At 41.5% G+C, this 116,977-nt stretch overlaps 1 protein-coding gene across 1 annotated transcript; it reads right to left on the reverse strand.

Annotated features, from left to right (window-relative positions):
• Positions 1–17,327: 17,327 nt before the first annotated feature.
• On the reverse strand, positions 17,328–104,965 carry LOC124788909 (solute carrier family 22 member 15-like). The gene is made up of 6 exons (XM_047256192.1): positions 104,848–104,965; positions 84,180–84,348; positions 56,380–56,601; positions 46,485–46,699; positions 32,591–32,778; positions 17,328–17,528 (listed from the first exon to the last, which is right to left on the reverse strand). The coding sequence occupies exons 1-6, from the start codon at positions 104,963–104,965 to the stop codon at positions 17,328–17,330; spliced, it is 1,113 nt and encodes a 370-aa protein (XP_047112148.1).
• Between the last annotated feature and the right edge of the window lie 12,012 nt (positions 104,966–116,977).

The raw sequence follows: 116,977 nt of genomic DNA on the forward strand, positions 1-116,977 counted from the left end.
GTGCAAAGCACAACAAACTGTTACTATTTCCCATCTAACCGCACAACCACTACTACTTCCACACCACAACCTGCTTTGAGTGTCAGTAGCCCCACCACCTCCACTGTACCTCTTGTCACTACACGTGATAAAGATGGTCTTCCAGTAGACCTAAGCACTCGATCACAACTTCAGCTGCATGTCCAGACACAGCCTACAACTCCAGTTTCAGAAATTCTGAATCCTGTTTCGGAACCACCTACCCTTCTCGCTTCTCTTTGCAGCTCTGCAAAGTGATGTCCTCCTCCTCCAGCACCTCCAGTACCTGCCCCAGCTGAAGCTACAATGCTACAGGCTTACCTGACTGAGCGAGCTTTGCAGGATGCGAGAGTGAAACCCGCTAAATAATAACTTTATGTCGTGCTTTACATTTGATGATGTCATTCGTGATTTTCTGGTAGCGGCGAGAGCATGAAAACCTAATCTTTTGACCTCTCGAGGGATTGTTCTGTCCCTGATCTCTATACGTGATCTACATTGGAAGTCCTCCTCAACGGCATTCGACGATCTACAGAGGCTACCCGTAGTTTCCTTGAATTTTCAGCTCAGCATGTTAGACATTATTTTTAATGATTGATTTTGAACGGAGGTTGCAACGAAATATAGGAGGATGGAGGCTCCAGTCTTCATACAGCCATCCTCATTTGAGTTTTCCATGGTTTCTCAAAAATAATTCAGGAAATTTCGGATTGTTCCTACTATATGGCCGCAGCCAACTTCCTTTTCCATCCTTGTCATACTATACCCATAAGTATGCAAATGTCTGTGTATGTAAATTGCTTTGTTTTTGTTTTCCTTAAATTGTAATGCCATGTTATGTTCAGTATTCATTCTAAGAGTGTCACTTCTGGAAATGCAGTGATTGTCACTTTTGATACACAGTAATTGATAAAGGGCAGCTTATCTTGGAACTAGATGTTGATTTGACAGCAGTGCAGGAAGAATTGGCAGTTTTGGGAGCTGCAGTCGGCTGTAGTAATATTAGGTCTGGTCCAGGCGACTGGATTAACATCAAGCCTTCTAAATCGGTCCAAAGATCTAAGTGACACTGCAAGTCTGTTAGCTTCAGTCTAGCTACCTCCAATGGTTTCAATTCTTTGGAGACTGAGTTACTTAGTTTCATGTTCCATGGATCATTTGTAAAATTAATTGTTATGATGTGGAACAAGTCATTTTACATTCTCGTTACACATTCATATTATGTAAAGAAACATTTTCAGTTTGATTTCAAATTTAAGTTTTCTGCCTATGTGACATTTCATGTCATAGGGTAAGTGACAAAAATTTTGGAGGTACAATTATGCACTTCTTGTACTAAGGACAACCGTAATGTGGAGTAATAGATTTCATTTTTCTGTCTGGTATTGTAATTATGTAATTGAACCATTATTCTATATGACGATATTAAGTGAAAACAGAAAATATGTTGACTTACTGATTTGTCTCTCCCGAAGATTTGCAATGATTTGAAGTGGAACTATGGCAGAACTAATTTCCAAAATTGTTTTTTTCCAGTAAAAAAAATGGTTGTTATAGATAATTATAACTTTATAATTCGGTAGTCTTACATATCGCCGGCCGCTGTGGCCGAGTGGTTCTAGGCGCTTCATTCCGAAACCGCGCTGCTGCTACGGTCGCAGATTCGAATCCTGCCTAGGGCACAGAAGTAATAAAAAGTGTTAGAACAAGTTTGATGTCACCCAGCTTCGGAACAGCGCAGTGGAGCTACTGGGTGAACTCATTTTATTTTGAGTGGTTTAGTGTCACTTGAGACATTTCTTTTGTCACTTTTTCAGAAACGAGGGTCCACCGTGATGGATGGCCGGAACAACTGAATCCTGACACTCAATCCTACACCACTGTATGGGTGGTTTGAAACGTCAACCCACGTCTCGTGTCTTAGCAAAAAAATAAATCTTTACTGTATTCTGAATCAAATGAAGTACAATAATAACATTTTATCATTAGCTCAAACACCGATTATGATGCCTATATTGTTATGCAAGTTGCACATAAGTCCTATTTAGAATTTAACTTGGTAAAATATGTAAACAAATCCAATAAGATTACCTTATTCTTCAGTACTTCTCGTTTTGCTGTCGGCAACTTTCGCAGCTACTAGATAAAATTGTCTTTCGCTCTCTTAACTTCTTCTACTGTTGTTAAACTGTAGTATTATAGCCTATTAGTCCACAGACACCGTTGAAGAAACTACGCGAAAGAAACACAGAAACCCCGAATCTACAACAAGTTATGCAACAACAGTCCACCAACGACAAAGCAACCTTCACCCTAGAGTAGACGGCTCCTATCAAAAGTATTTCAAAAGTAAATACACTGTGGAAGCAATAAACGACTGTAATAGTAGAGTTATAAAATAAATACGGTGTCCATAATTTAGTTTCTTATTCACATTCAGCAAAACCCTATTCTAATTGATCGCGTTATTACGACTCGTTCGGACAACATTAGGAAATTACTCTGTAAGTTTTGTCTACGTACGACATCTATAACTATAAGACCTTCAAACTAAATCTCTATCGTTCCAGTCTCTAACGGTTCGTGTGAAGATGAACACATTCTATATGAGTTCTAATTGGTTTTATTTTATTGTGATCATCATTTGTCTTTATATAGATTGGCGACAGTAAAATACACTGACGGAAAAACTGCAACACCAAAAAATAATTAATGTAGAGTAGTGAAACTTCGTGAACACGTTTGTCTATGTCACCTGTTTAAGTGGTTAACATTGCAACATCACGGGATAACGTAAGCCCGAGATATGCCATTACAAATGTGAAATACTGGTACATTAACAACCGAAGTAACAGCCAGACTGTTGAATACACACATGCGAACGTGTACGCACTGTGTTGTATAGGTGCCGGATGTCAGTTTGTGGGATGGAGTTCCACGCCTATGAAGTGGAGTTCCACCACTTGGTCGGTCAATATAGGGGCGGTTAATGCTGTTTGTGAATGACGCTGGAGCTGTTATCCGATAATGTCCCATGTGTGCTCGACTGCAGATAGATTTGGTGATCGGGCCACGCACTCGAATGCTGATCATGAATGACAGCACGATAGTTCGAATCACCTACCTGACGTACAAATTTGCTGTCAGGCTGTAACCTCCCCCTTACTAATCGACCTATCCTGCTTGCGATACAAAATATGACCGTGGATCACGTATATACCTAATGGAATTTTTCTAATTGGATAAGGCTATCTTTCCCAAAGAAGTAATACCGATAAGTAGGGGGAAAGTGTACAACCGATCTTTCTGATAGAAAGCTCTACTAAAAATAAAAAAGGAATTAAACCGAACAGGGCTAGAATTTGGAAAAATGAAAGTTATTTTGTGCATTCACTCACGAACAACACTGGACAGAAAAGGGGTACCACTTATCATGAATCCAAAAGTTACACTATGAACGAAAAGGAAATAATTACGGTCGCCAGCCCACTAGGGCGATTTACATCCAAAATCCTGTACAAGATGATGGGAAAGAAAAACATTTATTATTAAACAGTGACGTGGCAACTGAAGGTTGTCACGTTTCTTGACACTAATTTTAAGTGAGTATGTAAAGATAAAGAAAACTGAGAAGTCATTTTTACGTTAAGTTTGTCATTAAATTTTGAAAAAGGCAATCCAGTAATGATTTGAAAATATCCGCTTAAACTGTATGTTAGTACTGAACTTCGTTACGTGAACAATGACTTCCAGAGACCTCAACATAACGTCATCAAAGAAATTTAGAGAAAGGCAAGCACTTTTTACTTTGTAGTTACTTAATTTTCAAATTGGATTTCATATTATTCACTGAGCAACTGAGCCTTTTTTACTCACTTGAACACAATTAAATACTAGAATACGTACCAAACCAAACAGCCATGTGCTCCAAGCTATATGTAAAATAAGTAAAACTTCCGCACTCTTAATGTGTGCGTTTTCTGTAGATTTGGATTTTTTCCAGTGATAGATTCTCAAACTTCGGTTAACATATAAGAAGAAAAGGGAACAAGGACCCTGCTTGGTAACAATGGGGGGTGCAATGAGGACACAATCGCCCTGAATTTAACTGATTATTATTTAAATGAAGTTCATTAATCAAATCACATTCAGTTGTGCTGCTGGGTTAGCCGTTAATACTTTCTACCAATGAACAGTGTACTTCAGTGCTGTGCGTGCGACGAAACTCGGAGGCGATGACGAATCTGTGTTGCTGGAACTTCTCCTGTTGTTGAAGACGGTAGCATATTGTAGGGCCACGGCAAATTACAGGGATGGGCAATTGTGATACAGCCACTTCCGCCCGTCCAGTGTCCTTCCTCCTGTTAATAGTCATCTGGCCGGCGCGCGTGCATGATGCCGCCGCGCCGAAATGGTACACTCTACTGCGAGAGCGTCGACACCACACTTCCGCACACTACGAGCGCTGGAACCCGTCTCTCGCCCTCTCCGCGCGCTCTGCGCAACAACCCCCTACCCAAAGATTTTACAACGCACAAGCACTGCTGTTATCGTTGCTAGTCGATGCAAATAACAATTCCTTTGGCTTTTTCCCAGAGCTTATAAGTTTAACAGTAAAACACAGAGAAATACAATAAAACGACAACAGACTTCTACCTAAATGTACACATACAGTGAAGCAATGTCCTTACTTACTAAGAGAAAGCATTTAAATTACAAATATTTACATACAATTAAAGAATATTATGTATCGATAGCAGGTGCCATGCATCCTGCATTTTCGGTGTTACAAGGGTATGTGGGATAACCACGAGAGTGCTCCTGCTGTCATACAAAATAGCACCCAAGGTGTAGGCCCTGCGTGTCCAGCACACAGACAGGTTGGTAGCAGGTCCTCAAGTGGCCTCCTTCTAACCAACACACGACTATTATTGACACTGAGGCAGAACCAGCCTTCATCAGAAAACACAACACACTTCCACAGCTGGCCTACAATGAGCTCCCGCTTGATGTACCAGTGAAGTCGCAAATGGCAGTGGGTTGGGGTCACTGGAATGCACGCTGCATGGCGTCTGGCTGGGCACTGTCCTTGAAGTAACCGGGTCTTTTCTCTCGGTAGTGACACGTGACTGTCTGGAGCACGGTCTTCTTGCGACTGTACATTCTGCCGGCAGGCACGTACAGTCTTTTTGCTGTATCGCCTCAGAACATTCAGCTTCTCGTAGCCCTGTTACAAGACCTCATTCAAACTCAATGAGGAGTTGATAATGGCGTCCTCGTCGTCCTAAAGGCTTTCTTGACTAACATGAACTCATCATGTCCAATTTCAGTTAACTAACGATCACGACAGTTACAGCGTGGATTTAAAGCAAACCTGATTTACATCCTCATAGTGGCGCTAGTAGCCCCACGCTTATGCGACTGGTGCAAAATTTCAACAGACATATTCTTTCAGTTGTAGGAACACACCTAATAACTTTTGTTTGTCGGATAACTCCTCCTTGATGTTGCGACTTTTTCTTCAGTGTATTGTCATATTAAGAGGAGAAAGCTGCCTATTCAAATTTATTGAAAATATCTCACCACAACGAAGAACGCTTTTGTTTGAATGATTGCCATTCCAATTCGCTTGTCATATTCGTTACACTCTCTCTCCATTTCGTGATGATACAAAACGAGCTGTCTTCTTTGATGTACACTCCTGGAAATTGAAATAAGAACACCGTGAATTCATTGTCCCAGGAAGGGGAAACTTTATTGACACATTCCTAGGGTCAGATACATCACATGATCACACTGACAGAACCACAGGCACATAGACACAGGCAACAGAGCATGCACAATGTCGGCACTCGTACAGTGTATATCCACCTTTCGCAGCAATTCAGGCTGCTATTCTCCCATGGAGACGATCGTAGAGATGCTGGATGTAGTCCTGTGGAACGGCTTGCCATGCCATTTCCACCTGGCGCCTCAGTTGGACCAGCGTTCGTGCTGGACGTGCAGACCGCGTGAGACGACGCTTCATCCAGTCCCAAACATGCTCAATGGGGGACAGATCCGGAGATCTTGCTGGCCGGGGTAGTTGACTTACACCTTCTAGAGCACGTTGGGTGGCACGGGATACATGCGGACGTGCATTGTCCTGTTGGAACAGCAAGTTCCCTTGCCGGTCTAGGAATGGTAGAACGATGGGTTCGATGACGGTTTGGATGTACCGTGCACTATTCAGTGTCCCCTCGACGATCACCAGTGGTGTACGGCCAGTGTAGGAGATCGCTCCCCACACCATGATGCCGGGTGTTGGCCCTGTGTGCCTCGGTCGCATGCAGTCCTGATTGTGGCGCTCACCTGCACGGCGCCAAACACGCATACGACCATCATTGGCACCAAGGCAGAAGCGACTCTCATCGCTGAAGACGACACGTCTCCATTCGTCCCTCCATTCACGCCTGTCGCGACACCACTGGAGGCGGGCTGCACGATGTTGGGGCGTGAGCGGAAGACGGCCTAACGGTGTGCGGGACCGTAGCCCAGCTTCATGGAGACGGTTGCGAATGGTCCTCGCCGATACCCCAGGAGCAACAGTGTCCCTAATTTGCTGCGAAGTGGCGGTGCGGTCCCCTACGGCACTGCGTAGGATCCTACGGTCTTGGTGTGCATCCGTGCGTCGCTGCGGTCCGGTCCCAGGTCGACGGGCACGTGCACCTTCCGCCGACCACTGGCGACAACATCGATGTACTGTGGAGACCTCACGCCCCACGTGTTGAGCAATTCGGCGGTACGTCCACCCGGCCTCCCGCATGCCCACTATACGCCCTCGCTCAAAGTCCGTCAACTGCACATACGGTTCACGTCCACGCTGTCGCGGCATGCTACCAGTGTTAAAGACTGCGATGGAGCGCCGTATGCCACGGCAAACTGGCTGACACTGACGGCGGCGGTGCACAAATGCTGCGCAGCTAGCGCCATTCAACGGCCAACACCGCGGTTCCTGGTGTGTCCGCTGTGCCGTGCGTGTGATCATTGCTTGTACAGGCCTCTCGCAGTGTCCGGAGCAAGTATGGTGGGTCTGACACACCGGGGTCAATGTGTTCTTTTTTCCATTTCCAGGAGTGTATTTGATTGTTCTCCGTCAAACCTACGTGGCATCGATCCCATAGAGCACAATATTACTCTAGGAGAAGGCGAATAAGGTATTCTGTTTAGTAAGTCTCTTGTAAGTGTTCTGCCAATAACACGTAGTCTTTGGTTTGTCGACATGTAGCGTATTGTGTGGCCGGTGTTCACTTTTAAAAATGAGCTAAATCTGTTTACTGCTCATTTGGACGCCAGCGCCTTTACATTGGACGGTTGGTAGAGTGTCATTCAGATGTAACTTGACAGCTTTCTTTCCACCAAGGCTTGCGGCCCCTAGGACTCAGGGTCTTTCGTCCTGTCCTCAACATGGGCAGAACAGTTCGTATTCAGATATTTGCAGGTGATTTCTTCACAGAACTTGCACTACAGCTCTTTCGCTTACCAAGAATATTCATGTAATGAAAAGAATTAATTTTGGAGTGATGTTTCTGAGTCGGTCGATAACCTTTAATAGTTTTTTATTCACTTTAATCGCTCGAAATCTTCAATTTCAATTACAGTGTTTTGCCTGTATCTAAATGGAGCATATTCATAAAATAATGATGCTGATAATGTTCTATTAAAGCAGTTAAAGTAGCTTGTAAACTAACGGCGCACTTTATGTGCTACCTCCTTCAGCAAATTCCTCTCAAACTTAGAAAGGTAAACTGTTCTTGTGTTCCAGCATGTAGAATATTGAGCAGTAGCGCAAATATCGTCTTTGCCTCATATATCGATAGCCGTCGATTCTTTGGTCGCAACCAGGAGGCATGATGGAGGGGAGTCAATGCTCACGAGTGCTCGTTTGGAGAGGAAAACAAGGTCGGATGGCGTTCGTTGGGACGGTGTGAGCTCTGGTGCGTTCCTAATGATAGTTATACATTTCGTACGGACTTAGTGGCGAATGGATAGCGCAAGCCTTTATTGTCATGATATTCTGAAGCGCGTCGCAGCGAGGTGCAGTACGATGGTGACTTCTCACCGTCAAGTTCCTGTGGATCCGGCTTGATTTCCCCACTAGTTACTGAGACTTCTTTCGTTTAATGGTGAACTCTGATAATTTCCTAGGGAAATTGTTATTCTTATAGAGAAACCGGAGTTATCACATTCTCATTGTTTGCGACTGTGAGCTCGTTTCTTAAAAAAGGAAGATAGTCCGGGAACGAGTTGGGTGCGGGTATCCGGGCTATGATAAAATTCGTCCTGATGCTTGTGAAGTAATTAAAGTGTGCTGAGCACAAGTTTGGTGACTGAGATTGTTACGGTGGTTAAAATAGTTACTTAATTGTGTAAAACAATGTTGGAGCCGTTGATACTCTTAAATGGTTTTTTTGACTCGGTTCCTTAATCAGCACAATAGTTGCTAGAATCCAAGTAATTAAATTCTAATCATTTGCAGAAATTTTTACGGGTTACTTTTAAGTTGTAAGAGTTCATTTCTTCTGAGTCACTGCTTATGTTTCTATCATGTGTTCCAGGTACCGTAATAATTATGCTTGTAAATCCTAGAGCTTGTACTGATGGCTGACAAGCGTTATGTATGTCATGGCTTCGGGGCCTCTTATTACCACAACGTGTAATTACTCTGTCACCTGAAGGCAGTAGCTATGCCCGCTGACTTTGGACGTGATTTGTAAGTATGTTATTACTGTAATTCTTGAGACAAAGTGCAACCTCACTGACGTGTAAAATTTAATTCCGTCAGTGGCGAACTACTGTTTAGTAAAACAGTAGTTTGCTACTGTGGTTAGTGCAAAAGCTACTAGTGATGGTGGAACGAACATGTGTATCTACAGACTGTGCTGTTTTATGGCATATGGACATGTGTGCTCACACTGCTTAGCAGCGTTACGAATGTATATAACAGCAAATGACAACGACATAGAAATGTGTTAGCCTGTATAAAGCTGACATGGCTTAAATCCAAACCATCTACATTTGATAATAGCCTAACGCCGAAATTGCAGTAGTGGAAATAAAATGTTCAACAGGCACTGGCGCAAACGTGATGTCTTTCACAAATTTCACATGACTGTGAATCTCACTTATGAAAAGTTAGTTAATTTATTGCTGGGCTTCACGAAAAATGCAATCAAACTAGAAGAACGTCTGCAGTGTGCAATTTTTTAACCTTTTTAGCTCCTGATGGCATGAAACATAATAAGTTAAAAATACATCGTGAAACCAAACATCCTGACCGGACATGAAAACAAAACAAAAATTTTGTCAGAAAACTAAATGTTTTATTGTCAACCAAGATGAACTTTGCTAAAACGACGAATGTGACTTCTAAGGCCCTTTTACCCTCTTACCAGATTTTGCACAGGATTGCTAAATGCAAGAAACCACATACGGTTACAGGAACTCTAGTTCTACCAGGGGTGATTTATATAGTACTAGCAATAGTTGATGACTCATTTGCTCAACAGTTGTACGAAATATAGAAGCAACGGTGTTGCACTTCAAATGGACGAAGCGACTGGTATTCATAAAGATGCTCATTGGATATCTTATAACCGTTTCATTGATGAGTTTAACATTCGAGAGGGAATGTCTATCTGTGGGCTGATACTGAAAACAGCTACAGCGCAAAGCCTTTTTGACATAAGCGGTACTTTCGTTTCAATCAAAACGAATTGTCATGTAATAGGTGCATTGGAGTAGGAACAGATGAAGCTCACTCAATGTTTCAAATTCATAGTGGAGTGTAAGAAAAAGCTAAAGCTGTAGCTCCTAATGCAGTGTGGAATCACTGACTGATATATATGCTACTTTTATAATCAAAGGGGAATATCATGGAGTAGGTGGATGGGCGTACATAGACATGAAATTCGTTCAGTGTTGGGAGTACATGGTGAACAGCAAACGAAATCCAGGCATCTCACCCTAGCTATCTATCCCATCTGAGCTAGTTGCCTCACCCAACAGCAATACAAACTCTAAAGACTTTAATGTTCAGTGCCCAAAGAATATTATTGTCAATAGTATCATCAGAACTGTGAACTGAAGGGAGGAGCTATTACATGAAAAAAGAAGAAAGAGACATGTGACTAGCAAGTTACACAAGGATTTCGTGGTCCATCTCCTTGATGAGTGATTTAAAAATACAACAAATTAAGAATAGGAGAACTGTTAATGTTTATTTGTGTAACAGTCTTATACTTCTATGGAAGTGATTCTAGGGGAACTATTGACATTTATTGGTGTAATGGTCTTATACTTCTATGGAAGTGACGTTAAGTATGACTATTGTCAGGTATTGAGAGTTAAGAAATGCATATTTAGTAAAAAAATATACTTAGTAAAAAAATTGTGACTTGCTACCACTATCATTTACTGGTCTTTTTACTAGATGGCGTTTCCCCTCTCAGGGGACACCGCCCTATAGTAGGCACCTTCAGTCCCGGGCGGGAGGGTCTGCGTGCTTCGGTGAAGTCGAGAGCTATGCTGGCAGGTAGCATAGCTACTGGCAGGGTCTCCCAAGCCGGACTGGTCTCGACAGAGGAGCCAGACAAAGTGCGTCCCACAACATGGGGCAGGGAGGGCTCTAGAGGCGTAGTGAAGACAGCTTCCCTAGAGGATTAAACCTCATACAAATCCTGGTCCTCCAGGTTGGGGGTTGGGCATGGGGCTAATAACCCTATACTGTAAAAAAAGAATATTACGGAAATTCGACAGAACCCTCGGAAACTGGATGGAAAGCATGTATCACGACTCCGGCAAAGGAAACGGATAAAGGATCTAACAGTAGCATCATGGAATGTGAGGACAATGCTTCAGCCTGGAAAAATGAAAGAAATAGCCAATGAAATTTTAAAATTCATATATGATATTGTAGGGCTACAGGAAATAAGATGGCAGGGGAATGGGCAGATAGATAAACCTGAGTACTCATTGGTGTATAGTGGACCAGAAGAAAGAACAAGCCAATTTGGAACAGGTTTTATAATAACTAGGGAAGTTAGGAAAAGGCTTCTAGAATTTTAACCCATAAATGAAAGGATGTGCAGACTCAGACTAAAAGGTAAATTTAGGAATATATCAATAGTTAATGCACATGCACCAACAGGGGAAAAAGAGGATATAATTAAAGAACAGTTGTACGAAGACTTGGAAAAAGTATACGGTGCAGTACCTAAATATGACCTGATGCTAGTAATAGGAGATTTTAATGCAAAAATAGGGAGGAATGAACATCTGTATGGAGTTTCTGGGAAATATTCACTACATGAAGAAAACAATGAGAATGGAGACTTACTATGCCAATTCGCAGCAAGGAATAAATGATTATTAAAAGTACCTGCTTTCCACATAAAAGGATCCATCTGGGTACTTGGATGTCTGCAGCCAATGGAGCAGTCAATCAGATTGATCATATTTTAGTGATTGCACGCCACTCCACGTCAGTTACGGATGTACAGAGCTGCAGAGGACCAAACTGTGATTCAGACCACTTTTTGATAAAATCAGTCTTGAGGGAGAAACTGTCACTAACAAATGGCAACAGAATGGGAAAGATGATGAAATGGAATACAGACAATCTGAACATCCCTGATGAAGTAAAAAGTACCAAGTAACACTAAGCAGAAAGTTGAGCAATGAAGAGACCACAGTAGGAGTAGATGAAAGGTGGAACAGGTTTGAAAAAGTCATTAAGGATGCTGCAGAGGAAATAATAGGCATAAGAAGGAACAGAAGAATGCAGGAGTGGTTTGATGAAGATTGCAGGTCAGCAATAGAGGAAAAGAACAGGGCAAGAACAAAAATGCTACAGAGAGAAACCAGAAATAATGTGGAACAATATAGAGAATTAAGGAGAAGAGCTAACAGACTGTGCAAGAGAAAGAAAAGAGAGTGGAATAAGAAGAAATTTCAAGAACTAGAAGAACTAAAGGAACAGAGAGAAATAAGAAAGTTCTATCATGCCACAGGCAATATGAAGAATAGATTCCAACCAAAAACAATGGCCTGTTCCCGTAAAGATGGGAAAATGATAAGGGAGGAAGAACAGATAGTGGGAAGATGGACAGAATATTTCAAAGATACACTAAGCACCAGCCTAGAAGATGAAGAGACAGCTGCACGGGAGGGAAGAGTGGAGCTGGAAGTAGACAATGAAACCAATGAAGCAAGAAAGCCAACACTACAAGAGGTCTCCCAGGCTGTGCACAAGTCAAAAAACAATTGAGCCCCTGGGGAAGACAGCATAATTGCTGAATTAATAAAAACTGGTGGTGAGGCTGTAATAAAGGAACTGCACACATTAATATCAGATATATGGGAAACAGAAACTATGCCAGATAATTGGAAAATTGGAATAATAGTCCCCATTTATAAGAAAGGGGACAGAACATCATGTGAAAACCATAGAGGTGTAACACTCCTAATTACAGCTTATAAGATCTTCACAAGTATATTAAACGAAAGGATACGGTAGTGTGCAGAAGGCATACTAGGGGAATATCAGTGTGGCTTTCGACCGGGCAGAGGAACAACTGATCAAATATTTGTGATAAGGCAAATGATGGAAAAGTTCTATGAATATGATATAGATCTGCATTTCTTATTCATCGATTTCAAACAAGCCTTTGACAGCATAAATCGGCAAGAACTATACAGAGTACTGAAAGAAGTTGGTATATGTGCTAAATTAATAAGACTAATCAGAATGACAATGACAGAGACAAGAGCAAAAGTAAAGGTCCTTAGCAGAATAAGTGAAAGCTTTGACTTTAATAAAGGTGTGAAGCAAGGGGATAGTCTCTCCACTGTCCTATTCAACATTGCCCTGCATAGTGCAGTAAATAAAATCAACAAAAGAGGCACCATACGCTGATGATATTGCTATAGTAGGAACAAATACCAATACACTCCCAGAAACATACCGGGCAATGGAAACAGAAGCCTTAAAAATTGGCCTCATAGTAAATGTAAACAAAACAAAATATATGGTAATGTCACAATCTGAGGCCAGAAGAACCCCCAAAAACCTAATCATCAATGGGAAATGCTTCAATGGAGTGTCCTCTTTTAACTACTTGGGAGCCCTAATAACAAATGATAACAGTATTGGAAAGACTATAAGGGAAAGAATACAAGCAGGAAACAGAGCTTACTTTGCAAATATGCAGATTTTCAAAAGTAGCCTTGTTACAAGAAAAACTAAATTGCTAATATATAATTCCCTAGTCCGCCCAGTTATCACATATGGCTCAGAGGTATGGACGTTGACAGAACACGATAAAAATGCTCTAAGAAGCATTGAGCGGAAAATACTACGCAAAATCTATGGGCCAATAAGGGAGGAAGAAGGCTGGAGAATACGCTACAATGCCGAATTACAAGAGTTAATACAAGGCAGGGACATAGTAAAATTTGTTAAATCACAGCGAATATGATGGCTAGGACACTTGGAGAGAATGGCAGAGGATAGAGTTCCAAAGAAAATGATGAAAGATATGACCCATTCAGTTAGGCGAAAAGGGAGACCTAGAAGAAGATGGATCAATGAGGTAATAATGGATATCAGCAATACGGGAGTCCGGCGCAAGAAAAGAGCAGCAAATAACCGAGAAGTGTGGAGGAAGATTGTTGAAGAAGCCAAGGCTCACCAAGGGCTGTAGAGCTACTGAAGAAGAAGAAGTTTCGTGCGAAGGCAATAATTTTCTTAATTTATGGCCCATTTCGAGCTTGATGTCCTGCAATATATGTTAATGATGTAAACTCAGTCACTTGAAAATGGCCTATAAGGCGAAAACCTGGGGCATAATTAAATAAACAACAGTACAGTCAAATAGCGGTATTTCCAAATGACTGAGTTGCCCAAAACATCATTAGGAGAGAAAGTTTTTAATTGATATACATTTACAATGATGTTGAATATGAGTTCCATTAACAGCATTACTCGATAGAAATAACAAACATTATTCCAAATTTATTAACACAGGTACTTTAGAAAAGCACAGCTTTTACAATTTTCGTTATGGTAGTAAATCAGTATATGTGAAAGCGGTGACCAATGAAGTTCATAAATTATCCAAAATGTGAAAAAACACAAAATGAGTTTTCAGTTAGCATTTTTAACCTAAAACTGATGCCAATGAATATTTTGTTTGATTTGCATGATATGAATATAAAAATGATGTACTTGTGAGAAGCTTTCTACAACAAAATAATCTAAATATTACTTCATAAACAAGAAAGCGTATGACTGTGGGATAAGAGCAGATTTTTCCAATTTATACTTAATGCTTATTGTGGCGATTCGTTTTTAGCTGTTCACAAGGGTCATTTTCACGTTGTCACTGATTAATATTGGTAGAGTTATACAATGAAAAATCTTTGTTTCAGGTGAAGAACTTTCAGAAACCAGAAGGAACTTTTTGTTGTCTTAAATTGTTTATGGAACTGCTCAGCCGGCCGGTGTGGCCGTGCGGTTAAAGGCGCTTCAGTCTGGAAGCGGTCACAGGTTCGAATCCTGCCTCGGGCATGGATGTGTGTGATGTCCTTAGGTTAGTTAGGTTTAATTAGTTCTAAGTTCTAGGCGACTGATGACCACAGCAGTTAAGTCGCATAGTGCTCAGAGCCATTTGAACTGCTCTTTGGGAATAAGTTTCAGTATCAGTGTTTATTTCACTTTTTGTGATAGCAAAGAAATGAGCACAAAAAAACGAATTATTTGCTTTTTTCAGGATGACCAACATTATAAAAGAATTTCGGCTGTAATTTGTGCCACCCTGAATTTGATAATCTACTGCTGAAAATGGATATGAGCATAAAAACTGTGGAATGCTATGGGTTCACCTGTTTAGAATTCCATTAGCATTGTTGATATAGTTTTACACATTTTAAGCACATAATAGTCTCTTTGGGGTAACATAATACAAAGTAAATGAACACATACACTTCAATAAATAATGATCACAACACCTGGACTGATACTTCACTATAATATAAAAGTAGTGCCACAAAATGCTTGATATTAGAGTTGCTAATCATCTGAAAAATGCTGTGTACTAAATTATGAAATAAATTTTGTGTAAATAGAACTACAAGTAAGATTCACAAACTGATTATCCAGTAAATAGAATATATATATATATAATGATCAATATATTACTATATATATATATATATATATATATATATATATATATATATATATATATATATATATATATATTGTAAATTAAAATGACTAAGTCCTTGAATGTAGTGAGAAAAGCAAAATGCATTAGTGTATTAACGTACATAAGAATCATTGGCTTTTAGAAAGACTGAAAAGTAGAGGAAAGACTGAAAAATAATAGAATATATTATTTCAAATTTCACAGAAAACATAATACAAAATTAAGTTACATGGAAACTGTTGAAAGCAAAAATGTACAAAATAAAATTTATTTACAGATGAGTTGCAAAGTATTAGTAATTCCTTCAAAACGTTTACCTATAATTTTAACATAAAAGAAGACATTCAGTCTTTTTTAATTGCTGTAATATAACAGACTTCATAAGATGCATTGTGCAGCAAAACCTGAATCTTATAATAAGGCTTAAAAATAGGACATAGTTCATGGTGACAGACAGTACAAAGAGGTAAATTTTTGATAATTGACATTGAACATACAGACCGATAATTTGATTTATGTGGTCTAGATATATTTTTGCATTTGAAACTTTTTGAGATTATTTTAAATGCATTAACCTTTATTTCAAGAGTAAAGTTGCAGATGAGTTATTGACTGAGAAAAGTGGAAGAATACTTTAAAGTCGCCAGGTAAGATAAAAAAAGTGGTAAATACTCACCACTAAACGAACCAATAATGATGGAGCCTTGTAACTATGAACCGAAATTTGGGTATAGAAAATATGCCGTGTCACAATACAGTATAACAGTTATCAACAAATTTTAAATAGCTGAAGACACAAACTGACAAAACACAGAGATCATATTATATGGACAGAACGTATTTGTAATTATTTCATGAGGGCTAATGCAGTGCTAATTCATATTGCTTTGAAGCTCTCTAAAGATTTCTAAATTTTTCTCATTGCTTCATCAATTATAAAATAATAAACCGCGCTATATACATTACTAGTCACCATAGAACATTAGGTCCCAGGTATTGTGATTTCCAATCACAGTTGAAAAATATCATCTTGTAATGATGGTTTCACACAGAAAGCATAAAAACTAGTGTTTATTGATTATGAAATATATGTTAATGGATAATAAAGAATAATGGAATCAACATATTATGTAGATATCTTTCTTTGTGAATTAACTGTTCTTTGATGTTTCCATTTTTATGGAGTGTCATACTTAACTGTATGTCAATGCTCCAGTATGCTATATTATAAAATAAGACCAAAATACTATTAATTTTTTCAATACTTTCATAAGAAAATATCTAATTGAGCTGCAGTGTAGAAGAAACTGATATCATGTATTCCCATGAATAAATGTGTCTCTCAGCCAAAGGGAATTTGCAAGGAATGGAGTCAGTAAATTTCGTTTACTACAAGGTGATCTCCATAAAGAGATATGCAGAACTCTAGAAACAGTAGGTAATAATGGCTAAAAGAAAATGAAAATAAGTGAGAAGGCAAATGTCAGAGGTAAGCGATTCTGGAACTCTCAGTGCATAAGCAAATTACTGAAAAACGCCTATGGTCTAGTTCCGAGTATTGGTCAATATGCAGTTTTAGTTTACAGAGAAGTTACTGTCATAATTTTCTGGCTTCCTTTTATGAGCATTATGAGCAAATCTCAAGAATCCAAAACTTATCACATTATACCTCCTTAAAGAAACGTCTATCTAATAAGTAGCTCCAGAGACAGAGATCCGTAATCTTATGTACTACAGATACTAGGATCAACACCATGGGTAGTATGTAACGTCATGTAATCCTCTGCACCTCTTGAACAGCTCCTGGACTTTGCGCTAGTTTCCGGAGATGGCACAAGTTTTTTTCTGATATTATTATATGAAGATATCTGGAGATGAAAGTTCAAGTTTTCAATTAAAAAATAGAAACAGTGACAATAAATGCTAACCTGTTTCCAACTTGTTAACAACACAAAAAATTAAGATCACTTGGCGCAATTTGTGGTTGAGCATATGTTGCAAAGTGTGATATGTGAAAATGACCAAAACTCAGCGAGATGGGGAAAATGATAGCATAAAACGCTACTCTTTTGATGTAAAAACTGGCGTCGGACTAGGTTTCCAGCTCCAGTAGTCATGACCTTTCCCAAAGACTGCAGCATCTTGCAAAGAATCTGGTAGTCGCTGTAGAGCAGTTTCCGGCAAAAAGGACAAGAAGAATCCTGTCAGCAGACTCAAAGTCGAGAGGATAGCGAATGGCAGCCGCTTGTCCACCGATCCTCCCTGTAATGAAGTATACATGTGCTGAACTTACATCACCAAACGAGGTGAACATGAATGTAGTAAATTGTGCCATGCAATTTAACATTATGTAAGAGATCTTAGCTGTCTGCAGCTAGGTCATTGAGGAAAACATTCAAATTCGCCCTCTAGAATGCCAGAAATCTACCGGCGCAACTTTAAGGAACTGAAGGAGAGGACAGGGATGGAACATTGGAGTTTAATTGGCCTTCAGCGTTAAGTTCACAGAGATAGAAAATAAGCTTCAGTTTGGAACAGGAGCGAAATTAAATACGTTGTGCTGTTATTGAAGAAACCCGTTTAAAACTATTTAAGGTAACCACAAAAAAGCTAACGTCAATATTTTCTAGTTCTAGTCCACTGTCTAAGCCACTGTAACGCTCGGCCCAGAGTCTCTAAGGAAGCCACACTTCACGGAATGGAATAGATGTAAATAAAAGCGTTCAGTTTCCTACAAATCTGTGGCATTCTAACTTTAATCTAATTATAATGAAATGAGAAATTAATCATTTGGAAGCAACGAGAAGGATTAGTTCAACAATTATCGATATCGTTGTGATCCTAAGTCATAAGAATGGTTAGAGACAGCTCTCTGGCTAGTCTAGCGTAGGCAAACCTCTTCATCTTTGCAGTACTACTGTACACACATTTGAACCTGCTTACTGTATTTAAGACTTAGTCTCTCTCGACAATATTTGCCTCTCACAGTTCCCTGCATTGTCAAATCTCCCCATCCCTTGATGCCACAGCACGTGTCATATCAACCAATTCCTTCGGTTAGTCGAGTTGCGCCTTAGAATTAATTTCTGCCCAGTTCGATTCAGCATTTCCTCATCTGTAACAATACATTTCAATAGCTTCTATACTCTTTCAATATCGACCATAATTTGAGGAACAAATGTCTGAGAATGTTTGTCTGGAGCACAGCATTGTATAGTAGTGAAACATGGACTGTGGGAGAACCGGAACAGAAGAGTATCTAAGCATTTGAGATAAGGTGCTACAGACGAATGTTGAAAATTAGGTGGAGTGATAAGGTAAGAATGAGAAGGTTCCACGCAGAATCGGAGAGGAAAGGAATATATGTAAAACACTGATTAGGAGAAGGGACAGGATGATAGGACATCTGTTAAGACATGAGGGAATGACTTCCATGGTACTAGAGGGAGCTGTAGAGGGCAAAAACTGTAGAGGAAGACAGAGATTGGAATATATTTTTTTTTTTTTGTTCATTAGTCTACTGTCAGGTTTGATGCGGCCCGCCACGAATTCCTTTCCTGTGCTAACCTCTTCGTCTCAGAGTAGCACTTGCAACCTACGTCCTCAATTATTTGCTTGACGTATTCCAATCTCTGTCTTCCTCTACAGTTTTTGCCCTCTACAGCTCCCTCTAGTACTATGGAAGTCATTCCCTCATGTCTTAGCAGATGTCCTATCATCCTGTCCCTTCTCCTTATCAGTGTTTTTAACATATTCCTTTCCTCTCCGATTCTGCGTAGAACCTCCTCATTCCTTACCTTATCAGTCCACCTAATTTTCAACATTTGTCTATACCACCACATCTCATATGCTTCTTTTCTCTTCTGTTCCAGTTTTCCCACAGTCCATGTTTCACTACCTTACAATGCTGTACTCCGTACATCCTCAGAAATTTCTTCCTCAAATTAAGGCCGATATTTGATTTTAGTAGACTTCTCTTGGGCAGAAATGCCTTTTTTGCCATAGCGAATCTCCTTTTAATGTCCTCCTTGCTCCGTCCGTCATTGGTTATTTTACTGCCTAGGTAGCAGAACTCCTTAACTTCATTGACTTCGTGACCATCAATCATGATGTTAAGTATCTCGCTGTTCTCATTTCTACTACTTCTCATTACCTTCGTCTTTCTCCGATTTACTCTCAAACCATACTGTGTACTCATTAGACTGTTCATTCCGTTTAGCAGATCATTTAATTCTTCTTTACTTTCACTCAGGATAGCAATGTCATCAGCGAATCGTATCATTGATATCCTTTCACCTTGTATTTTAATTCCACTCCTGAACCTTTCTTTTATTTCCATCATTGCTTCCTCGATGTACAGATTGAAGAGTAGGGGCGAAAGGCTACAGCCTTGTCTTACACCCTTCTTAATACGAGCACTTCGTTCTTGATCGTCCACTCTTATTATTCCCTCTTGGTTGTTGTACATATTGTATATGACCCATCTCTCCCTATAGCTTACCCCTACTTTTTTCAGAATCTCGAACAGCTTGCAGCATTTTATATTGTCGAACGCTTTTTCCAGGTCGACAAACCCTATGAACGTGTCTTGATTTTTCTTTAGCCTTGCTTCCATTATTAGCCGTAACGTCAGAATTGCCTCTCTCGTCCCTTTACTTTTCCTAAAGCCAAACTGATCGTCACCTAGCGCATTCTCAATTTTATTTTCCATTCTTCTGTATATTATTCTTGTAAGCAGCTTCGATGCATGAGCTGTTAAGCTGATTGTGCGATAATTCTCGCACTTGTCAGCTCTTGCCGTCTTCGGAACTGTGTGGATGATGCTTTTCCGAAAGTCAGATGGTATATCGCCAGACTCACATATACTACACACCAACGTGAATAGTCGTTTTGTTGTCACTTCCCCCAATGATTTTAGAAATTCTGATGGAATGTTATCCATCCCTTCTGCCTTATTTGACCGTCAGTCCTCCAAAGCTCTTTTAAATTCCGATTCTAATACTGGATCCCCTATCTCTTCTAAATCGACTCCTGTTTCTTCTTCTATCACATCAGACAAATCTTCACCCTCATAGAGGCTTTCAATGTATTCTTTCCACCTATCTGCTCTCTCCTCTGCATTTAACAGTGGAATTCCCGTTGCACTCTTAATGTTACCACCGTTGCTTTTAACGTCACCAAGGGTTGTTTTGACTTTCCTGTATGCTGAGTCTGTCCTTCCAACAATCATATCTTTTTCGATGTCTTCACATTTTTCCTGCAGCCATTTCGTCTTAGCTTCCCTGCACTTCCTATTTATTTCATTCCTCAGCGACTTGTATTTCTGTATTCCTGATTTTCCCGGAACATGTTTGTACTTCCTCCTTTCATCAATCAACTGAAGTATTTCTTCTGTTACCCATGGTTTCTTCGCAGATACCTTCTTTGTACCTTTGTTTTCCTTCCCAACTTCTGTGGTGGCCCTTTTTAGAGATGTCCATTCCTCTTCTACTGTACTGCTTACTGCGCTATTCCTTAATGCTGTCTCTATAGCGTTAGAGAACTTCAAACGTATCTCGTCATTCCTTAGTACTTCCGTATCCCACTTCTTTGCGTATTGATTCTTCCTGACTAATGTCTTGAACTTCAGCCTACTCGTCATCACTACTATATTGTGATCTGAGTCTATATCTGCTCCTGGGTACGCCTTACAATCCAGTATCTGATTTCGGAATCTCTGTCTGACCATGATGTAGTGTAATTGAAATCTTCCCGTATCTCCCGGCCTTTTCCAAGTATACCTCCTCCTCTTGTGATTCTTGAACAGGGTATTCGCTTTTACTTGCTGAAACTTGTTACAGAACTCAATTAGTCTTTCTCCTCTTTCATTCCTTGTCCCAAGGCCATATTCTCCTGTAACCTTTTCTTCTACTCCTTGCCCTACAACTGCATTCCAGTCGCCCATGACTATTAGATTTTCGTCCCCCTTTACATACTGCATTACCCTTTCAATATCCTCATACACTTTCTCTATCTGTTCATCAGCTTGCGACGTCGGCCTGTATACTTGAACTATCGTAGTCGGTGTTGGTCTGCTGTCGATTCTGATTAGAACAACCCGGTCACTGAACTGTTCACAGTAACACACTCTCTGCCCTACCTTCCTATTCATAACGAATCCTACACCTGTTATACCATTTTCTGCTGCTGTTGACATTACCCGATACTCATCTGACCAGAAATCCTTGTCTTCCTTCCACTTCACTTCACTGACCCCTACTATATCTAGATTGAGCCTTTGCATTTCCCTTTTCAGATTTTCTAGTTTCCCTACCACGTTCAAGCTTCTGACATTCCACGCCCCGACTCGTAGAACGTTATCCTTTCGTTGATTATTCAATCTTTTTCTCATGGTAACCTCCCCCTTGGCATTCCCCTCCCGGAGATCCGAATGGGGGACTATTCCGGAATCTTTTGCCAATGGAGAGATCATCATGACACTTCTTCAATTACAGGCCACATGTCCTGTGGATACACGTTACGTGTCTTTAATGCAGTGGTTTCCATTGCCTTCTGCATCCTCATGTCGTTGATCATTGCTGATTCTTCCGCCTTTAGGGGCAATTTCCCACCCCTAGGACAAAAGAGTACCCTGAACCTCTATCCGCTCCTCCGCCCTCTTTGACAAGGCCGTTGGCAGAATGAGGCTGACTTCTTACGCCGGAAATACATACAACAAATAATTGAGAACGTAGGTTGCAAGTGCTACTCTGAGATGAAGAGGTTAGTACAGGAGAGCAATTCGTGGCGGGTCGCATCAAACCAGTCTGATGACCGAAAAAAAAACCTCTTGTTGGAAGTGTTTATCGTCCATTTTTCACTTCCTTAGGGGTCTGCACTCCAGACAAATATCTTCAGAAAAGATCTTCTAATCCTTCAGATTGTATTCGATGATTTTCAGAAAGTCATTTTTTCCTACTGCCTGCCTAGATCTTACATCCTCCCTCTTCTTCCCGTCATAAGTTGTTTTTCTGCCAAAATATTCCTTTACTGTTTGCTCAGTATGCAGATTGATTATCATCGGGTATAGGCTACAGCCCTGACTCACTCCTTTCTCAACTACTGTTTTCCTTTCACGTCCTTCGACACACGGCTATAGTCATGTTTCTGTACAATTTACCGATGACCGTTTGTTTCTCATTTCAAATAATTTCTGTAAACTATAAACGGTATAAACTTAGGTTCGAGTTACTTCTGTCTACCTTCCTCTCGTGGGATCAGTATTGCCCCAGGTGTGCGCACACTACTGCAAAGTTAACCGATGTTACCCGAAATTAACTGCTATTAATACTTTGGTTCTCATGAAAACAAATTCATGTCAGAATTTTACATGTGTGGCCTATTAAACTAATGATTCGGTATATTTACAACAGCTAGCACCTGTCTTCGAACTGGAAACAGTACATTATTTCGAGAACGAAATTTCACTCTGCAGCGGAATGTGCCCTGATGCGAAAGTTCATGACAGATTAAATTATCTGCGGGACCTAGACTCGAACCTGGGACCTCTGTCTTTCATGTTGTCATTCATGCAAGTTCGGGGTGACGGTTTACCATCATAGCTTTGCTTCCCCAAATGCTTTGTGAGTCATGCATGGAGAGATCAATCCCTAGATAAACTGAATCACGAAAGGCAAGGGTGCCAGGCTCTAGTCGCGGTCCAGCACACAGTCTTATTTTGATACGAAGTTTTATATTACATTCTCCATGAGGTATGATGATATTTCGCCTGTCTTATATATACACTGACGGAAAAAATCGCAACACCAGGAGGGAGATCTGCGGCAAAAACAGAAGTTGCTAGGAGCATTTCCACATCTGAAAGATGATGTGTATTGAGTGTTGGAGCTACTGACATAAGAGTTTCGCTAGTAGCGCCACTATGGGGATGAAGGTAAGGTTTACTTTAAATACACGCTTTAACGGTCTTGAATGTTAGTTACCTTTGAGATTGGACGTCTTGAATTGACGTTAGTTAAGAATGCCTTTAAGGTGACAAAGACGCCGTTATCAGCACCTCATCTACATCTACATCTACATGGATAGTCTGCAAATCACATTTAAGTGCCTGGCAGTGTGTTCATCGAACCACCTTCACAATTCTCTATTACTCCAATCTCATATAGCGTGCGGAAAGAACGAAGAGCTTGTAAGTAGGCTGTTTAGGTTTTTATGTTGGTAGCGTCACGTAGTGCTCTGTATGAAAATCGCTGACTTCGCTGTGTGCAGTCTGTGGCTGGTTGGATTCATTGTTGGCTAGTGTAGCGTTGGGCAGTTGGAGGTGAGCGCCAGCAGTGGTGGATGTGGGGAGAGAGATGCCAGAATTTTGAGAGGTTACTATGAGCGGACGATGTGGACGTGCGTCCGTCAGAAAAAGGAAGTTTGTAAGACTGGATGTCATGAACTGATTTCCCTTATTTAAACACTATTAAGGTAAATACATTGTTTGTTCTCTATAAAAATATTTCATTTGCTAACTGTGCCTATCAGTAGTTAGTGCCTTCAGTAGTTAGATTCTTTTCTTTAGCTGGCAATATTGGCGCTCGCTGTATTGCAGTAGTTCGAGTAAAGAAGCTTTTTATGAGGTAAGTGATTCATGAAAGGTATAGGTTATTGTTAGTCAGGGCCATTCTTTTGTAGGATTTACTGAAAGTCAGACTGCGTTGTGCTAAGAATATTGTGTGTCAGTTTAGTGATGATTAGAATAAGTAAAGAGAGAACTGTCTGAGTACGTTCAGTTTTTCTCAGCTGTTTCAGTGTCAAATAACGTAGAAGTTTACCAGCACAGTCATCTTTACATTCAAAGGGGAAGTTTCAACCTATATCTTTCCGTACGAGCTCTGATTTCCCTCATTTTATCGTGGTGATCGTTTCTCCCTATGTAGGTCGACGTCAACAAAATATTTTCGCATTCAGAGGAGAAAGTTGGTGATTGGAATTTCGTGAGAAGATTCCGTCGCAGTGAAAGACGCCTTTCTTTTAATGATGTCCAGCCCAAATCCCGTAGCATTTCTGTGACACTATCTCCCATATTTCGCGATAATACAAAACATGCTGCCCATCTTTGAACTTTTTCGATGTACTCAGTCAGTGCTATCTGGTAAGGATCCCACACCGCGCTGCAGTATTCTAAAAGAGGACGGACAAGAGTAGTGTAGGCAGTCTCCGTAGTGGATCAAGCTGAGTTTGAACGAGGTCATGTAATAGCACTACGAGAAGCTGGATGTTCTTCCTGCGATATTGCTGAAAGACTTGGCAGGAATGTTGCCACGATACGTGATTGTTGGCCGCGGTGGTAACGAGAACGTACAGTCGCAACCAGACCGGTCTCCTGAAAGCCAAGTGCCACAATCGAGAGGAAAGACAAGCGTGTTCAGCGAATGGCTTTGGTGCGTCGTACCACACTGTAGCAACAATTTGAGCAGCAGTTGGCTTCACAGTGACGCAAATATCTATTAAAAATGCGTTACTTCCAGGACAGCTCCGAGACAGACGCCCTGTAACGTGTATTCGACTGACCCCAAACCTCCACCCTGTGCCACATCTGTGGTTTCTAGCCACAGCTTATTCGAGGGCAGGATGGAGGTTCCTTGCGTTTTCTGATGAAAGCAGGTTCTGACTCCGTGTCAGTGATGGCCGTTTGGGTTACGGGTAGGTTAGTTGCGGGCCATAAACAAACCTGCCTGTGCTGGACAGACTGGACCTACACCTGGAGTTATGTTCTGGGGTGCAAATTCGTATGACAGCAGGAGCTCTCTCGTGGTTATCCCATGCACTCTGACTGCAAAACTGTACCTCAGTCTGATGATTCGACCTGTTGTGCTACCATTCGTGGACAGATTCAAAGGGGCGTTTACCGAAATGATACCACATGCCACTGTTGTAAACCAACATGTTCTACAGAGTGTCGTCATGTTGCCTTGGCCTGCTCAGTACCAAGCATGTATACGACATCACCGGACGACAACTCCACAATCACCAACAAGCAGCATTAACCGTCCCAGTACTGACTGATGAAGTGCAACACACATGGAGCTCAATTCCACAAAGTCACATCTGGCACCTGTACAACAGAATCCATTCTTGTTTGCCTGCTTGCATTCAACCTTCTGGCAGCTACACCGCTTATTATTGTACTAGCTTTCACATTCGCAATGGTTCATCTCGCACTTAAATGTGTTACTTGTGTTGTAGTAGTCTTCAGTATAAAGACTGGTTTGATGCAGCTCTCCATACGGCTCTATCTTGTGCGAGCCTCTTCATCTCCACATAAAACTGCGACCTGCATCCTCCTGAATCTGCTTACTGTATTAATCTCTTGGTCTCCCTTTAAGAATTTTACCCCCCCCCCCCCCCAAACTTCCCTCTAATATTAAATTGGTGATACCTTGATGTGTCCTATCAATCGATCCCTTCTTTTGACCAAATTGTACCACAAACCTCTTGTATCCCAAATTCTGTTCATTATCTCCTCATTAGTTATGTGGTCAACCCAGCTAATTGTCAACATTCTTTTGTAGCGCCACATTTCGAAAGGTTCTGTTGTCTTTTTATCTATACTATTTCTCATCCATTTCTTGCTTGTATAGATAGCAACACTCCATACGAACCCCTTCAGAAAAGATTTCCCAACACTTAAATCTCTACTCGACATTAACAAGTTTCTCTTCTTCAAAAATTCTTTCCTTGTCATTGACAGTCTACATTTTATTTTGCTTCTCAGATAGCAAAACACACTACTTTAAGTTCCTCGTTTCCTAATCTAATTCCCTTAGCGTCACCTGATTTAATTCGACTACATTTCATTATCTTTGTTTTGCTTTTGTTGATGTTCATATTACTTATTCCTTTCGAGATACTGTCGACTGCATTCAGTTGCTTTCCCAAGTCCTTTACTGTCTCTGACAAAATAATCGAAAAATCTTTAAGTTTTAATTTTTTATCTCCCTGAACTTCAATTCTTACTCCAAAGATTTCTTTGGTTTCTTTTACTTCTTGCTCAATATACAGACTGAATACCATCGGGGATGCTGCAGCCCTGTCTCACTCCGTTCTCAACCACAGGTTGAATAACATCAGGAACAGCTACAATCCCTTCTCAATCACTTTTTTCCTTTCATACTCTTCGACTCTTATAATTGCCGTCTGATTTCTGTACAAGCTGTAGATAGCTTTTCGCTCCCTGTATTTTACCGCTGCTACCTTCAGAATTTCAAAGAGGGTATTCCAGTCGAAATTGTCAGAAGCTTTCTCTGTGCCTACAAATGCTATAAAAGTAGGTTTGTCTTTCTTTACCTCGTCTTATAAGGTAGGCCGTAGGGTCAGTATTGCCTTGCATGTTCCTATATTTCTCCGGAATCCAAACTGATCTTTCCCGAGATCGGCTTCCACCAGTTTTTTGCATTTTTCTGTAACAAATTCGTGTTAGTATTTTGCAACCATAACTCATTGAATTAACAGTGCGGTAATTTTCACACACGTCAGCAACTGCATTCTTTGGCATTGGAATTACTGCTTTCTTCTTGAAGTTTGAGGGTATTTCGCCTGTCTCATACATCTTGCACATCAGATGTAAGAGTTTTGTCATAACTGACTCTCCCAAGGCTATCAATAGCTCTGACGGAATATCGTCTACCCTAGGGCCTTGTTTCGACTGAGATCTTACAGACCTCTGTCAAATTCTTCTGGCCGTGTCATATCTTCCATATCATCTTCATCTATGTCTACTTCCTTTCTATAATACTGTCTTCAAGTTCATCTACCTTGTTTAGACCCTCTGTATACTCCTTCCACCTTTCAGCTTTCCCTTCTTTGTTTAGGACTGGTTTTCCTTCTAAAATCTTGATATTCATACAACTGCTTCTCTTTCCCCCCAATACCTCTTTAATTTTCCTGTACACAGTATCTATCTTTCCCTTAATTAATATGATTCTAAATCCTTACGTTTGTACTGTAGCCATTCCTGTTAACCATTTTGCGTTCCTGTCAGTCTCATTTTTTAAACGTTTGGATTCCCATTCGTCTGCTTTATAGGCTGCATTTTTAAATTTTTTCCTTTCATCAATCAAATTCAATATTCCTTGTGTTATCCAAGGGTTTCTGCGAGGCCCTGTCGTTTTACCTTCTTGATCCTGTGCTGCCTTCAGTATTTCATCTGGTAAAGCTACCCATTCGTCTTCTACCGTATTTCTTTCCCCTGATCTAGTAAGCTGTTGCCCAATGCTACATCTGAAACTTTCAACAGCCTCTGCTCCTTTCATCTTATCTAGGTCCCGTCTTAATTTCCTACCTTTTATCCAATTTCTTCAGATTTAATCTACAGCTCATAACAAAAAACTGTGATCAGAGACCATATTTACCTCCGGAAATATCTTATAATTAAAAATCTGTGTAGCCATTGTACAGTCAATCTGAAACATTCCAGTGTCTTCAGGTCTCTCATCATTTGCAGAGCTAGCTGGCATATCTGGCATATAAACTTATACTACTGCAGTAGGCGTGGGCTTCGTGTCTATCTTCGCTACGATAATGCGTTCACCATGCTGTTGATAGTAGCTTATCCGTATTCCTATTTTCTTATTCATTATTAAGCCCACTCCTGCATTACCCCTATTTGACTTTCTATTTATAATCCAGTATTAACATGACCAAAAGTCCTGTTTCTCCTGCCGCCGGACTTCACTAATACCCACTATATCTAACTTCAACTATCCGTTTCCCTTTTTAAATTTTCTAGCGTATCGGCCCGACTAACGGATATAAGATTCCACGCTCCGGTCCGTAAAGTGCCAGTTATGTTTCTCGTGATACCGACATCCTCCTGAATAGTCCCGCCCAGAGATCCGAATTTGGGAGTATTTTACCTTCGGAATATCTTACCCTAGAGGACACCATCATCTTTTAACCATACAGTAGAGCTGCATGCCCTCGGGAGAAACTACGGTTGTGGTTTCCCCTTGCTTCCAGCCGTTCCCAGTTCCAGCACAGAAAAGCCGTTTTGGTTGACATTACAAGGCCAGATCAGTCAAACATTCAAACTGCTGCTCCTGCAACTGCCTCTCATCAAGAAAGGGCTGCTTCGTCTCTTCAGGAACCACACTTCTACACTTCTGTCTGGCCTCTCAGCGCAGGCAAGCCACCCGATCGACGGCATGGTTCGTGGTTCGGGGGGGGGGGGGGGGGGGCGAGGGAGGTGGGGGGCAACTGTATTCGAGAAACTTCATTACTCTACATTCATTATTTTTGGTGTTTCTATCATTGCATTTGCATTTTAGGCGCATTATATCTGTTATGACTAGCACTCCCTAAATCTCGATAATTCTCAGGGAAAGTCATCGTCATGTTCAGTTGCCTGGTTTTTTTGACCTAAGTCTTTCGATGCTGTGCCAGATTCTTTTCCTGTCTCATCGTTATTTATTTCCTCTCCATAACACTGTCTTCAAGTCTGTCCTTTGTACATCGCTTTAATGTATTCCTTCTATCTTCCAAACTTCGTTATCTTCTTAATACCAGCTTTTCATCTGCCCACTTATTATTAGTGTTACAATCCTAAGAGCTGTACTTAGAAGTCTGGAAAGTAAACACTGATGTTATGTTGTTCAGTACACTCTCCTCAGTCACCAATAAAATATTTGCACTTATACCCATTACACCACTTATTTGAATAACGAGTAAATATATCGAGGTGTGGTTCCTACTGACTTATAGCAGACGATATGGCGAATTTCCTGAAGTGCGCAAGTAATTTTTGACATTCTTAGATGCCAAATCTGAACTGTATACTTATTTATAGCACTGGAAAGCGCCTTCAAAGAGGACTACAAATGTAAAGACATAAAAAGTATGTCAAGTGATCAAACAGTAACAAAATACTCAATACCGCTGTTAGAATTTCGCAAACGACAAGGGACCGGAGATCTGTTCCAAGCCTTTTCAGTGACAAATAGTGTCAAACCCGACACAAATTGCTGTATTCAGCGAATACATATCCATCCAAACCTATTTTCGAAAGAACATTTTTAGCAGAAAGACATGTAAAGTTTATTGGGAACTGGCTACCTCGCAAAAGACCATAGCTCACAGGGGCTCATCAAGTGGCACGTCATCAGTTTGGTAAACAATATAAAAACTGAACAGTACTTGACTGAAGGTATGTTGTGTGGTCTGACGAGTAGCGACTTTGTTTTCAAATGGTGCAAGGCGTTCAGCACACCAACGGCCAAATGAGGCGTTCAACTCTCAACCTGTGGTGGGTGCAGTTCAGGTCAGAGACGGTTATTGTTCGTATTTCGTACAATGACGTGGACCTAGTAATTCAAGTTACTGTGAACATGAAGAGGGTGTTTATTTCAATATTCTCGGTGCCCTACTGTTGGCCTTACTTCCGTATTTTCGTATGACTGTGGGGTGGACACTCCTGTCTTCCACGATGATAACATCGGTGTTCACTGGGCTATGTTAGCTGATCTTAATGCTACGGAAATAGTGGATGAAATCCAGCAATCGGCATACCCGTCATTTGGTAGCTGTACGCGGCTAACGATTGGTTTCATCTGGATATGGTACTACTGAAGAAAAGAGGGACTCGTTTTTTCGTGGAGTTTAGGCCATTATCACGGAAACAGGCAATATTACACGGTTTTAGCGTGATGTGTACGGTGGGTGAAAAATTGTCTTCGCTGTTGTGCTCATCTGGCAGTATCTTGCCAAAATTTTAAATAATCTAAAATTTTATCTTTCTTCTTATTTCGCTCAATAGAACAATAAAAAAGTGAGAAGGCTGGTACATGTATTACGTGACTGTGCACCACATAGCAATAGGAGACAAGTAAAATCTAATAGCTAATAATGCCATTTTGTTCCAGGCCACAAACTTTTCACTTTAATCTAGTGTTGAAAGCAGTGTAGCAAATCGGTATTGACAAAAACCCTAGGAGAGTAATTTCAAAAGTCTTGTCACTGCAGATGCGAAACCGTAATGACAGCGTGATCGAGTTGAAACTCATGTTAACTGTGAACGAGACAAGGCGTGAAGGTCGTATATGTGTTAGCCGATTCGCGTGCCTATGTCGTGAATAATTCAGTTTTAAAAAGGAAGCTGAACCCGAGTGAGTCGGTATTACACACAGTGACCAGCATCTCTGCATCAAAACAGAATCTCTACCTGGAAAGAATTCAATGGAAATTTGTAACGCTTTGATAGACGTGCGTGGAAATAGTGTAGCGGGTCGTTGCAAAATACCGCTATGATCTGCTCGCACGTGCCGGTCGGATAAGGACTGAGTACGACCCAAGAAGTGGAACGCCATCACCTGCAGCCGACTACACCTGTCAGGTTATTGTTAATGACATTTTCAGAGAGGATCGCCGACAAACACGTGAGGAAATTGCATATGAGGTCAGAATGTCTGTCATTTAAGTTTATAGTACCATAACTGAAAAGTTGAAGATGAGAAAATTTGCTACCAGATGGGTTGCGCATGACCTGAATAAAGACCACTACCAGTGGGGGAAATTCTCGACAAAATATGGATGGAGAATACTTCTCCATCCACCATACAGTCCTGATATGAGCCCACCAGACTTTCATTTGCTTCCCAAACTGAAGGAACAACTCCGTCAGAAACGTTTTGATACAATTCATGAAGTCTGCTGTGGCCCAAGTACACTACTGGCCATTAAAATTGCTACGCCACGAAGATGACGTGCTACAGACGCGAAATTTAACCGGCAGGAAAACGATGCTGTGATATGCAAATGATTAGCTTTTCAGAGCATTCAGACAAGGTTGGCGCCGGTGGTGACACCTACAACGTGCTGACATGAGGAAAGTTTCCAAACGATTTCTCATACACAAACAGCAGTTGACCGGCGTTGCCTGGTGAAACGTTGTTGTGATGCCTCGTGTAAGGAGGTGAAATGCGTACCGTCACGTTTCCGACTTTGATTGTAGCCTATCGCGATTGCGGTTTATCGTATCGTGACATTGCTGCTCGCGTTGGTCGAGATCCAATGACTGTTAGCAGAATATGGACTCTGTGGGTTCAGGAGGGTAATACGGAACGCCGTGCTGGATCCCAACGGCCTCGTATCACTAGCAGTCGAGATGAGAGGCACCTTACCCGCATGGCCGTAACGGATCGTGCAGCCACGTCTCGATCCCTGAGTCAACAGATGGGGACGTTTGCAAGACAACAACCATCTGCACGAACAGTTCGACGACGTTTGCGGCAGCATGGACTATCAGCTCAGAGACCATGGCTGCGGTTACCCTTGACGCTGCATCACAGACAGGAGCGCCTGCGATGGTGTACTAAACAACGAACTTGGGTGCACGAATGGCAAAATGTAATTTTTTCGGATGGATCCAGGTTCTGTTTACAGCATCATGATGGTCGCATCCGTGTTTGGCGAATCCCAGTGAACGCACATTGGAAGCGTGTGTTCGTCATCGCCATACTGGCGTTACACCTGGCGTGATGGTATGGGGTACCATTGTTTACACGTCTCGGTCACCTCTTGTTCGCATTGACGGCACTTTGAACAGTGGACGTTACATTTCAGATGTGTTACGACCCGTGGCTCTACCCTTCATTCGATCCCTGCGAAACCCTACGTTTCAGTAGGATAATGCACGACCGCATGTTTCAGGTCCTGCATGGGCCTTTCTGGATACAGAAAATGTTCGACTGCTGCCCTGGCCAGCACATTCTCCAGATCTCTCACCAATTGAAAACGTCTGGTCAATGGTGGCCGAGCAACTGGCTCGTCACAATACGCCAGTCACTACTCGTGATGAACTGTGGTATCGTGTTGAAGCTGCATGGACAGCTGTACCTGTACACGCCATCCAAACTCTGTTTGGCTCAATGCCCAGGCGTATCAAGGCCGTTATTACGGCGAGAGGTGGTTGTTCTGGGTACTGATTTCTCAGGAGCTATGCACCCAAATTGCGTGAAAATGTAATCACATGTCAGTTTTAGTAAAGTATATTTGTTCAATGAATGCCCGTTTATCATCTGCATTTCTTCATGGTGTAGCAATTTTAATGGCCAGTAGTGTAATCAGACATCTCAACACTGAAGGAGCTCTGTCCGGAATACAGAAGTTGTAAAAGCGTTGATTAACTGTCACAAACAAGAATGGAAATAATACTGGAGGCCTCTAAAGGTACTTTACAAAATAAATTATTTTCTTCAATTCTGGCTTTCAGTGTTCAGAATCTTTGGAATTATTCCCATATTTTTCGATACTGCAGATAGATAGCTGTCTAACGAGTAACATACCATGAAGACGATGTACGGGAGGAGTGAAAGGAGTAGACCACTAGCAGCGTACTCGACACTGGCGGTGATCTGGCGCAGGCACGTGGGGTGCACCTCTATGCTCTGCAGAGAGACGATTCCCCCGCTAGCCGACGTGCAGAACTGCATCACCACTGCCATTACCGTGAGTGCTGATTCTGGTGCACCAACTGCGGAAAGTAACAGTTTTCATGTCTGGGATGTTCCAATGTAATCTCGTACTACAGGTCGGCCATTGGACATTTATTTGTGCTTTTGTTTTACTGTCGAACTGCACTGTCTGAGGAAAAACAGTAAGGCATCCAGAAGACGTCGTCAAGTGTTAATGTAGCTTCGTACACGTACACACAATAGGCGGGTATGTACCAGGTGTAGAAGTATAAAACCAGAATTTTGTTGCAATGATTACACGTTTGTTGTTTGAAAATAATAAAGAATCCTTTATTCAAAATAATCTCCAGTGCTATTTATACATTTCTCCTACTACTCCGGCAGGCTATCAATGCCACGCCAAAAAACAGTTCTTCTTTTGAAGCGAACCAATCAATTAGCCATTTTCGTACATTTTTATACGAATTCAAGCTATGTTCAACGAGAGCGTGTCCCAGTCATGCAAATAGATGAACGGCGGACGAAGCCAGCTCTGGAGAATAAGCAGCATGCCCTAGTATTTCCCAACTCAAAGCCTCGATCATTTCCCTGACTCTCTTTGCTGTGTGTGATGGGACGCTATCATGGAGCAGTAAGACTTTGTGTTACGTTTTTCCATATTCCGATCGTTTTCCACGTAATACTCGATTTAAATCGATCACTTGCTGTTGGTAGCTATCAGTGTTAACGGTTTCACCAGATATCAGCAGCTCATAATAGGATATCACCCTTCTGATACCACCAGACAAAGAGTATTGTCTTCTTTCCAAAGTGATTTGGTATTGCATTTGATGTCGAAGGTTTGCGTGGATTGATCCATGATTTACGACGCTTAGGATTCTCAAAATACATCAGTTTTTCATCGCCCGTCACAATTCGTTGGAGAAACGACTTTCTTTCGTGTCTGGCGAGCTGCATTTCACAAGTTGTCTTTCAATTTGCTTGCTGTCTTTCATTCAGTTCATATGGAAACCATTTTCCCACTTTCTGCATCTTTCTCATAGCTTTCAACCGAAGAGCAACCGCTTTCTGCGTCACGTTCAATTGTTCCACGAGTTACTGTTGAGTTTGAGTATAGTCTTCATCCAATAAGACCTGCAATTCGTTGGTTTGAGAATTTTTCGATGGTTTCTCGCGCTCGTCATTTATCACGTCAAAATCATCACCTCTGAATTTTTTGAACCACTCGAAACACTGTGTTTTCCCTAGAGCATGTTCGCCGAAAGCTTCGACAAGCATTGGATCCGATTCCGCAGCAGTTTTCTTCAAATGAGAGCAGGAAACCAATGCTGTTCGCAAAACATAGTTATAGCCGCTCTTTTAATTGAGAACAATATTATCAAGCTTGTTCTCATATAGGGGAGAGGTGATCGATTATACCGGAATATATTAATAGCATCGAAAAAGTTTTAATTAAAATTATCGAAATATAATCTCTCATCAGAATAACGCCCGCTGCAAAGTAGCGGCTCAGGAAAATCAAAGAGTGTTCAACACGGCTACTTTTGATTCTAAATTCTACTATATAAAGCATGCGCGGTTATGTTAGTTCTCCTGTCTTGTTTTCTGCGCTCTGAATAAATCTATGTACCTGCGGCGAGCGATACAGCTCGCATTTCCGTGTGATATGCTACCGAAGGGATCAAGGCGCTACTGTTGGCCTGAAAAATTACCAGTTCACGTCACTGATGCGGGTGTGTCAACTGTAAAAATTATTAGTTCGCCTAAACAGGTCCTTACAAAGGATTTAAATATACTTAATGTCATGTTAGTAAATTGTTGAAGTGTCTGTAGCAAGATCCCCGAGTTACTCTCCGAAATAAACTGTAGCAATGCCAATATTGTCTTAGTTACCGACAGCTGGTTGAAACCAGACATAAAAAGCAGTGAAATTTTGAACTCGAATTGGACTATGTTTAGGAAGGATAGGACTGATACTATGATGGTGTGTTTATTGCAGTTAAAAGCTGTTTAAACGCAGTTGAGATCGATACTGGGTCGGACTGTGAAATAGTCTGGATAAAGCTGTCAATCAGACAATGATTGACTTTTGTATTAGGAGGTTTTTATAGACCACCAGCATCCGCAACAAACGTCGCAAAACGTTTCAGGGAAAGTCTTGAGTACATAGGAAGTAAATATCCAAATTATCCGTTAGTTATAGGTAGAGACTTCATTTGGCATCCACTGACTGGAAAAATTACAAGTTTATAACAGGGGGCAGAAGTAAAGATTCGTGTGAAGTTATTCTAGGAGCGCTCTCAACATACAACGTTGAGCAATTGGTTAGAAAACCAACTCGAGATGGGAACATATTAGATATCTTGGCGACAAACGGACCTGATCTTTTTGAGGAAGTTAATCTAGGAGCAGGTATTAGTGACCATAATGTCATTGTGGCTTCTGTGTCAGTGGGAGTAAAGATATTGAGCATCTTTGGTAGGAATTTACAGGTATTGTCCACCACGTACTAGAGCAGTATGTGCCTAGTAAAAATACAGGAGAGGTCAGGGACCCACCATGCTGCAAAAAACATATTAGGAAGTTGCTGAGAAAGCAGAGAATTTTGCACAGTCGTTTTAAACGTAGTCACTGCCCAGCTGACAAACAGATATTATGCGAAATGAAAGCAGCTGTCAGAAGGACAATGAGAGATTCTTTTAACGAATTTTAAACCAATATTTTATCTGCAGATTCTAAAAATAAACCCAAAAAATTTTGGTCGTACATAAAATCTATGAACGCTACAAATAATTCAATACCTTCTCTTGCTGACAGTACGGGTAATATAACTGATGATGATAAACAGAAGGCCGACATTCTAAACCTAGCATTCACAAACTCGTTTACGGTAGAGGACTGCAGCACCATTCCACCTTTCAATTATCGAACAAACGCAAGGATGGCTGACAAAGTGTTTAGTGTATCTGGGATTGTAAAACAGTTAAGATCCTTAGACTCCAGGAAGGCATCTGGCCCAGACAGTATCCTCGTAAGATTATATGTTGACTATGCTACAAATATAGCACCATTCTTATCCAAAATCTATCACAGATCATTGGAACAGCGGAAAGATCCACGGGACTGGAAGAAGGCCCAGGTCATAGCAATCTATAAAAAGGGTAGAAAATCGGATGCACATAATTACCGGCCAATTTCACTGACATCAGTTTGTTGTAGTATCATGGAACATATTTAGCGTTCAGGCATAATGACCTTTCTAGACTCTGAGAAGCTCATCGGCAGAAACCAGCACGGTTTTAGGAAACAGCGGTCATGAGAGACACAGATGGCCCTCTTTGTGCATGGTATACAACAGGCTCTAGATACCGGCTCCCAGGTTTATGCCATATTTCTCGACTTTCTAAAGGCGTTCGACTAAGTTCCGCACTGTCGATTGCTACAAAAAGTGTGCGCTTACGGTCTATCCGATGACATATGCGGTTGGATAGAAAGTTTTCTAACAGACAGGGAGCAGTATGTCGTCCTGAACGGGGTGACTGCAACAGAAACAAACGTAACTTCAGGTGTACCCGTGGGCAGCGTAATAGGTCCGCTGCTTTTTACAATTTCCATAAACGGTCTGGTTGATGGTATTGACAGCAGCATTAGAGTATTTGCCGATGATGCTGTAGTCTACAGGGAAGTGGTATCACACGGAAGTTGTGAACAGATCAATTAGGATTTGCAGAAAATAAATGCGTGGTGTACTGACTGGCAGTTATCTCTCAATATTAGTAAGTGTAACCTACTGCGTATAACAAGGCGAAAATCCCCATTAATGTATGACTACAAAATAAATGTCCAGTCTTTGGAAGCGGTAACATCCGTCATGTATCTGGGTGTGACTGTTCGAAATGATCTCAAATGGAATGATCAGATTACACAAGCAACGGGTAAGGCGAACTCTAGATTGCGGTTTATTGGTAGAATCCTGAAGCGATGCAGCCCCCTTCAACAAAGGAAATAGCTTACAACACGTTAGTTCGTCCAGTCTTAGGGTATTGTTCGTCTGAATGGGACTCTTACGATTTTGGTCTGATTCAAGAGATTGAGAAGGTCTCAAGAAGAGCAGCAAGATTCGTGACTGGTACATTTAGTCATCGCGAGAGCGCTACAGATCTCATTGAAAGTTTGAAGTGGGACACACTTGCAGATAGACGGCGCGCTAAACGGAAGGGGTTGCTCACTAAATTCCGAAATCCGATCTTCACCGAGGATGTAAAGCATATATTTTTACCACCAACTTTCAAATCGCGCAATGATCACCATTCAAAGATAAGGGAAGTTAGAGCTCGTACTGAGGCGTTCAGTCGTTTTCCCCTCGCGCGATCCGCGAGTGGAGCAGATGGTGGGGGGGAATATGACTTTGGCACGAATTGTGCCCTCCGCCACACACCGCTTGGTGGCTAGCGGAGTATATATGTAGATGTAGACAAGGAAAGTAACTATAATTAATTTATGCGGGACAGACTTGCCTTGAAATTTATACTGAGTTCTAGGTAGATCTGAGGAATTGCGCGCGCGAGAAAAAGTAGCGCTCTATATTAAGCTCTATTACACGACAAATAACCGATAACAGGATCTATAGACTATACGAAGGGATGTTAAACTGAATACAAGAATGGAATTGGACACTTAGTTTTGTGAAAACAAAAGCGTACGAAGTCTGAGTGACTGTATCGAAGTATAGTAATAGACCATAATCCTTGCTGTAATATCTTTGACTGAAGAACTATAAAAATCACGGACATTTTAGTTGCCGTAACTGCTGAGAATAATTGTAGGATCAACTCTCCTTTTCTCTATATAAAAAACGCAATCAGTCACGATCATTTAATCATTATTAAATGTTGTAAAAAAACAAAGCTATTTCCACAATAGCTTGTGTGTTAGTCAACGATAATCATAGGTGTGCTGCAAATTGGATCTCTGGATGACGGAAGGTTCGATTATGAAACATAACGAAGCGTAAATAGTAACTTAAAAGGTATTTAACATTTAATTTCCAATCGGACAGAAATAATACAAAATCAGAAACAATGCGGGTAAGTAGTAACATCGGAAATAGGAAGCTGAAATAATAACTAACATCTATCTCGTCTTCGGTAAAGCAGCAGCAAATGAAGGGTGATCGACTGTGCAAAAAGTCAACATTAATTAGTATTATGGAAATCCGAAATTTAGTCACCCTAACAGTGAAGATGTTAGTTGCTGCTCCATCTGATGTGTAGACGTAACGAATAGTCGGGTATATACAGTAGATAACAACATCAGTCTCTTACGTCAGAGAAGTCGACGGCAGTAGATCGACGGAGGGCGCCTACACAGTTTGCAGACACAAAACTCGACATATTTACGGGTTTGAAACAGATACCGATGTGTGGAACTTCGGTTACTGTGTGTTGACATTCGTCGTCAGCCGTTGCACGAAGCAGAGGGCGCTGCGGACGCTGTCTCACGGGTCCTACACTGACAGCTAGCACCATCTATAGGGAAATTCCGGTTTCATAGTCTTCACCTGCTAAATGATTAGAGTTGCAAATCTGCGTGACAAGTAGAACGGTCTCCAGAGTGCGTTACTGTTGTTTATGTTTGGTGTTGTTCCCGGGCCTGGTAGGGGCGTGAAAAGCGTCAGATGTAATCCCCCCCTTTTATGTAAGAGTTACTCTTTCATGTATTTTTGTAAATCCATTTGGCTGAAGAGCGGTGAACTGTGCACTGCCAGCCTCCCCTACCCTGCCCATACGGGGAAGTGGCATGAAATTACAATATCGGAAACAAAGTCAGGTGTTGGTTGATTAGTATGAAGGACACCGAGGTGCCGTGTGCTTCTGTCAGGCAGCGTTTTCAGCACCTAACAGAGCTTGAAAGCAGCCTTGTCGTGCTTCTCCATTTGGCGACAGGTCGAATCGTGCAATATCTAGATTTGTGAGGCATTCGGATATAACTGCATGGGAACATGAAAGCAGGCATACTCGTTGTCAAGGTTCCAGTCGACCACGTATGCTTAGCATAAGGAAAAATCACCATTTTGTGCACCACGGATATCGTAACCAATTCACTTCTGTATCTGCCAACCAAAAACAAGTAATGGACCCCCTGCTACATTTGATTTTCTCATGCCACTGGTCGGAGATTAACAGCAGCTGTACAAGGGAATTGCAGTCCACGGGTAGGCTGCGTTAAATAAGAACGCAAACTGCTGCGTTTGGACTGGCGCTGAGACCTGGAGCCACGGGCCAGAGATGAATGGCTTCGCATTGTATTCAGTGATGGATCGTGTTTCTACGTATCTTCGATGACCTTTTTCGGTAATATGGCGGTGCCCTCGGAAAATGTCTCATTCTTCCAATTTTTGGAGATCTACAGTGGTGATATTCCTGGGGTCCTGGTGTGGGGAATCATCAGGTATGACTTCATGTGAAGGCTGTTAGTCATTGAGGGACCTTTGAGGGCACAGTGGTATATCATAGACATCCTGTATCCTAGTTTGTTACTTGTCATGTGACAGTATTGTGGTGACGTTTTTCAGAGGACGATGTTCTTTTACATGTAGCAGCGTGGCACCGTTACCAACTGAATCAGTGCATAAATCCAGGCCAAAGGGGTTGCAATATCATTCTGATAAGTGGGCTCATACTACCAAGTTATTTTCTAAATTCACCTCCATGTTGTAATCATTGAAATAATATGATGCACTCTCTCAACCCGTGTAATTTCATACCATTTTCTCCACACTTTCTGTGTGCCAAATGTTTTCTGTCAGGTTGTGCAGGTCAGGTTGTGGATGGGAAAGAGGCCGTGAAACTGAATTTTTTTTCTTTTCTCCCTATTAACTTCAAAGTCTCTGATTGGTCAAATTGGTGTATGCAGAGCAAGGAGCAGTCTCCCATCTTCGAATGTGGTGAACCAGCTCATGATTGGGTTGTGCGAAAGTTGGAGATCTCTAAGATGTAAATGTTCTTTGCTACCGAGCTTGTGAGGAAAGCGGAGAGAAAGAGAAGTATCACTCTTGTACTGGCACTTCACTAGTAAAGAACTGCAGGTCACTACTTAAACAGTGAGACTTGTGTCCTTTGCTAGTGTGCCGCCTAGAGAATGTAGCAGTCATCTTCTGAACCATCAGAGGTACTGCTTCTAGTATCATGCACACAACGAGTGATTTGTGGGTGCACTTATTTGTCTTCAATCGGCCTTCTAAACATTTGACATATTCCGTCATGCATAGTCATGGGACGGAGTCAGATTGGTTTGGCGACCAGCAAATGGATCCACCTGCACACTGTAATCCACCGGGGTTTCAGAGGCTCATAGGGAAGTATCTGTGTGCCGAATTAGCTGAATGTGAGACCGCGTACTTGCATTTTTCGGACACGCGCCATTAATAACAGATTGCTGCCATCCATGACTCCAGTCACCGAACGCATCGTGATGTGCCGCCCTGACCAGCAGAAGGGTAAACTATTCGCTGCTACGGCGTAGGGCTTCAATATGTTTCTCAGCACCCTGTTCTTTCGAACTATATTTTTCTTTTTTGAATAGTAGAGTATAGGTGCTTGATGGTGGCGTAGGTTTTGTGCCATACCCCGGATTCACGTGTATGAAGTCAGATAAAGCGATTAGTATTCTGGTTAGCGTTGTGTGCCGATCCCCAGCTGATCACTTTGTCCACCATAGACCCCATATTAGTGAAAGAGTTTGTCAAATAAAAAATGTTTGTGTGACGTTTCTTTAGCCATTTTTTTGTCTTGTGATGTTAAGAATTAATAAATCTATGTTATTTAGATCACAACTCCTCCCTGTGTTCTGATTCATATTATCTTTGTCAGTTTTACTTAAGTCCTGGTCACAAAAATAAGTAGCAAGCTTGCAACCAAAGCGACTCGCTGACCACATGTGCACACACACAAAGGCCTCTGTGGCAGGCCCCGGCTCTCAAGGGTTGTAACGCTGGTGGGTTTGGATTATAAAGATAAGTTACTGTAATGAATGTTTTCAAAATATGTAATGCTGACATTAATCGAGTCTTTTTGTATTAAATTCTGGCCTTTTTAACTTTCAATTCAGTAACAAACTGCCAGTTAGATCTGTATCAGGTGCTGTATACTATAAACAGCTCACATGCACAGTGACTGCAAGAGGCAACGATATTATCAACATGCTAATAAAAGAAAATAACACATTTATACAATTTAAAATGAAAATGTCTTCATAAATGAGATTATTTTAATTTACTGGAGAAAGAACCATGCACAGATCTATTTGCAAACAGAATAACAAATTCACTGTATATGTTAAATAATAATCATGACATATCAACTTTCAGTATAAAGCACTTTCCTTCTTAGGTCATTTGCACATATGAATTTGTTTGCAGTTTTGGTAATACCAATATTTTTAGTCATTTATTTATGAACATGTAACTCAAACTTTTTTGTGTCTTTGCTGACCGAAAAAACGTTTTCAGTCGCCCAAGTGCTGAAAACAACAGTTCAGAGGTACAATAAGTAACAGGTATAGCTAAAATCATCCGAATAAACTTCACAAGTTCTGTGAGCATTTTACTCACAGGATCTATGTTTTCCTTACTTAAAATATTTGTAATGTCTGACTAGTTGGCCGCTTCCCCTTTCTTCGTTCTGCACACATCTAGAAACATATACCTACGTAATGTTATCTTGTCCTTGTCAAAGCCTGCCTCATAGAACTGCTGGATTCGATCAGCACCAATCTGACCGACAGTAAAAACTTCAAGTTGTGAAATAAGGTCCAGAACCTTTGAGACAAATCTACGACTTAGCTAAGTCACATACGTATCAATTATGCCAAAAAATATTTGTTTGTACACTTCCTCCGGCATTTGACACGTATGAGGACCAGTACCTTCGTCGTAGCGTATTGGCATCTTCCTTTTTCTAGGCAAAACTGTTTCATCACTGTTAAGTTCCTCCGTTTTTCTTATGGTTTCATTCCACAACTCAAAAAATGTATCGCTTTGTGAAGCTAAACTTGTAGATTAAATATCCAGCAGTGTTTTGATTTCTCGATATGACAATCACTTCTTGTGAAAAGAAGAATGGAGTTACCCAGTCCTGCCGGAAACTGAAATTAACATTTTCAAAAAATGGTTCAAATGGCTCTGAGCACTATGGGACTTAACTGCTGAGGTCATCAGTCCCCTAGAACTTAGAACTACTTAAACTTAACTAACCTAAGGACATCACACACATCCATGCCCGAGGCAGGATTCGAACCTGCGACAGTAGCGGTCGCGCGGTTCCATACTGTAGCGCCTAGAACCGCTTGGCCACATGGGCCGGCTAAAATTTTCAGGAAAATAAGAAATCTGAACTGACGCAAGTTTGAAAAATATCCAGTAGCGTTCCCAACGACTTCACTTTTTTCTTCTAACAGATCTTCCAATAATTTCAAGAGAACGTCATAATTACTGTCCAGCGATTTTTCTGATCGGATTCATGAGGTTGTCTGCATGCCCGTGCACAATCTGAAACGAGACTCGTGCAACCAGGCAACATGTTTCCAGTCATCGACAGTCCAATGTCAATGGTAATGGACCCATTCAAGGCGTAAAGGTTTACATCGTGCAGTCATCAATAGTAGACGAGTGAGCCTTCGGCTTCGGAAGCCCATATCGATGAGGTTTCGTTGAATTGTTCGCTCGCTGACACTTGTTGATAGCCCAACATTGCAATCTGCAGAAGGGCTGCGCTTCTGTCACGTTGAACGTTTCTCTTCAGTCGTCGTTGGCCCGTTCTTGCAGGCTCATTTTCCGGCCTCAGCGATGTCGGAGATTTGAGGTTTTATCGGATTCCTGATATTTACGGTACTCTCGTGAAATGGCCGTACGGGAAAATCCCCACTTCATCGCTACCACGGAGATGCTGTGTCCCATCGCTCGTACGCCGACTATAACAACACGTTCAAACTCACTTAAATCTTGATAAACTGCCATTTTAATAGCAGGAACGGATCTGAGAACTGCCCCCAGACACTTGTCTTATATAGGCGTTGCCGAACGCAGTGCCGTATTCTGTTTTTTTACATACCTCTGTATTTGAATACGCATGCCTACACCAATTTATTTGGCGCTTCGGGGCAAATGAAAATGAAGAGGTAGCAACACTACCAAATCGAGCAGCACATCGGAATGTACAGAGGGATGTGTATCACACTACACTTTCACACCTAACGACGTAGCTCATTGAGCATATTGCAGGGACATCAAACCTACACATACCAGAGGCTTGTGGTTCCTTTTCATTTTTTAGACATCTGTTCTCTAGTCCTCTTTGTTTATAAGCAGAACATCATTTTGTCTCATGACAATAGTCTATCACACACTGTGTGATTCATTAATCTGCATGCATATGTCTAGTAACTGCGCAGGGGGAGACAGAAAGTCAACCTGTGTGGCTCATGTAGGACGGCTTCCCGATAGAGTACACAAACGATGAAGAGGCCAGTGTGCTTTTGATGCTGGATGCATCCGACAACCAAGTTGCAGCTACTGCTGATCGTGCGTACTCTGCAAGGCATCCTCAAAGTCGTAATCCCCATTAGAATGTTTCCCGTCGCCTGGAGTAACACCTTTGGGAAACTGGTAAACTTTGTCCAAAGGTAATGGATAGAGGACCTCCGAGGACTACACGTGCTCCAAATACACAGGACATGATTCTTGAAAAAAAAAAAAAAAGGTTCAAATGGCTCTAAGCACTATGGGACCTAACATCTCAGGCCATCAGTCCCCTAGACTACTTAAACCAAACCAACCTAAGGACATAACACACATCCATGCCCAAGGCAGGATTCGAACTTGCGACCATAGCAGCAGTGCGGTTCTGGACTGAAGCGCCTAGAACCGCTCGACGACAGCGGCCGGCTCAAACGTACAGAATGGAACTATTGTATGCAGCATAATGTACAACCTAGTGTAGCATAGTGTACCCTACCTATTGTGTTTTCTCTATCTCATTGGACACAGACACTGTTGCTGTACTCCTATTATTTACGGCTTTATTTGCGTGAGGGACGAAACATAGTGGTCGTTTACCTCTGGAAGAAGTCCATGTCATGTCTTAATGTTTAAATAAAGGTAACAGTAACAAAAAGAAATACACAGTGTACCTAGTTGTGGGGCGTACATTGGATACAATTTGATGTTTTAACTGAAAAAAAAGAAATGTAGGGGACGAACGCGACCTGGACATCGGAGGATCTACATGTCGTTCCGCGCAGCATTGCCTTGTCTCTCTGAGCTGATGGAACAGCGCAGCGGAATTCGGAGTTCACGCTATTTGTTCTTGGCCACACATGACGAAGTTACAGAGTTGCCAGAGTCTCGTTTTTTAAATCGCACTTCTATTAAACCTGTTGTCGGGAATATATTTTACTAGACACTCTTTTCTCTTGAACTGGTATGAGGAATCGCATGTCGACTGCCACGTGCGGCATTTTTCTTCATTCTGTACAGCTATTGTCATTTCTGTTATTTCGTGCTGGAGAGCTGAGTTTAAGTATTGACATGTAGTAGTATTGTAATCTTGCGCATATAATGCCATGCGATAAATAAATCAATAAATTTTCAGAATAATGGCTGTGTGCTGCTACCTCACGCCCTAGTCAGAGAAATCGCGTGCCCAGCCGTCTGTCACCTACCCTCTCTACCTCCACCCCTGGTTAGTCCATAGACGGCTCCACACTCTCCCACTAGCCGCTAGACGCTTCCCCTCAACCCTCTCCATGCATCCGGCCTCTCACAGTCCCCTCAATCCACCCCACCCTGCACTGCCATGTCAATCCAGAACACTCACTGTGGGCCAGGAAAGAGCTGGCAGTCGACTGAGCACAATGTAGACAGAGACAGACGTGTGTGTATGAGTGTTTGTGTGTGTGTTTGTGTGTGTGTATGTGTGTGTTTGTGTGCATGTTTCTCCCACAAGCTTGAAGAAGGAAGTTTATTCCGAAAGTTAGCAAAGCTTAGCACCTTTTGTTTGTACAACTATCGACGGCGCAGCATTTCTGCATTTCGGTGGTGAGCCGTAGTAAAAATTGCTGTTTTGAAAAGCGCGCTGCAGCGCGTAGTGTAAAGCAGTCGCCCTCCGTTGCTGGCGGTGGCGCCGCTGTGGCAATCGCAGCTTTGGTGTCTCCCTCTGGTGTGAAAGGGGAAAGGTAGCCTGTTCACGTCCACTTAAGGGCCGCTATGAGCTCGGCAATTGGTCAGTCAGTCTGAGAAGTGACAGTCTGTCAGTCTCGGCGAGTCTGGTTAGTTGGTCAGCCGGATGAGTGTGGGACAGTCAGTGTTGTCTGTCTGTTGTCCGGAGTGCTAGTATGTGTTAGGCCGGCAGTCTGCTCGAGTTGTTCAGGGCAATGGTCATTGGCGGTCGGATCGATCGGTTGGTAGCACTGGGACACAGGATGACTTGTCCGTCTTGAGCGTCGGCGCATGTGACGTCGACACGTCAGTCCAGTGGGCCTCGCCGTATATCAAGGGGAGTGGCTTCGCGGCCGACGAGAGCAACAGGAGTCAACCCACGACGTCGGTCTGGCCGGAGCGAGCTGCGACGCCGTGAGTCGGGAGATCGGCGCGCCTTCCTGCGTCCGCTGAAGCGGCTGGCAGCGGACGGTTCGGGAGAGCATTTTGGGGGTGCTGCGCCGGGTCTTCGCCAGAAATCGCAGTTATTAGAAGTTAAGTGATCCGTAATATGTTGTTCCAGTTACTTGTTAAATTCTACTTGTTTTCTTGGTCAGTCTCTCGTCCCCAGCTTGCTCGTTTTTGTTAGGCAGCTAGTGTCTGTCTGTCTGTCGGTCTGCCGTACGTTAGAAGCTGCCTCTGTCATGTTTGTCGGATTCGGTGTTAACGAATTTATAAAATTAAGGTAAAGGCCGAATTCCTGAAATATTTTTTTATCTTGCCTATCATCTTGCGAGGCGGTATATGTGTAATGTAGAGCAAGTTGTACACTTTAGGTAAGTCTGAATTTCATGGGTTTTATTTAAATAGTCATTTTTGTAAAGTTGCCACTCTTCCACCGAAAGAGCCCTTTTAAAAACAATTTGCACTTTTGGTGGAAAATAAGTTCTTAGTGTGAGTGTTTGTACTATTTCCATCCCTCTTACGGGGTGCATAGTTAATGTGTTTGTGTGCGTTGTTAAAAATTCTAGTTTAAAGTAATGTGGTGTGTTGCAGATATGCACCAGTGTAGTTCTTCAGAGGTCGTTGTGAGGGGTCGTGAGTACGGCCGTGCTGAAAGGGGGCGGAAGCTTCTCAGCCCGAAGGCTCCTACTGTAACAAAAAAAAAAAATTTTTTTTTACTCTGCCTCTGAATAATTGTAACTTGATATTTCGAGGGTGCTTTTCTGCTTATAAATTTTAAATCTGTTTTGAAAAGGCTTATGAATAAAATTTCCATTGGTTGAAATTTGTTTCCATCAGTTGCTCCTTGGCAACTACTTCCACGCTCACATAATGTGTTAATGTTCTTAATGAATCGCTAGTAAATAAAGTAAATTTTTTTCAGAAAAGATTTTGAAAGTAAATTTTCACGGTTCAGGTGGGACATCTCCTTTATTCCTAAATAATTCGTAATTGTCAAAATGATATTCATCTCTGTGCCCATACACTGATCATTCGTTTCAGAGCTCTTCATTTCAGATGCCTACAGCCAGCCTCTGTAGAATCAGAGGCAGCTCCAAAGCGCCTTACCTGTGAGGAGAAGTATCATGACGACGCTGGAGAAGGCAGTGAGCAGCATGGAGGCGACGGCAGACCAGCGGCGGCCGAAGCGGTGTGCGCACGGGTAGACGACGAACAGCGCCGGCAGCTGCGCAGCGCCCTGCGCGGCCAGCGACACGAAGGGGCTGACGTTGAGCACGGCCGCGCTCATCACCAGCGCGTACGTCGACAGCAGGAACACCGACCTGCGCCGTCAACACGGGCGTCTGTCAAGGCCAGCTGCCTGGCTGGCGGGTACGGAGCGAGGGCACTCAAGAGGGTGGAAGACGTAACGACTAAGTTGTCTGTCACTCTCTCATTATTTGCCAAGTGGCTGAGGGATTTTGCCGTATGCAGTAGACGTTAGATAGAACCACCAGTTACTCTGTACGGATAGGAAAAACCGACCAGTTAAAACCGATACCGGTGTTTTGCACTACTCGCCATTAAAACTGCTACACCAAGAAGAAATGCAGATGATAAACGGGTATTCATTGGACAGATATATTATACTAGAACTGACATGTGATTACATTTTCACGCAATTTGGGTGCATAGATCCTGAGAAAACAGTACCCAGAACAACCACCTCTGGCCGTAATAACGGCCTTGATACGCCTGGGCATTGAGTCAAACAGAGCTTGGATGGCGTGTACAGGTACAGCTGCCCATGCAGCTTCAACACGATACCACAGTCCATCAAGAGTAATGACTGGCGTATTGTGACGAGACAGTTGCTCGGCCACTATTGACCAGACGTTTTCAATTGGTGAGAGATCTGGAGAATGTGCCGGCCAGGGCAGCAGTCGAACATTTTCTGTATCCAGAAAGGCCCGTACAGGACCTGAAAAATGCGGTCGTCCATTATCCTGCTGAAATGTAGGGTTTCGCAGGGATCGAATGAAGGGTAGAGTCACGGGTCGTAACACATCTGAAATGTAATATCCACTGTTCAAAGTGCCGTCAATGCGAACAAGAGGTGACCGAGACGTGTAACCAATGGCACCCCATACCATCACGCCGGGTGATACGCCAGTATGGCGATGACGAACACACGCTTCCAATGTGCGTTCACTGGGATGTCGCCAAACACGGATGCGACCATCATGATGCTGTAAACAGAACCTGGATTCGTCCAAAAAAATGACGTTTTGCCATTCGTGCACCCACGTTCGTCGTTGAGTACACCATCGCAGGCGCTCCTGTCTGTGATGCAGCGTCAAGGGTAACCGCAGCCATGGTCTCCGAGCTGATAGTCCATGCTGCTGCAAACGTCGTCTAACTGTTCGTCCAGATGGTTGTCGTCTTGCAAACGTCACCATCTGTTGACTCAGGGATCGAGACGTGGCTGCACGATCCGTTAAAGCCATGCAGATAAGATGCCTGTCATCTCGACTGCCAGTGATACGAGGCCGTTCGGATCCAGTGCGGCGTTCCGTATTACCCTCCTGAACCCACCGATTCCATATTCTGCTAACAGTCATTGGATCTCGACCAACGCGAGCAGCAATGTCGCGATACGATAAACCGCAATCGAGATAGGCTACAATCCGACCTTTAGCAAAGTCGTAAACGTGATGGCACGCATTTCTCCTCCTTACTCGAGGCATCACAACAACGTTTCACCAGGCAACGCCGGTCAACTGCTGTTTCTGTATGAGAAATCGGTTGGAAACTTTCCTCATGTCAGCACGTTGTAGGTGTTGCCACCGGCGCCAACCTTGTGTGAATGCTCAGAAAAGCTAATCATTTGCATATCATAGCGTCTTCTTTCTGTCGGTTAAATTTCGCGTCTGTAGCACGCCATCTTCGTGGTGTAGCAATTTTAATGGCCAGTAGTGTAGTTCGGAATAACAGGTATTTTTCGATCTCTGTTTGGTATCGATTATAACAGGTGTGTTTTAGCTTTCACTAATAATCGTGTAAACCCCCTGAAGCATCCATTAGCCATAGAAGTAGTGCTAAAATTTTTCGTTGTTGAATAAACTTAAAAAAATTGCATTCGTTTGAATTATTGCTTTATTAAGAGAAATGGGAAAAATGATCAGCAGTATTTCAATGACAATGCCGACAGAAATATGCAACAAACACATGGCACAGGAACTGGTACAGCATTTTTGAGACAATAACGCTCCTGTGGCCGTGTATCGTAGCTTAATGTTCAAGTGTACGTATAGTGTGCAAGACTTGTCCTCCCCCCCTCCCTCCTCCCGATGGTCTATACCGTAGTTTCTCGCTGTCGTCGCCGGACATCCATTGTGTTTCAGAATATCACCAACCTAGTCTGTAAATAATCTACTAACTTCTAGCAGACACAATTACAACGTCAGTTTTCTCAAAGAGTGGCTGAGGTTGACACAAATTTTAACGAAATTACCCATACGTAAAGAAAAGGTAAAGCTTCAATTATTGAAAAATTAACAAAGTAGTTCCTACTGACGCGGTCGCAAAATTACAGCAGAAATACATATACAGAATTTGAAGCAGAAACAGATAAAATTGACAACAGTGCAAAAGAACAATTTGAAACACTGAAAGCACACATCGATGAACTATAAAACAAAGTTGAGGAAAACGACGATCACTCAGCAGACACACGATGAATATAGTTTGAAGAAACCGAAGAGTTTCAGTCTTCATAGCATTTTAAGGAAAAACAGATGACAGTAAACAAACAGTTCTGACAAGAAATCAATGGGTTACGCACTCATCTATTGTAAAGCATTTGCCACGAGAACAAGAAACGTGTTTTTCTAGTGAGAGCTGTTACAGCCGAGAAGATGATCGCGTGCAAGATCAACATATTGGTAGACGTAGACGTGAAAGAGACTTTGAAAATGAACGCGAACATTCACATACGTATTTCAGCCGACAGAATCTTAATGACTTGACAAGATGCGACGGATTTGACTACAAACATTTGTCATCATTTGGAAAGTTTAAAGCTCTTTTTGCAATGGCATCAATGATTTACATACTTTAAATTGGATGCAACAATTTAGCTTTTCTTTACCACCAGCTTGGAAAGTGACACACAAGTTAGAATTTGTTTGCAGTTTCTGGAGAATAACCAAGTATGCGGATCCAACCCATATCAAAACAATGTTTTCCTTTAGAGGAATTTCAAATTGCATTTCTTGCAGCATACTGGTCAGAGACTACACAGCGTGGAATTAAGGGCAAACGTATCAGCTTACCAAATCTTGAAAAGTCACAATTTGCAACCTTAACGAAGTTCTTCGAGTACATAGTACGACTGAACCAACATTCAATAGAATCGTTCAGCCAATCTGCTTTAATGCAGTGTTGTATTTCTAAACTTCCAAGATCTTTACGTGTTTCGCTGATGACAGGACCTCAGAAAGAAGACACCAATGCGTTGCGTGAAGTCTTTCAATCGCTTGAGATTCAAGAATTCGAATAAATGTACAAAAACAGAAACTTTTATCGGAACAACACAATTACAATGAAAATAGGTATAGGGGATATTTCAAATCACTCAATGACAACAAAGAAGAAGACACGCAAATAGCCAGCACTACCAAAAATAATACCAGGGACGTAACAATTTCAGTGGCCACCATAGTACAACCAACAACAAAATCGGAATTTTTATCACAGCAACCTGCTCAGACTTCATAATTCAAGAGGCGACATGAACAATCCTCCACATCAAGATAGAAGTTTTGTAAACAATTATGTACAAAAAAATATTCAAATGTTTGTGAAATCTTATGGGACTTAACTGCTAAATTATTGATGTAGGTATGGTGAGTACTTTATATAGGATGCTTCTGTAACCAAGATAACTGAAGAGATTGCTGTGTCAACAAGCATAATATCGAAGATTTATGCGGCATACAGGCAGCACGCTATTACCAAATCTACATCTACTCTACATGGTTACTCTGCAATTCACACTTAACTGTCTGGCAGAGGGTTCATCCAACTATTTTCATGCTACTTCTCTACCATTCCACTCTCGAATGGCGCTTGGGAAAAAGGAACTCCTGAATATTTCCGTTAGAGCTCTGATTTCTCTTATTTTATTATGATCATTTCTCCCTAAGTAGGTGGGAGTCAACAAAATATTTACGCATTCGGAAGAGAAAGTTGGTGATTGAAATTACGCAATAAATAGCAGAGAACCGTCGAAGTTGCAATATGCTTCTTCTTTTTTACTTGATGACTAGTTTCGAATGTAAGCTCATTATCAGATAATCCACTAAGCTATGCAGTACCATCCATTATGTCAGCAACATGACTGTTCATTCTACTAAAAGGTATGTTGTAAAGTGGTGCAGGACTGAGCTTCACACGCGAGTCTGTTTACATCTTTCAAGCAAAGAGCAACGAATTTCCGTCGACGACCAGCTAGATAACATACTGTAGTAGAATACTGCAGAACGGACAAATTACCATGTTGTACAAAAAGTAACAGGAAGATTTTTAAGGAACCACTGCTGCCGCACACGAGAAAGTTTTATATCTATCCTTAAATCATTTCTCTTGGGCAGCTCCTCCTTTTTCATGGACGAACTTGTATTTAAAAACTATTTGTCTGTAAAAAAATTTTTTATCTGTAGCTAAATGATTGGGACGAAAAAGTAATATGTTTATTAATTTTAAGACTAATCATGTACGCATCTCACGTAAACTGACTTGATCCACATTATTTCGATAAAAGAATCGTTCAGATGATCTAAGCAATATGTAACTAAGTAATGAGACATATGAGTTATCACCAAAACCTATTCTCAAGGGCAATAATTTTCATACAAGAGAGTGCATCTAAATTGACACTTACACCCCATAACGTCATACTTTGTGATAGGTAAAAACTCACTGTTGGACGTGCATCCCAAGGTCTACAGATATCTTCCAGCTGCCAGAATGCGTCTTGTAGACAGTTAAAATAGTTGTCCAAGACTTGAAGTACCACAAAATTAACAAGCTGTGGAGAGACTAGCTAGCTCAAGGAATGTTATCCTCTTGAAATTTTCCGAAGAGGCTTGGTAGTTCGTTTGAAATTTCTAAAATTCTTTATAATTATCTCCGATGAGTGCAGACGTAATTTCTGGTCACATCTTCCGCCCTTTTTAGTTGTGTGTTGCTTCGTTTTGCAGTATAAACTAAAGCAGTTACTTATTCTAAATTTTTAATATAGATATTATGTCGTATTTATTGGGTCTTCAGAAATGAGGTTCGAATAATTTGGTTTCACCTGCATATCATTTTATTTTTCCATCAGTGTATTACGAACTTCAGTAAGCAAGGATGCTAATGCAATTGGTCTTCTATCATCACAGTAATAGCCGGTTTGAAACTAGTTGGAGGAAGAAAATTTAAACTACTTAATATGAGTAGAAAAAGGGAATAGATGTGACTCATACTGGTTCTCATAAACAGACTCTGTACCGACGTCATGGATTAAATCCCGAATATCTCTATAGTGTTTCATGTATTAAAAACATGTATGTCCCACAATTGTCATATGTCCATTGGATTGAGCGCCCAGAGCAGTAGAACAACTTACACTGTTTGACAGGAGTAGGATTTGAGTCAGACTCGAATTTCATCCTCACCCTTCGATTTCTACCATTATCACTCATCAGCCATTTGAAGTCGTCCTCCTAGATACAACAATTTCTGAACAATTTTTTGTGTGTTACGGTTTTCACATGTGAACATTGCTGATGATCCAACATGTATTCTGATCTATATAAAGCTGGTATTTGCACAGATTTCATTGGTGATCTTGCAGCTCTCGAAGAATGAAATTACAATGAAATCAGACCTTTAGTTGCTTGCAGGCGGTGGTAAATATCAACGGGGACAATTGAAAAATGTGTGCCCCGACGGGGACTCGAACCGGGAAGCTGCTGCTTATATGGCAGATGCTCTATCCGACTGAGCCACCGAGGACACAGAGAATGGTGCAACTGCAGGGACTTACTACAAATGCAGTGTGTCGACAGAGAGTTGGCAAGTGTGGGTCTCACGGGGAGCGTGCCAGAGATAAGTCCCTTCAGTCGCACTATTCTGTGTGTCCTCGGTGGCTCAGTCGGATAGAGCGTCAGCCCTGCAAGCAGGAGGTGCCAGCTACGAGTCCCGGTAGGAGCACAGATTTTTCAACTGTCCCCGTAAAAATTTATCAACGCCTGTAAGGGGCTAAAGGTCTGATTCATTGTAATTTCATGTATCATGATCTGTTCTTAGATCGTTGTCGTCTTTATTTATTTATTTATTTTAATGGGCGAAATCCAGAAAAGATCTTCCTTGATCTAATTTCGCCCAAATCCTTTTCATGTTAATGTCAGAACTTCGTCTTCCATTCAAGTCTGTTCCCTTCCTGGCCTATATGTATTTTTCCTGCCCCTCTTAACAATTCTCTGAATGCATATCTCCGTTTGTCGTTGTTTAATTTACCAACTGAATTGCCCTTAGGCATTTTTTACTCTTCTTTTCTTGTCCGTCCAGAATTATATTCAGCTATCCTAAATGCATAACTTATCAAGTGGTTTTATGGCTTCACTGCTTTCTCTTCGATATGTTGGTTATTATATTATTTCCGTCTTATCGAAAATAATTTTCAGAAGTACTTCTGCACGTGCACTAACAAATTTGTCGATTCATTGTTTACGTCTTTCTGCTTTCGAGATGAAGAATGTAATCTCAATATCAATGAGATTATATGTCCCACTGACATCCATTCTCTATTCAGTTTCTGAAAATGTTATCTAAGATTGCTGAGAGTGATGTTCTTGGCGTGAAGTATCCTTGCGTGATCATATTTTCATTTCGGAATTCCTCATTGTTTTAGTGAAGAATATTTATCTGTAACTGTGACGTATACACGGTGATTACGCTGCCCATCGTAGTCGATTTAACTTCCTTCTCAGAGCCTTGGGCGACTGTTAGCAAGCAGAGCTACAAAACCCCAAGTGAGAATAGGCCATGAGTTAAAAGGTATTTTTTGACAAAAACACCTTACTTCTATCATGTGTATCCAAGTGTCTCAAATCTATCTTTGTGTAATTTGTGGTGTATTTATGCAGGTCCTGGACGTCTCTGTAAGTTTATTCCGTTTATAGTACTTCATCGTAAATGGTTCAGAAACGTTATCTTATGAAGAGTGTTTCACCATTGAAAACAACGAAATAAACAGGAGATACCAAACTCGAAAGTATGGAAGTAACAGTTTTCTGGAATACAATCCAATGAAAAAATTAACATATAGCTGGCCATCATACACAAACAAAATTTGCACAATAGATGTAAGATTTTTCCGTCTACTTTACCAGTTATTCTGCGACATTTTGACAATGTGCTTCACGTGTCCAGATAAAATTGTTAAACAACGTTATTCTGTCACGTGGGTTGCATAAAACGACATCGGCAAGGACAGCTGAATCACCCTGTATATTCTTCGGTATAATTAAACGACTGTTGTGAAAGAAATCGCTGAAACTGAATAAAAGCTTTGTCAGAGTTTTTAATGTTAGTCGAAGTAGTAGTATTTAATAATTAATTCGTTCTACAATTTGATTCAAGGCTTGAATGAACCAATGCACCACATGAAATTCTGTTAACTTGTTCATTCGCATGAATGAAATGAAGCTTTTTACATAGTTCAGAGAGGACGCTGAAAGGTCTGTATAGTTTTTATGTCTTTCAGTCCATGTTTCGTGGAGTGGAACAAATGCTGCATTTTTCCACTTTAGGGGAACTGTCCCCCTTTCAACATACTCCTTTTGAGCTTTTTCTCCGTCTTTGGTCATTTATACTGCAATATTTGTTTAAGAGTCCATTACTTTCTTTGTATGTTGACTGGCTTTATATGCCTCCTCTGACATTACTCACGTTTTTCATTATCACAATCTTTTTTTCCGTTCACCTCTTTCAACTGTATAATATTTTAAATGGCAAAAAGATATATTTTTCTGATGATCTGCAACCATTATTTATTTAATATGAAACCATCTACTTACGCTAACGTGTAGTATCAACTTCCAGTATCACAGATACAATGGCATGCGACTTACGTGTATATTAGTGATAGACATACTATATTTGTAAAGAAAAGTACTACATTTTACGTATTGTAAATGAAATTGTTATGTTCAAAAGTGAAGTGTAAAAATAATGTAACTATTGTTACGTAAAACTGGAACTTAATTTAACATAGAATCAAATAAAATGGTGTCTCCACGTTTGAAACTAAGATAGAGTTCTATGTTGTTGTTGTGGTCTTCAGTCCTGAGACTGGTTTGATGCAGCTCTCCATGCTACTCTATCCTGTGCAAGCTTCTTCATCTCCCAGTACCTACTGCAACCTACATCCTTCTGAATCTGCTTAGTGTATTCATCTCTTGGTCTCCCTCTACGATTTTTACCCTCTACGCTGCCCTCCAATACTAAATTGGTGATCCCTTGGTGCCTCAGAACATGTCCTACCAACCGATCCCTTCTCCTAGTCAAGTTGTGCCACAAACTTCTCTTCTCTCCAATCCTATCCAATACTTCCTCATTAGTTCTGTGATCTACCCATCTAATCTTCAGCATTCTTCTGTAGCACCACATTTCGAAAGCTTCTATTCTCTTCTTGTCCAAACTATTTATCGTCCATGTTTCACTTTCATACATGGCTACACTCCAAACAAATACTTTCAGAAATGACTTCCTGACACTTAAATCTATACTCGATGTTAACAAATTTCTCTTCTTCAGAAACGCTTTCCTTGCCATTGCCAGTCTGCATTTTATATCCTCTCTACTTCGACCATCATCAGTTATTTTGCTCCCTAAATAGCAAAACTCCTTTACTACTTTAAGCGTCTCATTTCCTAATCTAATTCCCTCAGCATCGCCCGACTTAATTCGACTACATTCCATTATCCTCGTTTTGCTTTTGTTGATGTTCATCTTATATCCTCCTTTCAAGACGCTATCCATTCCATTCAACTGCTCTTCCAAGTCCTTGGCTGTCTCTGACAGTGTTGTCACCTGTCTGCTTTTTTAATACAAAAGCCGCAACATACATCGCATAGGTGTTTTTCAGTTACAAAAACGTCCTGCAAGAGAACCAGATGAAACGTTACCCTTACCAGAGTTTCCCACTGCACAGTGGTTTGGAACACACTTGACTTGGTTAGATGATTGGTTAATTTCCGTTAATTTATACAAGCAATGCTGTCAACCATAGCTGTGTTATTGTTCATGCACAATTTCCTCTCCATCGTATCTTTCAAATAGTGAGTAGCAGCAGATTTAGATTACTATTCGTCACTGGGCAAAACAGGTAGTGTAGAATGACACGCAGCGAGCTATCTTGCATGACAAGGATGTTGGCCAAAGACGGATCGAATCCACACGGCGTATTTGACGACAGTGGACTGGTTCACCGGCGAGCGTAAGCGTTGTATTTTACACGGCTTCCCACCCTCGTTTAGGCGAATGCAGGGCTGGTTCCCAACTTTACCATCAGAGAATACGATCAGCAAGCAATCAAAATACGATAAAAAGTAGAACAAAGTTTACAGTATTCACAGACAGATGGCGCTTACGGCTCCCCCCTCCTCCTCCCGTCAGGTTACCATGAGGTCTGTGGCGTCAGGGAGGACATCCGGCCGCAAAGTTAAATAATACAATAACATTAGCCAAATCCTTAAAAAGTGGACCCGGTACTAGACGGGATAAATACTAAGAAAATGAAGAAAGAAGATAATTCTTCATTGAAGAGCAATAAACGTACCTACAGCAAGAAAATAAGTGACAAGTAGTAAATATCTAATACTTGCGCTACGATTGGTGATCCAGTCTGCATTAAAATTGAAATGATTTGTATCAGTTGGATTATTTTTTACCTTTTACCAATGGTGCTCACCTGCCGATGACGAGAATTACAACGTTTTTGAAAAGGTTGAAGCTGGAGAATATGCTAAAGAAGCCCTTCCTATCTCCTCTGCTCTTCTTCATGGTTTGTAGGACCCTCGATGTGAACGAAGGTACCGACGAGTCATTAGTCGAGGCTATGCGGTTCAGAAGGAGCAACGCCTCCTGCTCGCGTCCCCTGCATGCCAACCACCGTGGCGATTCTGGAAACCATCTGAAACAAGTGGCACAATACGTAACGGTACTGCTAGAAGAAAAGCCACTGACTATAAGCGCCAATAATCAGCAACTAAACTGTGAGCGATGTAATGAACACTCTTTCTACAGTCAGATTGCTTCAGTGAAGAAATGTCCAGCCACTGACGTCTAATTCGTGAGTCGTAAACATCATGTAAGGCGATAAAGGAAAGTTCACAGAAAAAGTAGTAGGTGCTAGAGAAACAAGTATCAATGCTAAGAGTGACAGATAATATTATAGCTTTAATGAAGTAACGATCTTTTTTAAATGAATCTTTGTTAAATGAATTATAGTGCTATATAGACTGCGTAGCCAGAAGAGTACGGTCACTGGCCGCCCCACAGACGTCAATCATTTAAGTAACGGCGTGCAACCGTCTTTTGTTGGTACTGCAGCTACAAAATCAGGGAAGGCCTTTCAATAATTGTCTCCATTCTCCGTGAGACATGATGAATTCTTATAGAAGAATTTTTCGTGAATTAACATGGCATGGTACCTTCGGTTTACTCCTGTTTGTTCCAAATATGCTCAACATGGTTAAATGAGGGACTTTACTCAGACCAATCCAGCAAATCCACTTCATTTTCATCTAATTACGGTGCAATGATCCTCTTTTTGTGGAGAGCACCATTCCAAAGTGTGCTAAAGAGTGGGATGCATGCATACTATTATCTAAATTATTGACATAAATGTCAACCATAATTTTGTCGTTTAAAAGCAAAAAAGGTCTGAGCCAAAAGAGGGCTGAAGCCATAGACATTCACACTCACATCACCTCCACTGAGTGATTTTATTGACATATCTCATTCTGGCAATTAAATGTAGTTACAAGCTTAATACATCCAGCTGTAGGAGATGTAATGAGCACTCCGTAACATGTCCATCCACTTTTCCAAAGACCAAAGACGACATCGCCTGTATTAGTCTAAGCAAATGGTTCCCAACCTTTCTAAGAACATTACACCCGAATGCAGTGAGATATTAGATAGTACCCACTGCCCCTTTCCCATCATGAACCCTAGCGCCTAACTAAAGTTTAGAATGAAAAGGAATTTTCTTTAAACTTTTAAAATGGTGTGGGATGAATTATATTTGATTTTTGTAAGTGTTTTATTAAACCATGAGCTAATGAGTGAGTGAGGCAATAGCTAATGTTTAATTCTAGCAACTTTTTTTCCTACAATTCCTCCCCAGAAAAGAAAAGTAACTGTACAGATTGAGGATACTCACTTGTTACAAAAAATGCTTTCTCTGCAGTACTCCTTCCCTGGCAGCACTTGAGTCACCCATACCGCATCCACAATTAAAATCGAACAAATTAAAATGGGTTCATTACATTTAGGTCTACTGTTTGTAAATAACTTGGTTGATGGACTCGCTACTTTTGAAATGGCAGAAATTGGAAAACTTAAGGTAGCTTATGCTTTGTGTCTGTCCACTTCCATTAGTAATTACAATAATACATTGAAGGACCTACAATAATATAGTAGGCATTATACAGTTATTGTTGTTTTGTGCTGTCAATTAATTCATTTATTGCTGTGAAGTGAATAATGAAACAATTTATGATGTGTTGCTGGATCTACCTACAACCCTGAGAAGGCATTTTCAAGAGGTATGTATGCATGTGTGATGTGTATGTCTCAATTTTACAGTCATATTTAAATGGTACAAAATGCGGGTGGTCTATCTGCGGAAACTTTTCATACATTCGTTTCGCAAAGTGTAGCCTCCATGACATTGTCTCACGTGTTAATGCTAGTATTTCGAAAGAAATTTAACTATTGTTTACTTATGTGTTCAATATTACAGTCTACGAAATAGTGGTAACAGCCAAGATCTTTTAAAAATAAAGTAGTTTAGTGACCGAAACGCGATAGAACAATTTATTGCCACACCTCCAAAAATTACATTTTTCCGTCACAGGGTTATTACCCTTATGTTGGGAACCACTGGTTTAAGCGGCGTCAGGTTTTAAGGGCTATGGCAGCGACGTCTGTATCTCAACTATGGTAGATGTTCTTAAATATACATAAAGAAAATGATGATGATGATGATGTTTGGTTTGTGGGGCCGTCAACTGCGCGGTTATCAACGTCCGTACAAATTCCCAACCTTTGCTCAGTCCAAACTCGCCACTTTCAGGAATGATGATGAAATGATGAGGACAACACAAACACCCAGTCATCTCGAGGCTTAAAGAAAATGTGTCACACTTGAATGCTACAGCAGGCGATCCCTATAAGTTTATTTCCTGTTCCTATCAAGATGATAGTTGGTTTTTATACTTCTGGTGTCCTTACGTTGCTAAGATTTGGAGAGATTACATTTGAAAAGGGAAAGTTTGTGTGCTATGTTTCACAAAATGCTTTTTCAGTACTATTGTGTTCCCAGTACTCTGTTGCATATCCCTTGACTTGTTGCACGTGCCAAACTATATACAAAGTCTTTGAAACGTGTGTTAATATATGGTTCATGGTCTTGTTGTCAAGCCATGTTTCCCTTTCGCTTTCCAAAATTTGAAAGATATGAGAAGTGGTTGTTATATAATACAGTTCTTCTAGTTAAAAACCTAATGCTGCATTTCTGTACTTATACTATCACAGTAAAACGTAGTGCCTCAGAATTAATAGCACTTGAAACAAATATTCTCTGAAGTTGACATTCTGCGACCGTGGCTGTGTACAAAATAGTTCATTCTTACAAAGAAGAAAACAGCAACCAGCCCCTGTTAACAATGCTACTTGTTTACATAAGTAGTGCTTTTCCTTGTTTCGAACCGACAGGTTCATCTGCAGACGGCTGGTCACATATATGTTACATTTGTATTGTTTACATTAGTTGTTATAAAAACAAACAGCCAACACCTAATATAAATGACAACAAATGTCATATAAACTTGACCAACCACCTGAAGACGAACCAGTCAGACAGAATCCGGTAACGGAAATATTTGTGCAAATAAATATCTAAATGATAAACAGCTGGTCGTTGTTTTCTTCTTTGCAAGAATCATCTCGGAAAAACTGTCTACAACCATTCACTTTCCTGGTATGGCATTTAGGATGTTCTTAATAAAATATTTATTTTCTAATTTGCTTTACTATTTTCTGTGGTGATGCTGTGAGAAGGTAAATTATCTGATATCAAAATACCTTCTCAGTCTTTTGTATACAAATCAGTTGTGTACAAACGCAGATAGATTGTTTTTTCTTCTCATCGTAAATGTCAGATTTGACACTTACAGTTTTGACCACTTCCACTAAAGTACTAAATCTTTTTGACAGAGTGTCCAAAATTTCAGGGAATTGCAATCGTGCTTCGCTATTATTTAATCATCCTGTTGATTCATTAGGGCAACAGATAGATCTGTCGTGTTATTTATACTGCCTGCAGTTAAACTGCCCCTACCATACAGCGCGTTCATATCTGGTCAAGGAACTTTTGATGATAGTATATAAACAGATGTGAGTGAATCTATAACAAAGAGAATAAACATCAGTACTGGTAAATTTTGGTGATTGAAAATAGATTAGGTGTGTTGTGAAGCAAAAATATGCAAGATGATTCGAACAAACAAAGAATAAATTGCTTAAAAGAATTTAGCTGAATTTACAGCCTTTAGGTTTGTATGATTTATAGGGTAACCGAATTTTAGCGGATTGCGTCTAGTAGGCACGTAGATAACTTCATACATTTCAGCAAAATCGATTTTCGGTCACTTAGTGACCATCCTCAGTGCTGTAATATACAATTAAAATTGGTAGGCACTGGAATCAAGCTATAAGTTTATGCGATCGCTCTAAGCTTGTGGTTATAGCTTGATTCCAGTGCCTACCAATTTTAATCGTATATTACAGCACTGAGGAAGGTCACTAAGTGACCGAAAATCAATTTTGCTGACAATAAAACAACAAAATACGGCCAATGCTGATTTTCCTTCCAATTCTATCCACTATTTGGTCGTGGTTCACACAACACGCCATGGAGTCGCCAATCAATTCATAATTTTAATTATTTAAAGTCAACTGCAACTTTTCGCACGATACAGATATCTTGTCAAAATCGTTTTGAAATTTGTTTTAATCCTCTAGAGACTCCATAAGACGGTAAACGACAGCGTTATCTGTAGACAATCTAAGAGGGCTACTGAGACTGTCTCCTAAATGTATTCTGTAGTTCAGTCAGTAAAGAGGTCCAGGGGTTTGCTGGCACGGTAGCCCAGAATGTTCGGTCAGAGGGCTAGCTGCCTTTTGTGATAAAAAAAATTGTGAAATAGTCAACGATTAATTAGAACGAGTCGAAAAAGGAGGGGTAGCGTCTTTGACTAGTAATCAAAACTTCCTCAGTCAGGGGTTCAGACCCTGTCACTGCTTGTATTTTGAATAAAACTCGTCGACAATGGCGACCGACGACTTTCGGCAAAAGAAGTCACCCTCATTCAACCAAAGGCCTCCTCAACGAACCAGACTCAGTGCACTCTCTTGCCCATGGACGTGGATCTGTAGTACCTGTATCTAGTTTGGGGGCGTACCACATTGCGCGCATTTCCACCGAATGGCCAAAACGCGGTACTGTTGCGGTAAATCAGCTCGATCTGTTTCTACAGGGGTTTCAGAAAGTGTTGGATATGTCTTTCTCCGACTTCTGCTCAGTTCGGACTTAAATTGGAACGAGCAGTTGTGGAAAGCTGTAGAAATGGGTGCGACTGCAAGATGTGTAGCTTGTAATTTTACAGTAGCAGACAAGTTCGAGGAAGGTGACTCGTTTAGAGATATGAGAATGCGTGAAATATGGTTGACTTGTGGGGGTGCGCCTATGCAGGTATGTGTTTGAATGCACGTAATTTCTAACAAATAGCGTCAGGTTCGAGATCTGAGAAGTTAGTGTATATTTCTCTTCTTACGACTTAAATCAGCAGATCATCTACTACTATTGTTTGTCATCGCCTATAACTCGGTGAATATATCGTGGAACCTCTGACGTGGTCTCGAGACATAATGTGTTGCAAAGCTAATGAATTATTCAGTTGCGTGTGGTGTGATGGAGTCGCAAATAGCGCTTGCGTACAACATTCCTTAGCCGAATCACTTTCAAAGTTCAGTGATTTTATCCCTAGTCTGCATCGTTGGCTGATAATACGTATTCCTAAGATCGCAGTCACGGTATTTGTCCGGCAAACACGTCATTCAGAGGTAATGTCGCACCCCGATTCATAAAGCAGTTATAGGTTTTAACATGGATACTTGGGTGCACCTGTAGAACCAAGAGCTCTTGTGAGAGTAACATGCAGTAGTTGTTAGGATCGAGATTTTTTCTTCAACATCTGCTCAATTACGTCTATGACACTGTGGTATGACTCGCAGGAAGAACGTAAGAGACATGCACACGGATAATTGATTTTCGCTCAGTATTATTTGGTATTGTATGCATCCAGTTATTGACGAGGTAATATTATAATTAGTATTAGGGCTGGGTGCGTGATATGTTCGCATTTCAGCATCTGGTTTCTAAAGTATATGTGTTCGTGTAAAGGAAATGTCTATGTGCTCTTGTAGGGAAGGTAAGGATTTAACTTGGATTTGGATGGCGAAGGGAAGAGTATGTCCAGTTGTAAGGACGGTATAGGTATTTCCAGAGCCACAGCGGTCAACAGAGTGTATTTCTGATATTTCGGTCATTTCCGAATACCATTCAGTTGAGACCGCGATCATAAGATTTAATTGTAAGTATAATGATATAAGATATATGTGAGGGGTTCTCTAGAATGTGTCCGTGTATGCATAGTCTTTGGTGGTACTGATTCGGGTTCGCATGTTAATGGTAGCAGTCATCCGAATGCAGAGGCCTGTTGGAGTGTAGGAATGTATCAGAGTTAACTTAACCATCTTCTCGACGACCGAATAGGAAACTAATACTTAGTATGTGCTGGCCGGCTTTCGTGATCAAGTGTAATTTTGAGAAGATGGTGCGTTTGCGGTGGAGTGTTATTCTCTCCCATGTAAATTGTTTAGTTGACTGCTTCTTCACATTTGGTGCATTTATGTAGTTGAGAGAAGATCGATTGTGGTGTGTTGGAGACACGTTTGCCTGTTCTCTAGACGTGGGAAAGACCGTAGTTGGTTTGTAAAGAATATTGATCATTTGGAATATGTTAGATGACCTACTTCGGCATTCGAGACTGCGAATATCAGTTTACTCTACTTGTTTGTAATCAGTCAATGGTTTACAGCACGCCGCACATCGCTAAAGCTTGGTGTTTGTGGAGAAATAATTTACAGTCTATATCTTGTGCATTATGTTGCGTTAGCGATCGGGAGGCTAGTGCTGTGTTCTTGATATGGAAACGTACGGCGAAAATTGTATAATGTTATGTTCTTGTAACCGACGAGTCTGGAGATGTGCATAGAAAAGCGAGCAGTCAAGGAAGCAGAGAAAGTAATGAGTTTGTATTGAGGGGGGAAATGATCACCAATTTGTAGAACAATTGAGAGTGACTTCAGTTCGCTGATGAAAAAGGGGTGATTTTGTATGGTGGGGGATGGGGGATGTGAACTGTATGTTTACTAGATCGAGACGGTTCCCTGGCTAGAGATCGGTTTGACGCTACAACATTCTTGTGAGTATCATTTGTATTTGATGACCTGTGGACAATTTTGCGATGTTTAGTTGTTAGTGCAAAATGGTTATCAGTGTAAAATAGTTTATTACCACTGAGTGTAGCGTCTGTAGAAAGAAAGAACAAGTTGGAGGTGTATATATTGGGGGAACTGTCGGTGCAATTTAGCAGCCTTTGCAAAATAACGACAGAAAGCCCCAGAAAGAAAAGGTAGATGGTGCATCGATACCGACGGCGGTAGTAATTCGACTGGTAAATTCGATAACAGCCAATGAGAATGCTCGATTGATTGTGGTGGGATATAGGAGCGGTGAGAACATTTGCGTAAATTGAGAGCAGGAAGGAAGACTGGATTCAGCGATATTTTGGTAAATAGGTTGTGTTAGGGTAGGAATTTTGGTGCATACAAGCTGAGACAACAAGAAGGCGACCGTTAACTATTTCTGGGGCACTATAAAATTACGGAGAGCTGTAATTGGTTGATTTTTTTTTCATAAAGCTATGTGACGTCTGAATAACATTGAGAAGGTTTTAGATGGTGATGTGTCAGTCAAGTTGGGGTGGGTACGTGTGGTTCAAAGCGTGTGACAACACACTCTGTGCTATGCTCCCTTCAACGGTAAAGACAAGTGGCGCCTGGAGATGCTTCGAATATGAGACTGGCGTGAACGCGCTTTGGAATGCTATGACAGTATAACAGTGACTGTATAGGGGCATGCAACTTTCATCGGTGTCCGACGACGCCGGCTCGGGGACTGTGACAGCACGCTGAACCTGAGCTGCAGCTGCCTCACTTCACGGGTGTTGTGGCGGGCGGCCCTAAATGGAGGTCTGTGAGTGCTTTGACAGCTGACGGCCGCGTCGACCATACGTGTGATCGCGTCATCATCGGTGTCTAGCGGATACGAATTTCTCAACTGTTACGTATGAAAGGGAGTGCCACCACCTCATGCTTGTGGAAGCCGAGCAGGGACTGTGCGCGGTTTGACATCTGACTGATGCTTCACTTATTGCTACCTCCTGTGTATTCTACTGGACAGGGTGAGTGGACTGTGCTTGCGTGGGTTGATTGCATTATTTTGCGAGCGGCTGTGTAGGTCCTGCTATAAGCTATTTGGACAGTTTACCGGTACTGAGCTTGCCTACACGTCAGCGTGAAGAAATTATTTAGGAGCGGTTTGCTATTGTGTACTGAAATTAGAAGTTGATTGCGTGTCTGTGGGCTGTGCAACATGGCCGCAGGCACATCGGGGTGGATCTTTTGTATCAGTGTGATAGGTATACTCTATCGTTGAATAAGTTGTTTGAAAATAAATAGAGTGCACTCCATCCTTATCCTCCCGAGCAGCCCAGAGCATTCTGAGTCGTTTTTCCCACCATTTTCCCTCACCATCTTAATTTACGTCTCGAAAAGGACTATAGAATCCTCTGCTGGTTTTACTGTGTATTAGACCACGTGACGACAACACGGTTTGCCGTCATGATGACACTTGCATCATCAGCTAGTGTCACGGAGGCGTCCTCTGGCGGCGACGAAATGTACTAAGACAGTTGCGGTCTGGAGTTCATGGTAAACCCACTAGGTGGCGCCATCTTAGATTATGGTACTTGTGTCATCATCTGACGTCACTACAGTGTCCTCTACAGGCATGTATACGAACTAAGTCATTTGGACTATGGACTCAATGGCGAATGCACTTGGTGGTGGTGCTGCCTCTAATTTTTTAAATAAAGGCTGGTGTATAATTTCGACAGTTGACGATTAGCAAGCAGAGTCTTTTAGATGGATTATTATTTTGACAATTTAGAAGTTGTTTGGCTATCTGGACGAAAATGCTTTGCATTATTTACGGGTGGTTCGCATGTCTGTAGGTTGTGCAATGTGTTGTTTTTGACGGTTTACAGTTAGAAAGCGTGTGTGTAGAACGTTACAGATGAGTTATGTAGGAGTAGTTTGCAGGTCTGTGTGATGATGGACATGTCTGAGCGTGTGTTCTGTGACACATATCCTCCATCCCTAAATAAATTGCTTCCAGATAAATAAAGTACATTCCTTCCTCTCTCCATCTGCCTAGTGGGGGCTGAGTCCTTTTACCAGCAACCCCTACAAAGAGGTTGCGCCCTGGAAGCTTAGGTTAGTGGCTGTCAGCTTCGTTTGCAACAATTTTCTTAGGTTGGCACGAAAGCGAATATAACCTTACTTTACTGACAGAATTCAAACCCGGCGGCAGTTCCTAGGAAGAGGTGGCGGTCTGGACCGTGAAAAGTAGTCGAAACTAGGGAGTTGAAAGTATAGTGAACAGCTTTTCATACCTATATGAAGTCGAATCACGTGGCCAATAGAAGTGCAGCATTCTAAAGGGGGTGTGGGTGCTAGGTCATAAATGAAGCCCGCGCTGATAGTGGGAAAATGTGTTGATTATTGAATATTGAAATTGTAAATTTAATTAATGAACATGATTAGAATTGAAATGGAATTAAGTACCTAGGTAATTGATAGGTTAGATGCGCGATGTGGTTGTTGCTTTAGTTAGCATATTTACAGAAAACTATGTATGGTGCGAGTATAAAGGTGCGGGGTCGAGGCTGTGGGGTCAAACGGTGATGTGCAGTTACGCTGGAGCAGCAGGCAGGACCACGGCGCGCTATTAGCGCGGGCCCATGCGCCGGCTCCCCCCCATGAACCATGGACCTTGCCGTTGGTGGGGAGGCTTGCGTGCCTCAGCGATACAGATAGCCGTACCGTAGGTGCAACCACAACGGAGGGGTATCTGTTGAGAGGCCAGACAAACGTGTGGTTCCTGAAGAGGGGCAGCAGCCTTTTCAGTAGTTGCAAGGGCATCAGTCTGGATGATTGACAGATCTGGCCTTGTAACAATAACCAAAACAGCCTTGCTGTGCTGGTACTGCGAACGGCTGAAAGCAAGGGGAAACTACAGCCGTAATTTTTCCCGAGGGCATGCAGCTTTACTGTATGATTACATGATGATGGCGTCCTCTTGGGTAAAATATTCCGGAGGTAAAATAGTCCCCCATTCGGATCTCCGGGCGGGGACTACTCAAGAGGATGTCGTTATCAGGAGAAAGAAAACTGGCGTTCTACGGATCGGAGCGTGGAATGTCAGATCCCTTAATCGGGCAGGTAGGTTAGAAAATTTAAAAAGGGAAATGGATAGGTTGAAGTTAGATATAGTGGGAATTAGTGAAGTTCGGTGGCAGGAGGAACAAGACTTCTGGTCAGGTGACTACAGGGTTATAAACACAAAATCAAATAGGGGTAATGCAGGAGTAGGTTTAATAATGAATAGGAAAATAGGAATGCGGGTAAGCTACTACAAACAGCATAGTGAACGCATTATTGTGGCCAAGATAGATACGAAGCCCACGCCTACTACAGTAGTACAAGTTTATATGCCAACTAGCTCTGCAGATGACGAAGAAATTGAAGAAATGTATGATGAAATAAAAGAAATTATTCAGATAGTGAAGGGAGACGAAAATTTAATAGTCATGGGTGACTGGAATTCAAGTGTAGGAAAAGGGAGAGAGGGAAACGTAGTAGGTGAATATGGATTGGGGGACAGAAATGAAAGAGGAAGCCGCCTGGTCGAATTTTGCACAGAGCACAACATAATCATAACTAACACTTGGTTTAAGAATCATGAAAGAAGGTTGTATACATGGAAGAACCCTGGAGATACTACAAGGTATCAGATAGATTATATAATGGTAAGACAGAGATTTAGGAACCAGGTTTTAAATTGTAAGACATTTCCAGGGGCAGATGTGGACTCTGACCGCAATCTATTGGTTATGACCTGTAGATTAAAACTGAAGAAACTGCAAAAAGGTGGGAATTTAAGGAGATGGGACCTGGATAAACTAAAAGAACCAGAGGTTGTACAGAGATTCAGGGAGAGCATAAGGGAGCAATTGACAGGAATGGGGGAAATAAATACAGTCGAAGAAGAATGGGTAGCTTTGAGGGATGAAGTAGTGAAGGCAGCAGAGGATCAAGTAGGTAAAAAGACTAGGGCTAGTAGAAATCCTTGGGTAACAGAAGAAATATTGAATTTAATTGATGAAAGGAGAAAATATAAAAATGCAGTAAGTGAAACAGGCAAAAAGTAATACAAACGTCTCAAAAATGAGATCGACAGGAAGTGCAAAATGGCTAAGCAGGGATGGCTAGAGGACAAATGTAAGGATGTAGAGGCCTATCTCACTAGGGGTAAGATAGATACCGCCTACAGGAAAATTAAAGAGACCTTTGGAGATAAGAGAACGACTTGTATGAATATCAAGAGCTCAGATGGAAACCCAGTTCTAAGCAAAGAAGGGAAAGCAGAAAGGTGGAAGGAGTATATAGAGGGTCTATACAAGGGCGATGTACTTGAGGACAATATTATGGAAATGGAAGAGGATGTAGATGAAGATGAAATGGGAGATATGATACTGCGTGAAGAGTTTGACAGAGCACTGAAAGACGTGAGTTGAAACAAGGCCCCCGGAGTAGACAATATTCCATTGGAACTACTGACGGCCGTGGGAGAGCCAGTCCTGACAAAACTCTACCATCTGGTGAGCAAGATGTATGAAACAGGCGAAATACCCTCAGACTTCAAGAAGAATATAATAATTCCAATCCCAAAGAAAGCAGGTGTTGACAGATGTGAAAATTACCGAACTATCAGCTTAATAAGTCACAGCTGCAAAATACTAACACGAATTCTTTACAGACGAATGGAAAAACTAGTAGAAGCCAACCTCGGGGAAGATCAGTTTGGATTCCGTAGAAACACTGGAACACGTGAGGCAATACTGACCTTACGACTTATCTTAGAAGAAAGATTAAGGAAAGGCAAACCTACGTTTCTAGCATTTGTAGACTTAGAGAAAGCTTTTGACAATGTTGACTGGAATACTCTCTTTCAAATTCTAAAGGTGGCAGGGGTAAAATACAGGGAGCGAAAGGCTATTTACAATTTGTACAGAAACCAGATGGCAGTTATAAGAGTCGAGGGACATGAAAGGGAAGCAGTGGTTGGGAAGGGAGTAAGACAGGGTTGTAGCCTCTCCCCGATGTTGTTCAATCTGTATATTGAGCAAGCAGTAAAGGAAACAAAAGAAAAATTCGGAGTAGGTATTAAAATTCATGGAGAAGAAATAAAAACTTTGAGGTTCGCCGATGACATTGTAATTCTCTCAGAGACAGCAAAGGACTTGGAAGAGCAGTTGAATGGAATGGACAGTGTCTTGAAAGGAGGATATAAGATAAACATCAACAAAAGCAAAACAAGGATAATGGAATGTAGTCTAATTAAGTCGGGTGATGCTGAGGGAATTAGATTAGGAAATGAGGCACTTAAAGTAGTAAAGGAGTTTTGCTATTTGGGGAGCAAAATAACTGATGATGGTCGAAGTAGAGAGGATATAAAATGTAGGCTGGCAATGGCAAGGAAAACGTTTCTGAAGAAGAGAAATTTGTTAACATCCAGTATTGATTTAAGTGTCAGGAAGTCATTTCTGAATGTATTCGTATGGAGTGTAGCCATGTATGGGAGTGAAACATGGACGATAAATAGTTTGGACAAGAAGAGAACAGAAGCTTTCGAAATGTGGTGCTACAGAAGAATGCTGAAGATTAGATGGGTAGATCACATAACTAATGAGGAAGTATTGAATAGGATTGGGGAGAAGAGAAGTTTGTGGCACAACTTGACCAGAAGAAGGGATCGGTTGGTAGGACATGTTCTGAGGCACCAAGGGATCACCAATTTAGTATTGGAGGGCAGCGTGGAGGGTAAAAATCGTAGAGGGAGACCAAGAGATGAATACACTAAGCAGATTCAGAAGGATGTAGGTTGCAGTAGGTACTGGGAGATGAAGAAGCTTGCACAGGATAGAGTAGCATGGATAGCTGCATCAAACCCGTCTCAGGACTGAAGACCACAACAACAACAACATGCGCCGGCTGCGGCGACCGGGCAGTCCCACGTGCTCGCTAACTGTCAGTCGACGTGGAAGTTGTCAATAGCCACAACGTGCTCGCGAACTGTAGGACGGCGTGGCGTATTCGGGATGTCAGAGCAATCTTGAATAACGGTACTCGTGTGATAAGCTGACCTGAACACAGCGTCCTCTGTGTACCAAGCCATATGGTGGACACACTGGATGCAGCCACCTTGAATAACGGTACTTGCGTCATGATCTGACATCACAGTGGCGCACTCTGGTGGCGACGACATGAACTAAGCCAGTTGGAGTCCAGACCCAGTGGTGAACACACATACTTGAAATTGGTTACATAATAAAGACAAGTCCAGTTTTCCCGTCATTTTACTAGATGTGGCGCATTATCATATTGGAATTTGAACTTCCCGCCACTTCCTGGGAAAGAGAGGGGTTATGTTAGTGGAGGTAGCCCAATTGATCTTATCTCACCAAAATTCAAACTTTCCCCCAAAATCCGCCATCTTGATTAACGTCATAGGGGGTGTATCTGTGATGTCACGGCCGCCATCTTGGATAACGGTACTTTGGACTGGTACACAGGTTGTCCCAATACTAACGGAAGCAGGATTCGTTATCAATAGGCAGATAGGGCAATGAGTGAGTTACTGTGAACATGGTTGTTGTCATCAGAATCGACCGCAAACCATCACTGATCACAATAATTGAGATACAGATGCGACGTCGTCACAAGCAGAGGATGAAGAGACAGAAAGAGTATATGACGATACTGACCGAGTAATTCAGTACGTAAAGGAATATAAAAATTCAATAGTCGTGGGGGATTGGGATGGCGTTGTAGGGACAGATTAGAAGAAAAGTTTAAGGAAGAATATGTGCTTGATAGTAGGAACAAGATTTTTAAAAGACCAAATCAGTTCTGCAACGAATCATTGTCAGGCAGAAATTCAGAAATCAGTTATTGGATTGTAAGGTGTACCGAGGAGCGGATATAGACTCATATGGAAATGGAGAAACACTAGAACGGGTGCAAAATTTTAAGTATCTTGGAAGCAGGATAGACACCGACTGGAAGTGCACCACAGAAATTAAAACAAGGATAGCAATGGCAAAAGAGGCGTTTTATAAGAAAAGAAGAATCTTCTGCAGCGGTCTGGACAGAGAACTCAGAAAGAGACTCATAAAATGTCTTGTATGGAGTGTTCTTCCATATGGCGCTGAAACATGGACTATGAGGAAAAAAGACAGAGAAAGGCTGGAGGCTTTTGAGATCTGGACATGGCGGAATATGGAAAGAATAAGTTGGATGGACAGAGTAAAAAAGTGGGAGAGAAAGACAGTTACTAGATGTAATAAAGAGAAGAAAAAGAAATTGAATTGGGCATATATTAAGAAAGAATGACGGACTGATAAAAACAGTTTTAGAAGGTTATGTAGAAGGGAAAAGGAAGCGAGGAAGGAAGAGATTCCAGATACTGGATGACATGATGGACAGTACAACATACAGCAGCCTTAAGAAGGAAGCAATGGATCGCAGAAAATGGAGAGGCAAAGGACCTGCTAATATAGCAGATAACTGATGATGATGATGATGATAGACTCATATCACAATTTAGTAATGATGAAGAGTTGGCTGAAGTTTAAGCGGCCAATGATAAAGAATCAATGTGTAGAGAAGTGGGATATAAAAGTACTAAAGAATGAAGCGATAAGCTTGAACTTCTCTGAGATAATAGATATTGCAATAGCAAATAGCTCAGTAGGCACTTCAGTTGAAGAGTAATAGACATTTCTAAAATGGGCAATCACAGACGAGGAAAAGAAAACAGTAGGTACAAGGAAAGGATTTGCTAAGAAACCATGGATGACAGAAGAGATACTTCAGTTGATCGGCTAAAGAAGAAAGTGCAAAAACGTTCAGGGAATGTAAGGAAGATATAAATACAAGTCACGTAGGAGCAAAATAAACTGGAAGCGAAGGGAAGATAAGGCGAAATGCCTACATGAAAAATGTGAAGAAATCGAAAACAAATAATGTCACAAGGACTGTCTCAGCATACGGAAAAGTCAGAAACAACCTTCGGTGAAATTAAAAGCAAGGGTCGTAGCATTAAGGATGCAGCAGGAATTCCAGGAGAGAGCAGATAGGTGGAAGTAATACATTGAAGGCCCCTATGATGGGTAAGACTTGTCTCATGACGTGATAGGAGAAGAAACAGGAATCGACAGGGAAGAGATAGGGGATGCGGGATCAGAATCTAAAAACTCTTTGGAAGGCTTAAGCGGCCGGAGTGGCCGAGCGGTTCTGGGCGCTACAGTCTGGAGTCCAACGACCGCTACGGTCGCAGGTTCGAGTCCTGCCTCGGGCATGGATGTGTGTGATGTCCTTAGGTTAGTTAGGTTTAATTAGTTCTAAGTTCTAGGCGACTGATGACCTCAGAAGTTAAGTCGCATAGTGCTCAGAGCCATTTGAACCATTTTAAGGCTTAAGATCAAATAATGTAGATAAAATTCCATGAAGTGGCAACATGACGACTATTTACATTGGTGTGTACAATGTATGAGACTGACGATATACTATTAGACCTTTGGGAAAATATGGTCCACACAATCTCGAAGGCAGCCAGAGCCGACGTCTGCCAGAATTATCGCACAGTCGGCTTAACAGTTGATGTATCCACGTTACTGACAACAATAATATACAAAATGATGGAAAAGAAAAGTGAAAATCTGTTAGACGACGAACAGTTTCGCTTTACGAAAGGCAAAAGGCATCAGAGAGGCAGTTCTGATGCTGCGGCTGATAATTGAAGCAAGACTGAAGAAAAAATCATGACACGTTCATAGGGTATGTCGACCTGGAAAAAGAGTTCGAGACTGTAAAATGATGCAAGGTGTTCGAAATTCTTAGAAAAGTCGGGTAAGGTATAGGCAAAGACGTGTGCAATACGATGCGTACAAGAACGAAGAGGGAATAAATAGGACTGGAAGGTCAAGAACGAAGTGCTCGGACTCAAAGAGTATAAGACAGAGATGTAGTCTTTCGCCCTTACTGTTCAATCTATATATCGAAGAAACAATGACGGAAATAAAAGAAGGGTTGAATAGTAAGATTAAAATTGAGGGTGAAAGGATATCGATGATAAGATTCGCTAATAACATTGCTATCCTCAGTGAAAGCGAAGAAGAATTACAGAATCTGTTGAATGGAATGAACAGTCTAATAAGTACAGAATATGATTGATAATAAATCGAAGAAAGACGAAAGTAATAAGTAGCTGAAATGAGAAGTGCGAGAACTTAACATCAGAATGGGGATCACGAAGTAGACGAAGTTAAGGAATTCTGCTAACTAGGCAGCAAAGGAACCCTCGACGAACGGAGCAAGAAAAAATTAAACTTCTCCCGAACAGGCCTTGAAGGCCCAACGGTACTGACCGCCTCACGGATGCGGATATGGAGGGGCATGTGATCAGCACAGCCATCTCCCAGACGTATGACCGTTTCCGAGACCGGAGTCGCTGCTTCTGAATCCGGTAGCTCCTCAGTTTTCCTCACAGAAGCAGAGTGCAGCCCGCTTGCCATCAGCGATCGGCACATCGGATGGTCACCCACCCAAGTGTCAGCCCAGCCCTACAGCGCTCAACTTCGGTGATCTGACGGGAACCGTTGTTACCACTGAGGCAAGGCTGTTGACACGGACAAAGCAAGAAGGACATAAAAAAGGACTAGCACTGGCCAAAGGAAGTCTGCAAGTATCAAGCGTAGGTCTCGATTTGAGGAAGAAATGTCTAAGAATGCACGTTTGGAGTACGGCATTGTATGACAGTGAGACGTGGACTATGGGAAAACCGGAACAGAAAAGAACTGAAGCATTTGAGACGTGATGCTGTAGACGAATGTTGAAAACTAGGTGGACTGATGAGGTCAGGAATGAGGAGACTCACTGCAGAATCGGTGAGGATAGGAATATATGGAAGGCTATGGGAGCTGTTCGTGATGGTAGCGTATGTCTCTCTTGACTAGGACGGTGGTCCGTCCGCCGCTTTCTCCTTGCCGGTCTTTCCTGTAAACACCGTTTTCTGTTATCCGAAACTCGGTTGTCCAGTCGTTTCTCGAAGATGTGTTTATGAAATGACGGTGACGTTTATCCGGTGTATAAAATCTGTGAACCTATTCTTCTTGATGTGCTGTCCATTTACACTCCAAATACAAAATCTGAGGTTTCTTGTTCGTTGTTGGCCGTCTACTTGAGGTGGAACGAAAGCCTTCAGAACAGCCTCCACTAGACAGAAGATACATGTCAGTTTCTGCGGCTGTGCGGTGAGTAGTTTGGCGATATCCACCAGTGCCGACGTGGTAGACTGTGGCAGGGCTATCTGCAACAGGAGACGCACAGAAGAGGAACTGGTGGCTAGCCGCAACAAACCAACAAGACTGATGACTAAAAAAAAAATGACTTTGTTTCAATAGCTACAAACTGTGACCTTTCTTATATTAAATGACGAATCCAGAAGTTTGGCGATATCCACCAGTGCCGACGTGGTAGACTGTGGCAGGGCTATCTGCAACAGGAGACGCACAGAAGAGGAACTGGTGGCTAGCCGCAACAAACCAACAAGACTGATGACTAAAAAAAAAATGACTTTGTTTCAATAGCTACAAACTGTGACCTTTCTTATATTAAATGACGAATCCAGAAGCGCAACTGAATACCTGAGACGATTCTCCATAGGTACGCAGTTTGATTAGAAGTCGCTTGTGGGGAACGGTTTCAAAAGCCTTCTGAAAATCTAATAATATTGAATCAATCTTTCATCCCCTATTGATAACAGTCGTTGCTTCACTTGGAAAGAAGTTCTGCACCGCTGTTATGCTGATAGCTGAGAAAAGTAATAAGAAACGACAAATTTCCAGGAGCAGAAACAGCAATGGTAGACGTATCAGGGTAATCTGGAGTAGTTAATTTGTCAACACCAACAGTCATAGAATCAAAAATTAGTTGGAGCTGTAGAACATGCATTGATGGGCATGGAATAGAAAGAAGAGGAAGATGACTCCAAATTAATGGACTAAATGAAAGAGAACACAAACTTCCATGTATTGTGCTTCACTGGTGCCACTAGAACGTCCAGTAGCTTGGTTGTTACTGTTACACTTTTTTTTAGAAGGCTCGTTTGTTCACCTGACTCTTAAACTTTCCAAGCTGGCGGCAGTAATGTTACAAAAGCCTTGACTAGTCATCTCGCTCTATATGGTTTAAGATGCACAGGTAGTAGACTGGGAAATGGGAGAATGCCAGTGAGAGAAGAACTAGATTTCCTTCAGCAGGACTACTTACCTTTTGTTGCTTTCATAATGCGTCGAATGCACCCTTCTTTCAAAAAGACAGGCTTAAGAAAATGTGACCCTTGAAACGTCTCTGAAATTAATTAGTTCTAGTACAAAGACAGATTACTAGTTGTTAAACTATTTCACAAGGAATCTGAACATTACTATATTCTCAGTGATTAATCGACGAGGGACGTTCGGAGTTCCGACGTCAGTGTTCTAGAGCAAACGTAGTGATTCCGTGAAAATACAGCGACGCATCCTGCATCGACTTCAGGGGACGTATTTCAATACGTCTTTTCGTCAGCCTTATGTACATATTCTTTAGAAGAGAAAATAACAAGGACTGTAACAGGATTTAATTGTTCCATCAGTTTTCATTTGCCCTGAGTGCTCGAATAAAGACCCAGCTATGCCTTCGACGGTGTGTACACTTTTTCCTCGATCGAAGTTTGTAGATAAACGTCTACGTAGTTGTCTGAGAAGATAGTGGATATACCAACTGATATTGGCTTTTTCTGCAACAGTAATTTTCTTGTGGAAGTATTTATTCGGCGATATGGACGCTGGTTTGTCTCGACAGTCTATAGTCTCCTTCTCCGTATGAAAATCGATGCAGCATGTCAGAGTCCTGCCAACAGCACTGATGTGCAATGAAACAGAACGTTACTTTATGTATCCTTAACAGTTACAGAATCTGCAAAGAAATCAATAGTAATGACCAAGGAAAATCGAAAGTATTACTAGGTTTCAGGCGGTTACAATGTGATGTGATTTTGAGACCAAAACATACAAGAACACAAAGGAACACAGAGAAATTATTTGTCCACTAGAAATATCTTTTACAGCCAACATAGTGTGTCCCACAAAGACAGCGGAAGTCAGTGCGGATACACAGTCAGTATCGGTAGTTATCAACAACAATGAGGAACGTTCTGTAGAAGCCATTGCCTCTATCCGGTGCAATATACAACCGGCACGCAAAACTAAAGCCTACTTACGTTTCTGTAAAATGGTAATATCTTAGACAATTTAAAGAGGCCCGAATAATCGTTATGAATGATAAAAAGGCATTTCGATTACTTTTAGCAATCAATATGCGCAGCATCCGGGAAGACGTTCAGAAAGATCCAGTCTTTCATTACAGTACAACATGGCAGTCGAAAATTATACGTGTTTATAGACGAACTACCTGTGTTCCACCCATTATTCTTCACCGAGACATTGGTTAAAATATTAAGGTGGTGATTATCAACACAGATTACGACGAAGGAGCAGGAAACGGAGATTATTGGACAACAAAACAGAACCTCACCACAATATCGAAAGGCCTTCCGGCGTAAGCAGTTAAATCTACATTTTGAAGAAAATATCCGCACCACTTATACTTTTCGGCCTCCACAGCAATTATCTAGTGGTAGTTGTCCTATGTCGTCTCAAGACGCCTGACATATACCACCAGATAATGACCTTGGTGACCGTAACCGGTTTTGGTTTAAAATAAACAGAAAAGTGGAGTTGGTGTGGACATTTTCTTCAAAATCATTGCCACAGCTCAGTAATCGTCGCTTAGATGTTCCACGTGATGGACAAGAAAATAAATTTACATTTACAAGGCAGTTGTTTGGTCACAAATGGGTTCACCGGATGTCTGAGAACGACCTTCCGCTCTGCGCTGTTTTTCCAAGTACAGAGCTTCCTGTCGGTTTTATCAAGTACAGAGCTTACTTCTGGTCACTTCCATTGGTTTATGAATTTGAATGTCGCTCGATGTTCTCCTGCATTTATAGCACACCGCATAAAAAATCTGAAAGTGCGTTTTGGGATGGCTGGTCGAATCAAAAATTATTTCTCTCTCTATTTTCGTTCAATGGATTATCACTACTGGCATTGCCTTCTATGACTGGAAAACACTGAGTTGACCGTGTATTGATTCCTATGTAAAACTGCAGGCTTCCGTAAAACTTGATGAGTAACTCATTCCGTGGATTACCTACAATAGAAGGAACGGTGCATAACATCAGGTAATGTAGTGACTGATAACCTCGGACTGATGATTGCTTCGTGGAACACAAATACCCAAGTTTTTGTAGTAAGATCTAGCATGAACACAAAAAACCCAGACAAAAAATTAATCCACAAGTTTCTTCAGCTACGCCTTATCCAATTGAAATCACCCTTCGTTATATCCCATAGAGCTATCATTTTCGGAGGGAGGGGGGGGGGGGGAGGGAGAGGCTGTTGACTGCTACGTCTCAACCGCAGTTCCAGACGTTTTTTGTACACTTAAGATTTGTTAAATTAGTGGGACAATCACACTTCGATATGGAGCTCGGTACACCGAGGAGAAAGGAGACCGCAGAGACGTCAACACAGACCCACCACAAGATCGAAGAAAGAAGCATGTGAACTGGATACATCTGACAAGATGCCCTATCCCCACATAGGAAAATTATAGAAACAAAGAATATCAAAAAATTCACAGAGAGAAGTGGTATTAAGGGAAATACAGGATGTGAAGAAGTTCACATTCGAGGAGAGAGGAAAACCTTTAAGATCGGCTTCCCATTCAGTTATCTAGAAGACACACAAAGGACAGACATCTGGCCTCAAGGAATAGTCCTCTGAAGATGTAACCTTTGGAGATACAAAGAGGACACCGAAGGAAAGATACAATATACTTACCAACAAGAACAGAGAATCACGTCCTAATAAGAGCAAAAACACACTATTATGGAACAATGAGGGAATGAAAAATCCACTGTCTTGCAGATAACGGAAGAAACTGAAGTTTCAGTAACCACAGAGACATTTCTCACTGAACTATACAACCTGAACGTTAGTACTGAACTTATGTACTAGCGACGCCACCGGACGGGAGAGCAACAGGGGGCGTTACCTGAAGGTGAACACAGAAAAATTTAGTAGTGATCAAAACTATCATAATAACGGTAATTGGCATGTATATACAGACAAGTGTAACAGTTAAAAATATGATAGACGGGGTACCAAAAGCCACCGAACAAACGAAATCCGACGTAAATATTTCTTTAGGCAGAGATGTTAACTGTAAAATTGATATGCAGAACGACAAAGCACACATACTGCTAGAAACACTACAAAAGGAAGATTTCAGACTGGGGACATAAATGAAATACCAATCTACATAGAACTTAACGGAACCAAACCGATCGAATTAGTGTTTTGTAAAGCAGGGAATTTACAGCTAAACAAACAAGAAGGATTATGATCCTATGTAAGAGCCTCCATAAGGTAAATACCCACAATACCATGATTATATTCGAAACAGGCCTAGGAAAGAAGCAACTGGACTGAATACAACAGGAAGTAATAGAACAAAACACACACCGAAAGAGCGAGGCCACTAATAGCGGAAAGCAAACTAGAGGAAGTCCTGAATATATCCACAGAGATAATAAAGAGAACCGCAAAAATCAAAAGAATAAGATAATCACAAAAATAATTTGACCAATACTCCATCAAAGAAAGAAGAGAAACTCTGTAGGCAGTACACATTACAGGTACTCGTACAAGGAAAAGAGCGGAATATATCGAGAATCAGGGAAGAAAATTAGCAATGGATGCAAAATCAGACACCATGCGTAGCAATGAGGAAGATAGTTTCACTGAGAATTGTAGAAACAAACATCAATGAATGTGAGAACATTTCTCGGAAATACTTCATAAACAGAAAACGACAAACATATGAAATAGAAAGAGGCCACACACAGTTTTCAGCTAATAGCAACTACAGAACTCAGACAATCATTCAGAGGAGGAAGAAAACTATAGATCCAGAGAATGTATACATGGAACATCCCAGAGACTAGATCGACAGCATGAAGAAATTGTGGGAGTACAAGTTGGACAAGTGCCTACAGACAAGAAAATCCCTGAAAGCTTCGAAACAGTAACAACAAAAATCCTGCACAAAGGGAAGGGAGACAGAGTACCACAAATTCATTCAGAAGAATGGCGCTAGAAAACGCTGTCATGAAAGTATTTAGAAAAATACCTAGCAAAAGACTACTCGACTGACAGACTTACTGACCTTTCTCCTTGCACTTCCGCTGTCACAACATGCTTAGATAACAAGGCATCCGAAAGCTCCACACATCGGAGGTTAACACCATCTCTCGGAATGCCATTTTTTCATTATGAAGAGCAGGCACACAGTACAGGCAATGTACGTCACGGACCACCATAGATAGAAAACCCACTGAGAAACTAAAGACGAAAGTACTATGCAGTTTCCGTAGATATCAAGATAGTGTCCGATTCAGTAAATAGAGAAAAACTACAAGGGAAACTGACAGAAACGACCGGGATGACCAGAGAGAGAAACGCGCTGGTAAGAGTAATCGAGTCCTGCCTTCAACGTAATCTGATTCAAATTAACGACAATGTTGCAATCTCAGATAAAATTATACAAACTAGTGGGGCTCTGCAAGGAGACCCTATGAGCCCCACGTTGTTCAACATCGATACAGAAGGTGTGACAAACATAATACATTAGATAAAAACTGAATAGGAGGAATGACTCTGTATGCAGATGACATGGTGATAGGTCACCGGTATGAGAGGATGTACAGAAGGCACTGTAAAGACTGGAACCTTGGGAAAAGGAAAATTACCTAAAAATAAACCAAGAGTTCAAATGAAAATTAATAAGGGAGAGAAAACATCAACCAAATTATACAATGAACCATTGCAGGTAGCTGGGAAATATACATAGTCCAGTCACACTAATGTGACATCGGCTTACGTTCGACGCCTACGTGCCATAACCGCTCACAGATGCAAGTGGAAGCACTAGCAGTGGTGGATATATGACTAGTGCCAGGAAACGAGGAAAACAGCGTGGTCGCTGTGATAATTCAGAAACGGAGCGATTTATCTGACGTCGAAAACGGCGTGTTCATTGGTTTTGGGCCAAGGTTGGAAGGATTTTCGAAACGGCTAAGTTATTAAACTTTTCTCGTGCTGCTGTGTATAAAGTAAACTATGCATGGAAAAACGGCGCTATCTAAAACCGGCGCCGAGGCAATTGTGGTGCACCACGGGCCGTACACCACAGAGGTGGACGACAGCTGCGGAGGTGTGTACTGGCGAGTAGACGTGCAACTGCTGCGCAGCTGACTGCCAGATGAACCAAGGGGGCCATCAGCAGTGTGTCCTCAACCACCGCTCTGCGAACGTTGCTGTGTATAAGCCTAGGCAGCTGATGCCTGGTTCATGCAACGACGCTGACTACTGTTAATCGGCAGCGAAGGCTAGAATTTGTACTCTAACTGGAGGTCCACTGAGTGGCGATAGGTGACCTTGGCCGATGAATCACGTTTTATGCTCCATTGGACAGAGGGCCCTGGCGTATATGGCGTAAAGCGTTTGAAAGCATATACCCTGCAACCAGTAGGGAGCATTATGGACAGAGGAATGTTTTTGTGACATACACCTAAGGTGATCTCGTCATTCTGGAAGGCACAATGTGCTTATCCTAGGGGACCATGTACACCACTACGTCCAGTTTGTTTTTCCTTAGCACGATGCGATACATCAGTAGGACAGTACAACGTGTCACACAGCTCGCAGTGTACGTGCGTGGTTCAGAAAGCACCAGAATGAGTTCTTTCCTGACCACCAGATTCCTCGGAGCAGCTGGCTACGGCAATGCAGCCGGTGTATCTCCACATTACTATCGGTACCTTGCATAACCTCATTGACTCTCTTCCTGCAAGTGTGCACTGCAAAAAGTGGTTATCCGGGGATTTTGACATGTTGTCATATTAATGTGACTGTACATTATATATACTTGGGATTTAATCATCTTAAAGTTGAAGCTCTTTTGTCCATTCTTGCTTTAACAACAAATATGTTTTTGGATGGGGTCTGCCTTTAGCAAAACACAATTTGGTTTTCTATCCCAAACATTAAAAGAAGACAGTAAATATAAAAAACATAATACAGCAGAAAAACCACATCATGTTGTAAAAAGCCATGAAAGAAAAGCCCACTGATTATGCTCCAACTGCAGTGAAACGTGTTTGGGATAAAAAACAAAATTGCGTTTTGCTAAAGATGGACCCCATCCAAAAACATATGTACCTGGGATTTACATTACTCACAACAGCAACATCTTTCTGTGTGCTTATTCAGGAAAGAGCAGCAGCTGCCACCAAAGTTTCACATAATATCCCGAACGCAATCAGTCTATCGACGCTATCCAAAGCGACAATGACGTATGGAACAGAGATCACATGATATGAAAAGAATAAAAAATGTAAAGATGATATTCATCTTCATTAGGAGTGGTAAAAACAGCATCACCCCGACTTATATATGAACGCAGGAAAGAGATGTACTTCATAGAGGACATCAGATTACAATATTGGTTACCTTTCTCAGAATCATATCATGAACTGATTAATAATACGGACAGGAAGAAGGAGAAAGTAGGGATGCGGTTCCACAACACACCAACCACGTTGGATGGTAGCTGGACCAGAGAATGTAGAAACGAGAGACATGTAACAACTTGACTCGCGATGGAAGGGTTTCATCATGAAATATGTTCCAACAACCAAGTCCACGAACCGACTGACGAGTTTAAATGTGTTCTACGCTAAAAAAGGAGTAAAAATATCACATTATAACGTGTGGGAAGAGAATGAGAATTATAAATCACTATAGTGAGATGCCTTGCTAAACCCGCAAGAGAGGACAGGTAGTTTAAGTTGTGGAAACGGGTCAAAATAAGCGGCTGTCAATTATACGCGAACATACAATTATTTGATCGAACATTACAAGAGCCAAGAAAAATTTAAAAAAAGCGCAGATTTAGTTTTGGAACTTAATTAGTGGCTGAATGCGCTGTACAATATCATGCCTTAAAGGCAAGACCACTTTAATTTAAAAATGGCTGAAAGCCAATAAATTAAAGCTTAAATAAAATCAGAAATTTAAAAGGCAAAGCCTCATCTTAAAACAGTTCCTTAATTAGGATGTAGGCCCAAAGAATCTGACACTTTAAGAGCAAACAACTTAAATTCAAAATCGTCTGAAGGCCCAACACTTAAGACTCGATAAAATTAGTTTCAAAAATGCCAAAGGCTTTTCGTAAAAGAGTTCTTAAATTAGGCTGAAGGCCCAACCATCTGACGCCTTAAGGGCAAAACAAACGTACTTTAAAAATCGGCTAGAAGCTGTACAAATACAAACAACAAGAACAAACAATATAAGGCAGTACACTCAAGGGCTCTCAGAAGTTCCGAGGGTCGGCCTGGAATCCAAACACTAACGCTCACTTAGGTGAGACAGGCTGTCGGCCCGACAAAAAAATGGTTGAAATGGCTCTGAGCACTACGGGACTCAACTTCTGTGGTCATCAGTCCCCTAGAACTTAGAACTACTTAAACCTAACTAACCTAAGGACGTCACACACATCCGTGCCCGAGGCAGGATTCGAACCTCCGACCGTAGCAGTCCCGCGGTCATTAATAACACAATAAGGAGTTTGAATGATAGTGTATCAAGGAATATGTGCATACAGTCCTATCACACGAGTGTTGTCACCTTGGAAGACAAGAGTGTACAGAGCATACTGTTGATAAAGATGTAAAAAGAAGGACAATACTTGGTCACAGAGAGAATTGAAATAATCACTCGGGATCATGTTCGAGGTATTCCGAATGACATGGTCCAAGTCGTGGAATGAAGAACGTCCCCAAAACTTCAGGGAAGCATCTACAGTCGGTTTACACCCTCCAAGCTCTGCGGCTGGAAAGCCTCGCTGGGTCGTCGGTGCACTTGCGCCCTGCATCGTTTAAAAAGAAGCCAAACTGCAACACGTTAGATCACACTGCACGTCCAGATCAGATACATTCCAGTTTCCATTCAACTACATTGGAAGTTTATGCAGCGGTGACGAGTGAAAATGATGCTGGGACAGGACTCGGACCCAGGATTGTATTAACCACTACACCATCCAAACACGTAATTTATCGCATATACACTTCTATCTAGCGCCACTTACCCACAGTCGCCGTCCATAACCTCTGCGCTCTCTAACTTTAGATCAAAAGTAAATGTGCTTCCGCACAGAGGGTTGTGAATTCATTGCACCTCAAGGCGAATCAATTATATGAATGCTTGCTGCCTGTTCTTTCACTCGTTACTGCTGATTCCACGTAAGGTGTATCACAGCTGCGGAGTACGGTAAACTCGTCCTGGTGCTCTTCGAACCTCGCACGTACACTGAGAGCTGTAAGACTTGCTGCATTGCAATGCTGGTAGATACAATCGTTCTGAGGAAAACGAATTGCATATAGGTGTGGACGTGGTGTACTAGGATAGATACATACTTGTATTGATCCATTGTGCCTTCCACAATAACCGGTTAACCACAGCACCCCACGAAAATATTCCCCAGACCGTAACACATGCAATAGGTTTGCTGTCAGACGTTTCACACCGTACACACCAACAGCCGTCCCTGCGATGGAGCATAAAACGTGAGTCATGTGAAAAGGACACCTCTCGCCAATCAGTGGACGTCCAGTTGTTGCCGTATCGGCGTACAAATTCCAGGCTTCATCGCCGATTAACAGTAGTCAGCACGAGTCCGTGGAAGAGTTGCCTGCTGCTGATGCCCATACGCAGTAGCGCTCGCTGAACAGTCATTGATAAGACGCTGTTTGTAGCCCCTGGGTTCATCTCGGCGGTCAGTTGTTTAACAGTTGCATGTTTATTCTTTCCAGCTATCGCTCACCCCTGTCACGTGCCTGTCAGGTGTCTCATCGCCGGTTTTCGATAACACCATTTTGCCATGCGCGGAAAGTTTTAACCACAGCGGCAGGCGGGTAGTTTATTAACTTAGCCGTTTCAGAAATTCTTCCACCCTTGGGCCAAAGCCAATGATCGTGCCCTTTCGGACGTGCTCCGCATTACCTCGACGCTCTTCATACAACCTCCACTGCTAGTGCTGCCATCTGATATCTGTGAGTCATTGTTGCACGTGGGTGTCGAACGTAGGCGGTGGTCACATTAGTGTTTTATTGGACCGTATATATCGCAGTGCTTTTGTACCATGGTAGATATACTACTTAACAACAGTGACTCATTACGAAGTTTATGGTAGTTGACACCGTACGTTTTACAACGCAATTTAAGCTGTTTTAAATATATTGTCATATCTGATGAGGCTCTTAGGACTGAAACTGTTCATAATTAAGCGGCACTTATTGTCAGGTCTCGGTCGTTAAATATTTGGAAAATGTGGGGTACGACCTACAAAAATTGTAATATATAGTTAAAATAGTCCTTTTAAAAAGCGCTGACTGTTTTAGAAAGATAAGAAACAGAATGAATCGATTTTATACTATGTATTTCAATTAATTTTTTTTCCGAAATCAGCAATTCGTCATTGTTTTTTTTCTGCATGCACCGCTTTCATGTTCAAGTAGCGCTCAAATTGCTCTTTTAACAGTAGAGTAAATCAGCCTTCCACCTGACTTCTAGCAGTTAGTTTCTCTTGACTATTATCCTATTCCAAGCTGTCTTTAGGACCAGTGACTTATGCGCACTCTCCCTTACCGCTCACATTTCGTTTTACCTGTGGAAGGAGAGCAAGGTGAGACAGCAGAGAGCAGCGAAGAGGTTGAAGTAGACCCAGCTGCGCAACACCCAGCCCACGAGCCCGGTGGCGATCATGCCGACGGCTGCGCTCACAGACATGTACCAGTTTAGGTTCAGCCGGTTCTGGATGTCCGTCAGTTCCATTCCTGAAACAGTGAAAGCGCTCCACCCTTATTGATAATAAACACCGCAAAAGAAAACTAAAATCCTTGTAGTCTGCAATAGTAAATGCCTTCATTATATATAGTGATTCAAAATTCCTATTACAGGCTTCTAGGGTTCTAGAGGTGAAGTTTTGATAAGGAACTCATGTCCAGAAATGTATCGTTTCAATATAAAACAAGTTTGAAGATCGGATCACCTTCGAGTCCACCTCTTCACGGTATACGCACAGTGGAGATAATGAACAATGACCTGTGTGGTGAAAGAGCACATGGCAGAGCAGTTTTTCGAATATTCGTCCTCGAGTTCTCTTCTACGTGACGAAGGATGTCGTCCTCAAAGTCGAGAGCTGGGTGCGTCCTTGGAGCACCACGGCCAGCCCTCCTAGATACGAACGTTTCAGTGTCTCGTAGCAGTTGCTGTATTGGACGAAGGTGTTATGTGATGCCATAATTACAACAGGGACTGACGACGACGTTCCCTTTTCAGTCTGTGTGCGTACCGACAGATGAGTTATCTACTAAGTCCACTCTACAACCCTAAAACTCTGTAATATCAACTTTGAATCACCTTCAAAATCTCCATTGTTCAGAGAAATACAGCAGAAGGTTTAAAGGTTAACGCATCAAATCCATTTCTCAATTAATTATTTAATTATTATACCATCCTGGAAGATAATGCAGCTGGAAAATGTAATCAATAATAGACTACTTTCAGTCTGAAAATATAGCTACAATTTAAGCTTCCTCAGGATGTTGCTTCAGTTCCAGTAATAAATAAGACATGTGTGGCGTGGAGGGGCACATTTGTGATGTAAACGTTGGCGGTGGCGCCATTCTGGACTGCGAACCGGAGCTAGAGGCGCAGAAAGTCGTGGTCACGTTAGTCTGACACGTGGAGACGGCAGGCTCCTCACTGGCACGTTCAATATGGATTGTGTGCGAACTGTCTGGTTAAAGGCATCAGTGAATCTTCAGAGAGATGGGGTTTATCCACATTTCAAGGTCGGGTATGCATATGGAGATGTTGTGCAACAGCTGCCTGAGGCGGAGATAGATTTTGCACGAGATCTCCATAGGCATACCCGACATTGAAATCGGGATAAACGCCGATCTCTCCCAAGTTACATTGACATGAGTGTCCTTAGCCAGAGAATTCGCTCACAATAACTAGTGAGGATGCCCACGAAGAAACTTTTGTCGCCGGCCGCGGTGGCCGAGCGGTTCTAGGCGCTACTGTCTAGAACCGCGCGACCGCTTACGGTCGCAGGTTCGTATCCTGCTTGGAATTATTCAACCATACACTTTCCCAAATTTTCTCATGTAAGAATGCGTCTTGCACATTTTGCTATGTAGAAATATAACTACCTGCATTTGAAGAATGTTCCAGCAGACAAATGCCTGAGCCTAAATGAGGAGAATTTATATTATTATTTATTTATTTTGTGGCTTTTAGTGCAATGAGTCTCTGAAGAGATGTTCAGCTCGCCTTTCGTGCAGCTCTTTTCATTTAAGCAGAGAGACTGCATCGTTAAGGGCATTGGAATCTGTCAGGAACGACAGGAATTCGGAAGGAATTGTTTGTGGCCTGTAGTAAGGGACCAACCCCCGTATTTGCCTAAAGTGAAAATGGGAAACCACAAAAAACCACTTTCAAGGTTGCCAACAAAGTAATTTGAACCATCTTACCTTCCGAATCGACGCGCTGCTAGCTGCACAGCGCTATCCAAGTAGGTGGAGAATTCGGCAAAAAGCCGGCCGGAGTGGTCGAGCGGTTCTAGGCGCTACAGTCTGGAACCGCGCGACCGCTGCGGCCGCAGGTTCGAGTCCTGCCTCGGGCATGGATGTGTGTGATGTCCTTAGGTTAGTTAGGTTTAAGTAGTTCTAAGTTCTAGGGGACTGATGACCTCAGTCCGGAACCGCGCGACTGCTACGGTCGCAGGTTCGAATCCTGCCTCGGGCAGTGCTCAGAGCCATTTGAACCATTTGAAACTGTTGTCTCCTTGTGCCAACGTACCCTGACCGCCACTCTGTACACCTCTAGCTCCGGTTTCCAGCCCAGGATGGCGCCACCTACAAGCTTCAAAGACGCCTGCTGTCACAAATGTGCCACTCCATGGCACACATGTAGCTACAAAGACTCCGTCACAGTATAGTCCCGGAAACTTCTTACGATGTATCGGTTCGTGGAAGAGAGCACATTCCTTTTCATACTGACTAGGCATTCTTCCTGGCTTTATTGTTTATTTAGAAAGAATATGATTCATTGATCTCATACTAAGCAAGAAGAGGTCTGTAACCTATCTTATCCCTCGCTCCTTTAAGTACGATCTGATGCTAATCTTCCACGTTTCCTTACAACATTGCTCAGAATATGTGCTTTTACTAACCAAGAGGCGTCTTTCGCTAAACTCCCACCGGGTAAAAACTGGTCCCTTTCCTAGTAGGATGATTGGTTATTGTCGTCAGCTCTCTTCTGTTACTATAACCATAGTATAACTTGACCCGAAAATGCTATTTAATCAGGATTTTCACATTTAAAAACTGTAACTACTTTTCATTTTTTTAAGATAAAAATTCAAGAAAAAATTAATAACTATTTGTTTTGTTGTTTTGGAATGAATAAGAATGAGTGAGAGTGTGTATGTGGGACAGACATAAGATTTCAATATTGCATTATATACAACATTACGTAACTGTGTCGTGGGAAAGTTGTTTTACCCACATTGCAGATGACATATGTCTAAGTGTACTTGCTTTTGTAAGGAGGCGGCCAGAATAGCTGTGTGCAGAGTAATAAGTTTCTAAATTTATTTCAAGATTAGTTTTCTAATCGCTTGGTTTTGTTAAACATTATGTTAATATTTGCATATTGAAATGACGTAAGTGCATCTGGGAATACTGATTGGCGCAGGACAGTTTTGGCGCGAGAATAATCTCGAAGGATAGTTCGGATTGGCTGGTCATTTTGATCAACCATTCGGACTTAAGCAGTTCCCGCGCACTGCTAGGTAGTTATACTGGGAGAGAAGCAGACTGAACAGGAGTCGCTAGTCAGCTATCGGACGTGCAGGTCATGTTGAACGCTTACGTCTTTATTATGTGTAAAATGAAGAAATAATTGGCTTCTCGCGTCCAGATTGTATGGCCGTAATAGCAGTTGCATTTACGGACAGTTTTGTGAAGTTTGGAAGCTTTTGGATTGTTTTGTTGGAAAGAGAACCGTGCGTGAACTTTCGGCCTTAGTTAAAATTCCGCGTAGCACGTTTCGTATTCGTTTATAGAATATCTGGTGAGCAGTTTTTTTAATAGAAATCCACTGAAAAGGACTGAATGTGAAACTCATGTATAGTAACGGAGTATTTGACTGTAGATCACGTAATAATTCGGGTCGGACTTACGTGCATTTCTGGCTGCTTTGTGTGTGAAATGTATTGCATGACTGTGAACTGAGAACAGCAATCTTGTTAGTTAACATCCATCTTTTGTTTTGCAGCTCCTTGTATTGGCCGTATTTGCGGTTAAAATTTTTGGGATTTGAGGTCCGCCAGTTACGCAAAACACCGTTTTTCTCAGTACCCAAACATGTTTCAGCACCACTGTGCCATCATCAGTGGGTTTTCGTTTTTATTTATTCTGCAATGTGAACATTTTTGTTACATGATTATAAAATTACGTGCATTTTTAGTTCAAACAACACATCATTTCTTTTTTGTAAATACCCTTACATTTGGTGAGCATGAATTTTTTGGACCACTTTCGTGTTAATTATTACAGGTAGCTTGTCATCTGCAACCAACCGATGTTGATGAGAAAGTTTTTTGGTGAGAGTTAACCTATCTTCTAGAGCGTAATTTAGTTTTTCGCGATGTTTTCGCTCCTATTTTCTTATTTACTTGCGTTTTCGTGTGGCAAGCACTTCCATCCTCCGCATCATGCTGAGATGTTGTGATGCATACGTAGCTATAACAAGTATTTTCCACAAATAACGTAGTAAAACGCTTTTCACTACACCAGACACAGTATGATTGTGGTATGTTATGTGTCCCGGACCAGTCAGTGTTCATTTGTTCACCAGAGAGTTCGGCGCCAAATTTGAATTTTATTTGCATTTTATCTTTGTGTGTGTGTGTGTGTGTGTGTGTGTGTGTGTGTGTGTGTGTGTGTGCGCGCGTCTGTGCGCGTCTGTGTGTGTGTTTTCTGTGTGTTTCTTAGCTGTGTTTGTTGTCTATGTTAGTTAAGTAAATTCGGGATGATGGCAGGTGATTTTTGTTAAACTAAGAAAATAAAATCACTAGTTTCAGAATTTTGACCTTTTATTGAAGAGATGAAGCAATCGCCCTCCGCCCGAAAATTGTTATAAGATATTGCAGGATAGCTTGCTACTGTAGTTTACGCGGACTGTGCAACGTGAGTATCGACAACGGTTTTCATCAACGCTACTTTTAACGTCGTCTGAAAATCACCTACGTATGCAGAGAAATGGGCTGGTGATCAGACGCCGTATTGAGGTGGGTGGAGCTTTTGTAGTGAACAGTACGACGAAAGACCGTGATCAAACACTTACGGCGCAATATCATAACCCGCCCCTATGCAGGCTCCAGAGAAAGGCAGCTACGAGCGTAACAAGTTCTTTATTGATGCATCTGCACTGCTTGATTCTTCGGGTCGCTGTATGGTTCGCCATTGAATTCTTCTCCTGCCTGTCTGCCTGAAAGCTGACGCTGAGCCTCCGCTGCGTGCCGGCAGCCTCGTTACGTAAGCCGCCTGCACGGTTTCCGCGCCAGCGCAGCGGCGTGAACTAGACGCTGCTGTAAGCCTGCTACGGCCCCTGGTGGTACCTAAGTGCGTCGTAGCGGTGGATGCCAATCACGATGAGACGCCAGTCCAGTGATACCAGTAGACTGATGGTGTGCACGGGGAGCAGACTGGTGCCCCCTGAACATAAGCGGGACGTGCTACTGGAGTTGACCTGGGGTGACTGTTACAGCCTTGGCACGGAATCCAGGGGGGCAATGCGCAGGGCTGTAGCGCTTTTGCCGCGAATCAGTGACTTGTGCCGGTTGGACCATGTAGGCTCATTCGACACGGCCTCATCACACTGGTAGGGCTGCGAGACTAGGGATAATTTCGTTACAAAAATGTTCAGCTCTATTAATTGGCAGTGGCGCGCTCGTTCTGCATATGTGACACTGCCAGTCACATATCTTAAAACACAACTGCCACTGTGTGTGTGATAATCTGGCGTGCTCCTTGTTGCACGATTCGCTACAATACTGCTGAGTTTGATCTTTAGCAAGCTAGCTTGCCCCGCAACATTCTGTTGGCCTTGCTGAATTATTACATAAACAACATCCCACAATTGCTTGCTGCCAGTGCTGCTGCAAAACAACCTCAGTCTCACACTAATATGCCTATATAGGGCGGGTACGCTACATCATCCACCTCTATCAATAAGACTTAGTCCCTCAGATCACCCTTAAACTAGTTTCATATTGTACTACATGTTAGTACAAAATACAGAGACACTGACAACCAAAACAACTGGAGCTTGCCCAGATGAGTTAGATACTGCAGTCAATCTTGTTTACTGTACCATTTATTGCTACTTTACTTACGAGTCTTTCACACTTGTTTTGCGCTTCTGGCAATTTACCCTTCACGGCTTATCATCACTTCCTTTCTTCTTAACGCCAAATTTACGATGAGGTTACTCTCTATCACACCCTAGGAATCCATTTTATTGGAATCTGGACTAATGGTGTTTTATACTGACGGCTGACTCTCTGCCTCAAAAGGATAAAAGCTACGCACAGCAGAGTAAGAACCGCTGTGATACTTGGTATTACTGCACTCACATCCACTGTGGTGCGCCTTGGCCTCCTCTGAACTGCTCTAAGTGCTGCATTAACAGCTTGCCTGAAATGCACTCCTTCTGTACGACAATGAATCAGTTCAGGCAATGGATTAGGTCATGTTCAGGAACTTGGTTTAGAAATGTTATATTCGGTGCAGGCAGTAATTCCAAAGCTATATATGTCCAATACAGGTGGGCTGATTACTGTAATCACGGATAGTAGGTGGAATGTTGCCCCTGTTACGTCGCATATAATCCTATTAACTAATGACCCACTTCCCTTAAGTTCAGTTTGATCTGTTATCACAAGAGGAGTAAGGCCAATGAAAGATTGCTTCCAGGGAATACAGTGTGAGTTCCACGATGTCTTTCGTAATCTAGTCCCTTATATCTGCCTGAGAACAACTGTACTACGTATGTGCTCTGAATTGTTTGTATTACCCTGGTCGGACAGAACATGACCTACCCCTTTCGAGATTGTTGTAACCCCTCCTCTCTCATTATAGCACGCCTGCTACTCTCTTCCAAAATTAATCCCGTGAATCCTCATCTGTACGAATTTTTCGCCGGGTATGTGTGAATGGCGTAACACTTGAACTTTGCACCCTTCCTGTAACCGGGAATCGAATTAGAATATACAGCTAGGCTTGGTCAGTTTTCTCTTCTACTAAATCTATGTGATATTGTAAGCACAGGTTTCGTTTACTGGGTGTCATGATTATGCTTAACTCTGATTAGCTCAATCCATGCTTTCTGTAACCACAAAAAGTTGTTCAGGCGAAAAAATGCAATACTGCCATTCTTGTCCTCAACATATTGCAGTCTGAGGACAGGGAAAAATATCCCCCCCCCCACCCCCCCTCTGAAGGCTGCTGCGTCTAGTAAGGTCATTCACATTCACAAACAACAAAAATATCAGAAAAAAATCTTTACGCTAACATAACATATTCACTACAGTTTTATACAAATATAAACATATAAATAAAATAAAACCTTTAGAAACAAGCCTCATCCTCTTCATCTTAAGAAATATGGTATTTCGTTCATAGGCCCAACCACAGTTTCTTGTCTTTTTTCCAATCTTGAAACTTGTGGAATCGACTCTGTGCTACCCCAAAACGACTGTAGACGCCCAACATCTACGGTTGTCAACCGCAGTGGCAGCTGAAGCTCCATGTTGACAGGTGACGTAGCCTCCATCACCCGATAGGGTTTTTGGTATCTTGTGAAGAACTTCTTCGTCTTCCCTCTCGGCGAGTAAAGACTGGATATCATCACCAATTGTGCTATTTTAAACTGCGGTAAACGTGTCACCGATTCCTCCTGCTTCTCTGACGCCTTTGTATTCGTTTTCTGTACTAGTTTCCATACTTCTTGTGCTATGTTCGAAATTCCGCATTCCAGTTCTATATCTTTACCTTTCACTGCGTTTATCATATCGAATAGTGCCACCATTTTGTGACCCATCACCACCTCATACAGGAACAACCCAGTATTAGTTTCTTTTTATACATACTTAAACGACGTACCTTAGATACGTACGTCAGTAACTATGATGTGCGTTCACACCGTAACTCAATATTTTCCTGTATGTTCTATGTACCTGTTCTGTTCTTCCATTGTCTTATGGATGAAGAAGACTAACTCTTAACTTATTCATGTGCAGTTACCAAAAAAGGTTCTTCAATAAGTCCGACATGAATTTCGTACCCTTGTCCATCACTGTGATACCTGGCACTCCAAACATCAGCATCCAGTTGCATGTGCAAATGTCATTGCCTACTGGCTTGGGACAGCAAACATCATTGTGTACCGCTTAAAATTATTTATTATCGTTAATATGAATCAGTTTCCTGCTGGCATACTCTTGAACGATTCTAATACATCAATCCAAAGCATTTCAAATGGATTTGATGCTTCCAATAGCCTTTGCAATGACACACACGATTCAATTCTGATCACTTGTATACTGTACCTTTGCACACTGTACGCAATTCCTCGCATATTGATTCACATTCAGTTTCCTTTCTCTCTACAAGTATCCCTCAGTCACCCTCCGTGCCCAGATACCACGTGAGCATGTGCTTCCTTTAAGATTTTCTCCTTAATCACTGCTGTTGCTACAACTACCCACAGCTCTAGCTTCGTTTCCTAACCCGAGACATTGTCACATGCGGTAAATGCGATTGCATTCTGTACTGTTTACAGTCACTATTAGCATTCTATACTGCCTGCCACTCTGCAAGACAATGACCTGAACTCCAAACATTGCTACTTTCGTACTTAATTCGTCTTCATTCCCTTGCTTCTCCCTTGCTTGTGTACTACTTCATAGCCGAAGTCACTAAATCTTACAGCCAATATCCTCCACATGGTATATGGTTCCTTCAGTCCCAAAAATCACCTCAAAGCAGCGTGGTCAGTGACAATCCGAAACTTTTTCCTGGAAAGGTAACAATGTGGAACGGCATTTCTCTGTATTCATCAGACATGCTGCAATCAGTCCCTGAAACACTTCCTTCAGGCATTGTCTATGCTACTCCATGTTTGTTTTGAGAATATGATGTTATCATCTAAGTAAACAAGACACTGGCACATTTTCGAAACTCTCAAAGCACTTTGAAATGTTTCAGAAGTGTTTTTCAATACAAATGACAGTATCTTGAGCTGATAATTTACCCATGATACAGAAAATTGTGCCTTTGGCCGGTTCTCAGGAACAATCTCGAACTGATGGTGAACACTCCTCAAATCCATGTTCGCGAAGTACTGACATTGTCGCAAGTTATCGATGGTCTCAGTAATGTTGGGGTGGGGTCTACATGCTCTATGGCCTTGCAGTTCAGGTGACAGTAATCACAGCGGAACCCTTGTTGTATAGACCCACCATAGACTTTTTAGGTATGCCCACAGTTCTTGCACCCCATTGATTACTACTCTCTTCTGTTATCCCATCAGTTAACTGCTTGTTAATAAAATCTTTCACAATCGGCTGCAAATGTCTAGGCAAGAAATATGATTTCCAATACGCTGGTACTTCATTCTGTGTTGGTGATTTGTGTTGAGCCATGGGTGTAGCTGCCAATCGATCCCCAAAGTAAAAATAAATTCTCTAATTTCAACAGGATTTCTTCCATCTCCTCTCTCTCTCTCTCTCTCTCTCTCTCTCTCTCTCTCTCTCTCTCTCTCTCTGCCCTCTTTAGATGCTCCATTTCCTTATGTAATGCACTCATAACAGGGGTTTACAGTTGCTTGTGGTTCACAGACCTCACGCACCACTCATCCTCATCTTCAAAAGTGCTCTTAATATTTTCTTCCTTAACTTCAATTCTTCCATAAAATTGGCTATACTTATGTGTACCATTCTCCCGTCACACGTTTGTTGTATGAAAACATCATTTCTCTTATGACAACAACTTGTTGATCTAGAATATCGATCTCTTCCACAGCCTGTACAAAATATAACATAACATACTCAAAGGTAGACCTGGCTCAACATTCACCCAAGCGACTTCTAGGTGACAACTGGGATACAATCATGTAAATCAAGCCTTAGTGCATTTGTATGCAGTTCATCCGATTTGTACAGTTAGCTAGATGCTCCTCGCCAACAGTTCCACACTGGCAATAGCATCTCCTAGTTGGAATGTCATTCCACAAATTTCTACTGTACGTTGCCACATGTCCATTTTACCAAAATGCTGATACAAGAAGCCTAACCCCTGGATCATGCTGTAGTTCCCACTTACATATGGTACTACCTTCACATCCTGCTTAAACCGACCAGCCCCAGCATGGAAAAACTACGTTGACTCACCCCAGTAGTCGCACTTTAATATCCCTCACACCATTTAACCTACAGCATGGGGTGGTCCATTGCCTTTGAACCACTATGTCTGTACTGGCAACCAAAACATGCACTCCTGTGTTCAACTAAAAGTTCTCTTAATATTTTCTTCCTTAACTTCAATTCTTCCATAAAATTGGCTATACTTATGTGTACCATTCTCCCGTCACACGTTTGTTGTATGCAAACATCATTTCTCTTGTGACAACAACTTGTTGATCTAGAATATCGATCTCTTCCACAGCCTGTACAAAATATAACATAACATACTCAAAGGTAGACCTGGCTCAACATTCACCCAAGCGACTTCTAGGTGACAACTGGGATACAATCATGTAAATCAAGCCTTAGTGCATTTGTATGCAGTTCATCCGATTTGTACAGTTAGCTAGATGCTCCTCGCCAACAGTTCCACACTGGCAATAGCATCTCCTAGTTGGAATGTCATTCCACAAATTTCTACTGTACGTTGCCAAATGTCCATTTTACCAAAATGCTGATACAAGAAGCCTAACCCCTGGATCATGCTGTAGTTCCCACTTACATATGGTACTACCTTCACATCCTGCTTAAACCGACCAGCCCCAGCATGGAAAAGCTACGTTGACTCACCCCAGTAGTCGCACTTTAATATCCCTCACACCATTTAACCTACAGCATGGGGTGGTCCATTGCCTTTGAACCACTATGTCTGTACTGGCAACCAAAACATGCACTCCTGTGTCCAACTAAAAGTTGTACTCTTTAACTCTCATAACAACCATGTACGCACACTTCACCTCTGCGTAAGTATTCCTTTCATCCAATTTTAATGGGAATCACTTTAGGTGGACTTTGGGTTCCCCTTATTTTCAACAGCTGCTTATCATCTCCATGTCCACCCCTGCGTCCACTACCAAAATTCTGCTTCTGATATCTGCCACTTCCTTTATTTCCCTGTGGCTGATGACGCTGCCTCTGTAAATACCCCATGTGTCCACAGCTGTAACACTGAATGTTCCCAGAAAATACGCCATTTCTGGTCTGTACCCATCGCTAACGTAATGGCAGTAAACAGATCCTATGGTGCACCGGTATGCATCCTCTTTGCCTCTTGGACAAATCTGACTGCAATCCCATCAGAAAAGCATCAAGTACCCCTTGTTCATGTTCTTGTAAAAAGCTGTGTTTGTTGCATCACATCTGCATCTACATGGATACTCTGCAAATCACATGTAAGTGCCTGGCAGAGGGTTTATTGAACTACCTTCACAATTCTGTATTATTCCCATCTCGTACAGCGCGTGGAAAGAATGAACACCTATATCTTTCCGTACGAGCTGTGATTTCCCTTATTTTATCGAGGTGATCGTTTCTTCCTATGTAGGTCGCCGTCAAAAAAATATTTTCGCATACGGAGGAGAGAGTTGGTGATTCGAATTTCGTGAGAAGATTCCGTCGCAACGAAAAACGCCTTTTTTTAAATGATGTCCAGCCCAAATCCTGTATCATTTCAGCGACACTCTCTCCAATATCTCGCGATAATACAAAACGTGCTGTTCTTCTTTGAAATTTTTCGATGTACTCTGTGAGTCCTATCTGGTAAGGATCCCACACCGCGCAGCATTATTCTAAAAGAGGACGGAAAAGCGTAGTGTAGGCAGTCTCCTTCATACATTTGTTACATTTCCTAAGTGTCCTGCCAATAAAACGCAGTTTTTGGTTAGCCCTCCCCGAAACATTTTCTGTGTGTTCCTTCCAATTTAAGTTGTTGGTAACTGTAATTCCTAGGTATTTAATTGAATTTAAGGCCTTTACATTAGACACGTTTATCGTGTAACGGAAATTTAACGGACTCCTTTTAGCACTCATGTGAATGTTCTCACACTTTTCGTTATTTAGGCTCAACAGCAAATTTTCGCACCATTCAGATATCTTTTCTAAATCGTTTTTCAATACGTGCGTTCACTACATTTCCTTGTCCTATCCGCAAAATCTTCCGGTTTTCCCATGCTTCTTCACAGTCGTGCTGAACTGCTACCAAATATACCTCACACTATCCTTTTTTTTTGTCTTTAGAAAAGCCTCTTCACCAATAGCTCGTAGCTTGCATTTTTTGATGTTTCCATATGCGTTTTGTACATTCCCGCTTCTCCCATTACTCGCTGTTTTCCTAAATTTAACAACTGATTTATAGTCAAACCACCCATCTATTCTGACGTTTCAAGGTCCGCTAAAAAGGGACAAATAATCCTGTGGCAGCTGGGTGCACCTCGTGCTGTAGTACCTGAAGTAATGGTAATAGGCACTGACTGTGGCATGGCTCAGTATGCTCCGAGTAAGTTACAATGCGTACACCTTATACACACCATGAGGCTCCAAAGAAAGGTAGTTACTTATTCTTAGTATTTAAGATTCTTCAAACGGTTTTCTACTAAAAAGGATCTTATAAATTAATGGGACTCACAGGAAGACTCTTCAGCCCACTTTATCTGTATAGTAGTCCTTTATTGGGAACAATACTGATTTTGCATGGTTAAATGTGCATCCTCAGGCGATAGAGTAGCCCTCAAACAGTCAGGAAGTTACTATGTCCCTCAGTACAGTTGTAAATAAAAAATACTAATCCATTATAGGCGGTTGCCAACAGTAAAACTGTCATTAAGCACCAGTAGGTGATTGTCGGACTGGGCACATGGGGTGATAAGACTATTGAGCAAATCTGAAAATGGCGACTGCTTGGTATGCTAATGGTACAGGCTGATAATTGGTCGTGTTGTAGCAGAAACTCATATTGGCTAAAAGTAGCTTGAAGCCACTGTGAATTCCGTCAGTTCATAAGACCATTTTAGTAAAAAACTGTTTGAAGATCCCTAAATATCAACAGTGTATTTTTTTAGCTTTTTCTGCCCTGTGTTCAAAATAGGATATGAGTTTTTGTGGACGTGTCTGTGTTGCTTGATGTACAGTCTCGTCGAACAGCTGGCCGTGTAATTTTGTTGGGCCAGCAGCCTGCATGCCCTGCAGTGCGGATACAGAGACTCCACTGAATGCAGGCAGACAGCCCTGTGATTCTGTGTCAGCAGGGTGTACTCGACGTTGCTGTATCTGCTACGGCCATAGGCGACGACTGGCTGCGTCTCAGCGGTGGGTGCCCACATCCTGCGATGACATTAGGTAGCTGGTGTGCACAGGGAGTGACCCACTGCCCCATGGACAGGGGATGGACGTGCTGCTGGAGTTGACCTGGACTGGCCGTCTGCTCTTTGGCACCACGTCCGTGTGATATTCAGTGCATAGAGCTGTTGCCCTGCCAGGCCTCGAACCACTGACTTCTGTTGACAGGTCCATGTGACGGCCCCGGACGGCACATCCATGTCGACCTGACAGGGCTGCAAGACTAAGAATAATTTCGTTGCAAAAACATCCAGTATCTAACGTTGGTAGCGGTGTGCTTGTCGTGCATATGTGCCACTATCGAGTCATATATCTTAAAACACCATTGCCGCTGTCGGTAAGATGATCTGCTTTGCCCCCTGCTGCACGAGTTTCTTCAGTACTACCGAGTTCGCTCTTGAATTATTGCACTGACAACATCTCGCATTCGCCTGCTGCCATTGCTACTGTAGTGCACCATTCAGGTCACACTAATATGTCCATACATGGTGAGTACACTACAAGAAAGACAACATTGACTTTTAGGAAAAGGAAAGATTCTTGCACTTGGGACAAAGGCGCCATTAGTGAGGAACAAATTGTTTCTCTTTGTGTACATAGGGAAAATGCTGCCGCTGTAAGACATCTACTTTTCCATGCTGGTGTTTTTCCTGTTCACGTTATATCACGTGACTAACAGATGTTATGCGTGAAATATTGACGAACAGAAAGTGAAAAATGACGAAATACCGAATAACCTCCCAAATCTGTCATCTTCTAACTTCCCCTGCAGTAGCTAGGTAACGTTAAGGTGCTTAAAGCATAATTAGAAAACTAAGAGACAGATCAAACAAAATTTCTGCACCATTTAACATTTATTACTATTTTAAATTGTATCTGTATGTATAAACTAAAACATTATTCGGACATATTACATTGTTAAACTGTACATAACATTTAAAGATATAATTTTAATTTACAAATAAGGCAAACATTTATTCCAGTCGACAGATAGAAAATTCGGTGAATAAAACTGTGTAAAACATCTGAATCCATAGGTATGTCAGGAGTAAGATTATATTTTATATAAGGAATTAAGTATGAGCTACAACTGTAAACGACTAGTGTTTCATTTATAGAATATTGACGAACAGAAAATCCAAAAATTAATATCTCATCAAAATCATTACATTTTAAGAAATTCCAACGTATATTGTCAGTAGTTTCGTTACTGTGCATGTACTGTGTGGTTTCCACTCAACAAAACAAATGAAACAGCAATGAAAACAGCTGCAAGGTACTTATTTGAAAAAGAATTTGAGATACATTACATCTGCTGGGAAGCTTATGACCACTGTTATGCAGTATATAAAATGTACTGAACATATTGCACACCTAGCAAAGGAAGAAACATTATGAATGACGTAGAAACTCACACCTCAGCCACAATCGGGCATAGAAGTAAATCCAACGATGACAAGGGATAATTTGTGCCCGATTTTGACTTGAACTTAGATTTCCTACCTTATGTGAGTGGTTGCTTTAACCGCTTCAGCTATCTGAGCATACTTTCTGTCCAACTCAGAGTCTCAGCTTGTTACATTCTACACATATAATGTCCTCTGCCCATTATCCTCAAGGTTAACAGCTTCACCTGATCCTCAACACTTCGGACATAATGTGCATCCGCACTGAATGTATTATTATTGGACACACTCACACACACACACACACACACACACACACACACACACACACACACACACACACAAACCTGGTTGGGTGTATGGGAATGCTTCTGTTCTTTGGACATGGCTGAAATAAAAGGCACTACACATAAACATTATGGTTGTGTTGTAGACCAATGAGTAAGAAAACCACTAGGAATATAGTCTGGATTGCAAAATAAAAAAATAAAATAAAATGAAATAAAATAAAATATTCTACTATTAGAGCGACAGATCTGAGAGATTTAATTACCGGTATTTTATGAATTTCATGCTCTATATATCTTAGTGCTACTGCCAACCCTGTATGGCTATACTAGATACTACAAGCTTTAAATTCGCTGATGGGTTTATTGGACACTAACCTGAGAGTTTTAAGTATTTCGTGAATTTCGTGCTCCAGACTTCTTATTGTTATTGACAAGTATTTATTCCTATACTGGTACTATATGCTATAAACTTGGGGCCTCAGGTAAGTGTCATAAAAGTGTTAATAATAGCGGATATATAACCAAATTTGTACATGGCATACCTTTATAGTTAAGACATGTAGAAACATAACAGGTGGAAGTGACCTCTCCCCACCTGTATACACAGTTCAACAATCTGCTGCATGTTTTCCTGGCAGAATATTGGGCGCCAATGCCTGGATATCAAAGCGAATGTTCTGATATAGTCCGTTGATGGTGCATGGTTTACTCTTGTACACATTATCTGTTGGGATACCCCAAAGGAAAACAATTGAGGAGGGGGTATCAAATCAGGGGACCTTTGGGGCCACAATCCTTTTGGAAATTAGTCTGTCAGGAAAAAATTCTTCCATCAAAGAGCTATTCACTTTAGACGTGTTGCACTTTGCCACATGTCAGTTCCTCATCATTATCCAGCTTGTTCATAGATGCACGAAACAATCCTGGTACAGTTCACTGGCGACAGTAGTGTCAAAAAGAATTGGCCTGATGACGCGCTGTGTGATAATGCACAATACATCTCCACCTTTCGTAAACGAAGGGGATTCTTCAACGACTGCATGTTGGTTATCCATACTCCATAAACGTTTGTTCTGTGAGTTCTGGTTTTCTGGTAATTTGAATATGCTTCATCACTGTAATGAAATATTACTGACCTTCCAGCAATAAATCACTGAAAGCAGTGGGAGTATGTTAAGTTTTTATCATCATCATCGTGCATCAGTTCGTGAACAGCTGTAAACTTGTACGGATGAAGGCCTGCTTTCTTAGCAACTCTGTGACATGCACTATGCATTACGCAATACTATTAAGACAAAAAGCGAGGGGACTTCATGGGTGATGCTAGCAGTCGTATCTTCATCTCACCCACATTTTTCTTGTGATAACAACGGCGCCTCCTGCCTCCCACCTTCCCCCCCCCTCCCCCACCCGCACTATGCTGATCTAACGATGTTCCCTTTGTCTCCAACTTTGTCACCAAGCCTTGAAGGCAATGGTTTACGTCGACCACTGAAATGCTTTACAATATAGGATTCATTTATCCAATACTGTTTCACCGGAAACAAGCGCTCCTCCGCAGAATATCGAAATATCGTCAGAATGAAACATCACCAGGAGAAGCAAGTCGCACAGAACACCACGATAGTAAGCCACGCTGCACTGAAACACAAGACCCACACACAGCTCACGGAACGTCACTATTACTACATTTCGCAGATTTTTCCACGCCGACGAGTTACGTTACAACACCCACCGTGAAATCCAATACTCTAGCAGCAACATCCACAAATACACAGCGTCGTTTTGAACTGTGGATAAAAGTACAGGAAGGTCACTTCCAGCAACTCTTGTAAAGTTCATTCTTTTCTCAAGCATAAAGATATTTCATGTAGCCATTTGGTTTCATATCCTCTTTTGTTGGTATTTTTTATAACACTTTTAACAAGAGCCCTTTCGTGCGGGACACACTGTACAGTAACAGTTACATGGAAGTACAATTTCAAGATCGTGACCAGTGGAATAATAATTCAACCTGACCCTGGATGATTACTAGGATACCACAGTGGGTCAAGTGACAGCACAAGCTGTTACATTCGAGTGCTGGTCTAGCACATACTGTGATTTTTTACAACTATTTCATTAGATTGTACGTTAGGTAGATCAAAAGCTTTTTGACTGGTTCCATGTCACTGTATTTTCATTGATTGTATCTCCATGGTTACCATTCATTTCGTTTCCAGATTTTAATGTCAACTGGTATATCTTACCTATGAAAGGTAAGCCACAGTCCTCCTTCAAAAGCGTCTCAGTAGTAAAGCTACTCTACTTACTCCGCGCGATAACTGATCATGTACTGTTCTGAAGTAGCAGACACAAGGCAACTTCAGATACAGGGAACACGGTTTATTAGTTAACCGAGAGAACAGAACGTTACCCGTAAAGGGTTCCGTTAACGGAAATATGCATTGGAGTTTGCATTTATTAATGGTTACCCAGGGTACAAATTTTTGGAGATCGATTGGTAGTTATGTGTATTAATGTAGAGAGATTTAGCACAGTTACACCTTGACTTTCTTGCGAATGCAGTTTATGTTAAATTAATATACGATAAATTGTTGTCGATCATATGTTGAAAACGGAAGGCAGTAAAATTTACATGCAAGCAAGTTGTCAAATGAATGGTCTCATTTATATCGGTTTCATTTTATAAATTATACGTTTTCTATAAAATCAGCTTTGAAACTGGCGCTGAGAGCATAATGCTGGCGATAGTTCTATAGGATATAGTTCTGCAGGTGTATAGTGGAAACTAACATTTTCTTGCTGGTAACGGAATGAAGAACGTTAAAACCGAGTTGGAGAGACATGACCATTGGACATATACAGCGTAGTCAGAAACAGCCTGGAAAGCTTGTAAGGGTGTTAAAGAGGAGATTGTGCTGACAAATAATTGTTAATAAAGAAATTGGATACATTGCCCCGTTTCCGAATTAATTAGCATCGAAACTACCCAGTCAGGACGTCACTCTCGCAAATTCAAGCAGCCTGCTAGAGACAGTGTCGCCAAACGTGTTCTTCGCTTGGTTTCCTTAAACCGAACAAACACAGCTTTTGCTCACCTAGCTAAAACTTATAAGTTTTTCAAATTTTTCCTCACCACAATGTACACAACGATTTGGAGCTCTGGGAAAACATGATGGGCAGCTGAGGACGTGTGCAAATTACATGGGTGATCACTTCACAGCAACATGTCCACTGTTCTGACCTGTTCCTCAGAACCTACATATAACACATACTAAAGGTGTAGAACTCGTTCACTACAGGGATTGACGACTGTCAGAACCTCCAACGAAAACGCTAATACTAGGGTAACCCAAAATTAAGGTCACCTATTTTTTTATAAGTACAGAACTCTGTGTGGCAGCTGGTCACACTGTTATGAAGAGTGCTTCACGCGCTGTGTAAGCATGCGCACGCCGCGCTGAGGCGCTCAGCCGTTGAGAATGGAGCTCCCGTTGGATGTTTCCGCCAAGTGAGAATTGCGTGCAGTTATTCGGTTTTTGAACGCAAAGGGCACTGTGCCGATTGAAATCCATCGCCAATTGATGAATGTGTATTGTGAGTAGTGCATGGATGTCAAAAATGTTCGTAAATGGTATAGAGAGTTTGCAGATGATCGGACCGAAATTCACGACGAACGAAGGAGCATGAGACCGTCAATTTCTGAGGAGACAGTGTTGAAGGCTGAGCAAAGCATGCGTGAAGATTTCTTCACCGCCTTGCAGCCGAACAGGACAACTTTCTGGACTCAATCGTCACTGGTGACGAAACCTGGTCATACCACTTTACACCTGAGACCAAGCAACAATCACGTCAGTTCATAACTTTCTGAACAGCAGGGCGGCTAGTTGGTATGACATGGGCATACAGAATCTGCCACAGCGTCTACAAAAATGCATCGACAGAAATTGTGATTATGTCGAAAAATAGCTAAATGTAAAGCTGTAAACTGTAAAGGTGTAAACTGATGTAAACCACAGTAGAAATAAGCAGGTCTATGTACTTATAAAGAAATAGGAGACCTTACTTTTGGGATTATCCTCCTAGAACTACGGGAGAATTCAGTTATCGGACGTACTTTAATAGTTTGTAGAACATCAAACCGGAGGAAAAACACGAACTGTTGTTACTACACAAACAAGGAAACTTCACATACCAGGAAAAGTGGGCGTCAGAAGGTGAAATTATAAAATACAGCACAGTATTTCAACAGCCCCAATAACGAAACAGTTTGTAAGCACGCACCGAAAGGAAGTACTCGATAAAACTATACTACACAGTTTTGCACAATATTGTAAACTAAGCCAAAAAACAGTTATGGAACAGCCTCGTTCTTGACATACAGGTCGAGAGTCGCATGACGAAGCAGAAGTCACTAACCAACCCCCATGAAAAAAGGCTCACAAGCAAAGTGAATCAGAGACACAAAAATCTATAGCCCAAACACAACGCACCAGGAGAAGTCGTCGATTAATAATTAAAAAATACTTTTTAGAACGAAATGCATCGATTGAAACCAGGATATTAGAGTAAGTGACGACAGAAAATGGTCCGGGACTGTCAGGGCTACAAGATACACATGGCTTCAAAAATGGTTCAAATGGCTCTGAGCACTATGGGACTTAACTGCTGAGGTCATCAGTCCCCTAGAACTTAGAACTACTTAAACCTAACTAACCTAAGGACATCATACACATCCATGCCCGAGGCAGGATTTGAAGCTGCGACCGTAGCGGTTGCGCGGTTCCAGACTGTAGCGTCTAGAACCGCTCGGCCACTCTGGCCGGCTACACATGACTTCATGGAAGTTTTTGACCCAAGGTACAAGTACGACAACCCATCCTGATCAAAATGTATAGCAGATATTTTAGTCAAATTATCAGAGTTATTCAATCTGGCTATAAATATCCACAATCTCTAGTCGGACATTAAAACTCAGTACCTCGAGCTTATGTATAGCTTTTCTACAAAAAACTGTCACGGATGAAACAGTCAATATAACTGGCTATGCGGCAGTTCTCAATATTGTTAGTGATTATTGGATGAAAATAATATGTAAAGCAGGGATACCAGGCCTAATCATCTATGAGAATGGGAAAGGAACCTGTATACCTTTTAGGGAACATCTACCCACTAGGAATTACAAAGAACGGAAGGAAATCATTTAGTACTAAGGAAACTATGATATCAGTCCCGACACACGTACGAGACAATCTCACAGTAGCTGGAGATTTTAAGTTAGTGTTCATAAAGAAGGGCATACGCTGAACTTCAGTTGCTCTGATCAGCATTCTGTCTAAAAATATTGGACTTATTGTACACCTGGCTACAGGGTCTCGCAGTTTCTTTGGAGTTTCGACCACGGCTTGAAAATATGGCGTACAAGTATCTCTGATATCAGTGCCTTACACGTACGCCGGCCGAAGTGGCCGTGCGGTTAAAGGCGCTGCAGACTGGAACCGCAAGACCACTACGGTCGCAGGTTCGAATCCTGCCTCGGGCATGGATGTTTGTGATGTCCTTAGGTTAGTTAGGTTTAACTAGTTCTAAGTTCTAGGGGACTAATGACCTCAGCAGTTGAGTCCCATAGTGCTCAGAGCCATTTGAACCATTTGAACCTTACACGTACCAGTTTACCTAACATCAATCGACATCGTTTTAGAATTTAATCCTACGTCATAGCAATCATCCATTGTAAGAATCAAGCGGGGAGAAAGCGGATCAGCTGACATTCATGAGCTTCACATTCGAATAGTTCATATTACACACGAAATAGAATGCAAGTACAGACTACACATGTCTTGTAGTACCTCACAACGGTTTTGAAACATTTAGTTCATTGACGCGACTAAGAAAATACATAGAGACATTATTCCAAGAACTCACCAACAGAAGCAGCAGATTCAAGCACAGGTCCGTATGAACCCGACACTAAAGCACCAGCCAGTATAAAGAGCACAAACACAGAAGGTGTGAATACCATCACCACTCTGCTTACGATCATTACGGCTATGCAGCATAACTGTTGTAGTCGCCGACCGAACCTGTAGACAGAAGACAATACAATCTACGCACCAGAAAAAAATATGAAGTACATGTTGTGTATCGTCGGAAATGGTAACGGCTTACTATAAGTTCATACAAATTTTATTGTGTTGATAGAGGGTGCCTGTTCCGACGTGATAACCGCCACACCGTGGAAACTACTGCTGTGCACCTTGCTCCACAAAGAACTTGTAACGAAGTTGCCATCGTAATTAAAAAATTCAATAAATGCGGTATTTGCATAAAGAAGGTACATGCAGCATATCCACACATGACGTGGCTCACTGGAGTAGAATATGAAACGGGCAGGAATATAGTGTTTCCGCCCGGGATCGTACCGGGGACATTCCGCGTGTGAAGCAGACGTGATAACCCCTTTTTTTTAAAAAAATCTCATTTTGTTCGTTGTTGAATTTGTTCAGGGCGGACGTCCTATGACGCTTGTTTAAGTGAATCGTTGATCCATTAACCCAGTTTTTTTAGTACAGAGGGTAACTAACCGTCTGATCGAACAAGCTGAGCTACAGAGCCGGCAACACACTACGGAAACGACGGAGACGATGCGTCCATCCTTATGCACTCCAAGTTGCCTCAGTTTTTCTCCCGTCCGCGCATGCACACACGATAGTTCTTTTGACTGCCTAAAACACATCACAGCCGAGGACTCAAGAAGTCATCGGGGTGCTCCAGAGCCTGTCTGCCGTAGCATCCGAACGAGATAGCGGTGTTTCGCGCAATCGTTATTGCAAGTCATATCAGCAAAAACAATGACTTTCTTAGCAGCTGGCAGTGTTAAAACAACTGGTATATATTAATTCACACTATACAAACTATATGTCTCTTCTACCTATAATTCTTGAGATATGACACGTTATGCATAAATCTACGTATTACATTGTAAGTAATTTCACTTGATCACTCATTACTACATGGAGTATTAAATTTCATGACACTGAGTATAATAAATAAAGGAAATACCAGATAGTTATAACAGAAATGCAGCTACACACATAGGTCGAATATAGGCTGTGGGTTGTTTTTCGTATGGCAACGAAACTTGGTAAATATTCTAACGGGTTGATGCTGGACCGATTTACACTGAAAAACAGTTGGTTCCAATTTTGGCCACCAGGTGAAAATCTGGGGATGTACAGCATCTCGTCGACGTCTTCAACGCTCATACTGAACAAATTCTATGTACCGACTTGACAGAAAATCCTAGGAAGTTCTGGTCTTACGTTAAATCAGTAAGTGGCTCGAAACAGCATATCCAGACACTCCGGGATGATGATGGCATTGAAACAGAGGATGACACGCGTAAAGCTGAACTAAACACCTTTTCCAAAACTGTTTCACGGAGGAAGACCGCACTGCAGTTCCTTCTCTAAATCCTCGCATAAACGATAAAGTAGCGAACATCGAAATAAGTGTCCAAGGAATAGAAAAGCAACTGGAATCACTCAACAGAGGAAAGTCCACTGGACCTGACGGGATACCAATTCGATTCTACACGGAGTACGCAAAAGAAATTGCCCCCCTTCTAACAGCCGTGTACCGCAAGTCCCTAGAGGAACGAAAGGTTCCAAATGATTGGAAAAGAGCACAGGTAGTCCCAGTCTTCAAGAACGGTCGTCGAGCAGATGCGCAAAATTATAGACCTATATCTCTGACGTCGATCTGTTGTAGAATTTTAGATAATGTTTTTTGCTCGAGTATCATGTCGTTTCTGGAAACCCAGAATCTAATCTGTAGGAATCAACATGGATTCCGGAAACAGCGATCGTGTGAGACCCAACTCGCTTTATTTGTTAATGAGGCCCAGAAAATATTAGATACAGGCTCCCAGGTACATGCTATTTTCCTTGACTTCCGGAAGGCGTTCCATATAGTTCCGCACTGTCGCCTGACAGACAAAGTAAGAGCCTACGGAATATCAGACCAGCTGTGTGGCTGGATTGAAGAGTTTTTAGCAAACAGAACACAGCATGTTGTTCTCAATGGAGAGACGTGTACAGACGTTAAAGTAACCTCTGGCGTGCCACAGGGGAGTGTTATGGGACCGTTGCTTTTCACAATATATATAAATGACCTAGTAGATAGGTCGAAAGTTCCATGCGGCTTTTCGCGGATGATGCTGTAGTATACAGAGAAGTTGCAGCATTAGACAATTGTAGCGAAATGCAGGAAGATCTGCAGCGGATAGGCAGTTGGTGCAGGGAGTGGCAACTGACCCTTAACATAGACAAATGTAACGTATTGCGAACACACAGAAAGAAGGATCCTTTATTGTATGATTATATGATAGCGGAACAAACACTGGTAGCAGTTACTTCTGTAAAATATCTGGGAGTATGCGTGCGGAACGATTTGAAGTGGAACGATCATATAAAATTAATTGTTGGTAAGGCGGGTACGAGGTTGAGATTCATTGGGAGAGTCCTTAGAAAATGTTGTCCATCAACAAAGGAAGTGGCTTACAAAATACTCGTTCGACCTATACTTGAGTATTGCTCATCAGCGTGGGATCCGTACCAGGTCGGGTTGACGGAGGAGATAGAGAAGATCCAAAGAAGAGCGGCGCGTTTCGTCAAAGGGTTATTTGGTAAGCATGATAGCGTTCCGGAGATGTTTAGCAAACTCAAGTGGCAGACTCTGTAAGAGAGCCGTTCTGCATCGGGGTGTAGCTTGCTGTCCAGGTTTCAAGAGGGTGAGTTTCTGGATGAGGTATCGAATATATTGCTTCCCCCTACTTATACCTCCCGAGGAGATCACGAATGTAAAATTAGAGAGATTCGAGCGCGCACGGAGGCTTTCCGGCAGTCGTTCTTCCCGCGAACAATACGCGACTGGAACCGGAAAGTGTGGTAATGACAGTGGCACGTAAAGCGCCCTCCGCCACACACCGTTGGGTGGCTTGTGCAGTATAAAAGTAGATGTAGATGTAGAACTGTGTGCGCGGTGGTTAATAATAATCTCCACATTATGCCTTTCTCACTTGTTTGATGTTCTCTGCTCACTAACATCTCCAAAACTCAGCAACATACCTCGCTATGTGTTACGGAGTTGCCGAAAGCAGAAAGAGTCCTATGGCGCAGTAGCTTATTCTTTGTTATACGGATTAATGAGAATGACTGACAGCTGATATGAAAGACAAGGAACAGGTGTCAATCAAGATAACGTCATCAACATGAATCCTAGAGGCAAAATCGAATACACTGTGAGATCTGCAAATACGAGTAGAGGTACAACTATGAGATGTAAACAGGAAAATCCACAATTATGGAAACTGTACATCGCTTCAGTGACACGTTCAGTTGGATCGAGACGTTGAAAATGGTCCAAACCCATTCAACAGAACGCTCATAAGTGCCTTCTATTCAACACAAGAGATCTCTGTTGATCAGCAAATCTCGAAAAGACGAGAATAGGGGACCGAAAGTGAAAGGGGAAGAATACTAAGGAGTCAACAGGGGAACACCTTTGAGAAAGCCAATAAATCCAACGGAGAGGACAGGTATTATGAAACATAAGTACACAGATTTTTGAGGATGTACGAAGGAGTAACAGAAAACGTTGATACATCGAAGAAGAAAGATTTAGTTACTGAAGAAGAAAGTTCCTTGGCTCTTCCAAAAGTCACTAGTGAGACAGTAGACGACAGAGAAGAAGCTAACGGTAAAGCGAGAAGATGGTGTAAAGGAGTTAGGATGTGCAATGGTATTTCTAACTTGCATCGAGGAAGTGTCAGGTATGGTAATGTAATGAGTGACTAATTGCAAGGAGAAAGAGAAACAAAAATCTACCTGCTAAAAAGATATTGGAGAATAGGCAGAAAGAGGTAAAGGATTCATTTACGAGGACTTAATACATCCTGGAATGTTACACAGCAGCTTTCAAATTGAGTGCTATACTTACCACAACGTGTTTCTGGAGCACATAATCCCATTATCAAATGCTTAAAATGACTATAAAATTGGGCACCGTCAAAAGCAAAACGCCAGCAGCAGCTATGTACTGTCAGACATAAAACTCTTCCCAGAACATCTCTGGTTGGTTCATACAACCTCACAAATGTCGGTTATGAACTGAAGCGACATAGGGCGTTTGTTAAAGCATATGTGCCAACATGAGAGGTAGAAGGACACATTTTATGTTCCACAATACATATGTGCTGCTGCCATTCTACTTTGGCGGTGTCTTGTGGAATAGTAATTTTAAGCACCTGGTAATGGAATTATATGGTCCTGAAACATTTTCTGATAAATATATCATTCATTTTGACAACTGGTGCGTAAAAATGGTCAAATGGCTCTGAGCACTATGGGACTTAACTTCTGAGATCATTAGTCCCCTAGAACTTAGAACTACTTAAACCTAACCAACCCAAGGACATCACACACATCAATGCCCGAGGCAGGATTCGAACCAGCGACCGTAGCGGTCGCGTGGTTCCAGACTGTAGCGCCTAGAACCGCTAGGCCACCCCGGCGGCCGGTGCGTAAAATTCTCAGTATAAGTCATGAGACAGTTTTATGATGGTTGCAACAACAGATGACGTTAACAGGACTTACTAGAAGAGGAAATAAATTTGATTGAGTGAATATAACCCTACGGGCTGGGCGTGAAGCGACCATTGAATAAAAGAAGAAGTTGGTGAAGGCTACTATTGAAGATGAGATAAAGAAGCGAACGGCATTACCAAAGTACAAAGGAAAGCACGTGCAATGTAGAAAATTTCCTACTGGTAAAGATGTATGAAAAACTAAAAGAGATTGCATCAAATGTTCAAATGTGTGTGAAATCTTTTGGGACTTAACTGCTAAGGTCATCAGTCCCGAAGCTTACACACTACATAACCTAAATTATCCTAAGGACAAACACGCACACACATGGCCGAGGGAGGACTCGAACCTCCGCCTCCACAACTGCAGCGCCGTAGACCGCTCGTCTAATCCCGCGCGGCTAGATTGCATCACTAACTGAAATTTTATGATATATTTCAAGAGATTTACGAAATACTCCGAGTAACACAACCAAATATACGTTATTTACTGACTAGAAGATCCGAAATATAGCGGAATTTACGAATTATAATACTCGACAAGTAATTGAAAAAAAAGAAAAACAGCAATGAATGAAAATATGAAATTATATCTTGAACTCCAATAAAAGAAAAATAATTCCATAGTAAGAAGAGTTTAAATACGGAATGAATTCACTTAGATATATGGAATTAATGAAAATACCATGGCTAAGTTAGGAATTTAGTATGTAATGGCGCAGGAAAAGTCAGTTAACCACTGTGCATATCTGTCCATAGTTAAATTTTAGATATGTAATTAAGTAAGCTCAAGTACTGTGGTATGAATGGGACAGCGCTCAAATGGTTAAAATCATACCTAACTGGAAGAGTGCAGAAAGTTGAAATATGCAATTCATATAATGTGAAAATAACTGGTGATTTCTCAAACTGGGGAACAATCAAGAATGGGGTGCCGCAAGGTTCGGTCTTGGGTCCTCTGCTGTTCTTAATATATATTAATGACTTGCCATTCTATATTCACGAAGATGTAAAGCTGGTATTTTTTACCGATGATACAAGTTTAGCTATCACATCCAACAGACAAGAATTAACTGGTGAAATTGTAAACGATGTTTTTCAGAAAATTATTACGTGGTTCTCTGCAAATGGGCTCTCATTAAACTTTGACAAAACACAGTATATACAGTTCCACACAGTAAATGGAATGGCACCATTAATAAATATAGACTTTGATCAGAAAACGGTAGCTAAGGTAGAATATTCAAAATTTCTAGGTGTATGCATTGATGAGGGGTTGAACTGGAAAAAAAACACACTGAAGATCTGCTGAAACGTTTGAGTTCAGCTACTTATGCTATTAGGGTCATTGCAAATTTTAGCGATGTGCATCTCAGTAAATTAGCTTGCCACACCTATTTTCATTCCATGCTTCCGTATGGCATCATATTGTGGGGTAACTCATCATTGAGTGAAAGAGTGTTCATTGCCCAAAAGCGTGTAATCATAATAATTGCTAGAGCTCATCCAAGATCATCCTGCAGACACTTATTTAAAGAGCTAGAGATCTTGACTGTAGCCTTACAATGTATATATTCACTTATGGAATTTGTTATCAACAATCCAAACGAATTCAAAAGTAATAGCAGTGTACATGGCTACAACACTAGGAAAAAGGATGATTTTCACTACTTAAGGTTAAATCTAACTTTGGCTCAGAAGGGGGTAAATTATGCTGCCGCAAAAGTCTTTGGTCACTTACCTAATAGCATCTAAAGTCTGACAGATAGCATTTAACAGGCAATTAAAAGAATTTCTTAATGGCAACTACTTGTACTCATTAGACGAATTTTTGGATATAGTAAGTGTGTAATTTCCCTATTTGTCGTCCTTATCCTGTCACTACTGTGACTAGACTCAAGTAATTGCTCTAAAGGAATAGGCATTGAGAAATTATTGTTAACAGACAATATATATTACTATTTATAAATAAATACCCGTAAAAAGCTTATCCTTCCGCTAGAGAGCTGCTGGTCGTTTGACGACAGAGCACGGCCGTCGAATGGTATTTATTGGTCGAGAGCAATGGGGAAGCCCTCAGCGATTGACCAAGAGCATGATGACGTCGACGTAAAGCGACTGGCCGACATCTTAACCTCTCCTCTCGCCACCCCGTCTCCGAGATCGGCCATGAATAAGGCGTGCACAATTGTATCAGCTGTAATATGACACTGCTGAGTCATCGGTTTTTTTAACCAGAGGTCCACTGACCTCCTGCTGAGAGTTACCCACTTAACAGTTACACCTGAGACCTGACACCTAAATCAATGGCTGGAAACAGATGTCAGTACTACTTACGGAGTGAGACAGGAACTTCCTGGGTGTGACATGTTCATGTACCTCATCTGGAGACATTCAGTCGCCTAACATCAGGAGTCTCAAAATGCAAAAAGATTATAAGGAAACAGGGATATGTAGAGGGTGACTCCTGAGAAATGTGGGGAAATCCCAACACATCATCTACTCCACTGCGCACTCTTGCACGAAGAAATGAATTAGCAAGACTCAGTTTTACCAAGCGCTGTAAAGGTTACTGAATAGTGGAAATGGAGTATTTTATGCACAATAGACACGGAAAGTAAAGCATGTAAGTCCGTCAAGTAACGATAGTTACTATCAGTTTCACCAAACACAAATACTCTCGTAAGTTTCTTGACGACTTTTTCGCCCTTACTGATAGCAGTTCTTGTAATAGAAAATCACGGTCGCTAATCCTGCTCTCATGGCGACACTCCAGGAAATATCGGGTATGTTTGCAATGTCTAAAATATTGTTTCGCGTGTCCATTGGCGAACCTGTCGTTGGTGACAGTTATCAGAGAAAGTATTCAGTTTTGATGTGCCATACATAGTCTCCTTACTGGCGATAATGTATTGTGTGTTTTTCTCAGTCGATAAGGGCTGGTTAAACTCTTCCACTATTACTGCCTTATGTTCGTGGTATATCCGTGAAGTCGAATCGGACTTCTTTTAAATAACTAATTTGGTGGTCTTAGGAGGCATCCACGAAATAATGTTAAGTCCATAAACTGCGGTTGCCGTTGTTCGTATTAGTCTGCACTATGATTCATTTTGAATTTCGCTCGACCGTAAGTCTTTGCCTCTAGCTATGAACACTTCTCCTCCTGGCGAGCCTAGGCTATCTCTCCGATACACAGCAAATGTGTCGTCAAAATTTTCCTACTCTCTATTATTTCGAATTTCATCCAGCTGTTAGTTCTTAGCGTGAGATGGGGGCGATAACTTTCCAGGTGATATGTGAGCTTTCGGAATTTGTGGCAAACAATCCGACAATTAACAACTAAAATTTTAAGAATTCCACTAGGCGCTGTGTTGAAACTGTTGAAATAATTGAGTCATGTAATGCTGCTTTCCCTACATCTACATCTACATGGATACTCTGCAAACCACACTGAAGTGCCTGGCAGAGTGTTCATCGAACCACCTTCAAAATAATTCTCCACTATTCCAATTTCGAACAGCGCGCAGAAAAAACGAACATCTATATTTTTTTCGTGCGAGATCTGATATCCCTTATTTTATTATGATGAACGTTTATCCCTATATAGGTTGGCGTCAACAAAATATTTTCGAATTCGTAGGAGAAAGCTGGTGACTGAAATTTCGGGGGAAGATTCTGCCGTAACAAAAAACGCCTTAATGTTAATGATGTCCACCCCAAATCATGTATGTGATACTCTCTCCCCTGTTTCTCGACAGTACGAAACGTGCTTCTCTTCTCTGAACTTTTTCAATGTACTCCGTTAATCCCACCTGGTTAAGATCCCAGACCGCACGGCAGTACTTCCAAGAGAGGAGAGACAAGCGAAGTATAGGCAGTCTCTTTAGTAGATCTTTTACATTTTCTAAGTGTTCTGCCAATAAAACTCTTATTGCTTCGCCTTCCCTTAATCATTTTCTATAGGTTCTTTCTAATTTAAGTTATTCGTAATTGTACTTCCTGGGCATTTAGTTGAATTTGCGGCCGTTAGATTCGGATGATTTATCGTCTAACCGACGTTTAACTGAATTATTTTAGTACTCATGTGGAGACCACACAGTTTTTATTATTTAGATTCAATTTCCAACTTCGGCACCCTACAGATAGATTATCTAAATCGTTTTGGAATTCGTTTTGAGCTTCTAATGAATCTAGTACACGATAAGCGACAGTATTATCTGCAAATAACCTAAGACAGCTACTCAGATTGTCTACTAAATCGTTTATATAGGAAACGAACAGAAGAGGGCCTATAACACTACCTTGGGAAACTCCAGAAATCACTTATGTTGAACTCGATGACTTTCCGTCAACTGTAACGTCTCCGACAGGAAATCGTGAATCCAGTCAGGAATTTTCATCACTAAGATTTTTAATTACAAGTTGTCTTCCAGATCAACTGAGAAGCGTGTCTCCTGAGTTTTATCATTATTTACTTCTGTTTAAAAATTAAATGACATTCAAGACTATTGTTCCCTGGTCGTCCCTTTTTACGCCTTTACTATAACTGTTCACATCACTGCAGGTTACCTGGACCAGGTGGCTGGCCAGTGTTTTCCAAGTTAAATTCAACGGTAAAGCTGTTGTCCCGTATTATGGCTGAATCGATGACTCGTAAAGCACAGCATAAAACGTTATCATATTTAACCACAATATTGGTGGATTAAGGAAAAAAGTAGATTCTCACAAAACTAAAGTAAAAAATAATGTTATAATTTTTCACCAAAATATTCCGGGATTGTAGAATAGAGTAGATGACCTCCTTGCTTGTTTGGATGACATTGAATCGGATAATGTAATAGATATACTATGCCTGTCTGAGCATCACTTTGTGTCTGATATGGAAAAGGTAAATATCAGTGGTTATAAACTAGCTGCACATATGAGTAGAGAGAATAAGGTGGGAGGAGGAGTGTTTTGTCTAGAGCAACATATAGAAGCATGCGCCTGTCAACTTAAACTGAAGGAGGGCTCTTTTATAATTGTAACAGTATGTAGGTCCCTTTCAGGAAACTTTCATTTATTCCTGGAAAACTTGGATGCCTTGTTGAGCTATCTGTCAGATAGGGGAAAGCAAATTATTATTTGTGGGGACTTCAATGTTAATTCACCGAAAGAGTGTAATAGGAAGAATGACCTGGAAGTCTTGCTCGGTTCTTTCAATTTGACATCTGTCATTAACTTTCCAACGCAGGTAGTAAAGGACAGCAGCACGTTGACAGATAACACTTTTATAGACCAAGATAGGTTTAAAAACATAAATTCTTGTCCTGTTGAGAATGGGCTTTCTGATCATGATGCTCAGCTAGTTGCAGTATATGACATAGCTCCATTCAGTAATTCAAAACCACCCTCCAAAGTTGTGCGTTCAATTAATGGCTCAACAATTAGAAATTTCAGAGAAAATCTTCAGCAGTTAGACTGGGATGAGGTGTACAAGGAACCGGATGCTAATTTAAAATATAACTTATTTCATGATACACTTGTAAGAGAATTTGAAAACTGTTTCCCCAAATAGTTAAATCTAATTATAAGAAACCATGCAAAAAACCTTGGCTTACTAAAGGAATAAAAATATCTTGTAACCACAAAAGGGAACTATCTAACAACAAGAAAGAGTAATGACCCAGAAACAGCCAAGTATTTTAAAAACTACTGTGCTACATTAAAAAAGGTTATTAAAAATTCCAGAGGCATGTGCATCATCTCTGAGGTTAATACCTCTGACAACAAAATCAAAACAATTTGGAATATTATTACAAGGGAGACAGGACAACCAAGAGTACAGGATGACGGCATCACCATCAAATCAAATGGAAACTTGATAAACAACAAGCTGGAAGTCGAAAACATTTTGAATAATCATTTTTTAATTGTTGTAGAGAAAATAAGATCTAAATGTTCATTAGAAGAAGCAAGGCAGTTAACGGAAGAGGCCTTACCCACACCATTTGATACAATTGAAATTCCACCCACCTCTCCATCTCAAATTAGGAAGATAATAAACTCTTTCAAGAATGAAAGCTCACATAGAATTGATTGCATTTCCAGCAGGATAATAAAAGCTTGTTCCCAAGAAATAAGTGGGATTGTTAACCACATACGTAATAGCTCTCTGAAGCAGGGTATTTTCCCAGACAGACTGAAGTACGCCATTGTTAAACCACTGCATAAAAAAGGGGATACGTCTGATGTTAACAACTACCGCCCAGTCTCTCTTCTGACTGCCTTATCCAAAATTCTTGAAAAAGTAATGTATTGTAGAGTAGCTTCACACCTTTGTAAAAATAAAGTTTTAACAAAATGTCATTTTGGTTTCCAGAAGGGTTTTTCAACGGAAAATGCTATATATATACTTTCGCTAATAAAATATTAAATGCTCTGAGTAACTGGAAGTCACCTGTTGGGATTTTTTGTGACCTATCGAAGGCTTTTGATTGTGTAAATCATGGAATACTTCTAGATAAGCTCAAGTACTGTGGTATGAATGGGACAACGCTCAAATGGTTTAAATCATACCTAACTGGAAGGGTACAGAAAGTTGAAATAAGCAGTTTACATAATATGCAAAAAACTGGTGATTTCTCAAACTGGGGAACAATCAAGAATGGGGTGCCACAATGTTCGATCTTGGGTCCTCTGCTGTTCTTAATATATATTAATGACTTGCCATTCTATATTCACGAAGATGCAAAGCTGGTACTTTTTGCCGATGATACAAGTATAGCTAACACATCCAACAGACAAAAATTAACTGGTGAAATTGTAAACGATGTTTTTCAGAAAATTATTAAGTGGTTCTCTGCAAATGGGCTCTCATTAAGCTTTAACAAAACACAGTATATACAGTTCCACACAGTAAATGGAATGGCACCATTAATAAATATAGACTTCGATCAGAAATCGGTAGCTAAGGTAGAATATTCAAAATTTCTAGTTGTATGCATAGATGAGGGGTTGAACTGGAAAGAACACACTGAAGATCTGCTGAAACGTTTGAGTTCAGCTACTTATGCTATTATGGTTATTGCAAATTTTGGCAATATACATCTGAGTAAATTAGCTTACCAACCCTATTTTCATTCTATGCTTCCATATGGCATCATATTGTGGGGTAACTCATCATTGAGTAAAAGAGTGTTCATTGCACAAAAGCGTGTAATCAAAATAATTGCTATAGCTCATCCAACATCATCCTGCAGACACTTATTTAAAGAGCTAGAGATCTTGACTGTAGCCTCACAATATATATATTCACTTATGAAATTTGTTATCAACAATCCAAATGAAGTCAAAAGTAATAGCAGTGTACATGGCTACAACACTAGGAGAAAGGATGATTTTCACTACTCAAGGTTAAATCTAACTTTG

Source organism: Schistocerca piceifrons, chromosome 3 (genome assembly GCF_021461385.2).
Source record: "Schistocerca piceifrons isolate TAMUIC-IGC-003096 chromosome 3, iqSchPice1.1, whole genome shotgun sequence".
Lineage (NCBI taxonomy): Eukaryota > Metazoa > Arthropoda > Insecta > Orthoptera > Acrididae > Schistocerca > Schistocerca piceifrons.

Coding starts and splice junctions, on each gene's coding strand:
- LOC124788909 (XM_047256192.1), bottom strand. CDS start 104,965: ATGATCGTAAGCAGAGTGGTGATGGTATTCACACCTTCTGTGTTTGTG. Junction 56,602..84,179: donor ACCTTGCTCTCCTTCCACAG/GTAAAACGAAAT, acceptor CACTTGTTTCAG/ATGGTTTCCAGAATCGCCAC. Junction 46,700..56,379: donor GTAATTCTCGTCATCGGCAG/GTGAGCACCATT, acceptor TTGACGGCGCAG/GTCGGTGTTCCTGCTGTCGA.